Consider the following 144,179-nt stretch of genomic DNA (forward strand, 5'->3'; position numbering starts at 1 on the left):
CGAGAAGCCCACAAGCAGGTCACGAAGGCCAGAGCCCTCTCCTGTCATTGCTCACCAGCTGTTGGCATCCAGGAGCACACTGCCTCTGAACTTGGAGGGCTAGTAGCCATTAATATAGACGTTGTTCTTCTATTGCAAGGTGCAAGGGTAGAGGGCGTGTCAGTCTAAAAAGAACCCTGATGGTTTCCAAAATGGTTGACCATTTTATTCTGCTGCCTATAGAGGTAAAAAAAAATGTCCCGTTCCACCTATGGCCAAAGCCCATGGGAGAGTAGAAAGCTGAGCACACACCACACACGGAAATCACATGCAAAGCACGTGACTTCCCCCAAAGAATCCTGGGAAATGCAGTTTGTTAAGGGTGCGAGGAACTGTAGATCTCTGAAGGGCAGACTGTAGGTCCCAGGATTCCTTGGGGAAGTCATGCACACATTAAACTTATGGTGCAGCAGTCTCTCTCTCTCTCTCGCTCTCTCTCTCTCTCTCTCTGAAGAGAGCAGCCTTATTTTTATTCCTGTTTCAATATATATGCAGCTGAAGAGAGCAGCCTTATTTTTATTCCTTTTTCAAAAAAGACTAAACATGTCATCCAGTGCTGACTTTAAAAAAAAAAACAACACACAACATTTTCTTGGTTCAAAATAACCAGGGGGAAATATCACTTCCCTTTATGAGAAATAATAATAACAATAATAATAATATATTATTTATACCCCGCCCATCTGGCTGGGTCTCCCCAGCCACTCTGGGCGGCTTCCAACAGAAATATTAAAATACAATATGTATTTTACTATGTATTCCCGTTAGAAATAATAATAATAATAATAATAATAATAATAATAATAATAATAATAATAATTTATTTATACCCCGCCCATCTATACTCTGGGCGGCTTCCAACAGAAAAATAGAACACAGTAATCTATTAAACATTAAAAGCTTCCCTAAACAGGGCTGCCTTCAGATGTCCTCTAAAAGTCTGGTAGTTGTTTTTCTCTTTGACATCTGGTGGGAGGGCGGGTGCCACTACCGAGAAGGCCCTCTCCCTGGTTCTTGGCTTCTGTAACTTGGCTTCTCGCAGCGAGGGAACCGCCAGAAGGCCCTCGGCGCTGGACCTCAGTTTCTGGGCAGAACGATGGGGGTGGAGACGCTCCTTCAGGTATACTGGACCAAGGCTGTTTAGGGATTTAAAGATCAGCACTAACACTTTGAATTGTGCTCGTACCAGGACAGATTTTTGTGGTGGAAGGGAGTGGAGTGAGAATTTTAGTTTTTAAGCCTGACATGTAGGAGGTGGACGTGAGAAGTTATTTCATATTACTACACAGTGAAGAATATATAAGAACACACACACACACACAGACACCCCTCCAACATCACGTCAAAGGACTGACCCTTGACTGTGATGTCTGGGAATGACGGGAGGTGTCCAAAATACCAGGAAAACACCATGTTGGCTACCCCTGCAGCAGACAGACAGAACCTCAAAGTCAAACTATTTAGCAACTCCAGTTCATTTTCATGTTGTTCCCACAGCCACTAATTGTATTGAAATAGCTGTTCTGGATTTCGTTGTTGTGCTATCATCTTTGGACAAGTTGGTCCCCTTGACCTCGCTCACTTACATTGGGCGTTTTGTGCACGTTCCTTAAAAGTCTGAGTCTAGGGAGGTGCCTCCAGAGTGGAGAAATGTGAGAGCACATATGGTAATTGAAAAGCTGGAGAGAAAAAAAGTAATAATAAAGTTCTCATTTTGAAGCAACAGTGATGAAGATAATGGATGATAGCCAGGTAGCCATATGCACTTGGCGGGCAAAATTAATCACGGATCCCGCAATGCAAAACAAGAACGACAAGTACAATAAAACATTTAAAGACAAGAATGGGTTTTAATTTTAAGAGTCGTAATAAAACAATATGATAACGATGATAGCCAAGGCAGATTTGTGCCTGTAGAATCCAAATCAGAGACAAATTAAAGCTATGTGTATTATTTAATTTGCTCTCTCAATACATTCTGAAATGTAATACTGATTTTAAAATAAGAAGGAAAAGATTGGAAAGAAGGGGCACCACTTGAAGATCGCTACGTGTCCTGGCTATTCCAGAGGGTTGAGCCCAAAAGAATCCACAATGCAGAGTGAGAGGCAGAAGTTCAAATCATATGTAATGATTTTCCAACCTGCATCTAACAAAAGAAATCTCTGGAAACCTTTGCAATTCCATTTAGTTAGACTGGAATTAATAAGATAAGACTCGGTATTAAAGAGGTGATTAATGGTGCAAAATTGTTTTAAAGTGGTTTTGTATCTTGCAGATATATTTTCATTAAGCCTCTAGCTATGGCACCAAGGGGATCATGTATTGCTGTTGCTGTCTGTGCGTTTTTATGTTACTCTTTCATTTGCCTGTACGATTGGTGCGTATGGTTGAGCCTCGCTTGCAGAACAAAAACACACACACAAAATGCAGCCACTCCACATTCCGGAAATCAGAGCAACTCTGCAGACTTCGTGTAGACAGGCGGAGTCCCCCCAACCCCAGGCGACCCTCGAGTGGAATAATGACTCAAGACAATGTGCTATGGGATTAAAATTGGTCACAACTTTATTAAGTTTCAGATGTAGGGAGACCTTGGCTTCTCGCAACTTGGCTTCTCGCAACAAGGGAACCGCCCTAAAAACTACACTGTATGCTTTCCTACCATATGCGCTGTCTGTTGCAACAGCTCATTATGGGATGTTTGGCTGTGCCTGACATGCCTTCATGGGGTGGTGATGGTTATGGGAGCTAGGGATTCGGGACACAAGCGGCCACCTCAGTTTTTGGATTGACTTTGGATAGGGGTGAACAATTGACTGCCTTATCATAGGCTTTGTCCCCAGCCATCCCCCCAGCAGTTTATCACTGTTGGGCTCTCATACCCGGAGAACCTTTCCCTTCCTATGTCGAGAAGTACGGTGTTTAATTTATTTCAAGCCTTTTCACCCCGTTATTCAGCTGAAAAGATTTTCAGAGTGGCTTACATGCAATCAATACAAAACAAGACAATTTTTGCCTGCAGACTTACTTTTCCAAAAGACACAGCACAAAAGGAAAAATGGGTGGGTTGGGAAGAGGACAAACAGCCACCACCCTGGAGCAATTCTTAAAGTTAAATAGTAGTAAGATGCTATCACGTTCTAAGCTGCTATCAATAAAATTATGGTGTTTTAAGCCAGTCGGGTGCCTGCTTTCACCTCTACACTAAGGTCTGATCCCTGTTGCAGGTACAATTTAAGGATTCTTTAACTAAGAGGCAAGCAGCAACTTTCTTTTGGGGAAAACTAAAGTGGGAGAACCCTTTAAAAAAAAATCAGATTGGCAACGCTTTGTTACATCCACATGCATTAAGAGGTTCAAAGGAAAACCAAATTAATAGTCACAAATGAGTGACTGTTAATTGAACAATATTAGGCATGATTATGGCTGTATTCTCAACAGCCACATGCTTTTGTCAAAGAGAAAGAAGGGGGGGAGGGGAGCCTAAATCCATGAACAAAGAGATCAAAATAAACTTGAAAGTTAAGAGTAATTACAGAGTTGAGTGAAAAATAATAACAAAAAAGTAATAACCCTAAATAATGGAAGGGGGAGGATGACAGTCAAACTAGATCAATGTACGCGCGTGACAAGGTAATGCCATTTCAGATGTAAGAACAAGGTAGGCACACCAGTGCTTGGGAAAAATACAGTTTTCAGTCTCTGCCAGCAGAATAATACGCCACTCGATACAATGGAGGAATGTGACAACAAAAGAGCAATGTTTGAGGGCTCTCCCCCTTCCCTGCCGACCCCCCCCCCACAAACGCAGTAGGAGTGATCCAGTTAAGTACTTCTAAATCCCTTTGATGTCAATAGGAGAGAGGCATATGCAGTAGTATATAGGTGCTTAACTCTTGGTGGTGCTTAACTCTCCCATTAGCATTATTAGGGCAGAAAGCATAACTTGGACCAGCCTGCAAGTTGGCATCTCTCAGATGGGATGCGACAAATCTAGGAATCCCCCCCCCCAAAGGAACTAGAGGAGAAGCAAAAAAGAAATAGGGCAGTCCAAAGAGATATTTATCCATTCGAGGCAGCAAAGGGGTGGTGGATAGCTCAATTGGTAGAGCATGAGACTCCTAATCTCAGGGTCTTGGGTTTGAGCCCTACGTTGGACAAAAGATGGGGTTTGACTAGATGACCCTCATGGTCCCTTCCTACTCTACAATTCTATTATTCTATTATTGCTACTACACTTTTCAGTCTGATCAAATATCTCTTATGACTACCTCATTGCCTTTGGCTTTGAGGGGCTTGCGAATCTGCCCAGTTCACTTCCTCTCAGTTTCTTATTTTTCAAATCTTAAGTTCAGTTCTCCACATTTATTCTTTCTTACTAAAAAAAAAAAGTCCTGATGAAAATGAACCATCATCTTAGTGTGAATTTCTCCTAATATAAACATTTTGCATGCGGTATTGACCAATGCACAAAATTGTACAAAGCAGTTTTTGTCTAATGTAATGCATTTCTGCATGTAATTTGCACTAATGCAGTGCATTTTAGTCACACTTTATCACAGTCTGTGCATTTTTTATATATGTTGGTTGGCTGGAGAACTGCACTGCACAATCTGGAAAATTGCAAATTTCAAAGAATGCTGTGTTTCAGTTCTTGTGTGATTTCAGAAAACATGATTTGGGTAGGGTTGCTTTTACAAATGCAGATTGCATGGAATTCCTCCTCCATCCCGATTTGGTTTTCTGCCACCCCCCCAGGCAAGGACTGAACAGGCAGGACATTCTTGGTGGCAGCACACCATTTATGGAACTGCCTCCCAAGGGGAATAAAGCAGCTCTCTTCCCCTCTCTGCCCTTTCCCTGCATTCTGAAAACATGTAGTGACATTAAAAACAACAACACCAAAATCATCCAGGCATTGGGCTAATAGTCTTATGAACTTGTAACGCCGCTGGTTTTAACTGCTATCAGCAATATGTGACATAGTGCTATTTTAAATTGTTTTTAATTTTTAAATTGTTTTTAATTGTTTAAACCACCCTGGGGGGTGGGGGGAGGAAGGTCAGGCTATGCATTTCAAATAGACAAATAATAAGCATCTATGTACATCATCTATGTACATCACTGGAAGGACAGATCGTGAAGCTGAGGCTCCAATACTTTGGCCACCTCATGAGAAGAGAAGAATCCTTGGAAAAGACCCTGATGTTGGGAAAGATGGAGGGCACTAGGAGAAGGGGACGACAGAGGACGAGATGGTTGGACAGTGTTCTCGAAGCTACGAACATGAGTTTGACCAAACTGCGGGAGGCAGTGCAAGACAGGTGAAATATACTCGGAGTCAAGAGTGAATTTCATGCTCTTTATTCAGCTCATAGTCATCAAGGAGGAGAAGATAAGACGAATAGCTCTTTTCCCCAAACCATCTGCTTATATACATTATTTACACAATGGGCCTTGCGTGATTGGCTACTTCAGGGCTACACCTGTGGGCCAATTATATTGTGGATTGACTTCTGCCTGCAGCCTGATTGGCTGCTCCTACAGGCCAATCAGGTAGCAGATTCACTTCTGCCAGCCGCCTGATTGGCTGCTCCAGCAGGCCAATCAGGTTGCGGATTCACTTCCACCTGGAGTTGGATTGGGTAGCTCCCGCTGATTCTGAATCCTATTGTTCTAGGATTCAGCTCAGTACATAACACCCCTCCCCTCTAAGTTCCAGTCCTGCCCGGGAAGTTGCATTCGTAGTCCCCAAGGTCTGCTGGCCGCCTCCGTGTGCGTTGTGGCCTGGGGTGTTCCTTGGTCAGGGGTTCTGGTTCTGGCTCGTGTTCCGAGGCTGCTGGCTGTGCCAGGACTGTCTGGTCTGGCGCCACTGAACCACTAGGTTGTAGCTCTGGTTCCGGTGTCCTTCCAGCCTCGGGGCGCCCCTCTGTGCCTACTGCTTCTGCTTCCCCTGCCCACCCCTCTCGCTCTACAGGCCTCACTGCCCTGCTGTCCCCTTGGGACCCCTCTGTCCCGCTCTCCTCCCGGGTTCCTCCTGGGAATCGTCGCCGTAGCTGGTCACAGTGGCGGCGCCAACATTTCCCCCCTTCCGTTAGTACCTCGTACGACACGGGACCGGTCACCTTGGTGACTGTGGCGGGTACCCATGCTGGGCCTGCCCCAAAATTCTTTGCATACACTGGGTCCTGGGCCACAAATGTCTGGGGGTTCCTGCCTTTCCCCACCACTACCTCATCCTGAGCTCTGTCGGGGTGAAGTCGGTCCAGTCTAGTTGCAAGGCGCCGGCCCATTAGTAATTCAGCTGGGCTCCGGCCCGTCGTTGTGCTTGGGGTGCTGTGCTGTGCTAGAAGAAATGCGGCAAGGCGGTATTCCCAGTCCCCTTGTGTCATGCGGCGGAGGCTGTCCTTGGTGGTCCGCACCATGCGCTCCGCTTGGCCATTGGTGGCAGGGTGGAATGGTGCTGAGCGGATGTGGCGGATGGCGTTCTGCGCTGTGAAGGTCTGGAACTCCTCTGACGTGAATGCGGTTCCATTGTCCGAGACGAGGGTGTCAGGGAGCCCGTGGGTCGCAAACAGCTTACGGAGTACCCGGATGGCTGCCGCCGTAGAAGTGGATGGTACCAGTGCGACCTCCAGCCATTTGGTGTAGGAATCCACCACTATGAAGAATGTTTTTCCCTGGAAGGGGCCAGCGAAGTCCACGTGCAAGCGTGACCATGGATGTCGGGCGGACTCCCAGGGCTGGACTGGGGCCCTTGGGGGATCCGGGCGGGATTCTTGGCAGGTCTGGCAGTGTTGGACCCAGGCCTCTATCTCTCTGTCAATCCCCGGCCACCACACATAACTCCTGGCAAGGGCCTTCATCCTCACTACCCCTGGGTGTGTCTCGTGTAGGGCTGTGAGGACCCTTTTGCGGAGGGGCTGGGGAACAACAACCCTGCTTCCCCATAACAGGCACCCCTTGTGGGCCGACAGTTCATGTTTGCGGTTTGTGTAGCCAGCGAATTCTGGCCCGGGGCTGCTGCTGGGCCATCCTCGCCACACCCAGTCCAGGACCCGGGAGATGACCCTATCTTTTGTGGAATGGTGCGCAACTTCTTGTGCCTGAATGGGTCGGTCGGGAAGCAGCTCCAGGGTCATAACCTCTTGCGCAGGCGCTGGGTCGGGGCCTGTTTCTGGTAGTGGTAGCCTGCTGAGGGCGTCTGCGTGGCCCATCGCCTTCCCAGGGCGGTGGATTAGTGCATACTGGTAGCCGGCAAGGAAAATTGACCACCTGAGGACACGTGGAGACAACACTTGGGGGGTCTGCTTCTCAGGGGCAAACAGGCCAAGCAACGGCTTGTGGTCCGTCACTATGGTAAAGGGCCGCCCGTACAAGAAATCATGGAATTTTTTTACGCCCTTCACGATTGCCAGACCCTCCTTGTCAATCTGTGAGTAGTTTCGTTCGGCTGCAGCAAGCGTCTGGGAGAAGTATGCCACCGGCACCTCTCTTCCATCCGGGAGTTTGTGTCCCAGGACAGCGCCGATGCCATAGGGAGAGGCGTCGCATGCCAGCACCACTGGCAGCCTCTCGTCGAAGTGTGCTAAGACCGAGTTCGAGACGAGCAAGTCCTTGACTGCCTGGAATGCGGCCCTTTGTCGCTGGCCCCACACCCAAGGGGCCCTTTTATCTAGGAGTCTGTGTAGGGGCTCCGCTACCGCTGCCTTATGGGGAAGGAAGGCATGGTAAAAGTTCAATAGTCCCAAGAATGACTGAAGTTCGGGCTTGCTCTTGGGCGCTGGGGCCTCACAAATGGCCCGTACCTTGTCACCGGTTGGATGGACCCCTTCTGCGTCCACCTTAAATCCCAGAAAGTCCACCTGTGGCACTCCCAGTAAACACTTTTCCCGCTTCACCTTGAGGCCCGCCGTCTGGAAACGGTGCAGGACGGAGCGGAGGCGGTCCTCAAATTCCTCTGGTGTGGGCCCGGCGATCAGTACATCATCGAAGAAGGGGGTGACGCCAGGAATCCCTTTAAGGAGAGAGTCCATTAGATTCTGGAATATGCCTGGTGCCACGCTAACGCCAAATTGCAGCCGCTTAACTCTGAATGCCCCTCTGTGCGTCACAATCGTCTGAGCCTCTGCTGTGGCTTCGTCCACAGGCAACTGTTGATACGCTTGGGCCAAGTCCAGTTTGCCAAAGATTTTTGACCCAGCCAGGGTGGCGAGGACATGGCTGACCACTGGCACTGGGTATGCATGGGCCGTGAGAGCCTTGTTTATGGTGCATTTGTAGTCTGCACAGATGCGGACCGAACCGTTAGGCTTGACGGGTGTGACAATTGGAGTTTCCCAGGGGGCGTTGGGCACCGGCTCCAGCACTCCTTGCTCCACGAGCCGGTCCAATTCCTCGTCTATGCGGGGTTTCAGGGCGAACGGGACCCGGCGGGCCTTGTGCCTGATGGGTCGTACAGCGGGGTCTAGCTGTAGGGCAATGGGGGGTCCTGTATATCGTCCCAATGCCCCATCGAAAACCCCTGGAAACTCTTTGCATATGGCGTCCACGTCCACTTGTAAGCTAGTGCGGTTCACCCCGGTAACGGCTAGCCCCAGAGGTCCAAACCATGCCAGTCCCAGTAAGCTAACGTAGGGGCCCTTAACTACCAGCAAGTCCAATTGTTGCTTTCGCCCTCGATATTGCACCCTGAAGGTCCCCACCCCCATTGTAGGGACCTTACGTTTCTGGAAGTCCCGGAGGGTGAATGGGGCCGGCCTTAGTTTGGGACCCCCATTAGGGCACAGTTCCCTTAATGTTCGGGCCGAGATTATGGATAGAGTTGAACCCGTGTCCAGCTCCATGCGGCATGGGGCTCCCTCTATCTGTACCTCTATATAAATTTTCTCTGTGCTGGGATGGGGCAACTGGAATACCTGGTAGTCCGTGATCTCCGTCGAGTTGCCTTGGTGCATGGTGCCGTGTGACCTGGGGCTCCTGGGTCGGTCATCTGATGCTTGTCGACGGGTGAGTCGAGCCCGACACACCCGGGCGATGTGTCCCAATTTTCTGCACTGCCTGCACTCTGCGTTGCGGAAACGACAGGTCCTCCTCTCGTGGTTCTCCCCGCAGCTTGCACAGTTCCCTCCTTCTCGTCGAGGCTGCTGTGGTGTGTGTGCTGCTTGAGTGCGCCGCTGTACTCGGTGTACTTCCTCCCTGTCAGATTCGGATTCGTCGGTGAGGTCTTCGTGGTAGACCCTCGGTTGGGATGGCGGGGCCGGTCGTGCCTCTTGCGTTGACCTCTCGGCGGCTTCGGTTGCCAGGGCTTCCTCCAGAGCAATCTGGAACGTGAGGTCTTTTTTGGCGTAGAGGCGTCGTTGCAACATCTCGTCCCTCAGGCCACCGACGAGGCGGTCACGAAGCATGTTCTCCAATTCTGAGAAGTTGCATAACCGGGCGGCTTGGCGGAGGGAGGTCACAAACCCAGTTATGGTTTCCCCCGGGGCTTGCCGCTTTGCGTAGAAGACATTTCGGCAAGCTACCACCGAGGGCTGTGGTGAGAAGTGCTCCTTCAGCCGTTCCATTATTGTTTTGTAAGAGACGGTAGCGACATCTCTAGGTGCAAGGAGAGCCCGGGCGATTTCAAACGTCTCCTCTCCACAGACGCTGAAGAATGTTGCCCTCTTCATGGCATCGTTGGTGACTTCTTTCGCTTGCAGGAGGAAGTTGAAACGGGCGGCGTACCCTTCCCAGTCTCCTGATGCTGGTTTGAATGGCGAGAAGCTGCTGTCGGTTGCCATTCTGGGTTCCTTGGGTCCTGGAGCTGAAGCCTGGATGCACGGTGCGATGCAGCGGTGCAGCAGGTGGCGGTGCTGCGGTGCAGTGCGTGGTGGCGGTCAGCTCAGCAGGATCCCATCCTCGTCGCCAGTGAAATATACTCGGAGTCAAGAGTGAATTTCATGCTCTTTATTCAGCTCATAGTCATCAAGGAGGAGAAGAGAAGACGAATAGCTCTTTTCCCCAAACCATCTGCTTATATACATTATTTACACAATGGGCCTTGCGTGATTGGCTACTTCAGGGCTACACCTGTGGGCCAATTATATTGTGGATTGACTTCTGCCTGCAGCCCGATTGGCTGCTCCTACAGGCCAATCAGGTAGCAGATTCACTTCTGCCAGCCGCCTGATTGGCTGCTCCAGCAGGCCAATCAGGTTGCGGATTCACTTCCACCTGGAGTTGGATTGGGTAGCTCCCGCTGATTCTGAATCCTATTGTTCTAGGATTCAGCTCAGTACATAACAACAGGAGTGCCTGGCGTGCTCTGGTCCATGGGGTCACGAAGAGTCGGACACGACTAAACGACTAAACAACAACAACAACAACATGTACATCCAAATAATTAACTGAGTATTAATTCCTTCGATGACTTTTTCGGGTGATGGTGGGAACTTACTGAACCTTTGGTTGTTTGTCTGAACTTTGGTTTGTCTGAAAATTAAAGCCCCCCCCCAACACACACACACACACACACACACACACACACACACACACACACCACCACCACCACTGGATGCAACCCAGCCAAAGGTGAGCAGTTTTTTGGGGGGAGGCAGGCAATCAGTTGATTTCAATGGGAAGACAAAAGTGTGCACTCTGCCACTGAGCTGTGGCCTTTCCCCTCACAAATTCTACATGACTCAGGCTGTAAAAAAGAATCCTGGGAACAGAACCACAATTCCAAACAGCCTTTTAAAAAAACTACTGTTCCTAGGATGGGCGGGAGGAGAGCCATGTGAAGCACACACAGCCTCAGAAACAAGTGTGCAGATGAGTAGAAGTGCCTGCTGTTTTCACAACCAGTTTGACCCTGAATGTCTGTGCACATAACTAACCTGAATAAGCCCGATCTCGTCTGATCTCGGAAGCTAAACAGGGCCAGGCCCGGTTAGTACTTGGATGGGAGAATGCCTGGGAATACCAAGAGGTTGGGGATTTGAGCCCAACCAGGGATGGCTGTGGGCAGGATTCTGCATTGCAGGAGGGGGGGATTAGATGACCCTTGAGATTCCTTCCAATGCTACAAGTCTATAAACGGCCTCGGTCCTGTATACCTGAAGGAGCGTCTCCACCCCCATCATTCAGCCCGGATACTGAGATCCAGCACTGAGGGCCTTCTGGCGGTTCCTTCATTGCGAGAAGTGAGGTTACAGGGAACCAGACAGAGGGCCTTCTCGGTAGTGGCACCCGCCCTGTGGCACGCCCTCCCAGCAGATGTCAAGGCAATAAGCAACTATTTTACTTTTAGAAGACAACTGATTCCTGTTTAGGGAAGTTTTTAATGTTTGATGCTGTACTGTTTTTAATATTCGGTTAGAAGCCACCCAATAATAAATTATTATTATTATTATTATTATTATTATTATTATTATTATTATTATTGGATTTAGAATGAGCCATCCACCCAGGCAGCTAGGTCTTTAGTTGGGAAACGTTGATCCTGTAGATTTTTTTTTTTTAATTCCTTCAAAATGAAATGGAAATTTTGGGCTGTGCTTTGAGAGTTCTAATGGTATCCAAATGAGCTTCCTAAATGGTTCTTTTCAGAGGCTCACAGAAAAGAGCATTTGTTTCAGAGTATCATCTGTGCCATGCCCATGGCGTGAATTAATCCTGCAGAAAGTGAGACAGAGAGTGATCTCCTCTGCACCCTTCTGTAGCAGTGACTCCTAATGCATTCGGCAGTGCCTACTTCCGAGTAAACTTGCATAGAGTTGGACCAAGAGGTGGGGCCAAAGCACAGCCGCTCCTATTTCTGCATTAAAACAACATCCAGGAAAGGGAAGTTCCGAAGAGACATAATTTGGATCACAGCGAAAAGCCATCCCACACTCGCCACCACCCTATCCTCCATATATCAAGGCATCAGCTTCCCACATCCATATTTAAGTATGTAGACCAGGCGGCAAGAGGCAATATTTTCAAGTATTCTGCTACTGTCTCTTTTCTGTGCATGTAGAGAAATTGGAGGATTAGGGGGAGAAAGTGGTGGAGTTTTGTGTTAGAGAGAGAGAGAGAGATTTCCTGGTTTAAAAGGTGACAATTTGTCTATGCAGCCAAATGGTCCTGTCAAGGCATCAGGAAATTTGGGGACTTGAATTCAGAGAGGATGCTTTAGAAAACACAGCCTGCCTTGAGCTCCTTGAAGTAGCCTCTGAGCGCCAGAACTGATGTTTTGTAATTTTGCCTTCTCATCTGCTCAGGGTTTATCATCCTGGTAAATAGGGATAATGACAGGGAGTCAGTCATTTCCACTTACATGCCAGTTTTTAAGTAATAATAAGCTCACAGCAGGTTCGATTTGGTCTGCATGGAGAGTACCTGGGGTTATTTTCCCTTTTTTGCTTTCTTATGGTAAATTATCTCAACCCGGCAGGGCCAGACAGATTTCCTCCCCCCCCCTCTCTCTCCAAAAAGAGAGGAAAGGAATAGTCAGAGTTCCAGAGACACACTTAGAGCTATTTCTTTCTTTGTGGGCCCTATGTGATATCTTGGCAGGGGAGGGGAAATCCTGCCTATACCACCCACTCCTGGGTGAGGCTGGCTCCCATATATCTACAAGCTAACAGTGGCCATTCTCTTGTCCCGTTCCACACCCCCCCCCCCCTGCTTCCAGGCTCATCACCCCAAGCAACTCTTGTCTGTCTTGCAGTCCCTAATGGGGAAATTTAAAATCAGTGTTTATGATAATGCCCTTGTTCCCATGGACACCAGAGCACTGCAGAACCAAGATTAATGGACGGCCATTGAGACTGGTCCTAAAAGATTGTCCCTCTTGGGTATTGTGGTCTGTCATGTGGCATCCATTAGCTGCGGAGTGGAGGGCTCCCCTTTGTCAAGTTGGTATCCCTGGGACCAGGCTGAACCACAGCAAGATGGCATTTCCATAGCACATCAACAGATCATTTCACCACTGCTCAAGGCATCGTAAATTGGACTTATAGCTCAGCTGCTGGCATAAATAAGTCCCTTTGATAGTTAGTGGAAGACGTTATGACACTCCAGGGTACAAGAGGGGACATTGGCACTGTCTTTTTTTTTCTTTTTCTCCAGCCCTGGCATCCTGGTGCCTCTGATCTTTCTGAAGATTCAGGGCACGCGCTCTTCATTACGGTTTGGGCACCAGGGACTTGGTTTTTTTTTGCAAGATTAATGAGCGCCACGGAAATTCTCCAGCGCATCTCGATAATTAAGTCTTTGTTTATCAAAAAACAAGTTATATTAGGAGCAGAAAATTCGCAGTAATTATTCATAATTCTAACAATTCAAGTATAGCTACCTCATTTGCCTGGGTAATTCTGCTTTTTAATTTCTTGCATACATTTGCATATTAATTTTGCCCGTCGGCTGCAGCAGACTTTGACAGTTTGTTACTATGTGATGGTTTTCGCAGGGGTGCGACTCAGTTGGGTGGCATTTCGACTGGGTGCAATGATAAATTATGAATTTTCTAATTTGCTGCATAATGAAGTAACCCTTTCCAGCCCAATTAAAAAACAAAACAAAAAGGAAAGCCAGAAGCAAAGACTATATAATGTCCAGGTACTATACTCCAGGTATTTTAATCTCCTTGTTGTTGTCTATTACAGACTTCCCTTCCAACTTTAAAAAGCAGATGACTGCATTTTCTGCCTTTCTGAATGATTGTTCCTTTCCATACATGAAATTTGATTCACGATTCATGTATCCCCAGACTATATTCATGCTTTAAATTGGCCACTTCTCATCCCACAGGGCAATCAGGGATGATAGCAAAGAAGTCTGGGCTACATCTCCAATGCCCAATTTGTGTTGTAGTGATCACTCTGTCATGTGTGTGTGTGTGTGTGTGTGTGTGTGTGTGTGCTTGTCCATCTCTCTGTCTCTGTGTCAGGAAAAGCAGCTTTCAAAGCAATGAAATAAAAGACAAGTGTTTGCATTGCCTACTTACACAAGAGACAATACTGGTGTAAATTAACTGATAAAACCCCGCACGGGCTTCCTCCTCATGCAAAACGGTTGAGGAACTGGAAAAAAGGAAATATTTATTGCTTCAGTGCAGTTAATGATTTTTTGAAAAGTATCTTTAGGGACTTAATTTGTGGATGAGAGTTGGCAGTGGTGCGATGTGGCGGTGGTGGTGGGGAGCTAGTTCTGTATTTGTAAGTGTTTTGGGTAAATTCGGTAATCTGATGCTCTTAATGTAGCACTTAGGCGAGGCTAAAGCAAGCACAATTGCAGGGTAAAATTTGCGATGTTTCATTATGCAACCACACATGTGCCGAGCGCTTTAGGAAGACTCCAGGCCCGCTGCCATTCTGACTCTAAAACAATTTGAAATAACCCAGCCAATCTGTGTAGCATGATGCAAATACTGTAATTAGGCAATTATGCTGCATTTTTAATATAAACGGATTCCTGTGCATTTTGGAACTCTTTAAAAAAAATGACGTTCTTTCCTTGAAAAGGGGAGGGGAGAGGGGGGAAATAACCCCCCCACACACAAATAGCGATGCTGTTTGATTTAATGAGGCCTGCAGCCGAACCTCAAAGCCATCTATCACAGGGGCTCTGACATCACTACACCACAACCAAACACCAGAGAGTAGCCGCAAAGTCTATTTTATTGTAAGAGTGAATCCAGCGAACACACAGCGTGTGGCGGCAAACAGGACCACTTCCAACTCAAGCCTTGATCGCTCTGAGTTTAACGAGGCATGGCTGGCTCACAGGTAGTGCTTACCACAGTTGTAGACGACTGGTGTTGTGTGCATTCCCAGAAAGGTTTTGTTCCTAGAGTGCACAGTGCATCTGTCGCTGAATTGCACGGCCAAAGTATCCCGCAATTCTTGGGGGATGCCCAAAGCTCAGTGGTAGAGCTTGTGTGCAGAAAGTCCCAGATTCAATCTCTGGGAGAGACTTGCTGCCTGAAACCACGGAGAGCCACTGCCAGCCACGCAGTATAGAAAATACTGAACTGGATGGACCAAGGGTCTAACTCAAGATAAGGCAGCTTCCTATGCTCCTATGTTGCTGTGTTTCCCTCAGCAAGGCCATAGGAATAGGCCCTTTCCCAGGCAAGGTGGATTAGAGGCTTGATGATGGGCACAGGGGATGGAAGATCAGTAACTCCAGAGCCCAGCAGTTGCCTCACAGAGGCCAGAAGGCACAGGAACCAGCCAGCATTCCTACCAACAACAACAGCCCCAACACCAAGCCACTAACCCCTGGCATCTCCAGGTAGGCCTGGAAAAGAGCCCTCTCTGAAATCGTGGAGATGGGCCAATAGATAAGGCAGTTTCCTGTGTTCCTGAGAATACTCTAGTGAGCACCCCACAGTTTCTGTGGTCCTCTTCAGCAAGTACTTCTGCAAGTCACTTTGGGCCATGCCACATAGAATGACAGAAGTGCAGAGTCGGAAAGGATCCTGGCGGTTACCTAGTCCAACTCCCTGCAGTGCAGGAATCTCAACTAAAACATCTGCGGCAGATGGCAGATCACTCAAATTTCCGCAGCACTTTGTGCGAGGCCAAAATTCAGCACCCCCCACCATTGGTTCAGATCCTACCCTCCAGAGCAGAAGAAAACAAGCTTGCTCCATCTTCCATGTGAGCAACCCTTTAGATATTTGAAAATGGCCATAATATCTTCTCCCAGTCTCCTCTTATCCAGGCTAAACACAACCAGCTCCCTCAAGCATTCCTCATGAGGTTTGGTTTCCAGACCCTTGATCATCTTGGCTGCCCTCCTCTGCACATATCCCATCCCTCTTAAATTGTGGTGCCCAGAACTGGGCACAGTATTGCAGGTGTGGTCTGACTAAGGCAGCATAGAGAGGTATTATTACTTCCCTTGATCTGGACACGATACTTCTGTTGATGCAGACTAGAAGGGCATCAGCTTTTTTTTTGGGGGGGGGGGTTGCTGCATCACATTGCTGGAGCCACCCAGAGTGGCTGGGCAAACCCAGCCAGATGGGCGGGTATTAATAATAATAAATGATGATGATGATGATAATAATAATAATAATAATAATAATAATAATAATAATAATAACAACAACACACAGCTAACCTCTGAAAGATCTGTGTGAAAGATCTGCATTGCAGTGTGCATCTTCATAGTGTCAACTTTTGTTTTTTTGGCAGAATTATTGTTAGAATGGAGCTGGCGCAGGCTTTCCTACAGCATTTTTATTTACTACATTTCTTTTGGGACTTCTATACTGCCTATTCAAATGATCCCAAAAGCAGATGAGGTCACTTGAAGGCTACACAGTCATTTTGACCTGTGCAATTGCACAGTTCTGCAAATCAGAAATGCCACTGAGTGCATTTGGGGTTTTCCCCCCCACAGAAAAATGGAAAATGAGAATACAGTGGTACCTCGGGTTACAGACGCTTCAGGTTACAGACACTTCAGGTTACAGACTCCGCTAACTCGGAAGTAGTACCTCGGGTTAAGAACTTTACCTCAGGATGAGAACAGAAATTGCGCCACAGTGGGAGGCCCCATAGCTAAAGTGGTACCTCAGGTTAAGAACAGTTTCAGGTTAAGAACGGACTTCCCGAACAAATTAAGTTCTTAACCCGAGGTACCACTGTAATTAGAAAACATTGACGGGACTAATGCATTCATTTTTATTTCTAAAAATTAAGAAACTACTGTTCAAGAAGGGACGCGGGTGGCGCTGTGGGTTAAATCACTGTGCCGCTTGGGCTTGCCAGTGAAATGGTTAGTGGTTTAAATCCCCACAATGGGGTGAGCTCCTGTGTTTTGGTCCCAGCTCCTGCCAAGTAGATAACTAGGTACCGCTCTGGCAGGAAGGTAAATGGCATTTTCATGCACTGCTCTGGTTTTGCCAGAAGCGGCTTAGTCATGCTGGCCACATGACCCAGAAAAACTGTCTGCAGAAGCAGACAAACAAAGTTCCCTTGGCCTTTAAAGCGAGATGAGCGCTGCAACACCAGAGCCGTTCGCAACTGGATTTAATTGTCAGGGGTCCCTTTACCTTTACTGTTCAAGAACTGTTCCCAAAGGGAATTCCTGTACAACAGGAATTTAAAGCAAGATAGAAAAAAAACCAGATATACCGTGTTTCCCCCTTTTTAAGGCGTAGTCATAAAATAAGCCATAGCAGCATTTCTAAGCATTTGAGAAATATAAACCGTACCCCGAAAATAAGCCATAGTGATAGGCGCTGTGCGGAAGAGATCACTGAGCTCCCCGAGTCAGCAGCAGCAACGCCGGCCGCAGCAGTGTTTGCTGAGTCCTTTCTTGCTTTTGGGACTTGGTTACTGTGCTGGCTTGGGATGGTGTGTGTGCAATTGCTGTTGCTGCTTCGTGTTTTTCAGCTGGATTCTCTGGGTTCTAAGCACTTTCCCCCGTTTGTTTGTGAAGCAGCACTCGGCTGCAGCCCCTGCCTCTCCCGACGGCTGCATGAATGCGAGGCTGGAGTTGATCGCTATCTCCTTTTCCATTTCTTTTGTCTTTGAGCACCCGGCCCCGCCCCCTCTCCCCTTCGTGGAATGAAGAACAGAGTTTTAGCAGCATTTCCTCATTATAAAAAAAAGGTCAGGAACTTTTACTTTAACCTCAAAAATGGGATATTTCCTCTCTCTAAAAACAACTCTGACCTGAACACCAATAAAACGGGGGTAGATCACCTCCAGTTTATAAATCCGCAAGTAGATCGCAGTCTCTTGGAAGTTGGGCTCTATACTTTGGCTGATTGCAAGCCTTTGCATCTTTAAAAAACAAAAACCATGCGCTTCTCAGTCTTAATTTTCCTTTAATTCATCCCCCTATACCCTCCTCCAACCATTGTCTCCTTCCATTCCTTACCCCCCTCCCTCTCTCCCCACTTCCCTCACTCCTGTGCGATCTCATTTAGTCATATACTTGCTTTTTCTGTTGTGTTGTCTATTTTATATTTAATATTATTACCCTTTATGATGTTATTTTTCCCCTTGCGATAATTATTTATTTTTTATCTTTAACTAACTTTCCTTTCCATATTTTTCCATATATAACTCAACACTTTCCCATTCCTTCTTAACTCTTTGGATAGAGTGCCCCCCCCCATTATTGTTGTTAATTTTACAATTCCTGGATTTTTTATGGAACCGAACAGCTCGGGTGCTTCAGAATGTGCCTTCTGTTGCTACAGGGCTATGGGGCTTCACTATTTGACCCCCCACCCCAGGTTGGGATTTTTAAAGTAGTTCTGTGGGTCCCAGGGCACAGAATCACCCCGATCCTTTCCTTTGTCTAAACAGACCTCTTCCCCCCTGACTTTGGAAGGCTGTGCTTCAAGGGTGATACCAGGGGTTTTTTAAGACCTGCACCTCTTAAGGATTGTTACGGTCCATAACTTCCATTGCTTTCTACAGGGTTGGGGGTTTAAAGCACTGCCACCCCCACCCCACCCTGCAGGCGCTCGGAACTGGCAGCGCCAACAACGCGCCCAGCAATGTGCAGAAGAGAGCACCGAGCATCCTGAGCCAGTGGGTCCCAGTTGTACCAGCACTTTTTTTAAAAAAAAAAGACACCCCCTGAAAATAAGCCACTGTGTGTTTTTTTGAGGGAAAAAAGTTATAAGACGGTGTCTTAAAAAAGGGGAAACACGGTAAGAGAATGTGATGAAAATGATGTATAGATGGTATATTACACCAGTGAAATTAGCCAAAATGTATAAAATAAGTAACAAATGTTGGAAATGTAAAGAAAAAGAAGGTACTTTTTATCATTCGTGATGCGAATGTAAGAAGGTGAAAAGCTTCTGGGAAATGATATATAATGAGATGAAAAAGATGTTGAAATATACATTTATATAAAAAAGCTGTATAAGATAAGAGGAGATGTTATGTTTTGTTTGGAAAATGTATATAAAATAGGAATTTAAAGCTTCTGGCTGTCACTCAAAAATTGCAACATACAAATCTGCCCTACAACCAAAAAGGATCCAATCACAATCATGGTTAGCTAGATAATCCCACCCACCAGCAGATGTGGTTTCTTGCTAGTCCCCACCGCAACACGTGCTCTCCATGAAGGAGAACCCGCTTTGTTACCATAGGTGTGAATAATGTGAATTTTGTTATCATAGTTACAAAATACTAAATACAAAATACTAAATACAAATATCCAAAGATTAACTATATCTGTCTATAAACATAGTAATGTTACATAAGTCTGAAATACACACTCTACAAAGACATTACAGTAAATATTATTCAATATAAGACCACTCAATACTTTGGCCACCTCATGAGAAGAGAAGACTCCCTGGAAAAGACCCTGATGTTGGGAAAGATGGAGGGCACAAGGAGAAGGGGACGACAGAGGACGAGATGGTTGGACAGTGTTCTCGAAGCTACGAACATGAGTTTGACCAAACTGTGGGAGGCAGTGGAAGACAGGAGTGCCTGGCGTGCTATGGTCCATGGGGTCACGAAGAGTCGGACACGACTAAACAACAACAACAAGACCACTCAAAACCGTTCCTTTTAATTTATAAAATAATTATAGTTTAAAAAGGGATTACCTTAGCCAAGAATATTTAATATATAAGTAGATCGTACTTATATATTAAGGACCCAGGTGGCGCTGTGGTTAAATCACTGAGCCTAGGGCTTGCTGATCAGAAGGTCGGCGGTTCGAATCCCTGTGACGGGGTGAGCTCCCGTTGCTTGGTCCCAGCTCCTGCCAACCTAGCAGTTCGAAAGCATGTCAAAATGCAAGTAGATAAATAGGAACTGCTACAGCGGGAAGGTAAACGGCGTTTCCATGTGCTGCTCTGGCTTGCCAGAAGCGGCTTTGTCATGCTGGCCACATTACCTGGAAGCTATACACCGGCTCCCTCGGCCAATAATGCGAGATGAGCGCGCAACCCCAGAGTCGGTCACGACTGGACCTAATGGTCAGGGGTCCCTTTACCCTTTACCTAGATCGTAAATATATTTCAATCTACATCAGCTGCACTTTTCTGTGACTTTGTCATATTGGTGTTGGCCTTTCCTAACCTTTATTAAAGTTACAAGTTTATATACCACTTAACCGTACTCTCTAAGTAGAATCCAGTAAGCTTGCAAAAGATATGGGAATGGGTTTTCTCAGAGGTGGCTCCTTTTGTATGTAATGCTCTCCCCAGGGAACCATGCTCAGCACTCTCACTATTGTTTTTTAAAGGTAAAGGTAAAGGTAAAGGGACCCCTGACCATTAGGTCCAGTTGTGACCGACTCTGGGGTTGTGGCGCTCATCTCACGTTATTGGCTGAGGGAGCCGGCGTACAGCTTCCAGGTCCTGTGGCCAGCATGACAAAGCTGCTTCTGGCGAACCAGAGCAGCGCACGGAAGTGGCTTCCCGCTGTAGTGGCACCTATTTGTCTACTTGCACTTTTATGTGCTTTCGAACTGCTAGGTTGGCAGGAGCTGGGACCGAGCAATGGGAGCTCACCCCATCACGGGGATTCGAACCGCCGACCTTCTGATCGACAAGCCCTAGGCTCTGTGGTTTAACCCACAGCGCCACCCGTGTCCCTGGCACCAGGCACCAGGTAAAAACATATTTATGCACTTGGGCCTTTGTAGCTTACCTTTCCTGCTTACCTTTTAGTGGGATGGGGTGGAGTTAGACCTGTTTTTCTATATATGTTACTTGGGTATTGTAGATAGTTTTATCCTTGTTTTAAAATGTTGATGTTTGTATAGGGTTGCCATATTTCAAAGAGCAAAAATCCGGACACAAAAGTTGTTGACTTTTTTTTTGGGGGGGGCAGAGTTGTTGAAGTTTTAATTGATTATAGAAAATCGGTTTCTATAATCAATCAACCAGCCCTATGTTTATAAGTTGCTTTGAGGTTCTGTTTTGTGGGGGAAAGTGACTAAATAAATAAATAAATAAATGATGCAGTGGAAATAAAACCATCAAGTGTGTGTGTGTGTGTGTGTGTGTGTGTGTGTGTTTGTAAAAATTGCTACGTTAGGCAAAATTAGATACAAAGGATGTGCACAGGAGGAGAAATCTGCAGTAAAATGCTCCTGAGTTTTCACGATTTTTCAAAATTTTGCAAACTGATGTGGGAATGTGGAAAACTGAACTTAAGAGTGCTGCTTTAACCAGTTCAGGTCACAAGTGACGAGAGAATGCCATGGAGCTCCTGAGCTGCCTGTAGGCTTCTGATAGACATTGGGTGGTCTACTGGGGGTGACTAGGTAGACCTTTAGTCTGATCCAGGAAGGCTCTTCTTGCATAGACTTTTTTTTGGGGGGGGGGGACTAGTTATTTTAAAGGGTGTGCCCAGCCTGCCTACCTAGTTGCTATTATCTCAGAGTCTCAGTTTAGTCCACGGTCTGTTCAGTCCAAGATCCTCTTCCCAATAATGTTGAGCCAGCTTAAAACCTCAAGCAAGCAACAGCCACTTGCTCCCACCAAATTGATATCCAGAAGCATGTTGCAGAAGGTCTCTGGTTCAGTCCCAGCATCTCCAGGTAGGGGTGGGAGAAACCCCTGCCCGAAATCCTGAATTGATCCTGCCAGTCCATGCAGACCGACCGACCAATGATCTGACGCAGTATAATGGAGCTTCCTATCTTTAGCCTGGAGATCGCCTTCCTATCTTTAGCCTGCAGCTTTAGCCTGGAGAAGAGAAGGTTAAGGGGTGATATGATAGCCATGTGCAAATATATAAAAGGATGTCATATAGAGGAGGGAGAAAGATTGTTTTCTGCTGCTCCAGAGAAGCGGACACGGAGCAATGGATTCAAACTTCAAGAAAGAAGATTCCACCTAAACATTAGGAAGAACTTCCTGACAGTAAGAGCTGTTCGACAGTGGAATTTGCTACCAAGGAGTGTGGTGGAGTCTCCTTCTTTGGAGGTCTTTAAGCAGAGGCTTGACAGGCATATGTCAAGAATGCTTTGATGGTGTTTCCTGCTTGGCAGGGGGTTGGACTGGATGGCCCTTGTGGTCTCTTCCAACTCTATGATTCTATGATACTATGATTCTATGATCTTCCTGCAGTAAAGAAAAGAAATTACAGAACACCGATAGAACATCAGCCAGCCTTGAATACAACAACAGGCTTCTTTGGCCTGATCATCTGAGCCTCCCAGACAAATGCTGAAGGCAGCTCCAGCCCTCTCTCCGCCTCTACACCCTGCATCAATTCTAGATGCACAGACAAATCCCCCGAAAAGTAAGTTTTAAAAAGTGTGCGATTCCTTGCCAGTGCTCTACCTCAGGGATCAGCTGCTTTACGATGTATTAGTGGATAGAAAGAACAGGACACTAAACAAGAAGCGAGCAGTACAGTTATGGCGCCTTTTTATGTGTGATATAAACCGATCCTGAGATATATTGATCCCACGGGTCAAGTTCCTCCCCCTACCACCGCAGCTTTCCTGCCCCACCATAATCATAGCAACATATTCTCCATAGCTATAGAGCAGGATCACTAATTTATTATTTATACCCCGCCCATCTGGCTGGGTCTCCCCAGCCACTGTGGGCAGCTTCCAACAGAAAAATAGAACACAGTAATCTATTAAACATTAAAAGCCTCCCTGAACATTAAAAGCCTTCAGATGTCTTCTAAAAGTCTGGTAGTTGTTTTCCTTTTTGACATCTGTTGGGAGGGCGTTCCACAGGGCAGGTGCCACCACCGAGAAGGCCCTCTGCCTATTTCCCTGCAACTTGGCTTCTCGCAATGAGGGAACTGCCAGAAGGCCCTCCACATTGGACCTCAGTGTCCGGGCAGAATGATGGAGGTGGAGACGCGCCTTCAGGTATACTGGACCGAGGCCATTTAGGGCTTTAAAGGTCAGCACCAACACTTTGAATTGTGCTTGGAAACGTACTGGGAGCCAATGTAGGTCTTTCAAGACCGGTGTTATGTGGTCTCGGCGGCCGCTCCCAGTCACCAGTCTAGCTGCCGCATTCTGGATTAATTGTAGTTTCCGATTCACCTTCAAAGGTAGCCCCACGTAGAGCGCATTGCAGTAGTCCAAGCGGGAGATAACCAGAGCATGCACCACTCTGGCGAGACAGTTTGCAGGCAGGTAGGGTCTCAGCCTGTGTACCAGATGGAGCTGATAGACAGCTGCCCTGGACACAGAATTGACCTGCACCTCAATGGACAGCTGTGAGTCCAAAATGACTCCCAAGCTGCGCACCTGGTCCTTCAGGGGCACAGTTACCTCCAGGGAATCCTCCACACCTGCCCGCCTCCTGTCCCCCACAAACAGTACTTCTGTCTTGTCAGGATTCAACCTCAATCTGTTAGCCACCATGAATGGGGTGGGGTGGGGCGAGAGGAATAATTAGGGCATACACCAGTGGCTACCACATTTGGGGGCAGTAATGCTTCTGAATACCAGTTGCTGGAAACTACAGGTCAGGAAAGTGGTCTTGTGCTTGGAGCCTGCTTACGGGTTTCCTACAAGCAACTGGTTGGCTGCTGTGAGAACAGGATGCTGGATTAGATGGGCCATTGCCTGCCAAGTTCTTATGTTTAGCGGTAGCTCTGCAGATGTTGCACTACAGTTCCCATCATCCTCTACTGTTGGCCATGATGGCTGCAGCTGATGGGAATTGGAGTCCAAAACATATGGAAAGCACCAAGTTAGCTACTCCTGACCTACATCCAAGTCCACTGGCAAACTATGATTATCTATTCTCTTCTAGTCTGTGTAAAAACTCATATATATTTTTGGAAGCCTGTTGTTCCCTCAAGACTTCACCACTGTATTTTGGAGCAACCTTGCAATTCTGCAACTTGTTGTTATCAGCCCATGGTGACTCTTTGTTCTTTTGCAAAGAAACAAACACAACATTCTCATTTTCCTAACCTAAAGGCAAAACAAAGCACGAAACCTGGTGGGAGAGAATTCCAAGACAAACAAAGCTGATGAAGGGGAAGATCTGGCTTTCAGGGGAATGGGGTGCGTCTAGGAAAGCAAACTCTCTATGTCACAAGAGGACAGGTAAATACAGTACCATAGTGGTTTCAGTAAGTGATTCAGCATGCATACATGAAAGGGGCAGGGCCCTTGGCTTGGTAGACTATTTCCCTTGCATGCAGAAGGTCTCAGTTTCAATCCCTGGTATCTGCAGGTAGAGATGGAAGAGGACCCTGTCTGGTCAGACCTCACCTGGAATACTGTGTCCAGTTCGGGGCACCACAGTTCAAGAAGGATACTGACAAGCTGGAACGTGTCCAGAGGAGGGCAACCAAAATGGTCAAAGGCCTGGAAACGATGCCTTATCAGGAACGGCTTAGGGAGCTGGGTATGTTTAGCCTGGGGAAGAGAAGGTTAAGGGGTGATATGATAGCCATGTTCAAATATATAAAAGGATGTCATATAGAGGAGGGAGAAAGGTTGTTTTCTGCTGCTCCAGAGAAGCGGACACGGAGCAATGGATTCAAACTACAAGAAAGAAGATTCCACCTAAACATTAGGAAGAACTTCCTGACAGTAAGACCTGTTTGGCAGTGGAATTTGCTACCAAGGAGTGTGGTGGACTCTCCTTCTTTGGAGGTCTTTAAGCAGAGGCTTGACAGGCATATGTTCAAGAATGCTTTGATGGTGTTTCCTGCTTGGCAGGGGGTTGGACTGGATGGCCTGGAGATCTGCTGCCAGTCAGTGTAGACAGTACTGAGCTAGATGGATCAATGGTTTGATTAAGTATAAGGCAGCTTCTTACGTTCCTTCGCAATATGTTGGGAAATGTAAAAATAAAGATGGCAAGTAAACAAAAACTGAAATTGATCACTGCTTTAAACAACTTTGTTGATAATTCTTAAAATAAACAGGGGAAATAATGCCCGCTGCGAGATTGCTTATATGACTCCGTTCTTAGGAATATCACTTCGGTTTTTCCACTCAACAAGGTTAATGAATATCCTTTCAAATAATACAGTTGAGGATTTTTCAGAAAGGGGAATAAGAAGAAGGGGAGTGGGGAAGGAAACAGGGACTGGAAGTCTTCTATCTTGAAGCTTGCCACTCGGAGGCAGTGTTTTCCAGAGATTAGAAAGGGAGAAAGGAATCAGCCATGCATTGTTTCAGGATGGAGACAGACAAGAGGTGTGTGTTTTCCCTCACCCAGAGTAGAAGGCAGTTAGAAAGTGAGATTGCCACACGTGGTATGTCTTTTCACCCAACATTTCACTTTTGGCAAAGAAGTCGCACAGGTTTTCGTACGCTTCCAAAAAACCTGCCAAACCTGGTTGATCGGAGAATGGAGAAATAAGTTCAGCGACCGTTGGGAAGCACTTTCTGTTTGTCTTGGACATCTACAAAGGTAAAACTGGTATTTGTTGCTCTACCCAGTTTTTTCTTAGACCTGCTCATCACTTCAATGTGGCTCCCAGAAAGTTGGCCTGAAGGGAATGAAAAATGTTCCTCATCCCTTTATTAAAGTCAGGATGGTAGGATTCCATAGCTGCCCCTTTTTGCTTCAACGAAAAATTCAGGCAGGCAGGCACTCAAGAGGTGATGTTCCCTAATTCAAGGCTGGAGAATCCGCTTTGCACACAAAAGGTTTCATATCCAATCTCCAGGTAAGGCTGAAAGAGACCCCTGTCTGAAGCCCTGAAGAGCCACTGCCAGCCATTGTAGACAATTCTGAGATAAATGGACCAATGGTCTGCCTCAATAGAAGGCATTTTCCTAGGTTGCCCATGGAGCGTGTGCTGTTGTCATTGTCGCTATAGAGCTCACTGATGATGGCATTCATTTGATGACAATGCCTTGTAATATTGCAAGAAGTCTTGCATCTCATGTCCAATGGCTGTTGCCTCCCTTGCCCTCCACAGCTGTCATCCCAAAAGAGCGTGCATAGGTATTCCTTCAAACACTGTTTCCACCAAAGCCACCTGTTCAAGTACCAACATTCCCTCCAGTTCAAACCAATCAGCTTTTCAGATAGTGAAGCAGTAGTGTAAATGCCAAGGAAGGTGTGGGCATCACCTCTCAATGATGGCGAAGGGAACCCATGAGTGAGGACAAAGCCTGAGTTCCGCCCATCTTTGACCTTTGAGTCTCAACCGAGGTTCCACTGTATCATGTTTTGGTTCTCCCCACACCCAGAACATGTGAATTAGGGAGGTTCATTTTAAATGTGAACCCAATCAAATCTCTCCTCATCCCTATTTTTACTCTCATGACAGAGGAGTGGGGGATTTTCACTGTCCACTATCCACACCAGACATCATTTTTATAATCCACTCATATGTTTCCTCCACATACCCCACACACTGGTTACTCATTCCCTGAGGGAAGAAGGATCTGTTTTCATATATACAGTATATATATCCTGTATGTTTCCTTTCTATATTATTGCATCACGTCCTCTAGTGATAGGCAACTTGTGGCTCTCCAGAAATTTATTTATTTGTTGCATTTGTAGCCCATCTTTTTATCCAAGGAGTTCAAGGTGATGTACATGGCCTTTCCTCTCCTCGTTTAATCCGCACAACAACCCTGTGAGGTAGGTTAGGCTGAAAAGCAGTGGTTGGCCCCAGGTCACCCAGTGGCTGAGTGGGGATTTGAACCCTGGGCTCTCAGGTCCTAGTCCAGCACTCTAACCACTAGACCATGCTGGCTCTGTTGGATTTGGAATCCTGTCAGCCCCAGCCAGCATGTCAAATGATTTGGGCTAATAGTGGTTGTATTCCAACAACAACAACAACAACAACAACCATCATCTATTCCAGGTACGGCCAACAGGTAGATCGTGATCTACCGGTAGATCACTGGACGTCTGTGGTAGATCACTGGTAGATCACTGGCTCCCCTCAAAGAAGCTCAACAAATTTGACTCCCCTAAAAAAGCTCAACAACTTTGACCTGAACCCCTAAAATGGGCTTTCCTCCCTAAAAAAAGCTCAACAACCTGAACCCCCCAAAATGGGGTTGATCACTGCCTCTTTTTAAATCTGTGAGTAGATCGCAGTCTCTTGGGAGTTGGCTACACCTGATGCTAATTCCAGTTTTGATGGAGGTGCTACCATAGCTTATATGCAGCCACAACAGTGCCAACTATACATAAAAGGGAGGTAGATATCAGCAGGCCCATAGAAACTCCAAAATTTGCAGAAATACAGAACAATTTTAGTGGTGGTGGGAGCTACTAAAACTGGAGGACTCAAAAACCACCCAATGTTGAAGGGGGGAGGGAGAGGGAATGGATATGCAATGGAGTATCCATGAGAAGGGCATGGTTGGAACACTGATCAACTGATCACCAGCATGCCACACGGCAACATCTTGTTGTAGGCAATAAATAAATAAATAAATAAATAAATAAATAAATAAATAAATAAATAAAATAGTGGTTGGGGAAACCCCCACAGATGGGTGGGGTATAAATAATAAGACTATTATTAATTAGTGTTACTATTAAAAATAATACAGTTTACTCTTACCCTCAGATCTTCTTGTAACATATGCACCTCAAACACATTTGGTAATCCTTATTATTCAATGGGGATTGTGGAAGGCATAGGAGTCAACTCCTAGGGGTCAAGGACCCTTTGCCTCTCCCCCCAATAAAATATTCAAGGGGGCATCATGTCTTGTAATCAGTTACGAGGGGCAGGGCTTACCTGAGCCCCCATATGTTATTCAAGTTGGCACTCCAATGGAAGGCGATACAAGGTGAGGGGGCGGGCGGGAATACACCACACTGCATGTGTTTGCACAACAACCACATTCAATTTTTTTTTTTTTTAAAAAGCATCCTCAGAATCTCTCCCGGAGCCAATATAGCAATAGATGATAGATGACAGCTAGCTACTAGCTAGATATTGACAGCGACCGGAAATGGGGACATTTGGAGTGTACACTTCCTTTTGCAGCCATACTATTGGAAAGAGCTACAGCACAGCATTGATCAGCAGCAGGAATGGTGCGGGATATTGCCTGTGGCAGGTTCCAAATCACCAGCCTAGAACCCACGACGCGAGTCCACACCCCAGCATGTTGGAGGCCTGCGAGGAGGAAGCACATCCATCCACTGCTTCTCTCTCCCTGCCCCCCCTGCCTCAGCCTGCCACCCCCTCCCCTTCTACCAGCCAGCCCCTTTGTCGACACTTGATCATTTACATCAAGTTGACATTCGCAGAGTTTACTCAGGGGTCTGTAATTGTATTCTTTCACCGGTTCTGCATTACCAACCATGAAAATGGAATCTTATCATCCCTGACCAATTTTTAATGTACAAAATGATTTGGCCGAGGTTCAAAAGGGAGCCACAATTGAAATCAGGTGAATGATACATGTAGTATTTTTCAGCTTCTTCGTGCCTTGATTTGATATTTTCCCCCTCCCTCATATGGCATAGAGGGAGAAGTCTCTCTCTCTCTTTTTTTGTAAGCTATATAAATGCATATACACTCTGCATATATATATCTAAGAGCTATCGATATATTTCTTTTGGGCGCCTACCTATCATTTAAATTTACTTATTCACAGTGCAGCGGAGGACAATGAAGTTTCCTATAATCCCTAAAAAGCAATCAAAGAATTGAAACAAGCTTAAATTCTCCTGATAGAGCACTGGGATTAATAGGACATTTATTAAATGAAACCCCATTGCCAAATGAAAAGGGGCCTCCGAGACACAATCGCACAAATAAAAATCAGGGCACATTTACATCATAAAGGGGAGGGTAAACAATGGGGAATCCTATCTCACTGAAATACATACCATCTCCAAAGGGATAGGGGCCTTTTGACACAAAGGCCTAAGGGCTCTGTGTTGTTGTTTTGTCCTTGATGTCAAATGGTCCAGATTAAAACTAAAACAAAAAAAGAGAGAAATGAGGGGTGATGGGGCCACCTGCCTTCTAGAAACTGGGAAATCTGGCTCTCAAAACTTTGCAGATTTGCCAGTCTTGAGGATATCAAGTGCACAGGCCGGTCCTACGCATGTTCCCACAGTACAGGCAACTCCCAATTTGCGCGGGGTTATGTCTCGAGGCACTGCACACCTCAGTGAAATCGTGTGTATTTGAAGCACCGTTGGAAAAGCCTGCAAACACTCTCTAAACCTCTGGAAACCCTAGAAAAGCTCTTTAAAAAAAACCAGTAGCACTTATCAGGCAACCAAACTCCACCCCAATCGCTCCCGCCAAGCCCCCTTTGTCATATTTGCACTCTCCACAGGCCTCAACGATCAGTGCAAGGGATCCTAAGATTGCACTTGCAAAAGCTCGTGGGATTGCTAGCTGCTGTTTTCATGCAGTTTTTGCCCCTTTGTGTTCTTGTAGGGCCGTTTTTGCCCTTTTTTTTAAAAAAAAGTCACTTCTGGGTTTGGTGCAATGTACACGTGCATAAATTGGGAGCTGCCTGTACAGTTTTCAGTGGGGTTGGCTTCCAAGTAAATGTACATGGAGTTGCACGCTATAAGAGCTAGTAGCAGAAGAACGTAAAAAGAACGCTGTTGGGTCAGGCAGATGACTCATCTTGTCCAGTATCCAGTTCACACAGTGACCAACTATATGAGAAGTCGGCAAGCACTGTAAGACCTGTTATGAGGCAAATTGAAGCCATTCCTTCAGGGCAAATCTACCTGGGATGTTTTTGTTTTTTTTAGTTTTAAAATCCTTTATTGATATATAAATTATCATATATCAAATTATCATTGATATATAAATTATATATAAATTAAAAACAGTAACAGAAAAACAAATTATGTATTTAAACAATCTAAACAGAAATCTACCTGGGATGTTAAACGTGTTGTGGCAGTTAATAATAACGTTAATAATAACGTTAATAATAATAATAATAATAATAATAATAATAATAATAATAATAATTTATTATTTGTACCCTGCCACTCTGGGCGGCTCCCCACAAAATTTTAAAAACACAATAGAACATCAAACATTAAATACTTCCCTAAACAGGGCTGCCTTCAGATGTTTTCTAAAAGTCAGGTACCGGTAGTTGTTTATTTCCTTGACATTTGATGGGAGGGCGTTCCACAGGGAGGGCGCCACTACCGAGAGGGCACACTGCCTGGTTTCCTGTAACCTTACTTCTCAACAATGTGGTGTAAAATGTTTTTTTTTAACAAAGAGATGGGTTAATTTGGATGCAGATAGCGGTTTTGACTGAGGCATAGCTGCCAAGTCTCCCGCTGAAAAATGCGGGATCAGCAGCGGCGCGGCACCGGAAGTTGCTTCTACGCATGTCTGGACATTCAGATGGGAAGCGCAATACTATGCACGCTTGTTCTGTAAGTCCTACTACATCTAATGACTCATACTCAGGACAGAGTCTGAAACAAAGATGTGCTCTCCCAAGCACACATTCTCAGCATGTTTGCACCCCTGTCTCAGCGACAGCTATGCTGGCTTGATGATGTCCACAGATTGGAAGATGGCAGGATCCTCAAGAATGTGCTCTTCAGGCAGCAGGACCATTGGCAGAACAACTGTGCATTACAAAGATGCCTTCAAGCATGACATGAAGGCTGGCAACATCAACCCCACCATATGGGAATCCCTTGCAGATGACCCCAGTGCCAGGAGAAAGGCAGACAGGTTGTGCATTCATAGCAGTGACCAGAGGAGGAATGACCGCTGGGAGGCGCGCAGAGAGAAGAAACGCCATGGTGCATCTGCAGCAGCCCAACCAGACACCTTCATCTACCCCACCTGCAACAATGACCGCTCCCCATATTAAACGGGGGGCAATTTTTGCATGGTCGCACACAGCCCCCCTGGACCACACAGCAGCTACCTGGTACGGTAGTTCAGATCTGGCCACTACCTCTCCAGGCTGGATGCCTGGGACCTCCGCCTACCCCCAGCCAATCGTCCAATCCCACCTGGGGAGGTGTGGCCAGGGGACTGGCCAGGTAAGGCACTCACAATAGAATTTGAATCTTACCTCCAAGCAGCAGTTGGCTCCAGAGCTTCTCCCACCCTCCACACCCTAACTGAAGCTTTCTTTTGTAGATTAACCTTTTCTCCACAGATACATGGGCGCTGCTACGTCAGGGGTGCTGTTGAAGGGCCGGAAAGGAATTTTCCTGCATTGGCAGGTTTTGCCTTTCCTGTAGCAATACGTCACAACTTTGGCGGTTTCAGGCCTTGGGCGCATTCCTTTTGGCTATCTTCCTAAAGGGGTGTGTGTGTGAGGCGGTGACCTCACCCCCTTTGCGACGTCAAGATCAGGGTTTCACCCGTTAAAGGGGTCTTGGGGGAAAGCATTGACCATACACCGAATGGCTGTCATTGCTTTCCCCCTCCAGTGGCAGCGAACAGGGGCAGGCTCTTTCTGCTTGAACATATGTTCTCCAGAGCTAGCCCAACCCCCATACATTGTGGATAACCCTGAAGTCCCCCAGATCCCTGGCTGGGGGCTGGGGAAGGATAGCACCCAATGCCTGAGCCAAGGTCTTCCTACACTTGAATCTTAATAAATTTCTGGCCAATTTTAATCCCACAATATGTTGTATGAGTCATTTTTCTGCTCAGGGGTCGCTTGGGGTTTGGGGGCACTCCGCCTGTCCACGCAAAACGTGTCTCTACAGCCACATCAGGCGCTGTAACTCTCCAACGGTTTGACTTCAGCCCCCAAAGGTGTCCTCTTCCACTGTTTCCTGAGACAGACATTGGATGCCAACCAATGCTCAGGTAAGCATACATAGTAATGAAGGCTTCAAGGTGATGCAGTTTGGGGTGTGCTGAAGGTACAGTTTCATGGACAATTAAATGATATTTCAGATGCAAAATAAGTCCACAGTGTATCCCTCAAATACAGTGGTACCACCGGTTATGAACTTAATTGGTTCTGGAGGTCCGTTTGTAACTGGAAACCACTCGTAACATTAAGTGCGCTTTTGCTAATGGTGCTTCCCACTGCGCGCGCACCGCCAGAACACAACTTCCGCTCGCATCCCGGGGCAAAGTTCGCCACAAGGAGCACCTACTTCTGGGTTAGTGGAGCGCATAACCTGAAGCGTTCGTAAGGGGGGCGGTACATAACACGAGGTACCACAATAACTGTGCCCCTTTTAATGCAAAGATGCGAGCTGCATGGCACAATAGTTGGATCTGGAAGCTACCAAATGATTTGGCATCCTAAAAACTAACACCCGTGTTCTAGTTCATTTTGCTAGCCAAGGGAGAAGGTTCTAAAATATTTTGTCCCTGTATTTTTCCCAAAACATTTTGTGCACTCTAATGCATTCAGATTTTCCATTATTTTTCACATGATTTTACACCCCCAATATTTTATTTGCTAGGTACCATCAATGCAGTTATGGAATCAGAATGTGTTTGTAACTTTTGCCATCGATGCTGGACACGAGTTCTTAAAGGACTGAAGTGCAACTGCAGACGTAGACATCAATAAATATTTAGCAAAGGACACCCTTTTCCTTCCATCTACTGAGAATTAAATGGCAGTCTTAAGGGATGACATTTACAGATTTTAATATCTGCAAATCCTCCCATCCTCTGCAAACTGTAAGCTAACCTCACATTTCCTAGCAAGAAAAAAATAATATATACATGTATATGAACAAGTATCCTGCCATGGTTTCATTTTTGAAAAGATTCCCTCTGCTTTTGTTCTAAGTCAACACAAATTCTCTAAGTTGCATAATGCTGTTAAACTTTTTGTAAGAGTTTTCTCCCCCGACACTCTCTTTTCTGCAAACATTTTTTAAAAAGTATTTGACAGTTTAGCATCATTGATCTTTTCCTCAGATGAATGCCAAATCTACTAATATAGAGTGGGGTTTTTTTGTTTGTTTTTTTGCCCAAAACCTGATTAAATCTTTTAAGAGAACTGTACTTGCATAGCTTGGCTAGTTGCTATGACTTTAGAATTTCACGATGAAGCTTAATTAATCATATGGTTTGGTGCTGCCAATTTCCAATCCCGCTTGCCACCTGGGAGAAGGTGGCAAGGTCACCGTGTGGGGCTCTAGCTCCTGATTTAAACCCTTTTAGCTCTTCGATGTTGTGAGGCTTATAGCATCATTTCATACATAAATGACACAGCTAAATATTCCTTTAGCTCTATTAACATAAAATTAAAGGGCTGGGTTTTTTTTTCCTCCTTAGGAGATAATTAGTTGATACCCCATTGAAGTTCTAATTTATTTCCAAAGAAAAGCCCGTAATTGGACATTGTTCTTACCCAAACGCAGAAGAAATCTCATGTGTAAGTGGCTGGGTTCTATTTTTTACAAACAACAACAACAACGTATGCAGGCATAGCTAAGGATGCTTTAGCTGAATTTACTTCCAAGCATAGATTTGGCAAGCGCTGGTTGCCAAACTCATCAAGTAGAGGTCACGTGATGGAAGCCAAAACTAATACTTAGGCCACCCAGTTCCTTCCCTAGAGTTGATCATTGGGAGACAAAATTGGAGATAATCACTTGCAAAATAAGCATTCGAGACGACAGTAGCATACTGTTATTTGTCTGGCATGCCAGCTGTGGAGGCTGACCCATTAGGGTGAATGGGGTGTTGCCCCCACCAACCTCAGTCTGACCTCAGACAGCCCCCCCACCTGCCTCATATATTTACTTATGTCCAGCTCAGGGGCATAGCTGCCAAGTTATCCCTTTTTTTAAAGGGATTTTCCCTTATGCTGAATAGGCCTCCTCGCGAGAAAAGGGAAAACTTGGCAGCTATGCTCAGGGGTGCTGGCAGCACCTGTCAACTTCCTTCTCAATCTCAATGTTGCTCTTGTGGAACTCAGCAGGGTGGAGGATGGGGGCAAAACTAAAATTAGTTGGGTCCATCTGTCATTGGCTCTGGCTCCACCTACCCTTGAGCTCCCTGTCTTCTCCCCCACCTGCCCCAATGGTCACCAGCCACCACTGCATGCTAGCACTCTGGCATTGACTTCTTAGAACAAATTAGTATGCTCAGGAACTTTCACAGATAGGGATAATTGCACTCATAGAATCATAGAGTTGGAAGAAGGATATTGACAAGCTGGAATGTGTCCAGAGGAGGGCAACCAAAATGGTCAAAGGCCTGGAAACAAAGCCTTATGAGGAACGGCTTAGGGAGCTGGGTATGTTTAGCCTGGAGAAGAGAAGATTAAGGGGTGATATGATAGCCATGTTCAAATATATAAAAGGATGTCATATGGAAGAGGGTGAAAGGTTGTTTTCTGCTGCTCCAGAGAAGCGGACACGGAGCAATGGATTTAAACTACAAGATAGAAGATTCCACCTAAACATTAGGAAGAACTTCCTGACAGTAAGAGCTGTTCGGCAGTGAAATTTGCTGCCAAGGAGTGTGGTGGAGTCTCCTTCTTAGGAAGTCTTTAAGCGGAGGCTTGACAGCCATCTGTCAGGAATGCTTTGATGGTGTTTCCTGTTTGGCAGGGGGTTGGACTGGGTGGCCCTTGTGGTCTCTTTCAACTCTATGATTCTAAGAGACCCCAAGGGTCATCTACTCAAACTCCCTGCATTGCAGGAATCCTGCCCTCAGCCATCCCTAGGTGGCCTCGAACCATCAACCTTCTGGTTAGCAGCCAGACACACCCATTGCGCCACAGACTCCCTAGTGCAGGGGGACGTTGTAACAGATACAAGGGCTAAACCATTTTCTCACCCATTTTTAAACAGTGTCTGAAATCACCCCCTGCTGCATTTGGGCCAGCCAAATTTTCCTGCTTGAAGTAAAAGACAAGACAGTGCCTCCCTTCCATGTACAGAGGTTAACCAGGCTGGCAGGCTGAAGTAAGCTGGATCTTATTTCAGTAGTGGCTATTGGTGTACAGCCTACAACTCTTATCACCACCATACCCTCTAGCATTGTTGTTCTTCTTATCCAGCCTTCGCCAGCAGGTCTTTAGGCAGGTAACAACCATCTAAAATTCTAGAATTCAGCATTGAAAATACAGTGGTACCTCGGTTTATGAACACAATTGATTCTGGAATTATGTTCATAAACTGAAGCGTTCATAAACTGAAGAGAACTTTCCCATTGAAAGTAATGGAAAGTGGATTAATCTGTTCCAGATGGTCCGCGGAGTACTTAAACTGAAGCGTTCATAAACTGTAGCGAACTTTCCCATTGAAAGTAATGGAAAGTGGATTAATCCGTTGCAGACGGGTCCGCGGAGTACTCAACCTGAAGCGTACTTAACCCAAAGCATGGGTGTAATTGGTTCCGGAAGTCTGTTCATAAACTGAAGCGTTCATAAACTGAAGCAAACTTTTCCATTGAAAGTAATGGAAAGTGAATTAATCCGTTCCAGATGGGTCCGCGGCGTTCGTAAACCGAAAATTCGTAAACCGAGGTGTTCATAAACCGAGGTTCCACTGTAGTTAAAACACGAATGTAAGAAAGAACCTGCCAGATCAGGCCAATGACATCCTTTTCTCACAGTGGCCAATGAGAAGTCTAGGGGAAGCCCGTGAGCAGAACTTAAGTGAAACAGTGATTCCCTCAGTTGCAATCCCCAGCATCTGCCACCTGAAGTAGCTACCTGCCTCCCTCTGTCTAATAGCAGGGCCATGAGGCCAGTAGTTCTCTTCAGCCTAACTAAATTCCCGAGATTGTGATGAGGATGAAATGTGGCTGGGATAGCTCTTTCATTCATTCTCCCCTGACCTGCTTGGAGCCAGGGTGGGGTACAGATGTGACAGATAAATAAATACACACCCCATATGTTTAGAGGGCGGTGCTTTTAAGTGGCTGCTACTGCTACAAATGGTAGGTTCGTTTCAACTGTCTTGTCCTGACAGCCCCATATTAGAAGCTGCCAGCAATGCTATTTTTCTAGAAAAAGAGGTGCCGCAACTCACCATGAACTCCTCCCTTGTTCTCTTATAATGGCAATGGCGCCCACCAGAGAGGCGCCAGAACTCAGTTCCAGTGAGTTCCTGCTGGGAAAAAAGCCCTGGCTGCCAGTGAGCCAGAGATTTCAACTGCCTTGCAGGATCGGGGATGGAGGCTACATTCAGACGTGGGAAATATTGCATTAGTTTTCCTGATTATAATGCTAGAGCTTTTCTAATGTCTTGATTTTCTAATGTCCCTTTCACAGTGTGGTACCTGCTGTGCTATGTAACGGTGTCTTTTTGACCGATATACTGGCATGTCATGCTAAATTTTATTCACACCAGTATGTGTGGTGCGGCATGCCAACGAACATCCTTGAACAAGGTCACTACTCCACCACCCTTTCTGAACATGCCTGCTTCTGATCCCCCAAGATCCCTCAATGAAAACAGCAGTAAAGAACTATGCGCCAATATACTGTCCCCGATCCCACCATTTTCTGGGTTAATAGGGTTTTTCTTTTCCTTTCTGGAAGATATTAACCTGGGAATGAGTGCTAACCTTCCATTGGAGTTTGCCAGATTTTGAAAGTTTGTCATGTGAAAATTCAAATATAATGTGGAAATTACCAGTTTGGAGGAAGAGAGCAAGCTGCTGTGTGAATGCAGCCGAAGTGGAACTTCTAGAGTGTGGTTGTGAGAAAGGTTAGGGGCAGGATACCTAAAGGGCATGAGAGGAAGCCTTGTAAAAGAACTTATAGCAGTGGTTCCCAATTGGTGGTCTGTGGATCCCGGCGGGTGAGGTTGGTGGCACCATTCACGTGACAAAAACTACCATAGAAACATTTTCAAAAGATAGGGGTCTATGGCCTGGCATTTGAAAAACAGGGGGGCTTCAGTTCCTAGTGAATTGGAAACCACTGATTTATAGCAGTGTTTCCCAAACATGGACCATCATTCCTGACCACTGGTCTTGCTAGCTAGGGATGATGGGAGTTGTAGTCCAAACAGCTGGAGACCCAAGTTTGGGAAACACTGATGTATAGGATCATACTTTTGGCAGGACCTTGCAGGATCATCACTGTTAACCTCATGTCCCTAGAGCATTCCTATCAGACCCATGTCTTCCTTTTCTCTTGAAAGCTGCTGAGTGTCTTGGGTAGTGTTGGCAGTGCTTTGCTCAGAAGCCTTCCTTCCTTCCTTCCTTCCTTCCTTCCTTCCTTCCTTCCTTCCTTCCTTCCTTCCTTCCTTCCTTCCTTCCTTCCTTCCTTCCTTCCTTCCTTCCTTCTTCTTCTTCTTCTTCTTCTTCTTCTTCTTCTTCTTCTTCTTCTTCTTCTTCTTCTTCTTCTTCTTCTTCTTCTTCTTCTTCTTCTTCGCCAGTGCAATCAGTCCCTCAAAAGACCAGTGTGGAGGATTAATATTTTATGCATGAAATGTTCCATGTACAGTAGTGACATAATAAGAAGAGGCATTTTATTAGTCTGTGCATGCAAGAAGAATGGATTACAGAAACAGGAAGTGTGTAACCACCTGCATCGAGATGCCATTTTATTAACACTCAGGTTGCTCATTTTATGGACACTGGACTTCAGACTTTCATCTTCCCTTTTTAAAAAAATAATAATCTGATTTCATTTTCTTTGCCAAACCCCATCTGAAGAGGAGCACCTCGTTTGGGTCCTCTCCTCCTCCTCCTCCTCCTCGCAATGCATATCTTGAGCAGAAAGTAACCCATGTGGAAAGGCTCTGAGGAAAGAGCTACAGCTGCTGCCACTTACGCTCCAGAGCACAATTTTAGGAATTAATAGCTTCTAATCCTGAAAAATAATATAGATACAGAATGGTGTTAGATTCCAAGCTGCCAAGATGAAGTCTCTTGCTCTTACTTCATAAATATGTTTATAAGAGGATGCCCTAATCTCTTTAACAGCAAGGAGAAGCAGAAAAAGCTGCTGAGATCCCACTCTGTGTTAGAAGCTGAAGTCATCAAGCGACTGAAAGCTCTTCACTGACATTAAGGGCAAACTGTGTTGCTTCTTGATTTTAATCAATCAATCAATTTGTTGTGTATAGCCAAAGGCCTTTACAATGAACAGTCGAGGACAAGAGCAAGGCTTTCCTCTGAAATGGCACAATGTAGCCTATAAAAGTTTACAGCATCAGAGCCGTAGCTAGGTGATCTTGCGCCCCAGGCAGAACCATCCAGATTGTGCCTCCTAGGTAAAGGTGAAGGGACCCCCGACCATTAGGTCCAGTTGTGACCGACTCTGGGGTTGCAGCGCTCATCTTGCGTTATTGGCCGAGGGAGCCGGTGTATAACAGCTTCCAGGTCATGTGGCAAGCATGACAAAGACGCTTCTGGCGAACCAGAGCAGTGCACGGAAACACTGTTTACGTTCCCGTCGCAGTGGTATCTATTTATCTACTTTCACTTTGATGTGTTTTCGAACTGCTAAGTTGGCAGGAGCTGGGACCGAGCAACGGGAGTTCACCCCGTCATGGGGATTCGAACCGCCGACCTTCTGATTGGCAAGCCCTATGCTCTGTGGTTTAACCCACAGTGCCACCTGCATCCCTTGTACCTCCTAGCCACAGACAAATTAGCTCCTCTTTCTGCCTCTCCTCCCACCCTCCACCCATTCAATTCACCCCTATTTAAAACCATTTCTTATGAGGCAATAATCAATATTTATATTTTTGGATATACTTTTAAGCCGATTTTGCGGGGGCCCCCCATTGCCTGCACCTCTAGCGGGCCCCCAGCTCACCACCCCCTAGCTATGGCCCTGTATGGCATAAGTGTTTGAAAGCATTAGCGTAGCTGGAATCGAGCTTCCTAGGTGACCAAGCAAATTTGGCTGCCAGGTGTGTAATTTGTAGATCTTTATTAGCTAAGATTTCCTTCAGCCCTGAGTGCTCACTGGAAGGACAGATTGTGAAGCTGAGGCTCCAATACTTTGGCCACCTCGTGAGAAGAGAAGACTCCCTGGAAAAGACCCTGATGTTGGGAAAGATGGAGGGCACTAGGAGAAGGGGACAACAGAGGACGAGATGGCTGGACAGTGTTCTCGAAGCTACGAACACATGAGTTTGACCAAACTGCGGGAGGCAGTGGAAGACAGGAGTGCCTGGCGTGCTATGGTCCATGGGGTCATGAAGAGTCGGACACGACTAAACAACAACATTAGTTAAGAGTTCAACTGTCACTTCCTGGGGGGATCAGCCTGAGAACCAGTTAAGAATAGGCAATAGAAATTTTTTATTTGGGCATTGTATATTAGGAGCAAATTAGCAGATAGTGCATGATATCCTCAACCTGATTGCATCCATAACTGGGAAGACAATTAGAAGATGCTTCATCGGTGTGGATAAAATTCCAATTCTGCTCCTGCCATTTAACTTCAGGGACTCATAAGTATTTTGTGTTTTGGTCACTGTGAATGAGCTCACTGCCCTTGTTTCAAAATTACAGGCTGCCAAAGACTCTTTCATTGATAATGGACTTTCAACAAACTACTTTCTTGCCTATAGGAAGAAAGTTGCAGCCCCACCCCATGATGACTAAGTGCTGAAACCATTAAACAGTTGCAGAACATGAATAATAAGACTCCTTCCCCACCTGTGCTGTGTATTCTGCTGCCCAACTGTTGGGACGTTGGAAGTTGGGATGCATGTTAACTATTACAGTGGTACCTCGCAAGACGAATGCCCTGCAAGACGAATTTTTCGCAAGACGAATGCATCTTGCGATCTGATGGTGACTTGCAAGACGAATTCGTTTTGCGAAAAATTCATCTTGCAAATCGCGGTTTCCCATAGGAATGCATTGAATTTTTTTATCGCTCTTCCAAAACACAAAAAAGCTCTCCCAAATGTGTACTAGTCAACACTTCGGCTTCACTAGTTGCCTCTGAACTAAGGAACGACTGCCACAAAATCTATTGACATCTCATTCCCACCCCTTTCTTCTTAGGGTAAACTATGGCTGCATTCAGACGTAACTTTTTGCCACTTTCCTGATGTTTCCTTACCTGATAAATTCCATGTTTTATCTGATCATAAAAGCCACTTCTGAAAATCTGGGGGGATCCAGCAGAAGTTTAGGGATCATTCTGTGTTACTTGGTTTGGGGGTGGGATCTGTTAGCCTCCCTGTTAACCCTTTGGGGAGTTTTGTGCTGTAATTCTCCTGCCGTTTTCATGGATCATACCATGTGACCAAATTGGGGGCAGTATTCCAACAGTTATTTCCAACTTTTTTCATGGGTAAACCATGGTGGAACAAAAGCATGCTTGTGCATAAAGGGTGGCGAGACATCCAGTTATGTCCACTGTTGTGTCACACCACACCTTTGTCTGAATGAAATTTAGTGCAACAACATGGTGTCAAAAAACTAGAGTTCCATAATGCAAGTGCTAATGCAGTGTAAAAGGAACATTGGAAACTGGTCCAGAAGCACTAGAATTATAACCAGGAAAGCTAAAACAGCAATCCCCATGTCTGAATGTAGTCTATATGCAGCCATAGAATAGCAGAATTTTAGTTCTGGAAGGTACATCAAAGGTCACACAATGCAACGCCCTGCAATGCAGCTGCAGCTCCTTCAGCTTCTCCTGGTATGTGCCCAATCACATCCCACCATAAATGGAGATGTTTGTGCAGCTACTTCCAATAAACCTTATCATAGCTCCCCTGAATCATTGGGGATGGCATTGTGGAGAACATGGCTTCACCTTTGTTGTAGACAGCATGGTTTTGGCCAACAGGGTGGCACATGGTGGGCATTCTAGATTATGCAAGGAAGATCTCAAAGGAAAATGCACATACAAAATGTTTCCCTCCATAGGTAAAGGTGAGAAACACCTGCATGGATCTCTGGATTCCATCCAGGTTCGAACAACCACCTAACTGTGTAAAACACCCTTCCCTAGACTAGGGACTCCAGATCATGGAAACATAGAATTGTAGAGCTGGAAGGGACCCCAAGGGTCATTCAGTCCCCTGCAATGCAAGAATCTCAGCTAAAGCATCCATGACAGACGATGGATTACAATTTTTCATGAAATTCTACTCAATATTAATCCAGGGTAGATTCCAATGTACAGTTAGCAGAGTAAAAATTTAAACACGTTGCAAGATTCCCCCCCACCCCCGCCAAATACATCAGAGGCAATTGCATTTCATCCAGTAGAGCTTTACTGCTACTGAAGGCAAATAAGCATAATGGTCACAAATCCAATACATTTAGGATTGACACTGTCCATAAGAAATCCAGTTGCCACAAGATCAGGATGAATGCTCAGTCAACATGGCACATGGAAGCAAGCTAGATGTAAATGTGCAGTCCCATCTAGAATCACTAGTTGTTGAACCTGGATAGTTTCACATCGCAAGAGCTGGATGAGGACCTTGGGTCTTGGCTGTGATATTTCCTTGTTTTCATTTCTGTAACAGGGCAGAACTGTACGTGAGAGAGTTCTTCAGAGATGTGCCCCATCACTGAAATGGAGGAGTGATAACTGTCAGTGATCTTTGCCACTGACCTTGGCTTTGTCCAGTGTGAGTTTTCCACTCTTCACTAAACAAAAAATTAAAAATTAAAGCAAGGCTGTTGCTTTGTAGCTTTCGGTAACATGGACATAGTATGACGTGAGGCTGTCAAGGCTTTTTAACAATCATTAAAACCTTCCCCTGAGGGATATTTTCAATCAGACTGCATTACAGTCAGAGCGGACTTTGTGTGTTGAAACTTCACTTGCTTGTCAGAGGGAAGCATCAGAAATGAGCTGCCTGTAATGTTTATGGTCCATTCAGTGAATTTGCTCTACATCGTAATAATCCTTCATTTCACAGGGAAGGTATGCCATCAGTGCTGGGCTGTTGAAAGCTCTGGATTTTAACAAGAATCTATGGAGCACCCAAAAGTGAAGTCGGGTCTTCTTGCAACTATCAACTTTCATTTTGACCAAACATGCTACACACATTTATTTTTAGCTTAATTGAAGCATAACCCATTCCCCTGAATAAAGGCATTCAAAGCAAATACTGTACCTTCTCTCCTTGCCCCCGCCCCTGATTTTGCTGCTGTGAGGTCTAGTTGTTATTTCTGCTGCAAATAAGGAATACACAAATTTGTTTTTAAAACCATGAATCATTGAAACACAAGCTTAGTAAAATCAAAGAAGATTTGTAGCTCTTCCAAAAGATGCACAAAACAGTCAGCGTAGGTCATTCCCTCCCCGCTGCAATAAAACCACAATACCCCACCCACTTTGTCGAAGAGTTTTTAAATACATTTTCTGCATGGGAGATGTAAATACCTTACTGAGTTGGTGCTTTGCTTTCATGCTAATTGTCTGAGGTCCAGACTGAATAACAAACGGCCTTGCCTTTCATTGTGAATGCCTCACGCACTCCTGGCAAGAGCCAGAATCCATAAAGGTCACATATCCAGTGTTGATTCAATGTCATTGTTATAAAATAGTCCGCTGCTGAAAGCCCCTCTGGCAACCAGTATTACCCACCAGCCTGGACGGTCTTGGGACAGGGATGTGGAGAAAACAAAGATTAGGAGAGGATGGCGTAGACACTGATGACATACCGGGAGGGCTGCTGAGAGTCAGAATCCTGAACTGCTTAGAGAAGGCAAAGGCATATGGTACCTGCAAAAATCCCAGAAGGTGGTTCATGTTATACTGGAGCAGCAAAAGACAAAGGGCCCCTCCAGATACCGCTTTCATTGTACTTTTGGGATGATTGTCGCTCATTATGGTATTGGAGCAGCTATAAGTGATTTTGCTTTCAGTGTTGTTAGCACCTACATAAGTCACGGGGTAGACATACTGCTTCCTTTCCAATCCATGCACTTCCTGCTGAAATCTCGCAACTTCTCATGCCACAAATGAAAACAGCTTTGCTGTTGGAATGGTGTGTGGTTCTCTGGCTGTTGCTATTTTCAATCACGTTCCGGCAAATTCAGCCAATTAAAGCTGATTTGGAGCTCTTGCACAACAGACCAACTCCCCCTCTGCAGCCATCCCAAAAGACACAGGGAAGTGAAGGGGAAAATGCACCGGAATGTGTGAGACAACAATTGCTTGGCGCAGCGTCTATAGCCCTGCAAAGCAAATAGGAATGAAAACTCAGCATACAGCAGATGCCACCTAACCTCCCAACAAACTTTGTGCGAACAGGTCAGGACGGATGCTCAGTAAAACAGGCCATCTGGAAGTGACCACCATGCAGGGCCGGCTCTAGGTAGAGCCCCGGTGGTACAGGGTGCCAGGGCGCTGGGCTGGTAGGTTGGACGCTGCGTGGCAAAGCCACGCAGAAGCCTAACTGCGCCCTGCGAGGGTGAGGGCACCGGAGCGATCTCTGCCCCTCAGCGCCAGGGCGCGCGACCTGCTCGAGACTGCCCTGCCACCATGTGTTTGCTACATGATTGTTTCATCAGTGAGCTATGGTTCTTTCCTCTCTGGCCTTAAGTCTGTGATGGCCCATTCATACCTATAAGACATCACAGGAAGTTTCAGTCATCTGGGGATAAACATGCAGGCCCGAAACTGGTCTTCTCGTGCAGCACTGCTTTTTTATTATAGTGATGCTGAGTGTGTGTGTGTGTGTGTGTGTGTGTGTGTGTGTGTGTGTGTGTATGCGCGCGCGCGCACACACACACACAGCGCCTTGGGTTAACCACACATTACCCCCTTTTTAATCCTCCTTGCATGCTCCCCCACCCATATCTTGTTTTACTTTGAAAGAAACTCTTGATGCTTCTGAAATGCAAGACAAAATGTAGAACAATTTAAAATAAAGATACTTTGAAAACCACCATCCGGTCGAATGGACATGTAGGAACATCTTGGGAGCAGAGGGACATTAAAATGAAGCAAGCCTGTTTGATGCAAAACATTGCTTCGCCCTCTGAATGTTCTGCTGAAAACGCACTTGACACGTTATAGTAGTTGTCTGTGTTACAATGCGAAGATACTCTTTACCTTGGAGGCGACATAAATTCAGTGTGATAATACAGAGCCTGCCAAGGCTAACACATATTTAAATGCTGGCCTAATTGTAGCATGCAATCCACGTACATTAATGGCATGTAAATCGTTTGTATGCCAGAGGTGTCACAACCTTGTTGCTCCTTACCTTTCCCCCCCCCTCTCTCCAATGGTGTCAAACTTTTGTTTCATTCCGTGAATCAATGCTGTTTTCAGAGCTTGAGATCTTTCATTGTTTGCTCCAGGGCCTGCTGTCCCTGAAGTTAATCGCCCTTCAATATGGCTATTGTTGCATTGCTGTTTGCCAGTGAAGAAGCTGCACAATAGGACTATTTTGTACGGAGGGGGGAATGCATATACAATCAAATATCCCTCTCTGGACGCTTGGGAGAGAAGGAAGATGAGACAGAGGAAAGGATGCTGTGAAATATATCTCAATGCTGAGGAGTCTGAAAGGAAGGATGGCGTGTAGCAAAAGTGGGGGGAAGTTTTAGAAAATGGGAGGTCAGGGACATAAACTACAGGTAGGTCCAGATTAAAATGGATAGTTATTGGATTCTTCTTCTGTTTGCAAAACCACCATCTTGTAGCCTGCTTTTTGAATGAATCTTATGGCTTTCATATAGAACAATATAAGGTGGGCTGCTGTGGTCCTTTGGGGTAAGACCAGCACAACACTAATATCTGGATCTGTCTTGAGGATTATGGTGTGTGTCTCTTGGGGGGGGGGGAGTCAAACTGCTGGAGAATCACACTGCTTGGTGTGGCTGCAGAAGAGACTGATAACTCATAAGTGCTGCCCCCCCACTTTGTTTTTGCTGTTTTAGCAGCACCGAAGTGACTTCTCCCAGGTGCAAGATTGGGCAGTGTGTATGGAGATCCTGAGGTGCCCAGGTGACAAGACAAGCCCTCTCAGCCTCACTGATATGGTCCAAAGGAAAGCAGAACAATACATTTGGCACCAGCTGGGCTGCAGGCCTTGCTGGAAAGAGGTGTACAAGACGCCATCCAACTGCCTTAGGGACTCCACTCTAGATTTGAGTAGGGTTAACTCCCATCATCTAGTCCAATTCCTGCACTGCAAGGATCTCAGGTAAAGCATCCATGGCAGATAGCCAACCCTGTTGGGTTAGACCAAAGAAAAGCTCTGCTGGGTTAGACCAAAGGCCCATTTAATCCAGCATTTCCATGGTGGCCAGTCCGATATTTCTGGGAGGTTTACAAGCCCAGCATGAATAATCAGCCCTCATTGGCTAGTCTCTAACACCTTCTGCCTCTCAACATTTTGCGAAAGAGTGAATAGGAGCTGTTCATCACCAAACATTCAAACACTTGGAAGCTGTGATTGGTAGTAGCTCCTTGGTGTATATCCACTGCGCCCTTGAGGAAGTACATCTCCCCACTGTGCTGTCTGCATTTCCTGCAGCAATCAATGATCGAGGATCAGCTCGACTGCAGCAAACACAAGAGCGCCGTGCAAGCAGTGGCAATCAGACCTGTCTTAGGTTTAGCTTCCATTCCCAGGAAAAGGCTCTACAGCAAAAACTGAGGGCCATGACATCATCGGAAATAAATTCTACCCTGCCTAGAAAAGATGTCAAAAGATTTAAACCCACCAAACAACCCCCCCCCAACCCCCAGGAAGACTGTAACTTGTGCAAGCCAGCCATTTTTGCATTTTGTGTATGTAAATGAAAGGGTTAAGAATATAGGAAGTCCTCAAATAATATTCTTTGGGGCAGGAAAACTGAGCTTGCAGCCTTGACCTGTAGATACAAGTTCTCTGGCGCGGCATGGGCAGCTCAAACTGTCATTCATTGTCTGCGGGGTTCAGGTTCGGATGAAAGTTGCTGATAGGATCCTGAGAAGAGAATTGCATTTCCTTACAGTGTTCAGAAAACACACCTTTGTTCCCGGTGCTTCTGAACAGGAGAACAATGCTGATAGCAGCCTGCTACTTTAAATTGTTGTTGGCTATTCATTGCATCGACAATAGATGGTGGTGGTTGTGAACTGGCATACACACACACACACACTGCTGAAAATAACAGCAAGCCATTTGGCAGACATCAAGCACAAAGTGGGGTTGTTTTATTCAAACGTTGGCTGCATATCTAAACAGCTGCCAGGTTCCTTTTAAGACAAAAATTAGTTTCATTTCTCTGTATGTAGCACTGAAACATATCAGATAATTATCTCGTTGGTTTCGAGAGTAAAAAAATATAAAATCTTTTGTTATTTAGGGTTATGTCATTGGCAGGTAGGGGGGATGCCGATCGAGGGAAATGGATTTGAGCTGCCTCGCCCATTTGATTGCACATTTGGGTATCAGGGGAGTTAGAAAACCAGATGGGTAAATGAGTGCATTCAGATTAGACTCCTGAACTGAAAGCTTATGGCTTTGAATGAATGAATCAGAGTTCCCGTGAGAACTTCTAAGTGGGAAGTGTGGCATTACAGAGAGGGGACTGGGCTTGGACTGGGGGACGACGACGACGTGGGTGTGAATCCCTGCTTGGCCCTGAAGGTAAAGGTAAGGTAAAGGACTCCTGGACAGTTAAGTCCAGTTGAATTTGAGTATGGGGTGTGGCACTCATCTCTGCTTTCAGGCCGAAGGAGCCGGCGTTTGTACACAGACAGCTTTCTGGGTTATGTGACCAGCATGACCAAACTGCTTCTGGTGCAATGAGACACCATGACGGAAGCCAGAGTGCATGGAAATGCCGTTTACCTTCCCGCCACAGCGGTACCTGTTTATCTACCGTATATACGCAAGTATAAACCGACCCGAATATAAGCCGAGGCGCCTAATTTTACCACAAAAAACTGGGAAAACTTATTGACTCGAGTATAAGCCTAGGGTGGGAAATGCAGCAGCTACTGGTAAATTTCAAAAATAAAAATAGATACCAATAAAATTACATTAATTGAGGCATCAGTAGGTTAAATGTTTTTGAATATTTATTTCAAAGAAAAACTAGCTCTGTAAATGGAAAAGAGGATCAATAAAAACTATATGGTATCAATGTGTGCTTGCGAAATGAAATCAACTGAATCTTTACACCATGTTATGTTTATCTGCCCTATGTACAGTTCGGCTCGTGCTAGTATATTAAACTCCATAATCCAGCCTATGGCTGACAATCCAGTTGACCTTCAGCTAGCTTGGGTTCTTCAAGATGTGGACCCTTATATTACTCTACAGGTTGCTAAATTCCTAACAGCCGTCCTCTCGTACAAGAGATGGAATGGAATGTTAGCTGATTATTATAAGAATAAGAATTTTTTTTTGTTAGCTGATTATTATATTATAAGAATAAGAATTTTTTTTAAAAAACGACATCAGATATTGATTTTAGTTAGGCGCCTAAATTTTTAATCTTAAACTTTCAAGATATGTTTTTTGAATTGTTAATATTTGTCCTTGTGAGCTGTGAATTGTGTTATGGTATCAACAATAACTTTAAAAGTACAAAAACCTTAGCTCAATCAGCAACCAAGCTAAAGCTAAGATCCCTACCAGTTTTTAACTCTGGGAGTAGATCACAGTCTCTTGGGAGTTGGCCACCCCTGCTGACTAGTCTATAGGAGAGGGAGTGATGGGAAGCAGGTCTATTCCATTGGCTCTGTTGGTAATTGAGCTTCATCAGACTCCTCCTCCTCCAGTTAGCTGCAGCCACGTGATCACATGGATTGCATTGGGATACTTATGGACAAACGGCTGGGCGATGGGCTTCGTGGGTTGGTGAATGCTTCTCTCCATGAGGGAGCCTTCCCAGACCCGCTGAAAGAGGCGGTTATTAAACCGCTTCTTAAAAAACCATCTTTAGATCCGGCCAATATGGCCAACTATCGCCCAGTCTCAAATCTTCCATTCCTGGGCAAGGTGATTGAGCGAGTGGTTGCGCAACAACTCCAGGCAGGCCTGGAAGAAGCGGACCATTTGGATCCCTTCCAGTCAGGATTCAGGCCTCATCATGGGACTGAAACTGCCTTGGTCGCACTGGTCGATGATCTCCGGCGGGCTAGGGACAAAGGTAAGAGCTGTTTCCTTGTTCTGCTGGATCTCTCAGCGGCTTTTGACACCATCAACCATAACATCCTTCTGGACCGTCTAGAGGGCTTGGGAGCTGGGGGCACTGTCATGCAGTGGTTCCGCTCCTTCCTCCTGGGCCGTGTTCAGAAAGTGGTGGTGGGGGATGAGTGTTCAGACCCCTGGGCTCTCACTTGTGGGGTGCCTCAGGGTTCTGTCCTCTCCCCCATGCTTTTTAACATCTATATGCAGCCGCTGGGAGAGATCACCAGGGGGTTTGGGCTGGGTGTTCATCAGTATGCGGACGATACCCAGCTCTACCTCTCTTTCAAATCAGAACCAGTGAAGGCGGTGAAGGTCTTGTGTGAGTGCCTGGAGGCGGTTGGAGGATGGATGGCGTCTAACAGATTGAGATTGAATCCTGACAAGACAGAAGTACTGTTTGTGGGGGACAGGAGGTGGGCGGGTGTGGAGGACTCCCTGGTCCTGAATGGGGTAACTGTGCCCCTGAAAGACCAGGTGCGCAGCCTGGGAGTCATCTTAGACTCACAGCTGTCCATGGAGGCACAGGTCAACTCTGTGTCCAAGGCAGCTGTTTATCAGCTCCATCTGGTACGCAGGCTGAGCCCCTACCTGCCCACTGACTGTCTCTCCAGAGTGGTGCATGCTCTAGTTATCTCTCGCTTGGACTACTGCAATGCGCTCTACGTGGGGCTACCTTTGAAGGTGACCCGGAAACTACAACTAACCCAGAATGCGGCAACTAGACTGGTGACTGGGAGCGGCCGCCGAGACCACATAACACCGGTCCTGAAAGACCTACATTGGCTCCCAGTACGTTTCCGAGCACAATTCAAAGTGTTGGTGTTGACCTTTAAAGCCCTAAACGGCCTCGGTCCGGTATACCTGAAGGAGCGTCTCCTCCCCCATCGTTCTGCCCGGACACTGAGGTCCAGCTCCGAGGGCCTTCTGGCGGTTCCCTCACTGCGAGAAGCCAAGTTACAGGGAACCAGGCAGAGGGCCTTCTCGGTAGTGGCACCCACCCTGTGGAATGCCCTCCCACTAGAGGTCAAAGAGAACAACAATTACCAGACCTTTAGAAGGCATCTCAAGGCAGCCCTGTTTAGGGAAGCTTTTAATGTTTGATGGATTTCTGTATTTTAATGTTTGATGGATTTCTGTATTTTAGAATTTCTGTTTTGTTGGAAGCCGCCCAGAGTGGCTGGGGGAACCCGGCCAGATGGGCGGGGTATAAATAAATTATTATTATTATTATTATTATTATTATTATTATTATTATTATTATTATTATTATTATCATGCTCAGGGGCTCCATTACAGATGCCTAAGCTCAACAGGTAACAGCAGGATGGGACCAGCAGTGCAGCTTGGCCTCCTGCATTGCAGTGGGTTGAAATAGATGATCCTTCCCACTGCACAATTCCACAAGTCTATGACCAATGTCTCCTGAGAAATCTCTATGTGGGACAAGAAGCTACAGTTAGAACTGGATATGGAACAACTGACTGGTTCAAAATTGGGAAAGGAGTACGACAAGGTTGTATATTGTCTCCCTGCTTATTTAACTTATATGCAGAATTCATCATGCGAAAGGCTGGACTAGATGAATCCCAAGCCGGAATTAAGATTGCCGGAAGAAATATCAACAACCTCAGCTATGCAGATGACACAACCTTGATGGCAGAAAGCGAGGAGGAATTAAAGAACCTTTTAATGAGGGTGAAAGAGGAGAGCGCAAAATATGGTCTGAAGCTCAACATCAAAAAAACCAAGATCATGGCCACTGGTCCCATCACCTCCTGGCAAATAGAAGGGGAAGAAATGGAGGCAGTGAGAGATTTTACTTTCTTGGGCTCCTTGATCACTGCAGATGGTGACAGCAGTCACGAAATTAAAAGACGCCTGCTTCTTGGGAGAAAAGCAATGACAAACCTAGACAGCATCTTAAAAAGCAGAGACATCACCTTGCCAACAAAGGTCCGTATAGTTAAAGCTATGGTTTTCCCAGTAGTGATGTATGGAAGTGAGAGTTGGACCATAAAGAAGGCTGATCGCCGAAGAATTGATGCTTTTGAATTATGGTGCTGGAGGAGACTCTTGAGAGTCCCATGGACTGCAAGAAGATCAAACCTATCCATTCTTAAGGAAATCAGCCCTGAGTGCTCCCTGGAAGGACAGATCGTGAAGCTGAGGCTCCAATACTTTGGCCACCTCATGAGAAGAGAAGACTCCCTGGAAAAGACCCTTATGTTGGGAAAGATTGAGGGCACTAGGAGAAGGGGACGACAGAGGATGAGATGGTTGGACAGTGTTCTCGAAGCTACGAACATGAGTTTGACCAAACTGCGGGAGGCAGTGGAAGACAGGAGTGCCTGGCGTGCTATGGTCCATGGGGTCACGAAGAGTCGGACACGACTAAACGACTAAACAACAACAATGACCAATGTATGAAAAGGCTTAAGGCAGGGGCGGAAAACTCAATCCAACCAGAGGACCAGACCCAGGGTGGGAAAAGACGCTATAAATAAGTCAGAAATAAAATTGTTACAGTCATACCTCTTGTTATGTCAGTCTCCGGTTGCGTTTTTTCAGGATATGAACATGGCAAACCCGGAAGTGTATACTTCCAGGTTTCACCGCATGCACAGAAGCGCTCTGTGCACCTCTATCGCGCCGTGTGCGTGCGTAGAAGCAGCGCTCTACAGTAGTTGTGGACGTTTCAGGGTGTGAATGGCACCCTGGAATGGATTGAGTCCGTAACTAGAGGTACCACTGTATAGCAAAATTAAAAAGCTATGTAAAAATCGAATATAAATATATTCTTGCTCTCCGGCACCATCTGGTGTTGCATGTTTATAGTGCATTCAAAACATCATTTATGTAGCTGAGTCCCCAGACTTGGCCAACTGTCCGCAGGCCACTTTGACCATCACCTGATGTCATATGATGTCAGGTGATTTGAACTTCACGTTGTGGATGCAAAGGAAGAATTAGGAGTGCACTTAGAATTTCTTCCTTTGCAGCTGTGACTTAATTCAATTTTACTTTTTTTTTTAAGAATTCAGGCTGCATTGGCAAAGGAGGACTTAGGAGCATACTCTGTATGTGCTCCCGATTCCTCCTTTGCCGTTGCAGCTTGAATTCAGCACTTTTCAAAATTTGGCACTTCTCCCTGTTGCCGTGAAAGATGACAGGGAAAGGTGCCAAAAATACAAAAAAGCAGCACTGAATTCAAGAACCACATGGAAAGGAAGAAGCAGAAGCACACATAGAGGGTGCTCCTGTTTGTCTTTTTTAATTTGGGGCTGTGTCTTTACTGGCCACCAGTGCCTGAAGTTAGTTGATGGACAAGTGGATATGGTTTTGGGGGGGGAGGAGAAGCAGGCTAAATGAGGAAGCCTGGCTGGGCTGATTAGACCCATGGGCAGAGATTTAAGGTGTCCTTCCTTGGATGGGTGGGAGAATTGTGGCAGGTACAGTTTCTCCTCTCCTTGCAGAGCAGTGATGGAAGAAACCACTCTCTCCCTCCACCCCCTAAAATAAAAACGAAAACCAGACAACAGTTGAGATTAAAGGGTCACACTTTGTTTAACTACTAACAAGAATCTGCAATAGTATAACTACTAATCCATTTCTACCCTGCAGGCATAATTAAGTGGAAGAAATGCAGGGTGGGGGAGCTCCTTCTGTTTCCTTGCTTGGATAACGCTACCCTGGCTCCAGGCTTTGGATCAGGAAGGCAACTTCCGCACTAAAATGAAGAAGCTGAATCCAGGCAGTGAAAGGCATCCCTATTCATACATTACTGTAGAGATGGGTCCTACCTGCCAAGGATAAACATTCAGAAGCTTCCATCTTGCATTGCCTTCTCCTTAGATCTCGATAGCATGGAGAGCATGGGCAACAGTTGAGCCAGCCTCTCTTGGCCTGCCTGCTTCAGAATGAGCCAAGCTGTATGTAAGATCACATAGCAGGGGCGGTGAACCTTTTTGGCTCCATGGGTCACATGCTCATCAAAATTGACCTCACGGGCCACGTCTGATAGGTGTGCAAGGTCACCCAACTGTCAATCAGCTGATGTCACCACAACATCATGTGCAAGGTGCTTTGAAGCCCCTACTTCGGTTTTTTCAAAGCACTTTACAATGCACTTCTAGACAAAAGATTTTGCCCTTTGTTTTAGCAGGGGGTCCCAATGTAAACCTCTTTCTCAACCAGGAAGGGGCTTGTATGCAATCCAAGCAGGTTCTAACCCCCTCATTGAATTGGGGGGGGATTTAAATCCTGCTCAGTTTGGCTGCTCAGCCCTGTTCATCAGTTGACAAGTGGGGGAGTGTTAAACCCTGATGCTTTGGCTGTGTCTCCCATTCCTTACTGGGAACAAAGCCAGTGCAGAATTTGATCCTACCCCGAGCAGGCTAGCATTGGAGATGGGCTCTGTGCCAACCTCACTGCTGCCTCACTGCTTTTCCTCTACCTCACAGTAAACATAAGCAATGTGACCAATTAGGTCACCCAGCGGCGCCCCACCATGACATCTGCCAGCAACTACATCAAGAGCCATAACTCAACACAGCATAAACATTGCTTCCAAAAAGGTCCCAGGTTAAATTCTCTGCATCTCCAGATAGGGATGAGAATGCCCTGTGCCCCAAACCCCATGCATAAAATACTGAGCGAGCTGGACCAGTGGTAGGCATCTTCCTACCATTCCATGTGACTTACTGATGACTCCATCAGTAGGTTACATGGAATGATAGGAACCCAACCAACTGTTGGGTTGGTTGGAAGCTGCAGGAGGAGACAACCCTTCTGAATACAAGTTTCTGGAAACCACAGAAGGGAAAAGTGCTCTTGTGCTCGAATCCTGCTTGCTGGTTTCATCTGATCGGTCACTGTGAGAAAAGGATGCTGGGCCAGATGTGCCATTGGCCTGATCCAGCAGGCTCTCCTTATGTTGTTATGGATGCTCTATGTCAGGGGCCAGCAAACTTTTTCAGCAGGGGGCTGGTCCAATATATATATTGGGGGGGGGAACGAACGAATTTCTATGCCCCACAAATAACCCAGAGATGCATTTTAAATAAAAGGACACATTCTACTCATGTAAAAACATGCTGATTCCCAGACCACCCGCTGGCCGGATTTAGAAGGCGATTGGGCCGGATCTGGGCCCTGAGCCTTAGTTTGCCTACCCATGCTCTATGTGCATGATGCTTGGAGGGACTCAAAATAATATCTCGTCACTTTGACATTTATTGTTAATGTTTTCTGTTGCAAAACAAGAGGATAACAAGCGACCAAAGTCAGAATCTACCTTTGTCAATTTGGGGATGATCTGGATCAAGATGTTTTTCTTAAGACACTTGTTTGCATGTCCTCAAACTAGGAAATTCGACAGGGGGAGCAGTGTGCAGCCAGACACATTGTGAGCAGAAGTTCTGACACTACGAAGCCCAGAGACTGTTCAACAGTTTGCGTTTGTACAGCAGGCTTTCTAATTGGGCCATAGTATTAAGACAGTGCATCTTTTTAAGTTTTCATGTGGAAGTATGAGCTCTGGAATGACAGGATATCAAAGTGAAAATTAATGTCCGCCACTTGTATATTGCCTAGACGTTACTTTAGAGAGGAAAACAACAGAGGCGAGACGAAGCCGTACATATGTTAAATTCACATCAGTAATAAAGATTAAGTAGAAGTTAATAGCATCCCAGTCATGCTTGTGGAGGTAATCTCCTTTCTGAAAATTCAAAATTAGATTTGGAGGATCGAAGCAAACAGGGGGTGAGACTTTGGCGTAATATTTTAATCAAATTGTCATGAATGAGTGGATACAATTAAGAATTCTGTCAGTCACAATGCTGAGCCCCTTTTGTTAGTCAGCTGTTGTGAGGGATGCGCGAGGGCATCGTGGGTAGAGATTAATCTTGACCTTTCCCAGGATCTTCATTTTTGACCCTCTGGCTAGGCTTTGCTTGTCAGATGTCCATTTTTTAAGGGGGGTGGTGGTGGTGGTAGGCAAAAGCATAGGTTAGGGGAAGACAAAAGCTCTCTCATTCTCTCTTTAAAAAGAGAAAAGAAATCTTTGCCTTTTTTTAAAAAAACTACTCCTTTGCTTTTAAATGGAACAGACAAGCTTCAGTATCAGCTCTCTGTCAGCTGTAAAACGTCTGTTTGCTTTATTACTTTTCTGCTCAGTACTGTATGCATTTTAGGACAAATTGCATTTGGGGGAAAAACAAATAATAATGGGCAAAGGGCAATACAATTTTAAATGTACATGGGAACGGAGTTCCTTATTTAGCAAGCTGTGTTGCATGAGTTTACTAGAACAGGCTAGGATAGATGACATAGCAGAGATGAAACATTTCGCTTATTTTAAAACACACTCACAAATTGTAGGTAACCATGTAGGGAGGAAAGCCATAGCCGAGCAATATCTTTCTTAGAATCAACTGAAGTGCCGCAAAGTAGTGAGCAAGCTTGTGAGTTCTGCTTAGCTCTTCTTCAGCCGGCCTGAAGAAAAGTTCTGGAGAAGCTGAAAACTTGCTTACTACTTTGTGATATTTTACTCAATCCTGATCAATTTCACACCTTTGGCTTTTGACTACCTCACTTGTGTTGACTAGTATTATGACATGGGTTTCCACGCACACATGCAGAAAATGCGTATATATGTTTGCTGGATATGCAATGTTCATGAAGGTAACAGTACGAACACTATCTGGGGGTTGGGGGTTGTCCTTCAAGGGGATGCAGATGGTTTCAAATGTGGCTTCAGTTCCAGTTCAGATTCTTCAGTATTCTTTAACTCTCTTTGAAAATAGTTCAGACTTGTGAAGCTTTCATCTGCCCACCTGCAACAAAACATGTCTCTCCTGCATTGGTCTCTCCAGCCACAGCAGGTGCTACAACCTTCCAACAGTTTGACGGCACATTCCTCCATTGTCTCCTGACACAGACAAATGCCAGACGAATGCCAGTCTCTGCTCCCCCAATGCCACAGTCCCAATCTGAATTGCACAGTGGCCTCTGCCATTTAAATAATGGCAGAGCATTTAACAGATTCCATCTCGTCTCATCTTGGTCCTCAGGAATAGCTGAAAGCCGCATAGGTTGAGTCAGGAATCAGAAAGAAGGACATGTTCTCCAGACAAGTAGTGCGTTTCACCCATTCCCAATGTTGCTGGACCCATGAGATTACTCGAAGGGAAGGCGATGTGGCCTCCATAAGTACAGGAGCCATGACCACAGCCCCCCAAATATAGACGAATTTAATGTGCTGGTTATATCTTTATGGGTATCTAAGGAAGGAAGAGCTTACTGGATGAGGCCAATGGCTCATCTAGTCCAGCATCCTGGTCTCACAGTAAACAATCAGTTGCTGGTGAGATGTCCGCAAACAGGACATAAGTACAACAGCACTCTGCCCACCTGTGGTTCCCAGCAACTGACATAGAGAGTGTCAGGCTTCAGGGAATCTGATCCCTCCCACGGTAGTAGCCAAGAAGCAGATAGACAATGAAAGTTCTTACCAATTAATGTATTCAATATTCACAGAGAGTTATGAAGGAATGCAGTCTCCCCTAAATAAGGGCGTTGCTCCAAGTAAAGTCCCACCCCCCCCTACGTCTTTCTTGTTCTATGTTGCCCCTATGTTGGCTACTATGAGCTTTCTGCCTCTGAGCTCTCTGTTCTACTACCCTCAATGCTCATCTGGTACTGGGAGGGTGGGGATCAGGAATGCTTTCCAAAGACACTGAGCCTGTCAGCTGTCTCTCCCCTGGTGTTTCTTCTTCCTGCTGTTCCTCTTCCAATTTTTCCTTGCTTCTTCCCTCTGCAGCCTCTGAACTATGCCCTTCTGCAAACCAGTATTCTAAATCTATCCTGTCCTCCTCTTCTCGAGAAGGTGCAGCAGATGTGGGGTCGGCCCCCACCATTCCTCCTCAGTTCAGCCCCTGACAAAGAGGCATGCTGCCTCTGGCAGTGGAGGTAGTAGCCACTGATTCCATCCCCCCCATAAATTTGTATACAGTGGTGCCACGACTTACAAATTTAATCCGTTCCGAAGGCACCTTCGTAGGTTGAAAAATTCGTAAGTCGAAAAGCGCCATTGGGAACGCGATTTCCCATAGATAAAATTCGTAAGTCGAAGCAACCCCATCTAAAAATTCGTAAGTCAAAAAACCCTATCTAAAACCGGCACAGTTTCCGTTCGGATGTCAAGAAATTCATAAGCGTGCGGCCATTTGCCCCATTCGTAAGTTGAAAAATTCGGTTGTCAAGTCGTTCGTAAGTTGAGGTACCACTGTAGTTCTTTTTAAAAGCCTTCCAAGTTGGTGGCCATCAGGGTCTCCTGTGGAAGAAAGATCCATAGTTTACCTACGCACTGCATGAAGAGGTAGCTACAGAGGCACGGCTGTTGCTAAGGATGCTTAGTCACTTGGCTATTGTTTCTAAGCAATCAGAAGGAAGGATTGCGATGCATTTCCTGGAGACTTCAAGCTGAAGAGATTTGCCCTCTTCCAACTGGAGCAGCTTCCACTGGAGGGTACAGGAACAAAGTGAGCCTTGTGCCTTTAACAGCTGTGTGGCCATACAACACAATTCAGGGCAAGCCTTTTCTGCTATGGAAATGCAAGTATGAGGAAAGCTTCGTCTGTCTGGCCCTCAGAACTCTCCATATATTTTTCCTTGGCTGGAATGTGTCCTTGAACTCTGAATAAGGTCTCTTGAATGCCTGTAAGGCATTCCTGGGCCACCTCTGTGTGAGGTTTTTATATGGTTGAATATTACACCATGTCCTAGGCTCCTATTGTAGCAATGTGAGCAAAGTGGTCATGGACCTATAGGATGGCTTCCACCAGATCCTACAGGCCCTCAACCACTAGGACATGAGCATTGGATTGCACTCTCAATTATCCTTTCCCCCTGCTGTCAAGTCCCATGATAACACAACATACACCAGGGGTGGAGAACCTTTGACTCTCCAAATGTCGCTGAAGGACAATTCACATCAACCTTGGCTGTTGGCCATGCTTGCTGGGGCTGATGGGAGTTGGAGTTCAGCAGCAACTGGAGAGCCAAAGGTTGTTCACCCCTGCCCTACAGAATATAATGGTGATCCCAAAATGGTCATTATCTGCTATTGTTGCTCGGCTGTGGAATACCCTTCCTCCTGCTATATTCCAAGCAACAACCTCCAGTTGCTTCATTCCTCTCATGAAGATGTAACTCTTTGCCCAGGCTTTCCCTGACCCATAATATCAGACCCCATTTTTATGCTTTTTAATGGCTTATGGTTTATTGTTCTTACATTGTACATCTTTGAGCAGTGTGTGTGTGTGTGTGTGTGTGTGTGGTGTGTGTGTGTGTGTGTGTATTGGTGCTGTCCTCCAATTTTTGTTTCCATGCAACATTTCTTCATCCCTCTGCAGCTTTCCCAGGGAACTGCACTTCCTCAGCTGAAAAGCTCCCTTAGGGGAAGTGACCTCATGACCAGGGAATGGCAGATCTCTCAATTGCAGATTTTTTGTAGTTTCTCATTTTCTCCAATATTAAGTTCAGTTCTCCACATTCCCATATCAGTTTGGGAACTTACAAAACTGAGCCATCATTTCAGTGCAAAATAATCACATTTTTGTATGCAATTTTGCCCAATACACACATTTTTGCAAAACAATGTTTTTCCTAATAGAAGGCATTTTTTGGTAGGTTATTTCCACTAACATATCCATTTTTCATGCACACATTATCCCAGCGCACACATTTTTGTACAGAATACTTGGTTGGAGAACAACATTGCAAAATTCAAGGATCTGTGAATTTAAATAATAATAATAATAATAATAATAATAATAATAATAATAATAATAATAATAAAATTTATATCCCGCCCATCTGGCTGGGTTCCCCCAGCCACTTTGGGTGGCTTCCAAAGAATATTAAAATCTATTAAACATTAAAAGCTTCCCTAAACAGGGCTGCCTTCAGATGCCTTCTAAAAGTCTGGTAGTTGTTTGAAAAGATGGCTGTGTTAGGCTGCACATACTGTTTCAGAAAATGCAGATTTGGTAGATTTGCTGTTCAATGCAAACTGAATCAAATTTCTCCCCCCTCCCTACTCACGACATTTTTTCCTTGAGCTTTATTTGGTGGAGGGAAGTCAGTGAGGCTGGTGATGGAATATGTGAGATGGGTGCCATCACTATTTTTGCTTTTAAGGGAAGTCTGCCCCACTGGAGACATGATTTGAAGAATGAAATAAAGGGCACTTACAAACACCCCCTGAACACCTTGAAAGTGAGTTAAAACCCTGCACCCCTCTCTTAATTTTTCTCTTTCCATTCATAATTTTTAAATGCAATTCCTTTTCTCATAAATTGGTGAAGAATGGCAAAAAGAAAGAAAAGAAAAGAAAGAAAGCAGGATATATTTCTCAGCACAAAAAAACTCACTTCCAGTATGCAGCAGCGCTATGTAATCTACATCTCCACAGTTTATTTTTACCTTTTGTTACAGAAAAGAATAAATTATGAGCAACTTGTGCTACTCCATCAGTTTATCCCTGCGCTCCTCTATACCATTGAACCATAATTATATTTTAACACTGCATTGACTCCATTTGCCTGGAGAATTACTTCAAATAAACTGACAGGCCTATTGTGTTGTGACATCACAGCGGCTCTTAAGTTTGGGATATTTTCCCTCTTCCTTTCTCTCGCCCTCTTTCTTTGAAGCAGAAGGAATCCAGCCCTTCCGTTAACTCGGCAAACAAACGCAACAAAACGGCATTAGCAACATTTAAGCAAAGTGTTGAAAAAACAGACTGAAATCAACCCTATTGCACTTCAGGGGTTGAAAGGAATATGCATCAAATCGCTTGGCATTTAATTCCCCCTCCCCACCTCTTCTCTCTCTCTTTCCCCCCTTCTTCGGGAATTTAGCCAGTGAAATATAGCTGCCAGTGTCTCAGGCCGGCGTGTGTTCTTCTGCAATATGCTCTCGATCAATCAGATTTGCATAACTAAACTGTCGGCAGGCCCGCTCGGCTGCCCAGGTGCAGGTCCATTTGCATATAGAACAGTGAGGAGGTCCCAAGAGTCACTTCAGACTCCAGTGACTGCTGAGCCCGCAGTCCACACACAGCACTGGAAATGAAATTGGAATGACAAAAAAAAAGAAGGGTAACGCTAGTCTGGAAGGGTGAAATATGCACTTGTGTTTGAAAGGTTATGTAGAGATCACAAGACAGCATTCCAACAAGAAAACACACACAGGCCCCACACAAAAGCAAATGCCATTCCATGTATTTTATTTTCCTCTTCCCCAATGCCTCTTATCGATACATTAAGAAAGGGAGGGAGAAGGAAGAAGGTCCTGCTGTGGATTTGAATAATGACATTTTGTGCGGGCTAGTCAAATGTCTTGGGGCGGGGGAGCCTCGGTGCCTCATGAATGGACAATTCTTTTATTTATATCCTTCTTTCCTTCCCAGGAGGGAACTGAAGGTGGCGTGCATACAAGGCTGGTGTTGTGTCGGCATATTGGCAGGAGCAGCGGATTGGCTCTCACCTCTCTCCCTCCTGATAAGTGGCAGTAACTCCACCACTAGGAGGCCACTGGCTGCTCCTGGGTTTGCTTGGTACCTGAATGGGAGACCATCCTCTCCGAAGAAGAAGAAGAAGAAGAAGAAGAAGAAGAAGAAGAAGAAGAAGAAGAGGAGTTTGGATTTGATATCCTGCTTTATCACTAGCCAAAGGAGTCTCAAAGCGGCTAACAATCTCCTTTGCCCTCCTCCCCCACAACAGACACCCTGTGAAGTGGGTCGGGCTGAGAGACTTCAAAGGAGTGTGAGTAGCCCAAGGTCACCCAGCAGCTGCAAGTGAAGGAGCAGAGACGCGAACCCGGTTCCCCAGATTATGAGTCTACCGCTCTTAACCACTGCACCACACTGGCTCTCTGAGCAGACCTAGGCCTGCTTCACCAGACCATGCTCTAGGTCGGGTGGGTAAATTCAGGCCCAAGGCCAAATGCACACCTCCAGCCTTCCCTGTCTGACCCTCAGAACTCTCTCTTTCCCCAAACCACATACCTCACAGGTCCCTTTTTGCACCCCGAGTGTTTTTGACTGGGTGGATAATGCCTCTTATTTACCTGGGTGGAAAATAGATAAGGGCGTGAGACTTTGTGCAGAAACTAGCCGACTGTCGAAAGGTACAAATTACATCTGGGTGGGGCCAGAAGCAAAAGGGGGTGGAGCAAAGGATGCAACTCTTTCCCCAGTATAGTACTCCCCCTTCCAACTATGCAAAACTCAAGAGATTGCCACACCCATATCTGAGCATGCAAGAGTTATAACTGCAGTTCAAACACACATCCCAGAGAGACAAAAACAGCTGGAAAAGCCTTGGAGCACAGCTAGTGAGTGGAAAGTTGTGGCTGAGAAGGAGGCATAGCCTAGTGCAGATATTAATATTTGAAGTGACTGGATGGATTAAAACAGAGTCCTTTTGGAAATGAAGCATTGTCCAGACCTATAAAAATATTATTCAAGAACACTTCAAAAGCAGAACAAAATACATCAGATGATATATCCCAACATCCATGCAATGTCTTTTGCTGTCCAGCACAGGCTCAGTATCTTAGAAATAAAAGATAATTCCCAAAATCCAAACAGTGTCTCTCTCCCCCATTCCAGCCTGTCTTGGTCTGCTCAAGGCTATGCAGCTCTTGGAAAGCCATTATCACATATGGTTGCCATACGTCCGGAATTTCCCGGACATATCCAAAATACTATTTTTGACTTTCCCCCTTAAAAATAGATCCAAACCATGATTTTTTTTTCCTGCAAATTTGCCAAAAAAGCTCAACAACTTTGGCCCAAAAAGTAACAGCTTCCACCCTTTCAAGATGGCGAATTTGCAACTCAATACCTTTGTAACCTGATCAAAGGTTACAAAACGTTCACATGTTAGCTAGCAGGGAAAAAACCAATTAGTTAATTATCAACTCAGCAAGAGCTCAGAGTGCTCTACTTGGCTTCAATATAGCCCCATTGAAAATCTCCACGTACAATCCATCATTAATACAAATAGCAATTCCCATTTCAGTATCAATTAAACCAATTATACTTAGCATGGTCTGGAGAGTATCTCAAGCCTTGGCAGTCAGAACTGGAAGGCCACATTCACCCCCTAGTTTTGAGGTCTCCCAGCCTGACCTAAGTCTTTAGGCTGGATCAAGTTAGACATCTGATTACTAAATGAATGGGACAGGAAAAGCCATTCCTTACAAATCAGACTGATTGTGTGGCCACCTATGGCAATCTTGTTGTTCTTGCTGCTCTTGCTGGTGAAATATGCTGGTTCTCCTATTTTCTCTTACACTGTTGGTTCTTAGTCCACAATTAAGCAGCAGCAACATTCATATCAGCATTGCTCTGTTCTCTCTCTGATGTCGGCTACAATTTCTCAGCCCCAGTTGGTTTCTCCTGCCTGCCTGCCTGCATTCCACTCTCAAGTGCCATATCCCAGTCCGTAAAATGCCACAAACTCCGTTTTGAATGCTGGCCTTTGGTCAAGACCACTCTTGGGGCAGGCAGGGAAGAGATGGAGAGGTGTCTCTCCTGGTTTGAATGTCACTTGTTGTCAAGTCGGCATCCCAAGGAGTTTCTATGGCAACGGCTTTTTTGTGCCGGGGGACAAGGTCATGCACCTGTGATCTCGGTGAAAAGGACAATGAGGAGAACGTACATTATTTAAAGCTTTTATCTTTTGACGAGCATTTCAGTATAACCTTGAAATTGGGCAAATAAAGGGCAGAGTACATTGCTATGCAGGGTAAATTGGTTAGGGATGAGTTCTGCAGGGGGCTGGAGGATGTCATGTTCTAGCACCTGCTCCAAACACCCATGAAATACTTGCATGAATGGGTGCCACTTTTGCCAGGGCAGCTAAAAGAAGTGCCAGCAAGGCATAACGTTGGCAAAGGGTATGTATGGTGTGAGGGCACATGGTGGAGGCTGGTCTGGTTGGGAGACCAGTGGCTGGGAGACCACTTGGAATATGGACACTGTTTCGTGCTCCCTTGAGCCAAGGTGGGATGAAAATGTAATAAAGAAAAGTAAATGCTAGAGCCCTTGGAGTCTCTAGTCATTAGATATCCTATCAGATATGGTAGCCATCTTCCAATATCTAAAGGGCTTTCACATGGAAGGTGGAGCAAGCTTGTTTTCTCCTGCTCTGGACTTGAACCAATGGCTTCAAGTTGCAAGAAAGGAGATTCTGATGGTAACTTTCTGATGGTAAGAGCTGTTCAACAGAGCTTGCTCCTTCAGAAGGTGGTGGACTCTTCTTCATTGGAAGTTTTAAGCAGAAGTTGGATGGCCATCTATTATGGATGCTTTAGTTGAGATTCCTGCATTGCACAGGGTTCAACTGGATGACGTCTGAGGTCCCTTCCAACTCTACAATTCTATGATTCTAGTGCTTGAATATTGGGATGTGTTCAACAGCATCTTTCTGTGCAATATATTTCTGTCAAAATGAATGGGATGTGTGCATTTGGGATTAATATGCCTCAATCTTGTTGTCTCTAAGACACACATGCTCTGTGCTCTGAGACACACATGCTCTGTGCTCCCTGTTTACAACTTGTGTCTTCTATCCCTTTCATCAGCGTCCTTTTGGCTTTTCCTTTTGATTTGTTTGCAGCTTCAACATCCTTCTCAAATTGTCTGAGAAGCCTCCAACTTCTTTGCAGTTTGTCAACATCCTTCTTGAATTATGCCACTCAGGGCTACAAAGATGGTTCTGGCTAGAATCATACAAGGGTTTCCCCGAGACCTGCAGATGGTGGTCTCGTTGGTGAATACAAAGTATTACAGGTGATGTTACACAAGAAGCTTTCTAATGCGGTCTTTGCCTACCATTTTGAGGAACTCCGTGGAAATGATCCTTCTTATTTTCCTGAATGCAAGCTTGTTGGAGAAAAGGAACATTCTTTTAGTTATCATCATTGCCAGCCTCATCACCGCTTTATTTGCATTCCACCTTTCTGCAAAGAATTATGCTCATAGTAGCTTACAAGAATGAGAACAGCAATATAATACAAAATCAATGATCAACAGTGCACGCTTGTCCTTAATCAAATGGCTCAGGAACTCTTTAACCCTGGCTGATATCCTTACATCTATTTGCAGGAGGTGGGGAAACTGCCAGAAGTCTTTCCAGTTCCTTTGCTGCAGAGGTAAAGGAGAAGTAGAGCTCTGTGTCACCAGCAAATTGCTGACAGCACACTCCAAAACTCCTGATGGTCCCATTCAGCAGTTTGGTGTAGATGTTGAAGAAACCAAGGGGATAAAACTGACCCCTAGGATATCATACTGGAAGTTCCACAGGGCCAAACAACCTCCCCCTCAACTTCCACCCTCTGAAAATGACCATCCAAGTAGGGCTGGAACCACTGCAAAGCACTTTAGCCCATCCTCAACTTGTATAGATGCTCCAGCAGAATATCATGGTCAATGGTACCAAAAGCCACTGACAGATCATGGAGAATTAATAGGGACACTCCTCCTCATCCTGGAGAGTAGTGACTAGTGGGGTGCCACAGGGTTCTGTCTTGGGCCCAGTCTTATTCAACATCTTTATCAATGACTTGGATGATGGGCTTGAGGGGATCCTGAGCAAGTTTGCAGACAACACCAAATTGGGAGGGGTGGCTAATACCCCAGAGGACAGGATCACACTTCAAAATGACCTGAATAGATTAGACAACTGGGCCAAAGCAAACAAGATGAATTTTAACAAGGAGAAATGTAAAGTACTACACTTGGGCAAAAAAAAAAAAAAGGCACAAATACAGGATGGGAGACACCTGGCTTGAGAGCAGTACATGTGAAAAGGATCTAGGAGTCTTGGTAGACCACAAACTTGACATGAGTCAAAAGTGGGATGCAGCAGCTAAAAAAAGCCAATGCAATTCTGGGCTGCATCAATAGGAGTATAGCATCTAGATCAAGGGAAGTAATAGTACCACTGTATTCTGCTCTGGTCAGACCTCACCTGGAGTACTGTGTCCAGTTCTGGGCACCACAGTTCAAGAAGGATACTGATAAGCTGGAACGTGTCCAGAAGAGGGAAACCAAAATGGTCAAAGGCCTGGAAACGATGCCTTATGAGGAACGGCTTAGGGAGCTGGGTATGTTTAGCCTGGAGAAGAGAAGGTTAAGGGGTGATATGATAACCATGTTCAAATATATAAAAGGATGTCATATAGAGGAGGGAGAAAGGTTGTTTTCTGCTGCTCCAGAGAAGCGGACACGGAGCAACGGATTTAAACTACAAGAAAGAAAATTCCACCTAAACATTAGGAAGAACTTCCTGACAGTAAGAGCTGTTCGGCAGTGGAATTTGCTGCCAAGGAGTGTGGTGGAGTCTCCTTCTTTGGAGGTCTTTAAGCAGAGGCTTGACAGGCATATGTCAAGAATGCTTTGATGGTGTTTCCTGCTTGGCAGGGGGTTGGACTAGGTGGCCCTTGTGGTCTCTTCCAACTCTATGATTCTATGATTCATACATGGTAGCCAAGGTAGTTTTCATACCAAAACTGAGCCTAAACCCATATTCTAGTTCAATATGTCCCACAATGAAATAATTATACTTCACATTTGTTTCTGTTATCCATATTATCCTTGATACCCCCTGATGCCCCAGTATTTAGAATGTTACAAGCTTCTGTGCTGAAGCATAAAATGTACTTAAGAAAGTGAAAGCCACGTTCACACCATATTTTTTAAAAAGTACTATGACACCACTTTAAAGAGTCATGGCTTTTTTCGGAGAATCCTGGGAGCTGTTGTTTGTTAAAGTTGCTGACAGTTGTTGGGAGATCCCTATTCCCCTCACAGAGCTATAATTCTCAGAGTGGTTTAACAACCAATCTCTCTTCATGGGGAACTCTGGGAATCGTAGTTCTGTGAAGGTAATAGGGGCCTCCCAACAAGTCCACCTTGATGCACTGAGGGATCTCGGTCTGGTCACTCTTTCAGCCTTCCTTTCAGTGCTGTTGTGGGGATTAAATAAGAAGGTAACCAATGCACACTGCTTTGAGGAAAGGTGGGATAACAATTAATAAATAAAGCTTCATCTGCTGCCCACCAACCCTTAAGAGCAGCCCCCTGCTATTATGTTAACAATCCCACTAGATGCCATTTCCATGCCCAAAGTTCTGACCGGGACAGAATACAGACACCTAACAATGGTAACCCTCTCTGAGGGGAATGCAAAACCCTCATTCTCAGCAAGAGGCCTAAAGCTGGTGGGTGGGTGGGTGGGTGCGAAAAAAGAGAAGAGCCCCCACCTTCTCCTGGAATCACAATATACCATGGTGATTCCCAAGACCAGCTAGGACCCAGGAGGTGGCCAGTCTCCCAGGGCTCAAGGTGTAGGTTGCAGAAAAATGCTGCACTATGGGAGAAGGCAGTGAAGCACAAGTAATGTTAATTTATAGCCTTTGTTTGTTTGTTTTACACCTGCACGTATGTGCATGATTGCTTGTTAACACAGGCAGTGCTGTAATGGGGCAGCTGGCTTGAAGCTTTGAATCCAAAATCCACAGCCACACAGATAGGGCTACAACGAGTTGCTCCTAAAAGATCGTGGGCAATCCAAGGGCCCAGAACTCTCAGCATTACAGTTTTTTTTCAGCAACTGTGGCCATTGTATGTTGCGCTCTCCCACCCCCACCCCCCCGAACAGGGAGGACAAGCACCCCCCCCTGCCAGCCGCCGTTATAATCTGACTGATCCGCAGGATGCCAACACTTGACAGAGAGAGCCTCTCCATCCTCCTGTTCCTTGCCAAAAAAAACACTGAGAGTAGTGACAACCAAGCTCTCTCAACATGTGACATCTGTCAGCTCCCTGGATGCCTTACATTTGGGCTTCAGACCAGAGCACAGCTTGGAGATAGACCTAGTAGCACTAAAAGATGACCCTTCTCTTGGCAGTTTGATAAAAAGCTATATTGCAAGTGCCCATGCAACTTGATTTCTTCTCTCTATGTTTTAATTAAAACTGATAAAAGAGAAATTTGGGGAAAATGAGGGTGGGGGAGAGAGAGAGATGTTTGAATGAATCCAGGCCTGACCAGAGTCTGAAACAAAATGAAGCCGAAGACTCACTTGGTCCAGAGATACAGTGGTGCCTCCAATTGTGAATGGGATCCGTTCTGGAGCTCCGGTCGCATCCCGAGGAATTCGCAACCAAAGGAGCCACTTCTGCGCATGTGCGCAGTGCGGTTTAGTGCTTCTGCACATGCATGCGATGCATATAGTGCCTCTGCGCATGCAAGCGCAGCGAAACCCGGAAAAATACTTCCAGGTTTGCCGCTTACGTATCCCAAAGGATATGTAACCGGAGGTGAACGCAAATAGAAGTACCACTGTACAGTACTGCCTTTTTTGTGTGGATAAGGAAGTTTGTCAACGGACTCATCACCAAGGCTCCTTTTAATGGGAGAATGAGGGCATGTTGTCTCTGGTTTCCCCCCGCCTACCTGTGCAATAAATGCAACCTTTGCTATACACCCAACTTTGCGTTCCTGCTTGTGTTTGATACGATAGTTATGCCATTAAATTCTATTTAAGATAAGAATATGCTGCAAAAACATGCTGCAAAAAATTATTTTGAGGAACATTGAAAGGGGTATCCTGATGCCCCTCATTCTACAAACTGGCAATTCTGCAAACATATTTAGCACACCCAATACCTTTTGTCTAGTATAAGATGCACAATCTAATCCACTAGGTAACAATGTGTGTCCCAGATAGCCTGCCATTTCCTAAAGAGGCAGTATGGTTTATTGCAAGTGCTGCTACTAATTATTTAATAATCCTTTTGGTAATTTATATACATATTGTACAATGGAAGAAAGGAGACCAGACCAGCAAATCATATGGGTTACATGTGTTGCCCATAAAAGATCTTACCTGTAGATCACAGTGAAAGTGTGTAAACTTGCAGGACTCTGCTGTTAGTTTCCTTCGGATGAGAGATAGTGCTTGGTACTTTCTCTGTGATTCCTGCTTTATTAGGAATCACAGAAAAAGTACCAAGCAAATCATAGAAGGATAAAAGAGACACACAGAAAGATGTTTCTTCGGATTGCTGGGTCCTAGTCCATTTAGGATATTAGTAGTAATAGTAGTAGTAGTAGTCTTTCACACACAAGTCTCAAGGCAATGTACAAAATTCAATAAAAACAGCTAAACAACAGTTCAAAACACCCAAAATTACATCAGATAAATTTAAAAACAATACTAAGTAAATACCCAAGGCAAAGACTGATTAATCCACCTGGAACAGCTATTGAAAATAAATAAATGACCCATATTGTAGATCCAACCCATGTTTACTCTGAAATTAGGTCCCACTCAGTTTAGTGCAGGCAAAGGCAACCTTGGCCCTCCAGATGTTTTGGGATGGGGGTGGAGACGCTCCTTCAGGGATACTGGACCGAGACCATTTAGGGCTTTAAAGGTCAGCAGCAACACTTTGAATTGTGCTCAGAAATGTACTGGGAGCCAATGTAGGTCTTTCAAGACCGGTGTTATGTGGTCTTGGTGGCCACTCCCAATCACCAGTCCAGCTGCCTCATTCTGGATTAATTGTAGTTTCCGGGTCACCTTCAAAGGTAGCCCCACATAGAGCGCATTGCAGCAATCCAAGTGGGAGATAACCAGAGCATGCACCACTCTGGCGAGGCAGTCTGCAGGCAGGTAGGGTCTCAGCCTGTGTACCGATGGAGCTGGTAGACAGCTGCCCTGGACACAGAATTAACCTGCACCTCCATGGACAGCTGTGAGTCCAAAATGACTCCCAGACTGCACACCTGGTCTTTCAGGGGCACAGTTACCCTGTTTAGGACCAGGGAGTCCTCCACACCTGCCCGCCTCCTGTCCCCCACAAACAGTACTTCTGTCTTGTCAGGATTCAATCTCAATCTGTTAGCCGCCATCCATCCTCCAACCACCTCCAGGCACTCACACAGCACCTTCACCGCCTTCACTGGTTCTGATTTGAAAGAGAGGTAGAGCTGGGTATCATCCGCATACTGATGAACACCCAGCCCAAACCCCCTGATGATCTCTCCCAGCAGCCGCATGTAGATGTTAAAATAGGTACCGCTCTGGTGGGAAGGTCAATAGCATTTCCATGCACTGCTCTGGTTTTGCCAGAAGCGGCTTAGTCATGCTGGCCACATGACCTGGAAAAACTGGGTCTGCCGACAAACGTTGGCTCCCTTGGCCAGTAAAGCGAGATGAGTGCCGCAACCCCAGAGTTGTTTGCGACTGGACTTAACTGTCAGGGGTTCCTTTACCTTTTACCAATCAATAATTAAAAATGGGGTACTTGTGCTCCCTCTGTCTTATCCTTAAAAGAACGGCACCTGGATGCAGGGAAAGTTGGCTGCTTCCAGAGCGTCCTCTCAGGGGTGGGGGTGGGGTGCTTGCTCCACAGCTGAGCCTGGTACTCAAGGGTGGCAGATTGGTAAAATATGGTTGCTGTGGGAACAATAGCTCTTGAATTTATTGACACCTATCCAATGAAAAGTCTTAACATTAATGTTGCATTAGCATAATGGTTGGTGCAGAGTTGTTTTTTTTGCTGGGTTTTTTTTTTACATTTAATTAAAAAGGATGATAGAGTGGAATCTGTTAAGGAATTTTAAGCCAATATTTCAGCTCTTTTTGCCAGCAATGAAGATGTGTGAGAGATACTTGCTCTTGCAGAGCTCATAAGAACTCTCCAACATGCAAGGCTAAAGAGGTGCAGTTATAGACAACATTGTCGTATGCGATTCTGCCCACTCTCTTCCCTTTCTTCATCTCTGGACAGAAAGCAATTTAGCTATATATTTGCTGCCAAGTCCCCATCAATCAACCTTGGCAGATGACTAATTTTGGTGCAACTTTTGCAGAGACTGCAGCCCTGGACCACAGTTGTCATTCTTCCATGGCCTTAAGATCTCTCCTCTCTCTCTCTCTCTCTCTCTCTCTCTCTCTCTCTCTCTCTCTCTCTCTCTCTCTCTCTCTCAGAGAGTAATGGGATGGGATGGGGCAAAATTTGGTTTGGTTTACATTTTAATCGGAACTGATCTAATTTGTGCTTCCTGAAACAATATGCAAATTGAAACGTAGCTATTCATTAAAATTTGCACTTCTCTGAATTTTGTGATGCAGTTGTCCAACCAAATAATATGTACAAATAAGCTTATTGTAGGGAAAGTGTGCACAAAAATACATATATTAGTGAAAACATATTACATTTGGGGAAATAGCCTTCACAAATGCGTATATTATTTAAAATCATGTACAAACCAGGTTGCATATGTCAAAAAGATACTTGCTGGAGACTAATGTTAGTTTTTTAAGAGAACTGAAAGTGGCTTAAGAGGATTACAACTACATTGATATCCTTCCTGTTCCCCAGTAATCTCAAGCACAGCTGGTTAGGTCAAGGGAGGGTGACTGGTCCAATGTGAGATTCATGGATGAGCAGGGATACAAACCTGCTTGTCTTTAGCCCTAGTTGGCAATCTAACCACTAGACCACATTGTATTTGCCTGGCAAGAGAATGGTATCCATCCATGCCAGGATAACCTCTCTGGGGAGAGCATTCCTATCATGCCTTTCAGATGCTGTTCAAATTCAGTTACCTAAAGTATTTATTATTATGATTATTATTTATTAAATTTATTAGATGCCTTCTCTCGGCACAGGCTTACTGCCCTTCCTCCTACTTGGATTTCAGGGCAGTGCATAGCCAATAGAAAATAAGCAATAGCAAAACAAGGCAGAAAAATCTTTAATTGAAGCTAACCTGTAGAGTTAAAATTCTTGTGTGAATCAAAATGCTTTTGCTTGGCACTGAAAATATTGAATCAAAAGAACAAAGAAGCTTCTTGGAGGAGGGTATTCCATAACTAGGGGAGTCTCATTGCTTGCCGCCTTACACCCCCCCATTCTCTGTAAGCAACCCACCTGGTGAACTGCTTCTGACTAGGGACAAAGGAGAATTTTATTGAAATTCGTCTGTATAATCCACAGGAACATAGGCACTGTTAGTATTTCACGCCTCCGATGCTGCAGATGAGATTGGTGTAAATCACATGCCTGTCTGGGAAGAGTGTGGGAATGGAAGACAGTCTTATCTCTTCCGCTGTATGTACTATTGTACTGTACTGTACTTTTGCTTTTACTTTTACTTGCTCCTGTTCTTCTCTCGAAGCTGGAGAGAGAGGACGCCATGATTCCTTTGTCTGTACATAGTGTGTAAATAAACACGTAGATTAGCCCTACGATGTCTCACGCTTCTTGCTGTGTTATGCTAGAAGATTAGTGTGCATATATCATTTGATATATGTCGCTGAAGTGCACTGGAGAAGAAGGGAAATGCCTTTTCCAGAGCTGCGCATACTGGAGGACGCTCGGAGCAAGGGGGCTGCAGGGGCACCCCAGGGCGTTTTCCATCACATGGAATGCTGCCTTATATCGAGTGAGAACATTGGTCCATCTTGCTCAGTATTGTCTCACTGATCAGCAGCAGCTCTCCAGGTTTTCTGTCAGGGCACTCTCCTACCCCAACACTTGGCATAGGTGCCAAGTTCCAGATTGAAAACTCCGGGATCAGCAGCACCGCAGCACCGGAAGTTGCTTCTATGCACTTCCGGACATGCATAGAAGTGACTTCCGATGCCGCTGCACCCATTTCCAAAATGTCCACAGCGCCAGAAGTCGCTTCTACGCATGTCCGGAAGTACATAGAAGTGAATTCTGGCGCTGCAGACATTTTGGAAATGGGCACAGTGGCATCGGAAGTCGCTTCTACGCATGTCTGGAAGTGCGTAGAAGCGACTTCCGGTGGCCGCCGGCAGGAGCTCCATAATCTGGGGGAATACGGGGTAGTTTGCCATTCGGGACACCTGTGGGAAACGGTAAGAAAATATGGGGGGTTCCCGGGGAAAACGGGGTACTTGGCAGCTATGAACACTTGGAGATGTCAGAGATTGAACCTGGGATTATGTGCACAAAATGCAGAGGCTTTTTGACCGAGCTATAGCATTTCCCTGTTCCATTTTATCCAAGAGAGCCCTGAGGTAAAAGGACATCATCCACCTGAGCAGGGTGGGCAAGGTTTGAGAGCACAGATAGTTCACATCCTTAGGTCACTGTATCTAAACCTGATCCCATACAACCAGACAATATGCTGCTCTGGGTGCCTCTGCAGGAACTGCCACAGCAGTAGCACCAAGGTTATCATGGCTGAGTGGTCCTCAAAGCCTCACCAACTTGTGAGAGAAAGGCTATGCCAATAAGGTGGAACAATAACAGGTTGTTTTGAGGTTCTCTCTTCAAACAGGCCTCGGCCAGGCTTCTGTCTTGGAAAGCAGGCTGAACTCTGGAGCATGTTCAGTGTCAACTTTTCTAAACAAACCCCACTGCCCTTGTGGCAACAACATGGATGTATCTTACAAGAGACATCATAAAAAAAAATCCTTCCAGTAGCACCTTAGAGACCAACTAAGTTTGTCATTGGAATGAGCTTTCATGTGCATGCACACTTCTTCAGACACCATGCATCCGAAAGCTCATATCAATGACAAACTTAGCTGGTCTCTACGGTGCTACTGGAAGGAATTTTATTATTTTTCGACTACGGCAGCCCAACGCAGCTACTTACCTGTAACAAGAGGCATAATGTTACATAGCACACACACTTTTTGCTCAGGCCAAACAGGTTGTGCAGGTTTTAGAAACAACACAGAACCTACTAAAGCTGTTTTCCAGAGTTGGGAACTGGGCAGGTGTGCCCACTCTTGCAGAGTTCGCTCTTTCAAATCACCTGCAACTCTGAAAGAATTGATGCTTGTCTCCGGCCACAGTTGATGCTTTTGTATGAATGTGTTTTATCCTTGTTTGGACATCCCAGGATTTATTTTTTTTGGGGGGGGGAGGGAATGACAGTTCCAGTGCAAGTGCTAATTAGATTCTCATCTGTTCCCCCTAAAGGTTAGAGCACTGGTAGGTGTTTCACCTTAAAATGGTTTCTTTTCTCTCTCTCTCCAACCCTCCCCGCCAAGGCACCGTGTGTTAAGAGCTCCCTCTCCATTAAATGTTCTCTCGGTTAAGTTCAGCTATCAGACAAATAGACATATGGACTGTGCTAAAGTTAGGTACTGTAGATAGGAGAAAGATGTTCATATGGCACCAGTGTTATTTAGCCTTCTCTCATAACAGAATACCATACTGTTAAAATTGTCTATTTTTATGTAATTTCTTCCACTTTATATTGAGATATAAAATTATTAGTCTAAGGTTGGCTCACATCATCAGAGCTTTTGAATGTTGGCAGCATCCCTACAGTCTGTTGCCGGCAGTTACTGCCAGGGAAGTCGCCCTCATCGCGAGGAAAAAATAGGCCTTCCTGATGAACCCCGCTGGGCCACCAACACAGCCTCGTGAGACTGAATTGAATCCCTTGGCCTTAAGAAAGTTGACAAGCAGTTGTTGCCCCCTTGCGCTAGGCAATGGCTGATAGTATGAAATTCGGTTGTCTCTGCCAGGATCCTAAAGTTGTGAAAAGGAGACTTGGCAGGCTCAAGTGGCTTTGTTTTACACATTCCTATAAAAAAATTTAGTTTCAGCTTTACGTGGGTTTTAGGGACTGAACACACTCTTAGGTCACACCTGTCACATATAGGGACAAATGTCAGGTTCTGCACTTATGAAGAATCAACTGCACAAATATAAGATGGGGGGGGGCACTTGGCTTGCCAATGTTGTTGTTGTTTAGTCGTTTAGTCATGTCCGACTCTTCGTGACCCCATGGACCAGAGCGCGCCAGGCACTCCTGTCTTGCACTGCCTCCCGCAGAACACTGTCCAACCATCTCGTCCTCTGCCATCCCCTTCTCCTTGTGCCCTCAATCTTTCCCAACACCAGAGTCTTTTCCAAGGATTCTTCTCTTCTCATGAGGTGGCCAAAGTATTGGAGCCTCAGCTTCACAATCTGTCCTTCCAGGCTTGCCAATAGTACATGCGAAAAGGATCTAGGGGTCTTAGGGGCTGCAGATGGCACACCAGCTGGGAAAAGGTACTGATAGCCACTGAGGCTTCCAGAGGCATCCCTGACAATCGGACATGCTAGCTGGAGAAGATGGGAGCTGGAATCCAAAATATCTGGAGGGCCCCAGGTTATATGATGGGGAATAAATGACTAAACCTGTTTTGTGTTTTTCATGAGAGTTGAAAGTGCCTGCCCTTTTTGGTCTTTGTTGCAAAGATATTTGAATTCAGTTGCAGAGAGGACCCAATGAAATCTTTTCAGCGCCATTTTCCCCCTTCCCCATAGCCTTTACTTCCCTTAGCTTAATTTGCCCACACTGCTGTTTAAACTTATTGGCTATGCTAACCCATGTGATTTTTTTAAAAATCAGTGACATCATGATACTGCAGCTGACATGTTGATTTCATGGGTACTAATTTAGGCTAATTTAGATAAATCTGGGAAATAAAATGACATAAAATACCCTTAAAATTAATAAAATGTTCAGTGATGTATTTACTGACATTTATCGGGCTGTGTTGAATATACTGTTTTGAAGCGAATATCTAAATTAGAGAATATTCAGTAAATCCTTAATCAATAGTAAACTTTCAAGTTTTTGTTTAAAAAAAACAAAACACAGAACAGTTACAGGTAGGTAGCCGTGTTGGTCTGAGTCAAAAAAAATTAAAAAAATTCCTTCAGTAGCACCTTAAAGACCAACTAAGTTTTTATTTTGGTATGAGCTTTCGTGTGCATGCACACTTCGTCAGGCAGACTAGAGAGTTTGAGTTGTTTAAGTAATATAACAGCATGGCCTTCCTTTCAAATTAATGGTTCCTTTTGAACTGAATTTCAAATAACGATAGTACTAATTTCCAGCAATAAGCCTTCTCTCTAAGATCAGCAGTTACAGTGACCCCTTTTCAACTTTAGCAGGTGTCAATCATCTGATGTCATTATAACGTCAGGGGACAGAGAGGTGGGCAATTCTGTGCACCTGTCAAAGTTAGCCCAGGGGGTGTGGCGGTGGAAGACTGAGGGGGCTGGCCTACTGGAAGTATTCAGTTCTCTACTCCTACTTTTAGGGGGGGGGATCTATTTTCGATCAGTTTTATTTAGGCAAGATCAGCTTGGTTTATACCATCATTTACTTCTAATGAGCCAGTTGTCCAAGTAGCTCCCTGCTTTTTTCCTTTTTGTGTGTGTGTGTGCATGGATGTCTGCAAAGCAATTGAACATTTGCGGTTGTTTGTTATGCAAATGGTTTATGTGAACATATTGCAGCCTTTGGACTCCTTGCAAATGATTTCCACAGTAAGAAAATACAGCCATTTATGAAGGTCAGCTAAGCCTGGAACAACGCAATACAAGCAACACAGAGCTGCCACCAAAAACGGTTAGCCATGTACGAAGTCTCCATCTCCCCTTCTGCAATGTCAAGGACAACTGCCCCTATATGGCGACACTGTGAATTTCCCAACACCATTAGTAGCAGCCAATGAAATCGGCTGGGGACGAGTGTCACCTCACCACCGCCATCTTGAAGAGAATGAGCAATATCAGAACCGAGCTGGACGCGGGGCTCATAGGAGGTAACAAGCTTAACCTTCTTGGCAAAAATGGGGGATGAATGGAGAGAAGAGATGCTGGTGAAGGCAGGTTGCCAGAAATGAGAAGGTTGGCTTCCATCCAAAGAGTGGTATCCAATGAATACAATAATTTACGTGCATGGAACTGACTCTTCCCTCCTCCCCTCCCCCTTTGCACCCCCCAAATCTGTTCTAGGGATGCCCTTGACCCTCTGGAGCAGATTTGAGGAGGGTGCAGGGCGCACATGGGGACAGCAGGTTGGAAAGTTATGTTGTACAAGTGTAAATCCTTGAATTGGCAGGGCAGATTAGTTGGGTGTTGCTCAATGTATGCAAGTTAACCTTTGTGGAATGTAGGCGTTTTCAAAGATCTTGTATGCAGTTTTTTTATTATTGTTCATGTTGAGCAGTGTTCTCTCTCCTGTTTATTTTTAAGCTGTTAAACTAGGTTGTACTTGTTTTATATAATATTGTATGGATTTTTTTTTTAAAAAAACAAGACATTCGTTTATGGATCCTTTGCCTCCTCAATTGTTCCTATAGCTTTTTTTGAATTTGTACATCTACATATCTCTATATATCAAGTTCATCTGATGTTGTGGGCCACTTTGTGCCCCATCTTGTGGGAAAGCAGCATGCAACTAAGCAAAAGTGGCTCGCTGGTTAGGGTATAGCTGTTATGCCAGCTTCCTGCCAGGTGGGCCACTGTTGCTTATTAGGATGGAGAAAGGGTAAGGCACAGGGAGGTCAGCGTGGAGAAAACTCACAGACAGGACTTCCAGATTGTTTCCAGTGGTGCATTTGCACCACACTGACCTCCATGCCACCTCATAACAATGCTTTGCTACTCTGCGAGGGCAATAGCAGTTTCTCAGGATTCTTCAAAAAACAGTACTCAGGATTCTTTTTGGGGAAGACAAGGCTGAAAAGAGGTATAATAGTGAAATATAAGGTGCAGATGTGGCCTTACGCAACTTTTGGCAATGCCTTCCTTCTTCAGACAGAACACAGCCCAGTCCATGGCTAGCAGGATGTGTTCAGCTTCATAGACCAAGAGTGATATCGGCTTTGCTACTTCCTTAAATTTCCAGAGGGATTCTGTATCAGTATTAGCATAAGAGACAATTGCAGGCTTTTACAATATTTGAAATCCATCACCCAGGTCGTAGTGGAGGAGGAATATATCTACACACTAATGTAAGATAACGGATACGTGTGCTTGTGTGTGAGGTAAAATTACCTCAGAAGCAAAGAAAGTTTAAAAGGACATGTGTTCCATCGCAGAAGAAAATTGTGGAAGTTTTACAAAGTCTTTTTATTTTATTTTTAAGGTTCATAAAAGCTTTTGTAACACAACAGACCAGTTCTGTTGCCCAGTTAATGTAAAAGCACATACAGTGGTACCTCGACTTACGAAGGCAATCCGTTCCGTGGTGCTCTTTGGAAGTCGAATCCTTCGTATGTCAAAGCGTCCATTTTGTGCATGCGCAAAGTGCGATTTTGCACTTTGTGCATGCGCAGACCCTACACATCGCTTCTGCGCATGCGCAGAATGCGCACGGGGCGAAAATACTTCCAGGTTAGCAGACTTTGGAAGTCGAAACCTTTGGAAGTCGAGGCATTCGTAAGTCAAGGTACCACTGTACTCCATTTTTTCAGCTTTGTATTGTTGTATGTCTCTACAAAAACAATGCTAAATATGGTGCACACCCATCAGCCCTGTGAAATGATTTCTGAGAGTGGTTTTCACCAATACAAAGTTTGTTGGGGGAGATGGCATGACTGGCTGTGACATTAATCAATGGATCCTTCCGGAGATTGACCTAAGCAGCAGAACCACAACAATGGCCACATCCACACCATGCATTTAATGCACTATGATACCACTTTAAACAGTCATGGCTTCTCCTAACTGATTCTGTAGTTTGTTAAGGGTTCTGAGAGCTGTTTGGAGCCCCCTGTTCCCACCACAGAGCTACAATTCCCAGAGTTTCCTAGGAACATCTTTGCTGGCCTCAAGCGCATAATATAGTCTTAACTTCGATCATAAACCAGCAGGTTTTAGCAGCCAGTTGAACAAGTTGCAACATTCACAGTGACCATGACAGTTCAGCTAATGAGGCCAAAGGCCTGTCTGAATCCAAACATGTTTGCCTGTTGGAAGATGGTAATCAGAGAAGAGTTTTATTGGGCATCTGTTGACAAAGTGCTTCAGACTTTGGGAGAAGACTAGGGGTGTGCTGAAACCTGTCTTCCAATCTGCCTCTTTCTCATGGTGCTTCAGAACAGCTTCATAAGTATGGTTGAGCTTATTATTCTGAGATGGTCAAAGGTAGTGTATTCTTTCCATTAAATGTTTCTGCAGCACTCTGCAGCCTCCCTGGCTGCCCATACCTCTTAAGCTACAAAAGCCCCATGGGAGGATTTACCTCATAACATCATTGTCTGGACTTAGGAAGCCAAAACTTAGGAAGCCAGAGCAGCTGGCTACTGAGTGCCTAAGCTCTTCCATTAACCTTTTAGAAAAATCTTTCTGCACTGATTTCTTTAAAAGCAAAATAATAAGAAACAATAGCTGCCACAATCAACAGCCTCTTACACGAAAAGCACAGCTGAGGATCTCATAGGGTTTTCTGTAAGTGAGATCACTCAAGGAGATTGCAGAATGCGTACCCAATGAGATAATTTGCAGAATGAAAGAGGGAAGGCTCACAAACACTGCTTAAAAGAATGATACATGCAATAACCCCTCCATATCCCACCCAGTAGTTTTCCCAGTAGTGATGTATGGAAGTGAGAGCTGGACCATAAAGAAGGCTGATCACCGAAGAATTGATGCTTTTGAACTATGGTGCTGGAGGAGACTCTTGAGAGTCCCATGGACTGCAAGAAGATCAAACCTATCCATTCTGAAGGAAATCAGCCCTGAGTGCTCACTGGAAGGACAGATCCTGAAGCTGAGGCTCCAATACTTTGGCGACCTCATGAGAAGAGAAGACTCCTTGGAAAAGACCCTGATGTTGGGAAAGATTGAGGGCACTAGGAGAAGGGGACGACAGAGGACAAGATGGTTGGACAGTGTTCTCGAAGCTACGAACATGAGTTTGACCAAACTGCGGGAGGCAGTGCAAGACAGGAGTGCCTGGCGTGCTATGGTCCATGGGGTCACGAAGAGTCGGACACGACTAAACGACTAAACAACAACATCCCACCCACAAACATTTCACTGAATATTTCTCTCCCCTTTGATTTTTTTTAATGATCCCCCCTTATTAATCAGCAGGAAATTGTATGACTCACTCTTGAGTTTCTGCTAAATGAACATCAGAAGTTGGTAGGCCAATAGGAATAAAGTCTTCCAAAAATCTTCACACCCAGGTGGCTTAAATGGGAGATCATGGTCTTTCAGGTAACCTAATCTATCAGATGATGTGGGTTTGCTGACACATCAGTTGGGCTTGTTGCTGTGTAAAGTGTGAAACAGCCCTTAGTATTACTTATGCTGGTGGGTATAGCTACATGACTTTGTTCTATTTGAACAATACTTGTTTGAATAACATTTCTTCAGCTTTAATGAATGCAGTTCACTGCACTGTTTCACTGTGCACTTTCCATACCCATCTTCTGAATCCAAAATCTATATTAATTAGGAAATGTGGATTACATTGCTAAAAGTCTCTCTTGCAGTTCAAGTTCTGCTTCTGCAGGAACCTTAGCAAGTGACCCATTCCAGAATAAAACACCTTTTTAACACTGCTTGTGAAAACACCCGTTCCGACTGCAAATTCTTTCTACCCTCCCCCCTTCCGCTGCCACATTCTCCCCATCCTATAGCGCAAGGTTACCTTGGGCTTATAATTTTATTCAACACAGTATCTACCAAGGATTTGGGAGACTGCGGGGTGGGGGTGGCAAGCAAGATGGAGTGGCAGCCAGTCAAAATGACAGCTCTTCAAATCAATGGCTAGATTAATATGAGTCATTGTGGGGTTGGGGTGGGGTGGGGAGGCGGAGAGTGGAGAGGAAAAGCCCTAAATCTGCTTTTGTTTGTTTCTCTTAGAAACACTATAGATTGGCAGCTTCGGATTTGGGTGGGGTGAGCAACTTTGTGTAGTGAAATTAGAAGCACTGGAGTGTGTAGAGGAAACGATCAAAAATGTATTTCATGGCTTGACACTCGAACAAGGAACGGGCAGAAATCTTTTGTTTTACTAAGCTAAATCTCCCAACTTCCAAAAGAAGGGGGAAATGGTGATGAGAGAAAGAGGGAGGGAAGGAAGGAAGGAAGGAAGGAAGGAAGGAAGGAAGGAGAAGAAGAAGAAGAAGAAGAAGAAGAAGAAGAAGAAGAAGAAGAAGAAGAAGAAGAAGAAGAAGAAGAAGAAGAAGAAGAAGAGAGAGAGAGAGAGAGAGAGAGAGAGAGAGAGAGAGAGAGAGAGAGAGAGAGAGAAGAAGAAGAAGAAAGATGGGGGATGGGGCATCAGAAACTCCTAAAACTGCAGCAGTTGCCTGCTAAACCCTCTTGCTTTCCTGATTGATACTTTTCAATTATACCTTCCCATTTCACTGACATTTGAAATGCTATTTCTCTCTCTCTCTCTCCTAGCGATAACTTCAAATGCTTAAGTTCCAACAGCACTGGTAACCCTGTTTAGCTGTAGTAGTAAATTGGTTCCTTGTACAACATAATGGCAGTGACAGGCTTTTGCTAGGGAAATGAGTTCTCCAATGGGACATGCCTATGATAAGACGTCCAGTTTTGAAATTGTATTTCTCTGTATCAGAATTAAATCTGGACTTTATATTTCTTTTCTGCCACTGCTCTCTAGCTGGTCCCTATACAGTACGACCCAAGACTGACAAGTAATGCTTACACAGGAACCCTTTCACTTAAATTGGATTTGTGCTTTTATGTTGCCTCCTATTATTAGCTATTAAAATCTCGCTACTTCTCCCCCCCCTCCCCTCGTTGCCAGGGCTGGGGGGCTGGGGAACAGTGATATGGTTTGCCAAAACTTTTTTTTAAAAAACCAACCCACTCATGAATCTGGCAGGTAGGGGGAAGTGTACTCCTTTTAACCAAAGAGAATGTCTCCTTTAAGATCGTAAAGTGTAAAATTAACTTAAATTTGGTAACGGGGCCATGTAATCTGCAACTGCAGATTTTCCTTTCAAAAGCATCACTATTAAACTGCATTTTATAGATGTTATTTTAAAGAAATGCCTTAGGGAGGTTCCACCAAACAACATCGATCTGTGCTGCTTTGCATAACGTTAGATATCTATATCTTTACCTATATTTATATATATTTTAAAACTTCACTCTTTTTCTTTCCCCTCCCACCCGGCAGCTGTCATATTGTGTTCCTTAAGAGCCATTAATGGTTAAAACAATTGGGAGGCACCTCCTGTGTCTTTTGATTTCCATTGGTGTTTGACAGTAGCACAAGTACGCACATTTTACTTAATGCAGTGATTAACATGCACTATAATGGAACATTACAATGGAGGCCACTAGGAGATTATCAGCACATGTAATTTCTCCTTAACCTTAGGTTCATATTATCACTTAAATAACAAAATAATAAATCGGGCTGGGGGGGGGGGAGAAGGTTTTCTCCGCTCTCCTTTTGTGTTAAAACTTAACTCAACGTAATTCCTTTGTGGCTCTCCCCCCCCCCGCCCTCGCCCCAGCTTCTTTCTTTCCCCCCCTTTTCGCTTCCTAGAGGGAGTGCCCATATCTCTCATCTGCGTTTCTCGTTTCCAACGCGGAAGGGTAACATTTGCTAGGGATGGAGAAGGAAACAATCTTAAATGGATTTAGGCATGGTATTTGATAGGGCTTCTGGCTTGGTGTTGTTTGCGAAATTCTCTGCCCCCCCCACTAATTATATGCAAAACCACATGCAAAATAATACATACCTTATGCATATAACGCATATAAAGGAGTCGCATCCCGTGCTGCATTTTCGCAGCATTGTGTTATAAGTTGTTGTTGGTTAGTTGTTTAGTCATGTCCGACTCTTCGTGACCCCATGGACCAGGCACTCCTGTCTTCCACTGCCTCCCACAGTTTGGTCAAACTCATGTTGGTAGCTTTGAGAACACTGTCCAACCATCTCGTCCTCTGTCGTCCCCTTCTCCTTGTGCCTTCCATCTTTCCCAACATCAGGGTCTTTTCCAGGGAGTCTTCTATTCTCATGAGGTGGCCAACGTATTGGAGCCTCAGCTTCGGGATCTGTCCTTCCAGTGAGCACTTAATACAAACATCCCCAGACTATGGCCCGCGGGCCGGATACAGCCCAAAGGCCTCTTTTATATGGCCTGCGACGACCCCCACCACCCGCTGCCGCCGCCGCTCTTAACGGCACATCGTGTCACGGCGTGGCTGCTCACTTCCGGGTCAGAAAGGCACCAGAAATAACTTGCGCAAGCGTCATTTCCATTGCACTTCTGGGTTGGAAGAGGCCCATGAGCATGCACACAAGCTATTTCCGGTGCTCCTCCGACCCAGAAGTGTTCCGGAAATAGGAGTGTGCACACATATGGGCTCACTCTCACATGCGCTTCCCCACCCTCCGGCCCGCTGCGCGATCGGCGCTGCGGGCACCGGCCTGAAGCTGGGTTAATACCTGACTTATAAGTTAATACCTGACTTAATACCTAAACATCTGCCATTTGTGCCTTGCAGGAGGTTGAACTAGATGAGCCTTGGGTCCCTTCTCAATGATCTCTATGATTCTATGATTTTTATGGTGTTGGGTGTATCAGTTAATGTGCTGGTTACCTGAGGAAAACTTGGAGCATGCAGGTGTAAAAAAATGCATAGAACACTGCTGCTGTTGTTGTTGATTTTGTTGCTGGTGAAGTCTCTAGCTAATATGGTCAAGCGCAACGGAGCCTGATTCCAAACGCAAGATGAATCTGAGATCCCCTGCATCTGAGAGCCCCTGTACCACCTGAAGGCAGCCAGGTGCTCCTCAGCTGAGCTGCCCGATCCCACTCCTACTTGCGTGAAAGCAGGAGTGGAGGTGGGGATCTCTCAGAAGTGGAACAGGCTGGGGGTGGGGGTGGGGTGGCAGCGGCGACATTCCTTGTGCTTGTTTGCCACCCAGGCCCAGCCTTCCCTCACTCATTGCAGGGGCCGTAGGGCTGCATTCAAAATAAAAACTGAAACTTTCCAGAAAACCACAAAGCCAACAAACTTGCAAGTTGTGAAAAGGCAGCAACACAACAAATTGAACAAAGCAAACCAACCGCAGATGAATTAAAATCACAAGAAAATATAAAACAACACTGTTGTTGTTGTTGTTGTTTAGTCGTTTAGTCGTGTCCGACTCTTCTTGCAGTCCATGGGACTCTCAAGAGTCTCCTCCAGCACCATAATTCAAAAGCATCAATTCTTCGGCGATCAGCCTTCTTTATGCTCCAACTCTCACTTCCATACATCACTACTGGGAAAACCATAGCTTTAACTATACGGACCTTTGTCGGCAAGGTGATGTCTCTGCTTTTTAAGATGCTGTCTAGGTTTGTCATTGCTTTTCTCCCAAGAAGCAGGCGTCTTTTAATTTCGTGACTGCTGTCACCATCTGCAGTGATCAAGGAGCCCAAGAAAGTAAAATCTCTCATTGCCTCCATTTCTTCCCCTTCTATTTGCCAGGAGGTGATGGGACCAGTGGCCATGATCTTGGTTTTTTTGATGTTGAGCTTCAGACCATATTTTGCGCTCTCCTCTTTCACCCTCATTAAAAGGTTCTTTAATTCCTCCTCGCTTTCTGCCATCAAGGTTGTGTCATCTGCATATCTGAGGTTGTTGATATTTCTTCCGGCAATCTTAATTCCGGCTTGGGATTCATCTAGTCCAGCCTTTCGCATGATGAATTCTGCATATAAGTTAAATAAGCAGGGAGACAATATACAACCTTGTCGTACTCCTTTCCCAATTTTGAACCACTCAGTTGTTCCATATCCAGTTCTAACTGTAGCTTCTTGTCCCACATAGAGATTTCTCAGGAGACAGATGAGGTGATCAGGCACTCCCATTTCTTTAAGAACTTGCCATAGTTTGCTGTGGTCGACACAGTCAAAGGCTTTTGCATAGTCAATGAAGCAGAAGTAGACGTTTTTCTGGAACTCTCTAGCTTTCTCCATAATCCAGCGCATGTTTGCTATTTGGTCTCTGGTTCCTCTGCCCTTTCGAAATCCAGCTTGCACTTCTGGGAGTTCTCGGTCCACATACTGCCTAAGCCTGCCTTGTAGAATTTTAAGCATAACCTTGCTAGCGTGTGAAATGAGCGCAATTGTGCGGTAGTTGCAGCATTCTTTGGCACTGCCCTTCTTTGGAATTGGGATGTAGACTGATCTTCTCCAATCCTCTGGCCATTGCTGAGTTTTCCAAACTTGCTGGCATATTGGGTGTAGCACCTTAACAGCATCATCTTTTAAAATTTTAAACAGTTCAGCTGGAATATCATCACTTCCACTGGCCTTGTTATTAGCAATGCTTTCTAAGGCCCATTTGACTTCACTCTCCAAGATGTCTGGCTCAAGGTCAGCAACCACACTACCTGAGGTGTACGAGACCTCCATATCTTTCTGGTATAATTCCTCTGTGTATTCTTGCCACCTCTTCTTGATGTCTTCTGCTTCTGTTAGGTCCTTACCACTTTTGTCCTTGATTATGGTAATCTTTGTACGAAATGTTCCTTTCATATCTCCAATTTTCTTGAACAGATCTCTGGTTTTCCCCATTCTATTGTTTTCCTCTATTTCTTTGCATTGCTCATTTAAGAAGACCCTCTTGTCTCTCCTTGCTGTTTTTTGGAAATCTGCATTCAGTTTCCTGTATCTTTCCCTATCTCCCTTGCATTTTGCTTGCCTCCTCTCCTCCGCTATTTGTAAGGCCTCGTTGGACAGCCATTTTGCTTTCTTGCATTTCCTTTTCCTTGGGATGGTTTTCATTGCTGCCTCCTGTATAATGTTACGAGCCTCCATCCATAGTTCTTCAGGCACTCTGTCCACCAAATCTAAATCCTTAAACCTGTTCCTCACTTCCACTGTGTATTCATAAGGGATTTGATTCAGATTGTATCTTACTGGCCCAGTGGTTTTTCCTACTTTCTTCAGTTTAAGCTGGAATTTTGCTATAAGAAGCTGATGATCTGAGTTACAGTCAGCTCCAGGTCTTGTTTTTGCTGACTGTATAGAGCTTCTCCATCTTTGGCTGCAGAGAATATAATCAATCTGATTTCGATGCTGTCCATTTGGTGATATCCATGTGTAGAGTCGTCTCTTGTGTTGTTGGAATAGAGTGTTTGTGATGACCAGCTTGTTCTCTTGACAGAACTCTATTAGCCTTTGCCCTGCTTCATTTTGAACTCCAAGGCCAAACTTGCCAGTTGTTCCTTTTATCTCTTGATTCCCTACTTTAGCATTCCAGTCCCCTGTAATGAGAAGAACATCCTTCTTTGGTGTCATTTCTAGAAGGTGTTGTAGGTCTTCATAGAATTGGTCGATTTCACTTTCTTCAGCACCGGTAGTTGGTGCATAAACTTGGATTACTGTGATGTTAAAAGGTCTGCCTTGGATTCGTATCGAGATCATTCTGTCATTTTTGAGATTGCATCCCATTACAGCTTTTGCCACTCTTTTGTTGACTATGAGGGCCACTCCATTTCTACTACGGGATTCTTGCCCACAGTAGTAGATATGATAGTCACCCGAACTGAATTCGCCCATTCCCTTCCATTTTAGTTCACTGATGCCCAGGATGTCGATATTTATTCTTGTCATCTCATTTTTGACCACATCCAGCTTACCTCCACTCATGGTTCTTACATTCCAGGTTCCTATGCAATATTTTTCTTTACAGCATCGGACTTTCCTTTCGCTTCCAGGCATATCCGCAACTGAGCGTCCTTTCAGCTTTGGCCCAGCCGCTTCATCAGCTCTGAATCTACTTGTACTTGTCCTCCGCTCTTCCTCAGTAGCATGTTGGACGCCTTCCGACCTGAGGGGCTCATCTTCCAGCGTCATAACTTTTATATGCCTGTTGTCTTTGTCCATGGAGTTTTCTTGGCAGGGATACTGGAGTGGCTTGCCAGTTCCTTCTCCAGGTGGATCACGTTTAGTCAAAACTCTCCACTATGACCTGTCCATCTTGGGTGGCCCTGCATGGCATAGCTCATAGCTTCTCTGAGTTATTCAAGCCCCTTCGCCACGACAAGGCATTGATCCATGAAGGGGAAACAACACTGACCCTGACTCTAACCCTAACCCTAATTCTAATTCTAATTCTAATTCTAATTCTTACCCTAACTCTAACCCAGCCCTCCTCTCCCCCTCACTCCTCCTCTACCCCTGGCACGGAAGCTACGGCACCAGGGCTGCAGGCTTTGGATGCCCACGCGCGCCCTCCTCCTCCTCCCCCACCCCCAGCACGGAAGCTACAGCCCTGCTGGGGCGACGGCACGCATGCCCACAGAGAGTGCCCTCTCTGGCACATGTGCCATAGGCTCGCCACCGCTGGCCTAGGTGATGGGCCATTAAGGGGAACAAAGGAAAGGGGCTCTGTGCGAAATGCCCCCTCCCCCAACTCATGGATAGTTATAGCCAGAGGGGAGAGTTTTGCATCAATGTGAGCGAAAGCAGCAAGCTGGAGAGAGAGAGAGAGTCAGAGCAATGTTTGAATCCAAGGCTGCATCTATGGGGGAAAACAAGGACATCTTGGGATGTTAATACCTCATTGCAAAAGGAAGCATGAATCCTGTGTGAGCGCCTGGGATCTCGCACTGCTTGGAGATTGGGGTGATGTGCCAATCATTAGTGGTGCTGGTTATTATATGGATTGTGCCGATTGTGTTTAAAACTGAGCTAATCTTTGCTGCTGTCTCTACCACTCGGTTTTTCTAGTACAGACATAAAGGAGGGTCTGCCTTTAGGATTATTCTTGCTAATAAAATAAATGTGGTTGCCATTCTTTGTAGCTGAAGTGGAGGGAAATGACCAGTATACAACTTCATGGCCCCTTTCGCTGTTTTCAACATGCCATTAATAATCAGAAACACTGAATAGAGAAGGGCAAGTTAAATCCTGTCATTGAAACAGCAAACAGCTTTAGTCAAATGTATTGGCACAGGATTAAAAATGCATCAAGCATGTATTTGTCTTCTCAATGGGAAGCCCTTATTAATAGTTTGAAGAGTGGAAAGCTTAGCCTTATAAAATAAGCACTGTAGTTGCTTTTTTTGAAAAAAAATGTTTTAATGTGCAAAATTGCAGGATATAAAGGTTGCCTTTAAAGCTTCTCACCAGTCCCAGTAATTTCCCCACTTAGAATCCATTCTTTCCCGTTTACAAAAGAGTGTCTCATAGTGGTCACAGCAGAAACGCAGTGATACCAGGATGAGCCTGGGGCTCTACCAAGTTTAATGACTTTGCTGCTGTCAAAATATTGGGCATAGCAAGGAAGGAACATGACAGCATGGTGTTCCTGGGAAACGTCTCTCTTCTCTCTGGTGGTCTCTTTCTAACTTGGCTTCACCCTGGATATGGCACTGGCTTGTGTTGTGAACTTCAAGGGAAGGGAAGAGTCCAAGGAAATGTTCTTTTTCTGACTAATCTACACTGGAATTAGAGATCGCCTTTGTTGCAGTTGACAGTTTTGGTTTCATTCAGATCACACTGAAAACACATTTAATGCACTTTTAAAGCACATGTCTTCCCCCAAGGAAATCCCAGGAACTGTTGTTTGTTAAAGGTGCTGGGAACTGTAGTTCTGCGAGGTGAAAACTACAGATCCTATGATTTTTCTGGGGGTAAGTCATGCATTTTTAAATTTGCTTTAAGATGCAAAACAGCAGCTTAAATACTTTCCCCAAGAAATGACAGACTAGCTGCTACTGTTGTTTACTGTATTTTAAATTATGTATATTACATGTGAAAGATACGTTTTATAAATTGCTTTAAATTTGTGGTGTGGCAATGATCTCGCTTTCTCATTTTTCAAGTATTAAGTTCAGTTTGCTCCATTTCTGCATCAGTTTGTGGGTGGGTTGTTGTTGTTTTTAAGTAAGAAAGTCTGCAGGAAATTCAGACCTATTGTCGTACACATTTTCCCCAATGATCACATTTTTGTATTATTATTTATTATGCCAAATTTACAACCCACCCTTCCTCATCAAAGGGAGCCCAGGGGAGCTTACAATAATAAAATTACATTAACATTTTTATTTTTATTTTAAAAAAGAACCCTGAAATGCATTGCAGGAAGCAGTTGAAACCAGCAATGCAAACACTTCATAAAACTTGTGAACAGAATCCTGGATAAGGGAATAAAAAAAGTATTTAAGTGTTCCTTGAATGGAGTTAAAAGTGGGGAGAGGCTGCTTGATTTCTCTTGGGAAGGATTTTGCCCCATAGAATAATCCAGCCTCCCTTTGTACCAGACTGGGGAAGGAAGAGGTTGGACTGCACAAAAGTATCCTTCCAACCAGCCTTGTTGGCCTCCATTGTAGGCATGGGGTGCCAATTTCTAGTCACCAAGCATGCCAGTGGATGCCTCAGATGGAGCATTCCAGGGGGAGGGAGGGACATAGCTGAGCTGGTCCAGGATTCATTGGACCCTGAACCAGCCCCACTGCCATCATGTGACGCACTGAACCTGATCCAGGCCCAGCTAATGTGACAGTTCCATGCTGGTGCAGCGATCTGCCTGTTTCCCTCTTCCCCTCATTGCAATTCCCAGAGTTCCTTGGGAAAAGGGACTGTTTGCTAAACCACTCTGGGAATTGTAGTTCCTGTGAGGGGAATCTTCTTCTTTGGCGATCACTCGTAGCCGAGTAAGATTGTCTTCCAAAAACACGGTTTTAACAATGAGTCCGTAAGTAACTGTGAAGGGCAATTCTGGATCCACACATCCTTCCACAGTGGGGTTTCTGGGGGGGAGTTGATCACGGTGTGGATTTGCCAAGCTTGCCTTCCTCTTAGCACGTTTCTCCCTTGCGTCCTGAGTCTGAGTATGAGGGGAATAGGGTTCTCCTAAAAACTCTCATCATCTTTAACAAATTGCAGTTCCCAGGATTCTTTGTGGAAGGTCATGGCTGTTTAAAGTGGTAGCATTGTGGTTTAAATGCAGGGGAAAAATAGGGCCTGTAAGAGAGCTTCGTGTCCCATTGGTGCTTTGCTTGAGCAACAAGGCCTACCTGAGCTCTTGTGTGTCTAGTCTTGAGTGTTGGTCCTGCCTCCTGGCTTGTTGTCCTGTCCTGCTTCCTGCTTTGCCCTAGGACTCCTGGTTCCTAGCGCCCGACTCCCTCCAGACCATTGTTCACAGCCCACAAGTCCACAACTACTTATCATTAGGGGTCACTTGGACATTGTAAGTGTAATGGTTTCTTGATTTGTTTACGTGCGGGGTACCATCTTGGGGCATCTATCACATCGTTGTCTTCTGGCCTTTGGGAATCTAGGACCCTGACTCCCTTTTGGAGAAAGACATTTGAGGGAATGAAATTTCCACTCAGCCTGAGAGTCGAATACCATGAGATCGTGTAGCCTGTCAGATCAGAATATCTTCCCCTCATGGTGTGCCATTTTGGAAAATCCTTTCACCACTGTTTCCAGTCTTTCGCATTAAAGCAGAAGTAACCACAGCTTGAGAACTATATCCCCCTGTGACCTTCTCTGTTAATCTCTTCCTCGCAGCTGCCAGCTCTGGTCTCATCACTTCTATCACTTGGCCAAATCGGTACCAATCTGTCACCGTCAGCTCTACTCCAGACCCTTATCTGTGCTTGACCTAGCTGACTAGGTTCTTATCTTGCTCTGAATTCTGAGTCCCACAGACAGGTTTCATCCAGACACTCCATTTCAAACAGGACTCTATTATAGGGCCCTGTCATGGTTGATGTAGGATGTAGCAAGCCTCTTTGGTTAGCAGAGCAAGGCTGGGCCACAGCTTTCAGGTTCTCACAACTCCTTCCCAAGCTTGTGTTAAATAAATCATGATAAGGATAGGCTAAAGAAATAAAAAGTGGTCAGGGTGGGTGGGTTGAGTGGGTTGACAACCCACAGCCTAATGAAGTCAATGGTTACCTCTCCATTGAGGTGGTAGATAGTTCCTTCAGTCAGTAAGTTAGGGTTCATACTCATATTCATCTTGGTTGTAGACCATTCATGAAAAACCAAGACCCTCGGAAGATATTTTTGGGGTGTGTTGTTCGTAGTTATTCCTCAGCTGGAAAAAAAAATTCAGCGTGATTTGAATAATCTACTTGGGATGAACATGGAAGAACAATGGTTATCATCCCTGTGTGGGATGTTTGAGGTGTTTATTTATTCATTCAATGTGCTTTCTTTTGAAGGTGTTGGATTTTGCTTTATTTTATAAATGGATGTCCAGAATTCCCTTTCCAAAAAGACACCTATTTGCTATGTGGACATCTATTTTGGGTTGGTGCCATGTGCCACAACTGTGCCAACTGCAGTGCACTGTTGAAATGCTCCCTTATCATCCCTTGGCTGGTCCAACCAGGGTCCCTCTTCACGTGAAATAGTTCTAGGTGTGTAGAGCTTGTCCCCATGTCATCTGAGCATGCGGTCAGCTGGGAAGCATTTCCGCTGCATGTGGCTGCGGTGGAGTGTGTACAAATGGGGCATATTCAGGGCAGGCAAAAGAAAGTACTTATTCGCACAACGCATAGTTGAACTATGGAACCGGCTCCCACAGGAGGCAATGATGGCCACAAACCTGGATGCCTTTAAAAGATTCATGGAGGATGAGGCTATCAGTGGCTACTAAATCTGATAGGTATGATCTGCCTCCATAGTTGGAGGCGCCAATGTTTCTGAATACCAGTTGCTGGGAACTGCAGGAAGGGGGAGCATTGTTGAGCTGAGATCAAACATCTACAGGATGCTGGACCAGATGGGCCAGTAGCTTGATTCAGCAGGCTCTTCTTATGGATACATGGTGAAGGTTGGCAAGCCTGTGTGAGCCCATGGGCTCCCTCATGTGTTCTTTCAGGGTGCCTGAGCACTTCATGTGACCCTCCCTGTTGACAATTTCATGGTGCCTGTTATGTACTAAGCTTGGACCCTAGAACAATAGGCAAGTAGGATCCTAGAATGCAACAACTGATTGGCTAGCAGGAGAAGACCAATCAGGCTCCAGGAAGAAGTTAGTCAGCCTATTAGGCTGGTAGAATTGTAGAATGCAACAACTGATTGGCCTGCAGAAAAAGACCAATCAGGCTCCAGGAGAGAAGCAGAATCAGCCAATCAGATGGGACTCATTGTGTAAATAATGTACATATACCGTGTTTCCCCTTTTTTAATACGTAGTCAGAAAGTAAGCCATGGCAGCATTTTTTAGCATTAGTGAAACATAAGACACCCCCCGAAAATAAGGCATACCTCCATGCCGTGTAGAACGAGACCGTCGAGCGCCCCAGCCAGCCAGCGGGACCCAGCCAGCCAGAGGGGCCTGGAACCGGCTGCTGCTGCAGCAGGGAGCGCCTGGAGCGCCCGCGCCAGCAGCCTGGCCTCTTTTTTTTTTGCCTGCCCGAGGCAGCCTGCCGCCCCGCCACTGCTACCGGCGGCTGCATAGCAGAGCGCTCCGCAGTGCCGGGCAGAGCGCAGCGGCTTGGCCTCTTTTTTTTTTTTGCCTGCCGCCCCGCCACCGGAACCGGCAGCTGCAGAGCGGAGCGCTCCGCAGCGCCGATCGCTCGGAGCACCCTGCAGCGCTGGAGGGAGCGGAGCGGCCTGGCCTCTTCTTCTTCCTTTTTTTTGCCTGCCACCTCACCACCGGAACCGGCAGCTGCAGCAGCACCGCACAGAGCGCCCAGCAGCACCCCGAGCCAGCTGCCTGGCCCCTCCGAGGAGGCCTTAAGGTACAAGACATCCCCTGAAAATAAGACACCGTGGGTTTTTTTGAGTAAAAAAAAGAATAAGACGGTGTCTTAAAAAGGGGGAAACACGGTAAAAGCCTGAGGTTTGCGGGGCATTTCATTAACACTGTTTTTCAAGCTGCAATAAAGAGCATGGAGTCACTACAGGACTCTGAGTATATTTCAGTGCCAGAATTGCAGGGCTTATGACAGTTGCAGGACGTTAAGTGTTTGAGATACTTTCACCCTGCTTCAGTGGCAAAGCTACAAGAAAACACAGGCTGAGGACTTGTGAAGCCACAATCCCCTTCCATTGTGTCTTCACTCCCATCTCCCTACTTGTGATGACCCATGAGACGAATAAGAAGGGAGAAGATGAGGAGACCCTCTCACTGCTTGGTGGCAGGCAGGGTCATAAGCAGAGGTGTGCAGAGCAACACAGGTAATTTCTGAGCCTCCAGGTGCCTCTAATTTCCAGGGACAGTCATGGATTTACTGACGCCATCCCAGTTTCTGAACTGAACTGATCCTGGAATGTCCCGCTTTTCCTTAGGATGTCCCTATTTTCCTCGGAGAAATGTTGGAAGGTATGGCTATGTGACTCCCAAGCCAAGGAAATAAGTATCTACGCAACCTTTAGAAGACATCTGAAGGCAGCCTTGTACAGGGAAGGTTTTTTTTAAATAAAATAAAATAAAATAAAATGTGTAATGTTTTATTATGTTTTTATATATGTTGGAAGCTGCCCAGAGTGGCTCGGGCAACCCAGTCAGATGGGTGGGGTATAATAATAATAATAATAATAATAATAATAATAATAATAATAATGGAATAGGATGCCCCTATTTTCATCAGAGTAATAATGTTGGAAAGTACGCATGTTGTCATTGGCATCATTTGTGCATATTACACTTGTGTGGCAGATCTGTGGGAAGAGGGCTTAGCTTACAGAGAGGCATCCTCAGAGGCCCAGTTCATACAAGAGTTGCTTGGGATCCAGTTTGGCACGCCCAGTCCCTATGTGACTTCAGTAATGTGCATAGGAAACAGTTGTCTGTCAGAGGCTTAAGCTAATCCTGCAAGCCCCTGGATTTCCTTTCCTGGGAGCTTGGCAAAGGTAGGCCACCTACGCTTAGCAAAATACGTACAAATAGTCAAGCAAATAGATAAATAAATGTCACAGCCAGCTAGCAATCAAAACGCCCGATGTTCTCTTTCAAGAAAGAAAGAGAACGAAATCATCCCACTATCATCCTCCGACTGGTGCAAAGCATGATGGTGCTATGCGGTGGGACGAACCAGAGCAGCTGCTTTCTCTCCAAGGAGAAATTGGAGTTAATTATTGCTGTTATGAAGTGCTAAAATAGAGAGGGAGAAAGAGAGAGAGAGAGAGAGAGAGAGAGAGAGAGAGAATGGGGAGACATTTTGAAAATGTATTTATTTATTTAAAAATAAAATAATAATGGACGGGAAGGCGGGGGATGTCTTTCATTCTCCTCCGATTCCCTGTGGAGCTTTCAGTTCCTGGAGTGGCCTGAGGAGAGATCAGTGAAGCTGTGCTTTGTAGTCTATTACCGCACAGCTGTTCATCAATTAGAATGGGGAAAATAACCCTGCTGCTTTCAAATACTGCAGTGGGCATGGTACATTATCGGGCAGAATGCAAAATGGATACACCAAAACCCACACAATGTGGATGCTTCTCAGGGGGGTGGGGTGGGGAACAAGAACACATTTTTTGCTCTTTTTCACTCTTCTCCCTCCCTCCCCTGTTCTGATTTACCGCCCATTCTTATTACATACTTGGATCGTCCACTCTTAACTTTACAGCCCTCCAGAGCAGTGTCTATAGACTAAGTGCCATTTCCCTTGTCATAACACAACAGCGGTGTTCTCTCTCTCTCTCTCTCTCTCTCTCTCTGTGTGTGTGTGTGTGTGTGTTGTTCTTTCGAAAGAAGGAGAGCATACCCTCCAACATTTCTCTGCTGTTAATTTTACTATTTATACCCCATTATACACCATACATCTTACTGGGTTGTCCCAGCCACTCTGGGCAGCTTCCAACATATATAAAAGCATATACCTTCCGTATACAGGATTGCCTTCAGGCGGCTTGGGCGTCGGATAACTCCATACCCTCCAACATTTCTCCAGTGAAAATAGGGACGTCCTAAGGGAAAGTGGGATGTTCCAGGATCAAATCAGAAACAGGGACGGCTTCTCTAAATCAGGGATGTCCCTGAAAACAAACAAACAAACAAACAAACAAACTCCCCCCTCTTTTTGCAGTTTCTTATATCTATTTTAATTTATACCACTGCATCTCCTTCTTTACTGCAATTAATAATCACTCCCTAGTTATTTTTTTAACTGTTAGGTTTAAGTTAATCCTGCTAATGAACTTATATGTGTACAATAACATTTTAGATATCCCCCGTCTTTTATAAAGTGTTTTTCCTCTTGGTTCCAATTATTGCTCCCGTGAGTATTGCCATTTCAGCATAGTCCATTAATTTAGTCTGCCACTTACAAAATCTTATTTCCATCCCAGCTGTGGTCATAGCCTACATAAACAGTTTTGTTTTTCGGTATCTCTGATCCCTTTCTTAGGTCATCCTCCGCCCCCTGCCTCTGTTACACACTTTTCAGAGCCTTGCCAGTCCCTTGCCAGTAAGTGACCAAAACATAGCACCACTTCCTGTTCCGGTACCTACACAATGGCTCTGTAACGTCAGCTTCTCCCCATACATACAATGTGTTATGTATGGGAGGTCACAGAATCATAGAATTGTAGAGCTGAAAGGGGCCACCAGTGTCGTCTACTCCAACCCCTGCAATGCAGGAATCCTTTGGGGCTCGAACCCACAACCCTGAGATTAAGAGTCTCGTGCTTTACTGACTGAGCTATCCCATAAGAACTATTGCTGCACCAGGCCAATGGCCCACCTTGTCCTACACTCTGCTCTCTTCACCTGTGATTCAACTGGCACTAAAGGGCAGGCCGCCTCAGACATTGGAGTTGGAAGCAGGGATCAGCAAACTTTTTCAGTAGGGGGCCAGTCCACTGTCCCTCAGACCTTGTGGGGGGTTTGGACCATATTTTGAAGGAGGGGAAATGAACGAATTCCTATGCCCCACAAATCACCCAGAGATGCATTTTAAATAAAAGGACACATTCTACTCATGTAAAAACACGCTGATTCCCAGACTGTCAATGGGCAGGATTTAGAAGGCAATTGGGCTGGATCCGGCCCCCGGGCCTTAGGTTGCTTACCCATGGAATATAGCCATCATGACTAGTAGCCATTGATAGTCTTATCCTCCATGAATCTGTCGAATCCTCTTTTAAAGCCATCCAAGTTGGTGGCCATTACTACAGGTTAGTGGAGCGAGTTCCATAGTTTAACTATGTGCTGTGTGAAAAAGCACTTTCTCTTGTCTGACTCTTCCAATATTCAGCTTCACTTGATGTCCCCAAATTCTAGTACAGTGGTACCTTGGGTTACAAACTTAATTCATTCCGGAGGTCCATTCTTAACCCAAAACTGTTCTTAACCTGAGGTGCATTTTCACTAATGGGGCCTCCCACTGCCGCCGTGCCGCTGGTGCGCGATTTCCGTTCTCATCCTGGGAGAAAGTTCGCAACCCGGAGCAGGGTTTGTAACCTGAAGTCTTTGTAACCCAAGGTACCACTGTATGCTGGAAGAAGGAGAAAAGCTACGCTTTATCAACTTTCTCTACACCATGCATTGCATAATGTTATACAATGTTATATTTTAGTGTAGCGATACCTATGGTTTGGAACTCTCTGTCTATTGATATTAGAGTGGCTGGGGTAGCCCAGTCAGATGAGTGGGGTACAATAAATTTATTATTATTACTATTATTATTATTATTATTATTATTAGTCATGCATCCTCACTATACTGTTTTAGATGTCTGCTGGAAATAATAATAATAATAATAATATTAATAATAATAATAATATATAAAATTATTTATACCCCACCCACTCTGGGTGGTTCCCAACAGAATTATTAAAGATACAATAAAATATCAAACATTAAAAACTTCCCTAAACAGGGCTGCCTTCAGATGTCTTCTAAAAATCAGATAGTTGTTTATTTCCTTGACATCTGGTGGGAGGGCATTCCACAGGGCAGGTGCCACTACCAAGAAGGCCCTCTGCCTGGTTCCCTGCAATCTCACTTCTTGCAGTGAGGGAACCACCAGAAGGCCCTTGGTGCTGGACCTCAGTGTCTGGGCAGAAGAATATCTGACTGAGTTCTCCATACTTGCATTGTTGATTTTATCTGTGCTTTATTGTATTATATCATTATTTTTTGTACACTGCTTAGAGATTATTTATATCCTTATTTTGGATGATGCAGTTCTAAATAAACTAAAAAAGTGCACAGGGAGGGCATGCTTGGTGGTTGACTTGTGGCAAGGGTGCTTTCCATGCCAGTTTTGCATTTGCAAGAATGCAAAACCTGTTCCAATAACCGCAGCATAGGACTGGATGAAATGTTTGGTTCTTATGCAGGTGGAGGGGAATTTGACGGTGGCAGTTGATGACCTCTGTGTGCAAGCGACTTTCACCAGGGGCCCAGCCAGCAGAAAGCACAGCAGTTGAAGAGAACCAGGGGCGCTTAAGAGAGACAATAGAAATCCAATATGACATTTAGATATGACATTCCACTTCTCTATACAGCCCCCTCCCCTGAGTCATTTCCCTTCTCCTTCTAATGCGGCAGTGAGAGATCTGGTGAAAAGCAGATAGTTAATGCTACTTTGACGCCATATGCCTTTCTATTTGGAAATTTGCATGAATAGCAAAACACTAAAACAGGATTTATAACCCAGCTCCCATCCTTCCCCCATCAGCCCTCTGCTGAAAATCAGCTAGAAATCAAAAAATAGAGCCTTTACGCTGCAATTCTGAATGCATTTGTGTTGAAGTAAGCCTTATGGAATTCAAGAGGACATACCTCCAAGCAAATGCACTTAGGATCGCAGCATTGCATTGTAGAAATATATCCACCCCAAATGTAATTATTTGGGTGTGGCATTTTATTGTAATTTTTAAAAAGGTGTGACTGGGAAAAAACCCAAACCCACTTTAGCATTCTTTAAATGTAATAGAAAGGAACTGCACCTACACACACACACACACACACACACACACACACACACACACATTCTGTAGTGTATGGGAAGATCACGCCTTAGAATCACTGACAAGGTCCATTGTCTGAGGAGTTACACAAGAGATGTGGGACTTGATGCCTTGGTCTGACATTTTCCTGTTCATACACCTGATTTTTTTGAGCCTTGTCTTGGGATTTAGTTTTTGTCCTTGACCCACCAGTGTTCCTCTCTGTTCTACGGCTTCCTCGTATAATTTCTGTTAGGAGTTTTGGATCAGCATTTTAGGGATTTTGCACGTTGCGCGTTGTTTTAAATTTGGCTTTTAAACTGGTTTGATCCGGTTGTATTTTATTTTGTTAAATCACTTTAAGATGAGCAAAGGTGATAAATAATATCATGATCATGGGATGTGAGGCAGGACCATTGAAGGCTGTGGCCAAGGGAGAAGGTGTGTGACCTGGGGAGACTTTTGAGGACCAGAAGGAAACACCTAGAGCAGGCATAGGCAACCTTGGCTCTCCAGATGTTTTGGAACTACAACTCCCATGATCCCTGACCACTGGCCCTCTTAGCTAGGGATCATGAGAGTTGTAGTTCCAAAACATCTGGAGAGCCAAGGTTGCCTATGCCTGACCTAGAGGGTATAATGAGTCTCTGTCCTGAGATTCCTCATTCCTGAACTACAGCCATATCCTTTACTCCCTGAAGATGGATAATCTGTTTTGCACTGGCCATACTTTTGTGCCTGTAACATTATTCTGAGACAGAGAAATTAATTGGCTAAACCTTTTTCTCAGAGCATTCTCCCTCCATGCCTGGAAAGCAGTTTTGTTGAATGATCTGGACCGTGCATTTAAGTGATGTTACATAGACTGTTCATAATACCGCCATCAGCGCCGAACACCTTTTTACTAGGAGACAGGTTCAATTAAAACGCTGTAATTAATGAATTAGTAGATCAATTGAACTGATTAATTGATAAATGCTTTCAGTCTTAATTAACAGTGATATGGCCCATGAATGCTATCTCTGCTATTAAAGTCTGCTGATAAATATGGGGGGAAAGAGATGTCTCTATTTGGGTGCAAATTATAAGGGACACACAATTATGGAGACCACCTGTAACAACAAAAGCAAAACAAACAATTAAGGAGAGATGAACTAATGTGTTCTATGCAATAAACTGACTTGGTAAAGTCTGCTGCACTGCGGTACCCACGCCGTTAAAAATAGTTGCTCATTCCTTTTTAACTTTTATTCGTCCATCACCAAACCCATCATCATTTTACTTGGTATTTGTGGAGAAATCCTAAAAGTGTAAGCATATGCAATAGCAAACAATAAAACACAGTCTGGGTTCCTCCATGATTTTTTCCCATTGCTGGTCTGAAGGGGGGGGGCAAATTATGAGACATGCTGCTGTGCAAATTTGGAAAAGTTGCTTATTGTGTAGTTAGGGAGCTAAAGGTTTTTGTGTAATGGAAACTGATGGCTATCTGGCTTAGTTCCTAGAACTGGGAGGGGAGGTTAAACGTACCTGTCAGGCATAGGAACCAAATCCGAGATCAATTCAACTCCCCAATATTTGAGGGGGCTGCCCCCAAAGTCAATGGGCCTTGCCATTCATGCTTGTGTGTGGCAGCTTTTGATTGGGGTTTACCTGCCCCCCCATTATTTTATTCAAGTTGGCACTCTTCTGCTAGGATATGACTGGAGGTAGTGTTCTATTAAGGTGTATACTGGGTTATCTTAAGGTCCTCCAATTCTCGTATGAACCTCCCTCTCAAGGAAGATGGGTGAGGAATTTGTATCCCTCCAGATGCTGCTGAACTACAATTCCCACCGTTCCTTCATCATTGATCATGTTGGTTGGGCTGATGGGAGTTGGAGTCTTACAACAAAAGTCCTACAAATCTTGTTCTCGGTGTGCTCCAAGGCATCCTGTCTCTAGCTAATGCTCCCCAAAGAGTCATTTCCCAGCCTTATGCATTTGTAGATCCCCCACTGAATTCAACAGGGCATAATTCCTAAAGGATTTACCTCCAAGTAAGTCTGCACAGGATCTCAGGATCAGGAAGGAAGCAACTGCCAGGAGAAGAAAAGCATTAAAACCTTGTGAATATTCATCGAAGTGAATTGTCTTCCTGTAATTTATAACATTGTGAATATTCTGCAAGGTGATTCTTTTTTCAGTAATTTGTAAATCTGTGAATATTTGTTGAAGTGAATATTTTCCCCTTCCCCCAATAATTTGTAAAATTGCAAATATTCAGCCAGGTGAGCCTTCTCCCAGTAATTTTTGACATTGCGAATATTTGGCGAAATGGCTTTCTTCTCCTCCAGTAACTCATTCAGCTGTATCTAGGAAGTCCCCCCCCCCCAAAAGCAAATATTAAAGTGAGAGCATATAGGGCTTAGCACTAGTTGAAATTCTTACTTCAATACCTATCTATATACCTATATGCTTAAATTACCCTAGCAATTATTTGCTGGCCTCTCCCTCCCTCCCTCCCTCCCTCCCTCCCTCCCTCCCTCCCTCCCTTTCTCCGTTTTCCTTTAAGGATATAAATTCCAACCATGTTTTGTGTGAAGGGTCTCAGTGCATTCTGACATTGTGAGTGTCAGCTCCAGATCACTTTAATCAGAGAGTGGATATGCATGATAAAACGGATAAGGGACTTTAATCAAAAAATCCGCTGGTCTGGAAATGTGACGCACTTCGCCAAACACACTTCATCCCCCTTTTCTTGTGCCACTGCCAAGATTTTTATTTCATGAATATGCATCGGAAGAGACGATATTACATTAAAATGTGACATTGTTGTAGAGTGTTAGGGATTTGGAATTACAATAAATAAATAAATAAGCAAGCAAGTAAGTAAAATATTGGGAGGGGGCAGCAAGGTTTCGAGAAAGTTTTCATCAGTCGAGCATGAATGTCATGGCACAATTTTCCCCCTTCCCTTCCCTCTCGGTCCTAACCCTTTCTCTTAACGCCCCCCCCACCAACCCCCACCAGCATATCAAACTTTGCATTTGGACAACATTTTGGATACTACATCCTTATAGCATTCTAATAAGAAAGCTAATCTTAGCAGATGGGTACTTTGTTTAAATTCCATCCAGGAGGATATTGTACGGGGTTCTCACCTAGGGACCATATAGAATACTTATTTGTGGGGAAAGATGCTCAGGAGGAGATGTTTTGCATCATGGAATTATTACTAAGCTGATTCCAGATGAGAACTGATGATTCCACCCCCCCACCCCCACCCCGGGCTGGGACTGGCTTTGGAAAATTGTGAACCAGCCACTTTTTTTTCTGCCCTGGTCCCTTTCTTGAAACAAAAATATGTAAAAGGAGCAAGACCATAATGCCGTGCTACAGAAATTTGTCATCAATAAGCCTGTCTTAGCCTCAATTTTGAGGTTTGTATCTATTGCATATTCCGTTCCGATCTGCATTTATTGACTGAGTTAGCATTTATGCATTTTAAAACTTTTGTTAAGCCCCTGTACCTAGGATTTCTGGCAGCCGATCTCTTAAACAATATATATTGAAACACACAATCCATGCATGCAGTGATGCATTCTTCAGATTAACGACGAAGGTGGTATCAGATTTTGTTTGCTGTCTTACAAGTTTTTTCCTGACATGAATACAAATAAGGTAAACATTTTGATCAGGAAAGGGCAGAATTTCTTTTTTTAAAAAAAAAACCTTGGAAAGTAAGAATGAGACCTATTCCTCATTAACCAAAGATAGTTCAAGCCTCTGCATTTTCCACCTACAGAAAGATACCTTTTAATTTGGGAGGGGGGGACCGTGGTAAGGGACACAAAGGAGGTTTGCTATATTATTAATGTTGTTGGGGGAGCAGATTGAACAGCCTCCCCCAGTCTAGAACCCTTTAAATGTTTTGGATTTCTAAAGCCCAGAGCTTATGCTTGCCTAGACATTGTGACCACTGACTCAGACATTTCCCCCTGAAGCTCAGGTTGTGAGTTGTTATGTGGTCAGAAATATATCTCAAAAGCAAGTTTGTTTTTATTGTTACAAAATAAAGAGCCCTTAGGGTCCCAGACATCCACACAGGGTTTGTGTCCCTTTGGAGAATGGAAGACATGGCGGAGACTATTGTGACTTGAAGAAATATGGTTTATTCACCTACTTACACCTTCAGTCTGCATGGAGGAAGTCCAGATCTTATAGCAAGGTCATTTCAAGAGGCAGTAGCACTAGCTGCCTGCAGCCAGCCTCCCCCAAAGATGGATTCCAGCTCTTCTTCTTCCTCCTTCTCTCTTCCAGCAAAACTCCTTTTTCCTGTCCCATCAAACACACCCCATCACCTTGGCATCAGGCTAAAGGATTCCTCTCCCCAGTGGCCCATCCACACCTTTTGACATGCTAACAGGTTTGTTCTTTAGTAAACCAGGCAGGCTGGTTTTCATAAGCCAGCCCAGGAATTTCACGAATTCCCTAGTCTGGCACAGTTCTGCACTTTAATCCATATCCCAAATCATCAAAACCCTGGCATTTGTTAATTTCTAGGGCAGCAATGGGCAACCTTTTGAGCTTGGTGTGTCAAAATTCGCCCCCCAAAATATGTATAATTGTAATATATTTAATAAACCAAAAACTATTTAACCAAACCAAACCAAAAAAACCCTTATTTATCACAAAGTGCCCAGAGTTGTTGAGCTTTTTTGGGGGAGCTGCTGACCAAAGTTTTGGAGTTTTTTTGGGGTGTGTGTGCAAAAGTTGCTTTGCTTTTTGGGGGGATGCCCCAAAGCTGCTGCACTTTTTTTTTGGGGGGGGGGGAAGAGAACAGAAATAAATGACGAATAATACCTTTGCTGGAACTAACACGCAGCACCGACATAGTCTGCCAAAGTGCCAAAAAACCCAGCACAGAACAGGTTAAAAAATGACCGCTGTTACACCCAATCATCGTCTGCAAAGCGTCAGAAAAAACAGCACAGAAAGGGTTAAAAACAATCTCTGGCTACCAGCAACAACAACAACAACAACAAAAAGAATCCGGGTTTTAACAGCAGGTTTTAACAGTGGAAACAAGCTGTAGGAGGAGCGGGAGAACAAATGGGGGGGGGACAACAACAACGGCGTGAATGGGCCGATTGGGCGCGTGCCAGCAGTGAGGGCTCTGCATCTCACGTCTGACACGCGTGTCATAGGTTCGCCATCACTGTTCTAGGGTTTACCCCAAATCTATAACATTATGATTACTTCACTGGCAATGTGTCACACCACTAACTAAACCCATTATGATTTCTCCTTCCTTCAGTTGTCTCAGATGGTGGAATCTGGGGGGCAACTCTGTGGGTGCCCACCACCACCACCGGAGAAGCAAAGCAGTTGCAGTGGCTTTATGGTTTGGGAGAGATCTCGCCAGAGCCCTACGAAATTGCGTGCAGGTCTCTGGATCCCAGTAAGTGAGGCGGCGATGACAAGGGGGGTGGACTGCACATGTGCAAGACCGTACCTTCCCGCTTTGCCTCAGGCAGCGAAATGGGATGGGCCTCTCTGCCAGCGACACACAGTCTTTGGAAGCCAAGGCAGCCGTAGTGCTCATCCGGTGCCATGCCACTGGCAGCAGCTCCTGAAATGTAGGGGATCACATGGTATGGATGCAAAAGATCCCCGAGAGATTTTCAGAAAATTCCATCTCTGGTCATATAGTTCTGGGTCCAGAGTATTTTGTTTTAATCAAGAATGGTCACGCTAGTCCCTCATGTAACAATTAATTCACCCCACCCCACCCCCAAACAGGTCAAGGGGGCACATAGGTGAGACAAACAGCTGCAGGCCCCGTGTCCAAGTCTTCAGGCCTTATTTATATACAGTGGTACCTCGGTTTGCGAATGCAATCTGTTCCACAGAGGCGCTCGATCGCTGAGGCATTCGCAAGCCGAAGGCACGCTTCTGCGCGTGCGCAAAGTGCCGATAGAGTGCTTCTGCGCACACGCACGCTGCGCAGATTGCGTCTGCGCATCCGACGCCACGGAACCCGGATGTAAACACTTCCAGGTCCGTGGTGTTTGTAAACGGAGGTTTTCATAAACAGAGCTAGTCATAAACCGAGGTTCCACTGTATATAGGAATCACCCCACACCCAAATTCTTATAGTTTGCAGGTCTTCAAATATCACTGAAAATAGTCCCTCCCTTCCACAGAGGACATGAATAAGTCATCGAATTAACTAAGCTATTCCCACGTACGAACATGAGCGCAGGTCCTTCTGTGCTGTAATTCTCAGTAGCTGATCTGGTAAAGCAAGATCATATGTTAATACAGTGGTACCTCGGTTTTTGAACATCTCTGTTGATGAATATTTCTGTTTTTGAATGCCGTAAACTTGGAAGTAAATGATTCAGTTTTTGAACATGCCTCAGAAGTTGAACATGCCACACAGCTTCCGTATTGAGTTTTCTGTATTAAGTTTTCCATTTTGAGGCTTCCTTATTGAGTTTTCGGTTTTCGAATGTTTCAGAACTTGAACAGTCTTCTGAAACAGATTACGTTTGAAAACCAAGGTACCACTGTATAGCCTTTTGGTACCTGCCAGAGGAAGTAGAAAATCTGATGCTGGGACCTTGGGTCTTGTCACATGCTGAACAGTCATGTGTTTAAAAAACACATGACCTTTGTTAGATGATATTGTGGTGCACTTTGGCCTGAATAGGGAGTGCAGGTTGCCAGGGTAGGGGGACCAAAAGTAGTGAGGGGGAAACTAATTTTGATTTGTGCTTGCTCCAACAGAGTTTACAATGTAGCCTAATTGATTAAAAAGAAGAAGAAGCAAGCCCTTCTTAAAACAAACCATTTTTTTAAAAAAGAAAACACATTGGCAGTGTTGTGAATGGAGCATAACACTCTGAAACGCACAGAGAAGCGCCAGGATGTGCTGAGACTTTTGGCTCCATATACAGCTGCCCTTCCTGGCTAGCCAGCAGGTTGGGTTGGAAGACTTCCTCAGTTTTCTTGTCCTGCTTCCTATTCCCCCCCCCCCCAGTTTCCATTTTGTCAAACCTGTTACTTATTTTATAATTGTGTTGTGACTGAGGAAGGGTTATGGGAGGGGTTGGGAACCTGTTTCAGCCTAAGGCTCCTCCAACAACAACTATTTAATTATAAATTACAGTGGTACCTCGGTTTAAGTACAGAATTGGTTCCAGAAGTCTGTACTTAACCTGAAGTGCACTTAACCTGAAGCAAACTTTCCCATTGAAAGTAATGGAAAGTGGATTAATCCGTTTGAGACGGGTCCGTGGAGTACTTAAACTGAAAGTACTCAAACCGAAGCGTACTTAAACCAAGGTATGACTAGTTACAGGTAGGTAGCCGTGTTGGTCTGAGTCGAAGCAAAATAAAAAAATCCTTCAGTAGCACCTTAAAGACCAACTAAGTTTTTATTTTGGTATATTCTGGTTATTCTGGCAAACAGACCCTTATATATATTCAGAGGGTGGGGGGGGGTGATGGGAATGGGTGATGGGCTGTAAGAGTGGTAAACCTGCATCCAACATACCATCTCAGGACTATTTAATTGCTCATCTTCTAACATTGTGTATGCCATCAAATGCCAACAGTGCCCTTCAGCTCTCTATATTGGACAAACAGGCCAAACCCTACGCCAAAGGATAAATGGACATAAATCTGACATCAGGAACCACAAGACAGAGAAACCAGTAGGAGAACACTTCAATCTCCCAGGACATTCTATACAAGATCTCAAAGCAGCTGTTTTATTACAGAAAAATTTCAGAAACAGACTGGAAAGAGAAATTGCTGAATTGGAAATCATTACCAAGCTTAAAACCACGGAGCCACCTGGGATGAATAAAGACATAGGATTCTTATCTCATTATGCATGGTCAAGCTTTCTTTAGCCTCAGCCCTTGTTTTTCCCCCGCAGGACCTATTGTAGTAATCTGCAGTTGTTAACAGCCATCAACAGGTTTACCACTCTTACAGCCCATCACCCATTCCCATCACCCCACCCTCTGAATATATATAAGGGTCTGGTTGCTTCTGTTTCAAGTGTATCTGAAGAAGTGTGCATGCACACGAAAGCTCATACCAAAATAAAAACTTAGTTGGTCTTTAAGGTGCTACTGAAGGAATTTTTTTATTTTGCAGAAATGAGAGGTGATAATAATAATATTGTATGCCCATTAGCTAGAACTCTTTAACCGGATCTATGACAGAATGTGCCTCATGAATAAATGGGTGAGGAGGATGACTTTTTCAAAATTTCTGACATGCTTGGTCAGAATGAATAATTTTGCATTTGGTTTTGCCTTGGTGGGTCAATGCAATGGTTATTTCATGTCATAATTCATTATGTCGCACCTTGTGACAGATACTAGATGACATAGCAGAACCACTAGGAGGGTGAACGGCATAATTTTTTTTCTCAAGCATATGCACTATTCTACTCAGTTTTCTGCTGTGGTTTCAACCAGAAAACTCCCATTGTGCCTTCTCGTTATTAATTAGTGGCTTTGTATATCTGTATAAAATACATATTTTTTGAAATAGCCCACATGGCACATGAACTCCAACATCTGGGGAGCAACGCTGCTTTTCAAAAAGAAAAAGGCCCACGTTTGAAGTAAACTAGGATAACACTGAAATATGTTTCTATGATAACATTTTCTTTTAACTGTTCCCTTGGAGTGGGCGACAGGTAACTATTTAGCTATTTTAAATCCACAAGATAAATAAAGAATATCCTCGCTTTAAGCAATCTCCCTGCATATTAAAAAATAATAACGAGTGTGTCTGATATTCTCATCATCACTATTCTGGTATTTGCTGATTATAACAAGACATGACATCATGAAGCAGTTATCAGAATGCAGGGCAAGACAGGAGTTTAAGGTCTTAAAGCTACAATATTGTCTATAGTTGTTATTACAACCCCTGGAATGTTTAGCAGGACGGATGTCTACTCAGAAATAATTCCCATCAATTTAATTGGGACCTATTCCCCAAAACACTTGGCAGGCTTAGCTGCTTTATTTCTAATGATTGTATCTTGTCTTTCTTTCAAGGTGTTGAGGGTACATGGTGCCAGGGCTGGCCCTATACATTTTGACACCTGAGGAGAAGTACAAAATGGCCTCCCTACCGCCAACCAAGGAAGAAGAAGGGATTGAAGATCTACATGAGGAACAGTGGCGGTGGGGAATCAAATCAACCTTACCCAATGGTCGGAGTAGGAATCAAAGGCTGTCGTGGTGGTAAAAGGGGCACGCTCTGAATCATGCTGGGTGGGTGCGGAGCCCAGGGGACCCCAGAAGGCAGCCCCTGCCATTTCCTCCCTAGGGGTGGGAGGAGACCAGCAGTGCCTCCTCTATACCAGGAGGCCAATGTGGAGGCATCATTGAGGGAGGGGGCTGCTGAGGAGGCAGCAGATCCAGCCTCTAAGGCAGGCATAGGCAAACTCGACCCTCCAGATGTTTTGGGACTACAAACCCCATCATCCCTGACCACTGGTCCTGTTAGCTAGGGATGATGGGAGTTGTAGTCCAAAAACTTCGGGAGGGCCAAGTTTGCCTATGCCTGCTCCAAGGTGTGTGTCGTAGCAGGCCCTGCATGCTGCCAATCTCATGAGGTAGATTATAAAGAGAAGAAGAGAGACACAGGGAGAGTGACTGGTCCCTAACAAGTCCCCTGTCTAATTGAGAATTTGAAACCAGTCAGCATGCTGCATTGAGTCTGCAATAGGAGCAGTTCACAAGTTGGGATGATCTGTGTGGAAGAGACCATTGTCCTAAGGGAAAGCATAACCCCCTCATGTGGAAAGGCCACTTGGTGATTTTTCTGGAACAGATGGCATGTTTCGAACATGCACCCCCATATATTTTATGGTGAAAACTGTAATATTTGGGGAGAAAAGCATGCAGCCTCATGTAAACATACAATGGGCCTGTCTAGGTTGTCTGATGTGACTAGCAAGACCCCAAGACCTCAGACCTTGTTAATCTGAGATACCAGGGATGGAATCTGCAACCTCCTGCATGTAAAGCACTTGCACTCTCACCACTCACTCATAGCCCCATCCCTTCAGCACATGAATGCACGCCATGGATTGTGCCTTTGATTATGGCTCGTTCCTGTCTATTGTTTGCTCGCCTACTTGGTTGTTTGCAGGCAGGCAGGCATCTCTATTTCAGATGCTGTGATGGTTTCTCTGCATGGGCTGAAATGGCTATAAGCTTGACTCTTAAGTGTAGGGATAGTCTCCTGGAGGAGGCTTATGGAAGAAAGGAGGTTATGCAGAGAAGCAGCTAGTTCCCCCAGAGATGCGACCAAGCCCGGTTTCTCTTGGAATGAGGAAGTGGAGCATCCATCACTCCCCGGAAAAAAGCTCTACTGTTCAGGGTCTTTTCTCCCCTCTCCCCTTCTCCTGCATTTCTGATTTCGACTGTATGTTTAAGTTTACCTTGCTATAAACTGGAAGTATAGAGTTCAAGCTCACTTATCTGATTATGCAAAGGTATAAACCATAGAATTAAGCTCAGGCCATAATTTGTGCATTTTATCGGCTTCAAAAGAAAGAAAATGGGCTTTCCAGCGGTTTTCTTTATTTCTTTTTTTCTGCCACTTTATAAAGAGGATATGATGTGAGTTGCAAATGTACATGATCTCCAGATTTAGTGTTACTCTGAAAGCCACATTGAACAAGCAGCACATTGTATATACCTCCTAGTGCTCGTGCAATAAATTAAGAACAAAATGATCAAGTAAGTTAAAACCCTTAAAACAAAAGGTATACCACTATGTTACCAATTCTCTTTTTACTGGCCGATAAGCTATGCCTTTCTTCTTACTGATGTTCCCATTTATACAAGAGCTTCCTTCTTGGTTCCTGCTGATTCGTATCCAGGCAACTGGGACAATGCCAAAGTGCACTCTTTTGTATATTTTACAGTCACCAATAGGGTACATCATGTTTGAGGCAATTTAATGATAATCACCAAACCCATGTGAAGATACATGCCCCCCATTCTGTTTGGGAATGCACATATTTCAAAGATCTGGAAAACCTTAGCACATACTGATTCAGCCCAAGTTATGGTCAGGTGTATGAGTGTTTCTTGATGGCAGAAAGTGAGGAGGAATTAAAGAACCTTTTAATGAGGGTGAAAGAGGAGAGCGCAAAATATGGTCTGCAGCTCAACATCAAAAAAACTAAGATCATGGCCACTGGTCCCATCACCTCCTGGCAAATAGAAGGGGAAGAAATGGAGGCAGTGAGAGGTTTTACTTTCTTGGGCTCCTTGATCACTGCAGATGGTGACAGCAGTCACAAAATTAAAAGACGCCTGCTTCTTGGGAGAAAAGCAATGACAAACCTAGACAGCATCTTAAAAAGCAGAGACATCAACTTGTCGCCAAAGGTCCGTATAGTTAAAGCTATGGTTTTCCCAGTAGTGATGTATGGAAGTGAGAGCTGGACCATAAAGAAGGCTGATTGCCGAATAATTGATGCTTTTAAATTATGGTGCTGGAGGAGACTCTTGAGAGTCCCATGGACTGCAAGAAGATCAAACCTATCCATTCTTAAGGAAATCAGCCCTGAGTGCTCACTGGAAGGACAGATCCTGAAGCTGAGGCTCCAATACTTTGGCCACCTCATGAGAAGAGAAGACTCCCTGGAAAAGACCCTGATGTTGGGAAAGATGGAGGGCACTAGGAGAAGGGGACGACAGAGGACGAGATGGTTGGACAGTGTTCTCGAAGCCACCAACATGAGTCTGATGAAACTGCGGGAGGCAGTGGAAGATAGGAGTGCCTGGCATGCTCTGATCCATGGGGTCACGAAGAGTCGGACACTACTAAACAACTAAACAACAACATATGAGGGTTTATAGCTCAATGTTTGTACTGCACACAGAGGAATAAATATCCAGGATCAAGGGATATACAAGCTAACATGAGTCAACAGTGTGATGCAGCAGCAAAAAGAGCCAATAGGCTGCGTCAACAGAAGTATAGTGTCCAGATCAAGGGACGTAATAGTCCCATTCTATTCTGCCTTGGCCAGGTCACACCTAGAGTACTGTGTCCAGTTCTGGGTGACACAAATGATATTGACAAGCTGGAACGTGTGCAGAGGATAGTGACCAAGATGATCAAAGATGTAGAAACCAAGGCTTATGAGGAACAGTTGAGGGAGTTGGGAATGTTTAGCATGAAAAAGAGAAGACTGAGAGGAGATATTATAGCCTCCTTCAGAGATATAAAGGGCAGTCACATAGAAGACAAGCCTGTTTTCTCCTGCTCTGGACGGTAGGACTTGAACCAATGCTTTCAGGTTACAAGAAAGAAGATTCCACCCTTGCAGGAAACTCAGCTAAAGCATCCATGGCAGATATCCATACAACCTCTGCTTCAAAACCTCCAAGGAAAGAGTTCACTACCTCCTGAGGGAGACCTTTCCACTCTCAACAGCTCTTACCATCAGAAAATTCTTCCTGATGTTTACTTGGAATCTCATTTCTTGTAACTTGAAGCCATTGGTTCCCCTCCTGCTGTTTCAGGCTAGTCCAAATGATCTCAGAACCTCAGTTGATGATTGCAGGATCTGGGTTGGTTTGTATGGGGAGAGGCGGTCCTTGACGTATTGCGGTCCTGAGCTCTTTAAGGCTTCCTAGGTCAAACCCAGCACTTTGAATTGGGCCTGGAAACTAACTGGCAGCCAGTGCCAGTATCCTGTTGTCACAGTGGCTGACTAGTCATTGATAGTCTTATCCTCAATGAATATGCCTAATCCCTAATCATCCCTTGGCATGAATGGAACATAGAGCCCAGGTATTACACCAAGTCCACTCATGGGTCCATCTTGCTCAGTACTGTCTGTACAGAGTGGCTCTCCAGGATTCCCATCAAGAGTGTTTTCCAGCCCTACAATCTCCATTTCATTCTTCTGCACTTGCGAGGGGCCATTAAATAATCCCACAGCTGTGAGGCCCCTGTAGAACGCAACTCATCCATCCATTCTTGCTGTCTGCTAGTGCTCTTGTGCAATGAAAGCATTTTGGACTCCTCAAGCACATGCGAGACTGGAAGCGACTGGAAGCCCCTTTTGGTCATCAAAAGTTTCCGGCTGTCAGTACCCTGTCCATTTGCCCCCAGAACTGGACAGTGCACAATTCAGAAGGAAGCCTGCATCCGAATTGAATTTTGTGGGTTGAACAAATCATTCAAAGGTTGCTGATTCACTAAGGACCGTCGGCTGAGACATATATTAAAAAGGTTAAGAGAAAGAACCCTCCACTCTCCCTACTTTCCCCCGGTTCTTTTCTTTTTATAGTCCACTGCAAAACAATAAAGCTAAAAAGGCTGTATATAATGCCTGTATATTTTGTTGTGCTTTTTATTCTCCACCTTTCCCAAAGGAGTCTATGTACTACCCACACTAATTGTAGGTATTTCTGAAAATGCAGCATGAATCATTTATAAATAATGAGACTTTAAAATCCCTAAAAGACTCCCCGAGGTATTCAGTATTTCAGCATAAAATAACTGTTAAATGGAGTTATTCTGAATTAGCTTTTACTGGAAAGTGGTGAAAATAAAGTTTGCTGTGAATGTGCAGTAATTCTTTTACACAGGTATCCGGGGTAATTGACAAGCGATTTTCATAATTCAGGTTTTAGCAAAGAAATCAACTGAAGTGGCTAATATTAAATGAAGGGAACCGCTGTTCAAACACAGCTTTCAAGAAAGTGGGGGGAGAGGGGGGAAAGCCGGCATGGGATGTTGCTCTACAAGGGGCTAGTGTTGAGACCTAAAAACTTAATTCCGGCTATAATATAAAAACACAGACGTAAAGGCTCAGTAACAAATTTATACAGACACCCTTGCCGGTATCCAAACTCCTAGAAAAAGGGACTTTTCAATCTCCCTCCTTCCTCTTTTCTTTCATTTTCTCTCTCCCCCCCCCCCCATTTTAACAGTGATTCATTTAATGCATTGGTAACCTCAGAAAGACATAGCACTCAGAAGTTGTGGAGGATTTCTGTGACTCCTTTTGGATTCGGTAACCTTAGCTGTCCATTCCTACCTGGTGTACAACCAGAGGTTATATTTGATCTGTAGTGTAGAATTATGCAGAGGAGGCTCCCTCCATACTTTGTATTTGATTGACAAATTGGCCTGTCACTCAAAAGCTCCTTCAACTTATCGTGAGCGGTAACAGAAATTATCTGTTCTGTGCATATGTGAGAGAAGCTTTGTTCATTAACCTCTAGACTGCCGGTTCTGTGGTTCAGGCACAGTGATGAGGAATGCACTTGTCTCTGAATGAGAAGTATAGAGATGGGGCAAGTACACGGTATAATCGTGTGCTTCAGTTTCCATTTCTGTGTACCTGAACAAGGATGCCTTTTAGGCCTCTTCTATAGTAAGCTATAGTAACGTGGGTGGCACTGTGGTCTAAACCACAGAGCCTAGGGCTTCCCAATCAGAATGTCGGCGGTTCGAATCCCCACGACGGGGTGAGCTCCTGTTGCTCGGTCCCAGCTCCTCCCAACCTAGCAGTTCGAAAGAATCAAAGTACAAGCAGATAAATAAGTACCGCTCCGGCAGGAAGGTAAATGGCGTTTACATGTCCTGCTCTGGTTCGCCAGAAGCGGCTTAGTCCTCCTGGCAACATGACCCGGAAGCTGTACCCCGGCTCCCTCGGTCAATAAAGTGAGATGAGTGCCGCAACCCCAGAGTCATCCACGATTGGACCTAACGGTCAGGGGTCCCTTTACCCTTTATAGTAAACTGGTGGCAAATGATGATTGTTTCTGTGTGTTTTATGTACAAAGGAAAGCATTAGGTGAAACTTTAAAATGAACAATTTGAGGCAGTAATTTTTGAGGGCAATAGTATTTTATGTACATTATAGCCCTTCAAGATTTGCCTGTTGCAGATATTGTATATGCAGTATATTGGATATAGCAGATAAATTCACTGTGAATCAACTCAGTATTGCAGCTCTTTTTCTTAATGGGTTAGAATGGTCCACGGAATATGAGCCTCCCACACTGGGCAGCAATTTTTAAAAACTTTTTTAAAATGCAAGGATATGTAACAATCATGCAGGGAGGACTGCAACATTCCTTACACAAGAGAGAATGACTCTTCCAAGCTGCTATTCTGTGTCTTCATTACTCAAAATATGTTTATGCAGAACAAGTGACTGAATTGGTTAGTTGACTAAGTCATACGATTGATCAACTAAGGCTGTACAGTCATACCTCGCTTGGGTTTGAGTACTTTCAGTTTAAGTACTCCGCGGACCCATCTGGAATGGATTAATCCACTTTCCATTACTTTCAATGGGAAAGTTCGCTTCAGGTTAAGTACGCTTCAGTTTAAGTACTCCGCGGACCGTCTGGAACAGATTAATCCACTTTCCATTACTTTCAATGGGAAAGTTCACTTCAGGTTATGTACGCTTCAGGTTAAGTACGGACTTCCAGAACCAATTACACTCATACTTCGGGTTAAGTACGCTTCAGGTTGAGTACTCCGCAGACCCGTCTGGAACGGATTAATCCACTTTCCATTACTTTCAATGGGAAAGTTCGCTTCAGGTTAAGTACGCTTCAGTTTAAGTACTCCGCGGACCGTCTGGAACAGATTAATCCACTTTCCATTACTTTCAATGGGAAAGTTCGCTTCAGGTTAAGTACGCTTCAGGTTAAGTACAGACTTCCGGAACCAATTGTGTACTTAAACCGAGGTACCACTGTAATCCCATGGGCAGTGAGTGTGGGCGAAGACTTACAAACACAGGATACACAAATTCTTTAATCATCAGATGAGATGAAGAAACCTGGCCAAATTGTCAGATGACAGAAGCTGGCTTCAGCCAGTCTGGTGTCTTCTGGATATTCTGGATGCAACTCCCATTAGCCCCAGCCAACAGGAGGCTGACCTAAGTTGGTTCATATGACTTGAACTTCAGTGAGTGGTGTCCATTTATAATGGCATCAGCTACTCTGGATAAACCATTAAAAAGTGTCAACTGGGGGGGGGGGGGTTGGAATCCTCCAACCAGTGGGATTTAATTATTCTCATTGGGTGGAGGATTGAAGCCATTGTGTATATTTGCTATTCTGCCCTCATATTCCCAGATAATCTTCTCCCCTTGCAAAAGAAGCTATTTCTGCCCTCCCACCTCTTTCTCTGGGTGCTTGAGACATTAATTCTAGCACTTTTCACTTACCTTACTTAAAGGTAAAGGTAAAGGGACCCCTGATCATTAGGTCCAGTCGTGACCGACTCTGGGGTTGCGCGCTCATCTCGCATTATTGGCCAAGGGAGCCAGTGTATAGCTTCCAGGTCATGTGGCCATCATGACAAAGCTGCTTCTGGCAAACCAGAGCAGCGCATGGAAATGCCGTTTACCTTCCCGCTTTAGCGGTTCCTATTTATCTACTTGCATTTTGACGTGCTTTTGAACTGCTAGGTTGGCAGGAGCTGGGACCAAGCAACGGGAGCTCACCCCGTCACAGGGATTCAAACCGCCGACCTTCTGATCAGCAAGCCCTAGGCTCAGTGGTTTAACCCACAGTGCCACATGAGCTGGCAAAAGGGTGTGGGAGGTGAGAGTGACTGTTCTCTTCCATTGCACAATCGTCTGTTGGGGAGGTCTGAAACCTTCCCATTCAGCATGTCCTCAAAACTCTACTATGTCCTTGGCTGGGCTGTCCTGTAACCATGGACTCCTGGGAAGGCTGTGGGATGCAGACCACTGGAGAGACTATTTGCAGAGCACAAGAAAGGACAAATACACAAATGTTTGCATGAAATAAAAAGGTGGGAGGTGTATTTTAAAGTAATTTTTTTTTTGGACCATTTTCCCTGAAAATTTTGGACTTACCTATTATTCGGACTGCAAGCATTAATTATAGGTAGGTAGCCGTGTTGGTCTGCCATAGTCGAAATAAAATAAAATAAAATCCTTCCAGTAGCACCTTAGAGACCAACTAAGTTTGTCATTGGTATGAGCTTTCGTGTGATGCATCCTTAAATTAGGGACCAGTTTTAATCAGTGGAGCACAGTTAGTGGGTGCCTTTCTTGTGCCATTTTGGTTCTTGTAATGAAATGAAAGTGTTAAGAGCAGCTTTTCTTCCTTTTAATACTAAACAAAGAAAATAGATTTATTAAATTGTAAAATCATTTCATGCTTATTTTGCTATCTCCAAGGGAGACCTACCAGTGTTGATGGTTTGGGAATATTCACCTTTGTTGAAATATAATGAATTAATTAACTGGTTATGCAGTAAAAAGTAAAATCATTAATCACTTTCAAATTTGTTAATCAGCTGACAATTGCAGTTCCTAAGAATAGTAAGTGCTCTAATTTCTTTCCACTGCACCATAGTATATATTAGAGCGACATTTAATTTTAATCTTCAGGTAGAAACTTGAGTTTTAATTTTCGGGTAGACTTTGTTGCCCTCCTGCCAAAATTGTGCAAATATTTTGTGTTGATATTATTATGCAACATTATTTCTATTGGCTTCAGCGGCTTCTGTTGCCTTTTCCCCAGTTGTTTCCTATTGCAACTTTATCCTTCATTGGTTAGTCCTATCCAGTTAGAGTTTGTGTAGATTGCAGGCTGATGTCACAACAGTATATAGTTGTATAGATTTGGCTGTGTGATGATTATATCGCTCATGAGCAATTGAGAGCGAGGATCAGTTTGCAGGCTATGACGTTTACTTGAAAGTAGGGGTGTGTGAACATCAGCTTTGGTTTGTATCAGTTTCTCATTTTTCCAATCAGAAGCTCAGTTCTCTACATTTCCACATGATTATTATTATTTTTTTAAAAATCCCCATGAGAAGTCACCAGCATTTTAGTGCTAATTTCTCCTAATATAAGCAGTTTTGCATGCAATTTTTTCAAATATATTTGCAAAGCAATTTCCCTGAATATAATGCATTTTTTATTTTATTTTTCACCAATATGTCCGTGTGTGTGTGTGTGTGTGTGTGTGTGTGTAGATAGATAGATAGATAGATAGATAGATAGATAGATAGATAGATAGATAGGTACACATTCAGAGAAGTGCAAATTTCAATGGATGTCTGCATTTTGGTTTGCATATTATTTTGGAAAGTGTTAATTCGGTAGGTTCACCTTTCAGTGCATAGTAAATCAAGTTTCTTCCCATTCCTAATTAAGCCGTATCATATTTCGAACTAAGCCTTTACTTTTCAGAGCTGAGATTAGAAGTTCAGATGTGTCGATCTTCAAAAGCATGCTTGAAGAAACCTTAACAGATGAAACTCCTAGGATTCCTTGGTCAGTAGTTAAACCATTTCAGTTGTGTGCTGATAGTATAACATACCACTTACATAATACGGTAATATGAAAAAAATATGTGCTGCAACAGCTGAAGTAATTGGTCTGAACATTATTTTTTAAACAAGTCACGAGGTGTCCTTCCATTTTCCCCCCTTTTGCTTTAACTGTGATAACTGTTTCTTTGCCAGTGGCTGACTAGCTTGAAGTCTTTGAAACATTGAGCTTTTTATAAAATCCAAATAATTCTCTGTAAATCAAAGTACTTGGCATGCTTGTTGCAAAGCCTGAAGCTTTTAATTTTTTTTTAAGGTAATCTCTAGAAAGTAGTTTGTACTCATGTTTTCACAGTGATTAAATATGCAAAGTAATTTTCATGATTATCACCCCGTTCTGAACCAAATCAGATGCAGCTATGCCTCTCTTTGTACAAAGCCAGTTATTGGATCAGATTCCAAAACAAATCCCCTGAATTTGGCGGATCATCATTTTAAAAGGGGGCTTGTTAAGGTAATGATTAAATTAAACCACCCCTTTAAGAATATTTAGATCTGGTCCGCCAAGCGGAACGGTCTAATGGTTTTTAAATTAGAAGCTGCAAATGCTGGTGAATTTCTTTTGTGGGTCAAGTGGGTATTAACAAATGCTAAGACTGTTCTCCCTTTTGTCATCACCTTGAAATCTGCAAAGAAAAGCAAAGAGTCAGAAAGACACAAGGAGAGAGGCAATGTTAGTATTTAACACCAGTGCTTTTAACCAAGAGCAGCATCAGATTTACAAGGTTGGATAGAAGAAGTTATGAGATGATGTTTGTTACTAATCTCTTTATACTTCACTCTGAGAGAGAGAGAAACAGGCAGACTTACGCTTAGAGATTCAAAGTGGAGAACCCAAATGCATTATGTTCCTGCAGGCTTGAACAAAGGAATAATAACGCACTAACTATTGCTACTTTGACAATATTCTTTTGACATATTATAAACACTAGCAGAACTGTGTGATGGCAGCTTACAAGTCTGTTGGGTCTGGAGGGTTTCCATTCCTCGTGGATTGCTTTGGCAAGAGGGGAAGCAAATGGGGAACGAATGGGCTCTTGGGATGTTGTCGTGGTCCTGTGCTGCCAGCCGCGGCAGAGCTCAGTGGAGGGAGAAGCCAGCCAACCAGCCAAATCTCAGGGGGTACTTGCCTGGCAGCAGAGTCCGTATACAAGGTCCAGTCCAGTCCAGTCCTAAGGTCAGGAGTATCTCAGTTCACATAGTCAGCATAGCTGCCAAGTCTCCCGTTTTCCCCGGGAAATCCCCATTTTCCAGCTATTACTAGCTGAAAAAACGGATTTTTTTGTTTTTCCCCAGTTTATTCTGGCGCCCAGTTCCAAAATGGCAGCAACGCTACTTCCGGTCTGCTATTTCCGGCCCGGTCCCTTATTTCTCTGACAGCAACTTGGCAGGTATGATAGTCAGATGATCCAGGGGTCAAGAAAGCCGAGGGTCCAAGGCAGGCATCCCAAACTTCAGCCCTCCAGATGTATTGGACTACAATCCCCATCTACCCCGACCACTGGTCCTGTTAGCTAGGGATCATGGGAGTTGTAGGCCAAAACATCTGGTCCTGGTCCAAGGTCACAAGAAGCAGCAAGGTCTGGTCAGGAACAACGAATGTTGTTTCCAGCAACTGACTGAGGCTGGAAACCCTGCTTAAGAAAGCTGGAGCCAGCTGGTTCTCACCAGGAGCAAAAAGGCTGATCAGCAGCAGGCGGAGTCACTTCGCCTTCTGCTCCTTCAGGCTGCTTCTCAGCAGGTGAAGCTGACTCCTGGCCCCTTGAAGATGTATTGTCTTAGCCAGGGTTTCCCAAACTTGGGTGTACAGCTGTTTTTTGGCTACAATTCCCATCATCCCTGGTTTCGCTAGCTAGGGATGATGGTAGTTGTAGTTCAAAAACTGGTGGGAATCCAAGTTTGGGAAACCCAGGTGCAGAATTTGGGAGTTCATTCCTGGATGAGAGTTAGGAGGTCCTATTCACTTAGTTATAGTATACAGCAAGGGTGGGGAACCTGTGGCTCTCCAGATGTTGATGGACTCCAGTTTCCATCATCTCCAGCCAGCATGGCCAATGGTAATGGGTGATGGGAGTTGCTGTCCATCAGCATCTCGACAGCCACAGGTTATCCATCCTTGACAAGGAACCAGGACAGCATTTCCACCTGCCTTTCTAGGGTGGGTTTACCACCTACTCATCAGCATTAAAGAGCAGACCAGGAGCAAAATCACACCCACTGCGGAACAGGCATCATAGCAGAGTGAAGCCGTTTTGCTTTCTGAGTTTTGAGTTTTGAAATCAAGAGGATATAAACTTTATAAAATAATGGGGGGGGGATGACAAGATATTTAGGAGACCACTGTAAGCAGAAGGAAACAAGAGCAGGATTTTGACACACTTGTAGTGTAAAAAACAAAAAAATTCCTTCAGTAGCACCTTAAAGACCAACTAAGTTTTTATTTTGGTATGAGCTTTCGTGTGCATGCACACTTCTTCAGATACAGTGAAATGGAAGTTTCCAGGCACTTATGTAGAGAAGGGGTGGGGAGGAGTGGGGATGGGGAGGGGGGATCACTCAGAAGGGTGGTGGAAATGGGTGATTGACTGACTGATAGCTGTTGATGACCGCAAACGACTGCAAATGGTTTTGCATGAAAAAGCAAGGGTTGAGATGGCTGAAGATCGCTTATCATGTATAATGAGATAAGAACCCGATATCTCTGTTCAAACCAGGTCCCTCCATGGTTTTGAGCTTGGTGATAAGTTGCAATTCAGCAACTTCTCTTTCCAGTCTATTTCTGAAATTCTTTTGTAGTAAGACAGCTACTTTGAGATCTTGTATAGAATGTCCTGGGAGATTGAAGTGTTCTCCTACTGGTTTTTCTGTCTTCTGGTTCCTGATGTCAGATTTATGTCCATTTATCCTTTGGCGTAGGGTTTGGCCAAAGGATAAATGGACATAAATCTGACATCAGGAACCAGAAGACAGAAAAACCAGTAGGAGAACACTTCAATCTCCCAGGACATTCTATACAAGATCTCAAAGTAGCTGTCTTACTACAAAAGAATTTCAGAAATAGACTGGAAAGAGAAGTTGCTGAATTGCAACTTATCACCAAGCTCAAAACCATGGAGGGACCTGGTTTGAACAGAGATATCGGGTTCTTATCTCATTATACATGATAAGCGATCTTCAGCCATCTCAACCCTTGCTTTTTCATGCAAAACCATTTGCAGTCGTTTGCGGTCATCAACAGCTATCAGTCAGTCAATCACCCATTTCCACCACCCTTCTGAGTGATCCCCCCTCCCCATCCCCACTCCTCCCCACCCCTTCTCTACATAAGTGCCTGGAAACTTCCATTTCACTGTATCTGAAGAAGTGTGCATGCACACGAAAGCTCATACCAAAATAAAAACTTAGTTGGTCTTTAAGGTGCTACTGAAGGAATTTTTTTATTTTACTTCGATCCAGACCAACACGGCTACCTACCTGTAACCAGTGTAAAAAACATTATGGATAATATGGTTTGTTATAATAACTGAAGTACAAACTAATATGCAGTTGTAGATGTTTTAAAACAAGGCTCCATGGACGGGATGGGGGGGGGGAGTCACGAGATTTGGAGAATCTCCACACATAGTGTTACTTTACCAATGTTTCTAGATTCAGGTAGGTAGCCGTGTTGGTCTGTTGCAGTCGAAAAAAATAAAAATAAAATGAATAATAATAATAAAAATTGCCCAGTAGCACCTTATAGACCAACTAAGTTTGTTCTGGTATAAGCTTTCGTGTGCATGCACACTTCTATAAGGTCTATAAGGTGCTATTGGGCAATTTATTTATTTTCATCGATGTGCGTTTATTTGTATTTTTTATTCGTAAAATTAATACAATTTCAAAAAGAAAGAAAGAAAGAAAGAAGCTGTTTTGCATTACAGTGGAACATCGGTTTATGAACACCTCGGTTTACGAATTCTCAGTTTATGAACGCCGCAGACCCATCTGGAACGGATTAATTCACTTTCCATTACTTTCAATGGGAAAGTTCGCTTCAGTTTATGAACGCTTCAGTTTATGAACAGACTTCCGGAACCAATTACACCCATGCTTTGGGTTAAGTACGCTTCAGGTTGAGTACTCCGTGGACCCGTCTGGAACGGATTAATCCACTTTCCATTACTTTCTATGGGAAAGTTCGCTTCAGTTTATGAACGCTTCAGTTTAAGTACTCCGCGGACCGTCTGGAACAGATTAATCCACTTTCCATTACTTTCAATGGGAAAGTTCGCTTCAGTTTATGAACGCTTCAGTTTATGAACAGACTTCCGGAACCAATTGTGTTCATAAACCGAGGTACCACTGTATTGTTGCATTGCCTGCTAGAGTAACACAATTTTATGCTCTTTACATTGGAATACCTTTCTGAAAAAAGCTGGATTGTCACCACTGCTGTTCTTTTTATCCATTATGCTATTTGTGCTGCTTAGAAAGTGATTCTTCTAAGCCTGGTAACTCAGAAGTAAGTTCCTTTGAATTCAGTTGGACTTGCTCCCAAGCAAAAATGCATAGGATTGCAGTCTGGGAAAGGGTAATGAGTTAAAAACACAATGGTTCGAGAAGAATCATTTGTATTCATTCCCGTTTATTGGGAATTAGGGATGCGGCCTTTAGGGTGCAACTCTAATAAGCACGTTTTTCTGCAAGTCCGCTCCCATTGAACACAGTGGACTTCCTGTAAGAAGACCTCTGCTGCATCAGACCAAAGGCCTATCTAGTCCAGCATCCTATTCTCACAGTGGCCAACAAGATGCCTATGGGATCTTCATAGCACCCCCCTCACTTGGGCTTCCCAGCAACTGGTATTCACAGGCATACTGCCTCAAAAAAATGGCAGTGATATGTGGCCATCATGGCTAGTAGCCATTTTGATAGCCTTGCCCTCCATGAATTTGTCCAAACCTCTTTTGGCAACCATCACCATCCCCTGTGGTAGCTATTTACATAGTTTAATCAGAGGTGGTTTGAGGGTAGCTCGACCTGTTCAGCCGCACAGGGCGCCGCTGTGCTGCAGGGGGAGCCACAACAATGCTGTAGAAGCGAATGTGAGAGGCGGGGACACCAAATTTTAGCGTCAAAAAGGGCACCAGTGAAATTCGAGAGCCCCCAAATCTTCTTCTTCTTCTTCTTCTTCTTCTTCTTCTTCTTCTTCTTCTTCTTCTTCTTCTTCTTCTTCTTCTTCTTCTTCTTCTTCTTCATTGAATTTATATACCACCCTATACCTTGAGGTCTCAGGGCAGTTCACAGAACAAAATCAAAATATAAAACCACAAACTTTGCGAGGAGGTACCTTCTTTTGCCTCTCCCGAATCTACCAACATTCGGGTTCGTTGGATGACCTCAAGTTCTACTATTATGAGAGAGGAATAGGATTGTTCTGCACGTCAACTATTGGGTGAAAAGAATTGATAGCAAACCTGTCCCAAACCACCCCTGATTTAATTGGGTGCTCTTTGTTTATTTATTTATTAAAATAGCAATTACTTCACGGCAGGATTTCCTTCTTCACAGCAGGATCCCTTGCTGATAATGAAGCAGGGTCACTTTCATGTGAACTTTCCTGTTAATGCTATGCAAAAAACAACCTTGACTTGGTTTCCTCATTGGCCAATGTTTGGGGGTTATAGGAGTTGTGGTGCAACATCAGGAGTGCATCTAATTGTGTAACCCTATGCATTCCTACTCAGAAGTAAGACTCATTGAATTTGGTGGGTCTCTCTCACAGGCAAGCGGGTAAAGGATTGCAGTCTGAGTCACCTTTCTGTGAATCAAAGGGCATTAATGGAAGACGTTCGATGTAGCAGAGGTGTCCCAGTGGTGGAAGAGCGGTAGAGGCCAATTTTTTTAAATGAATTTCCCCTTTCTTGCCATCCTGCCCCCCTTCCCCATTTCCAGCAGGAATAAGGAAGGGAGTGTAGGGGGAAAGGGGGACGTGGCGAAAGTTGCTTCCAGTGAGAGCATCTGAGGAGCAAAACGGAGCTCAGAATCCAAGCCTATGAACTGGATGCCAATCACATGCTCTCCATAATGGCAAGCCCTTCCTGCTAGGTGGTGTCATTGATATTGTAGAGACTGATTGGGCCACAGTTCAGTGGCAGAACATCTCCTTTGCATACAGAAGGCAAGTTCAATCTACGGCATTTCCACGTAGGGCTGGGAGAGACTCCTGTCTGAAAGAAGAAGAAGAAGAAGAAGAAGAAGAAGAAGAAGAAGAAGAAGAAGAGGAAGAGGAAGAGGAAGAGGAAGAAGAAGAAGAAGAAGAAGAAGAGGAGGAGGAGTAGGAGTAGGAGGAGTTTGGATTTGATATCCCGCTTTATCACTACCCGAAAGAGTCTCAAAGCGGCTAACATTCTCCTTTCCCTTCCTCCATCCACCCCCGCCCCCTCGCCCCGTCCTGTAGATCAGTAGAATGGAAGACGGAGTTTTAGCAGCGAGGCTGACTGTCCCTTTCATTTAATTGACCTGAACCCCTAAAAAGCAGGACATTCCTCCCTAAAAATAGCACAACAACTTTAACCTGAATCCCCCCAAAAGGGGTAGATCACAGCCAGATGTTAATTGTGTGAGTAGATCGCAGTCTCTTGGAAGTTGGACGTCCCTGATCTATAGCATGTGCCTTAAAATATGGAGATATACTGGCAAAGGATTGCTCAGAAACCATTTCTAACATCACCTGATGTTTTCCTTGAGCAAAGAGTGTAAAATCAAGTTCATATTTTGGAAACCCACAACAAAGCTGTTGCTGAAAAGAAGCCTTCCAGGCACTCAGAAAAATAATTGTTAAATGAAAAATTGCAAATTTATATTTACCTGATTAGAGAGGGATAACTGTTTCAGAGTGAGGGTTTTTTCTATTAGGTAAATAATGTACATTTTAAAAAGATTTATAAATATGTATTTAACCACAGGATTCTCTCTGGTCTCTTAGATAATTAATATGCACTGGAGAGCTATCCATTATAGAATTTGTTACTTTTTTTTTAAAAAAAAAGCATGAAAGTTAAACACAACAAAAACAACCCTTGAACAATCATTTAACTGGGATGCAAACTGCAGAAAACAGACTGGTAGTAAGATGAAATGGAGGTGAAGATTTTGCCAGCTTAATTGCTTCTTGAATGCCTCTTGATTTTTGTTCAAGTTAAGTCTGTGTCTTAGAGAACAGGTGGTGTTTTTAATAGATGGAAGATTAATCCCATACCATCCAACATTTCAACTGAAGGAAACAGGGACATAGCTGTATACTTGCAGTGCCATTATTTTTGTGCCAAATTTGTGCTTGCCCTTTGCACCCCTCCTCCATTATGAAACATTACTGACCTGGGCCGGCTCTACCAGTCAGCAGAGTGAGGCGCCTGCCTCAGGTGGCAGTTTCCAGGGCAGCGGCCTCCCACATCAATCCCTTTGTGTCTACTAAGCTAGGAGACAGCTTCAATAAAAATGCAGAGAGCAAAACCAACCCCTGTATATGGTGTTTATTGACCTGACTAAGGCTATCGACACTGTAAATCGTAATGCCCTGTAGACTGTCATTCTGAAAATTGGCTGCCCAGATAAATTTGTGAACATCATTCAGCTCTTCCATGATAATATGACAGCAACAATGGCTCTCAAAGTGAACCATTCACCGTGGGATCAGGTGTTAAACAGGGTTGTGTTATTGCCCCAATTGCCATGATCCTACACTTTGTCGAAGGGAAACTCCCCATCGGAGTAGAAATCATATATCGAACAGATGGAAAGTTCTTTAATCTGAGCAGGTTGAAAGCAAAGAGTAAGGTTACTGCAACTTCCATCATAGAGCTTCAGTATGCTGATGACAACATAGTGTGTGTACGCTCAGAGGATGACCTCTAAACCATCCTAAATATCTTCACAGAAGCTTGTGAAAAGCTTGGCCTATCGCTCAACATCCCAAAAACCAAAGTGCTGCACCAACGATTACAAAACAACCCCTCTGCAACACCACAAATCCAACTCAATGGTGTAACGTTGGAAAATGTTGATCACTTCTCCTACCTAGGCAGTTATCTTTCCACAAGGGCCCACATTGATGCCGAAATCCAGCATCGCCTGAGCTCTGCGAGTGCGGCTTTCTCCCAATTGAAGTACAGAGTGTTTGAGGACCAGGATATTTGCGGGAAAACCAAAATGCTTATTTACAAAGCTATTGTACTACCAACCTTACTGTATGCTTGTGAAACATGGACCACTTATAAACAACATCTCCAACTCCTCGAAAGATTCCATCAACAATGTCTCCAAATTTTTTTACACATCACTTGGGAAGACAGGCAAACTAATACCAGTGTACTGGAAGAAGCAAAGATCACCAGTGTTGAAGCAATGATTCTGCAACATCAACTTCATTGGACGGGTCATGTTGTGCGGATGCCTGATTATCGCCTTCCAAAGCAACTACTCTATTCTGAACTTAAAAATGGAAAGCATAATGCTGGTGGTCAACAAAAGAGGTTTAAAGACTGTCTCAATGCATTTTTTTAAATAAAAAAAATGTAGTATAAACACCAACAATTGGGAAACACTTTCCTGCGAGCGCTCCAATTGGAGAACAGCCTTTACCAAAGGTGTCATGGGCTTTGAAGACACTCGAACTCAGGACACAAGGGAAAAACGTGCTAAGAGGAAGGCACGCTTGGCAAATTCACACCGTGATCAACTCCTGCCAATGTCCCCACTGTGGAAGAATGTGTGGAACCAGAATTGGCCTCCACACACTTATGGACTCATTGTTAGAACCATGTTTATGGAAGACAATCTTATGTGGCTTCGAGTGATCGCCAAAGAAGAAGACTAAGCTAGCCTGCTGTGCTCAGATGGAGAATATTGTGCTATCACCACTGCCTTAGCTAGTTTCCACTGCTGATTCAGGTGGATTATTTATGTGAAATTGGTGGGAGCACTCAGTTGTAAAGAATCTGTCAGTTTCTTTTTCTGTCCATTTCTCTCTCTTTTCCAGTCTGATGTTCAGTTCCCTACATCGGTTTGCATTAAAAAGAAAGAAAGAAACTTCCCCAGCATTGTAGTGCAAATTTCTCCTAACATACATGTTTGTGTTGCCTAATACAAGGCAATTTCTCTAAATATAGTGTGCTTTAAAGTTAGTGAAAAATTTGCATTTTTATACACATTTTCCCCTAATACACATGACTGCAGAACTCATTGAGACATTTTGGAGAAGCATGAAGTCCGAAGGGTGGCTGTGTTTCAGTCTGTGTATTGTTTTCTGGAAGCAAAAATTAAGCAGATTAACTTTTAAATGCAAACTGAATTGAATTGTTTCCCCATCCCTACCACAGAGGCAACTTGTGCATCCATAGACAGAGCTGGATCCATAGACAGAGCTGGATAGACAGAGCCTGAACAACTCCAGGCAGGCCTGGAAGAAGCGGACCATTTGGATCCCTTCCAGTCAGGATTCAGGCCTCATCATGGGACTGAAACTGCCTTGGTCGCACTGGTTGATGATCTCTGGCGGGCTAGGGCCAAAGGTGAGAGCTGTTTCCTAGTTCTGCTGGATCTCTCAGCGGCTTTTGACACCATCGACCATAACATCCTTCTGGACTGTCTAGAGGGGTTGGGAGCTGGGAGCACTGTCATGCAGTGGTTCCGCTCCTTCCTCCTGGGGCGTGTTCAGAAAGTGGTGGTGGGGGGATGAGTGTTCGGGCCCCTGGGCTCTCACTTGTGGGGTGCCTCAGGGCTCTGTCCTCTCCCCCATGCTTTTTAACATCTACATACAGCCGCTGGGAGAGATCATCAGGGGGTTTGGGCTGGGTGTTCATCAGTATGTGGATGATACCCAGCTCTACCTCTCTTTCAAATCAGAACCAGCGAAGGCGGTGAAGGTCCTGTGTGAGTGCCTGGAGGCGGTTGGAGGATTGATGGCGGCTAACAGATTGAGGTTGAACCCTGACAAGACTGTTTGTGGGGGACAGGAGGCGGGCAGGTGTGGAGGACTCCCTGGTCCTGAATGGGGTAACTGTGCCCCTGAAGGACCAGTTGCGCAGCCTGGTAGTCATTCTGGACTCACAGCTGTCCATGGAGGCGCAGGTCACTTCTGTCTCCAGAGCAGCTGTCTATCAGCTCCATCTGGTACGCAGGCTGAGACCCTACCTGCCTGCGGACTGTCTTGCCAGAGTGGTGCATGCTCTAGTTATCTCCCGCTTGGACTACTGCAATGCACTCTACGTGGGGCTACCTCTGAAGGTGACCCAGAAACTACAACTAATCCAGAATGCGGCAGCTAGACTGGTGACTGGGAGCGGCTGCCGAGACCACATAACACTGGTCTTGAAAGATCTACATTGGCTCCGAGCACAGTTCAAAGTGTTGGTGCTGACCTTTAAAACCCTAAATGGCCTCGGTCCAGTATACCTGAAGGAGCGTCTCCACCTCCATTGTTCTGCCCGGACACTGAGGTCCAGTACCGAGGGCCTTCTGGCGGTTCCCTCATTGCGAGAAGCCAAGTTGCAGGGAACCAGGCAGAGGGCCCACCCTGTGGAACGCCCTCCCACCAGATGTCAAAGAGAAAGACAGCTACCAGATTTTTAGAAGACATCTTAAGGCAGCCCTGTTTAGGGAGGCTTTTAATGTTTAATAGATTATTTTATTTCATTTTTCTGTTGGAAGCCGCCCAGAGTGGCTGGGGAGACCCGGCCAGATGGGTGGGGTATAAATAATAAATAAATAAATAAATAACAACAACAACAACAACAACAATAATAATAATTATAGTAGCTGGCAACTTTTGAGTACCCATTCTGGTGGATTACATCCACTGCGCCCTGGTGCTCCTTGTGTACAGGGAGATAACAAAACCCAGAAAGAAAGGCCTGCATGTTTACCTCCACCCTGTGTCACGGATGTTCTACAATGTTTCTACATTAGTGTGTTCAGTGGCTTGTGCTTAATATTTTTAAAATGAAAGGAGGGACAGGGAAAGGAGAGCCGAGATTAATTATGCCCTCCTGCGGCTTCCCGAACCTTCATTTATCCAAGCAGGTTAAAAGTGCGGAGTGACTCTGGTTAGCGGATAACTTAAGGTGCTATTTTCTCACAGCTTGTGTCACAGCCGTAATGTCCTTTAGACAATGTTTCTATATTAAATGTTTTTAGATCACTGGCTATACATTGGTGCAGATAATTCTTTCCAGCTAGCTGCAAGCAGGCACCAGTCCAGGAAAGGGAAGCTGCAGATGATGAGCGGCTTTAAAGAAAGCGGCGAAAAATATGCATTGTAAGTTCATAGTCGCCCCTGTCTCAGGAAGGTTTTAGTTGCAAGATTATATATTATGCTAGGAATCTGCCATCCATACAGTCACGCCTTGCTTAATGTTCTCACCAACCTGTTTTTCTCCATCATATCTTGTGCTATTTTTATGAATTCCTTTCCTCCCTTTCCCCTCTTGAGTGCAATTTTTAAAAATCGTTGCTTTCACTAATATAACATTAATTTGTGATTTATCTTTTTGAGGCAGAGGAACCTAGTCACAGTATCCTGAGGGCTTCAGCTACTGGCCATTGCCTGCTCTTGATCAGAAGCCAACTTTTCAATTAGGAATTGAACATGAATGATCTCTGCTTTTCTTTGCCATTTATCTCATTTCCAAGGATAGACTTTTTTCCCTCCTCCTCCCCACCCTCCCCATCCTGCACACGTAAACACACAGATTCTGAAGACTTGCAGTGCAATTTGAAGTGTGGATCAGCGTGTTAATTTTCCTGGTTATAATGCTACCACTTTTGTCTTAGTTTCTACCATTCCATTTACACTGCATTACCTGGTGTGTTGTGGAACTGTGACTATTTGATCAATGCCCTGCCATGTCATGCTAAATTTCATTCACTCCAGTGGGTGTGGTGTGACAAAGCAGCAGATGTCATTGAACATGTTGCCACAGACGTGTTACCATTCCCCCTACTGAAGGAATTTTTTTATTTTGCATTCCCCCACAATTCACCCATGATAATAGTGGGAAAGAACTTCATTCTATAATAACACCTCAAACTTTGTCACATGAAACTATGAAAACGGGGGGGGGGGGATTACAGTGCAAAACTCTTGTGGTTTTCCAGGTTTCCTGTTCTGTTTTTTTTTTCCCTGGAAGCAAAGGACATGAAAATGAGCAATAAACTTCTGTTAGATTTCCAAAAGTGGCTTTCACATTATGTGAAAATTCACATAAAATGAACAAAAAAATTCTAAGCAGGGAGATAATGGGGAAACAGAATAAAGTGCTATCTGGATGAAGTCTTAATACCTCTCAAGTCTAGTTCCACTTTCTCCCCCCCTCTCTTTTTTAAAAAAGAATGCTTTTATTGAAATTTTCTAATAAATATTTTTATTATTATTTTACAATATCATTCCAAGATCACAGCTTATCAAGAACTGCAGCACACATCCCCATGGTGGGGGAGATGGTGAGCTGCTCAGTTTGCTGTCCAGGTGCTAACCATTCATGGGCAGCTTCAAGGCCCCTCAATCCCCCTTCTTTACATTGGAGTCCCTAAGACGGTTTGATGGTGCCTTGTACGCCTCCTTCCAGTAATTCCTGCAGACAAGCTGGTGCCAGACATATTGCCCTGCTTTCCTTTGGACTATATCAGCAAGGTCGAGAGGGTGGTCTTGTAGTCTGGGCAGCCCAGGACCTCCAGATACACTGTCCAGGAGAGATCATTTCTGCGCTGCTAGCACAGTGGTTTGACTTCACTCCAGGAGGTGCACTCCATTGTCTCTCAAGTCAGACAAATGGCAACAACAACCTTTATTATCTATTAATTAAGTACGGCCCTTCTTCCTTCTCTCCCAAAGGAGCCCAGACTTGGACTAAACAGCTCTTCAGGTTGGAGAACACTTCAAACAGAAGAATGTCTTCTTGCAGCCCTTAAAATTGGGGATTGTCTCTCTAAAGTTGGACATGTGGCCACCCTACTACTGCTTGTAGGGAATGTATATGATTCATTAAATTCATTAAATTCAGTAGGCCTAAAAGGGAAAGGGTAAAGGGACCCCTGACCATTAGGTCTAGTCGTGACCGACTCTGGGGTTGCAGCGCTCATCTCACTTTATTGGCCGAGGGAGCCGGCATACAGCTTCCAGGTTATGTGGCCAGCATGACTAATCCGCTTCTGGCGAACCAGAGCAGTGCACAGAAATGCCGTTTACCTTCTTGCCAGAGCGGTACCTATTTATCTACTTGTACTTTGATGTGCTTTCGAATTGCTAGGTGGGCAGGAGCTGGGACCGAGCAACGGGAGCTCACCTCGTCGCGGGGATTCAAACCGCCGACCTGCTGATCGGCAAGCCCTAGGCTCTGTGGTTTAACCCACAGCGCCACCCGCGTCCCATAGGCCCAATGCAATGCAATGCACCAACCTGCCCCATCTCGCCACCCCCAACAATTCTGCAGTTGATTTGCTTCTACCAAACTCTCTTTTACTTTGCTAAAATTTCCCTCCCTGGATGTGATTCTCACTTTCTGCAGACAAAAAAGGACAATTGCCTAGGGCAGGGGTTGTCAACCTGGTCCCTACCGCCCACTAGCGGGCGTTTCAGGATTCTAGGTGGGCGGTAGGGGGTTCTACAGCACAAGCTGAATCCTCCTGCCACCAAGCACAGGTGGGCGGTAAGGAAATTTCACCATCAAGAAAGATGCATTAGTGGGCGGTAGGTATAAAAAGGTTGACTACCCCTGGCCTAGGGTTTCCTATATTTATTAGGATCAGCCTCGTGGCATGCCTTCTTTTCTGCTTGTGTATCCTGCCCCCGTGGTTTTAAAGCAAAGCATGAATAGTGCTAAGTTACAGAAACTTCATCCCAAAATAGTTTTCTGTTCTGCAAAGAAAATGGAAGTGATTCCACTTTCTCAAAGAGGTGGGTTGATTCCCGCCCCCCTGCAGCTTCTTAAGAGAAGGAAGCAAACTTTGTCTTCTTTTCTTTCCCTGCTACATTTAACTTTTCTCTACCTCAGAGCTCAGATTACTTTTTTTAATCAAAGCAGTAATGGAAGAATAGTCCTCACACTCAAATGCAATCACATTTAATCATATTTAATATCCTTATTTCTCAGCTGATCAGACATTGAAAATTTGATTGCTTGAGTTTGATTTAAAACTTAAGGTGAGTCAAATCTAATAAAGAAGTATATTTTTGTTGGTACTCTGTTAAAACGGCTTTCTTTTTGCTTCATTCATTCATTCATCCAACTCTTGGTTTCTTTGCCTGCCCGTACAATTCTGCCAGGAAGAGAGAGAGGGAATCTCTTGAGATCCCTGACTGCATAACCCGGCCTGCATCAAATACCTGCAGATGACAGCAAAAATATTTCTTTAGGTGAGAAAATCAGGTGCAGACATTTAACCAGATGCTTTAAAAAAACACACAACCCCAAACAAACATATATTGATAGTTTCTGCTATTTTGCCTAATATACATCCAGGGACCTATTCTGATTAAAATTATGCTGAAAGCATTAATTGATTAGCTAGTTAATAATGCAAGCACAGATGCAGTGGGCCTAGTGATGGTGGAATTTCACCTCCTTTAGTTTTGCCAACACTCTTGAGTAAGAAATCCTGGGCAAAAATGATTGGTGTGTGGGGGGAGGAATGCAAAAAATTGATTTACTGTAGAATTTGTAGTTGAGACAGACATGTCAAGTGTTCCAATACTTTATTCACATTGCACCTATTGAAGACCTCATCAGAAGCCTACGGAGGACAATACAGTGGTACCTCTACTTACAAATTTAATGCGTTCCGAACGCACATTTGTAAGTCGAAAAAAATTGTAAGTCGAATCCCATAGGAATGCATTGGGAGAAAAAAATCGTAAGTAGAAGCAACCCTATCTAAAAATTCGTAAGTAGAAAAAATCCTATCTAAACCGCATCAAAGATGGCAGACGGAGCTCCATTCATAAGTAGAAACGTTCGTAAGTAGAGTTATTCGTAAGTAGAGGTACCACTGTACTTGTATTAGCAGATAATCCTGAGGGGTTGCTGGTTGAGGAGAAATTTGCTCCGTTTGCGTTTTAATTTGTATTTCCCGAACCAAAACCAACAAGTGAACTGAAAGATAGCCGCCCTTTGAAATTTGCAGTTCTTCAAATTTTGTGACACAGTTCTTCAACCCGAAAGCATGCATAAAGAGGCATATGCTGGTGAAAATAATGTATCTTGTAACTATTCTAAGCAGTGCTTTTTATAGGGGGAAAAGCTAGTACTCACCATGAAGTTGTTACAGTAAGTGCCACACTTTTTGGAGGTGGGGGAAGGTGCCTGTACCCAATAATTAAAGTACAGTGGTACCTTGGTTTTCAAGTGCCTTGGTTCCCAAACGCTGAAAACCCGGAAGTAAGTGTTACGGCAGGGGTCCCCAGACTTACCCGCCTTTGGGCCGGAGGGCGGGGGAGTGCGCGCGCAGTGGGCCGGAGGGTGGGGGAGTGCGCGCCAGTGCGCATGCGCACACCCATTTACTGGCGCGGTGGCGCGCTTCCAGGCCGGAAAAATCGCCAAAAATTGTTTGTGCACATGTGTATGGGCCTCCCCCGACCCGGAAGTGCACCTCCCCCGACCCGGAAGTGCACCGGAAATGACCTCTTCTGGGTCGGGAGAGGCCCATACGCATGGGCAGAAACAATTTTCGGCATTTTTTTTCAGATCTGGAAGCGCGCCGCTGTGCAGCGCGCTACAAGAGCGGGCGGCGGCAGCGGGTGGCGGGGGTCGTCGCGGGCCGGATTGGGAGGCCAATTGGGCCGCATCCGGCCTGGGGGCCGTAGTCTGGGGACCCCTGTGTTACGGGTTTTGAACGAGTTTCGGAAGCCGAACATCTGATGTGGCTTTCAGCTATTGTTTCTGGGGCGCCCGCACCAATCAGAAGTTGTGCCTTGGTTTTCTAACATTTCAGAAGTCAAACGGACTTCCAGAACAGATTAAGTTTGGCGCTTTTGTTTTTGCTATTTATTTTGCATTTTTTGTGGCTTTTTCGATTGATTTGTTTTTGTGACTGTCTGGAACCCAGTTCAGCTAATGGTCGATTGATTGTGTGACTGCAGAAATGGATAAAATCCACCCCCCATACAAACAATGACTATCAACAGTGCGGGTAAGAAAAAAAAAACAGCTGTAATTGTTATAATCTACAATACTGTCTTACTTATTTGATAGTACAGTACATTGAGCGTTTCCGTGCGCTGCTCTGGTTCGCCAGAAGCGGCTTAGTCATGCTGGCCACATGACCTGGAAGCTGTACACTGGCTCCCTCAGCCAGTAAAGCGAGATGAGCGCCACAACCCGAGTCGTTTGCGACTGGACCTAATGGTCAGGGGTCCCTTTACCTTTACATTGATGATTGCTTTCATTTTATGGACCAATGGTCTCGTTAGATAGTAAAATCCATGTTAAATTGCTGTTTTAGGGGTTGTTTTTAAAAGTCTGGAATGGATTAATCTGTTTTGCATTACTTTCTATGGGAAAATGCGCCTTGGTTTTGGAACGGACTTCCGGAATGGATTAAGTTTGAGAACAAAGGTACCACTGTATAGGTATTTAACTGTATGTTTTGTTATTTATGTCCATTTTTGAAGCTCTCTCTTTCTACCTCTCTCTGCTTGGGCCTTAAATAAATATACTTAGTTTAATGTAAGAAGACCCTGCTGGATCGGGCCAATGGTCCACCTACTCCAGCATCCTGTTTTCACAGTGGCCAACCAGATACTTGTAGGAAACATGCAAGCAGGACCCAAGCACAGCCTCGCCCTGCCCTTTTAAATCCAGTGGTGAGGATGGCAAGGAGGTGGGCTCTCACTTCTGAAGCCTGTGACCACGTGCTTTTGTCCCCCACCCCCCGAAACCCAGTTGCTGGAAATCGAGTGGCAGGGAGAATGTTCTTCCGCTCGGGTCCTGCTAGCAGGTTTTCCCCAGGCCTCTGGTTGGCCACTGTGACAACAGGATGCTAGACTAGATTGCCCTGATCCAGCAGAGCTCTTTGTATGTTCTGAACTTGGAGCTGATTCTGTACCTGGCAGTGTCTCCCCAGTTTCCAGACACGTTCTCGTGTGTTGTTATTCGACTTACGTACAGAATTCTTTTCTGCCTTCCACAGCACAATCTGTCCTCAGCATACAGGCTGTTTGGTTCCTGCCTAGCAGTGTTATAAAGGGAACGCTTGCGCCCATTGTTCCTTATACCTTCTTTTGAGCCACAGTAGGCAACCCATAGGGAACGGCCACATGGGTCCTCAAGATCACAGCTTATCAAGAACAATCGAAGCAGGGTTCCTGGTTGCATGCCTGCTGGGCCCATTCAAATGCACAAAAAGCTAGATTTCTGGCTATGTTCTGCCCCACCAGTAAAGCATGGTGTGGACAAAGTGTTAAGACCTGCCTCAGGGCTTAAACAGAGGGCATAGTTTCTTAGCTTGTGCTTCAAGTGACATGAATGGTGTTATTATGCTTGTCATGGGGAGGGGGGAACAGCTTGGAGAAAACAGGTTAGAAAATCTGATCCTTTAAGTCCCAGCTATATGTATAAAGCTTTGCTTTAAAAATAAATAAAAATAAATCCCTTTATTGGAGCTCTTATGCAGACAAACAGCACAGACAGTTCATACAGAAAGTTTTCAAAGCTGCGGAAGGAAACTGAGCATAGTTTCACAACTTAGGAATTCACCACGGCGTGTCCTCCTTGTACATTGGGTGATTGGTGATGCTATGGCCTGCTGTGAAGAAGGAACCTCTTGGCTAGCAGAGGATTGCCAGGGTTGCTCTCCAAGGTTGCAGCTGAAGATAATGGTGGACTAAATGTGCCTGTACTCTATTGCAGCATTTTAGCAGAGCTCTCCCTGTGTTCTAATGCCAGTTATTAGTAAGATACAAGTTGGGTTGAAATGCCTGAACTGTTGGGATCAGGGGCACGCATTAGATCAGGTGTGGGGGAACCTTAGGCCCTCCGGATGTTGCTGAACAACAACTCCTAGCAAGCAAGGTCAATGTCCAGGGATGAGGGGGGGGGAGTTGTAGTTTAGCAACATCTGGAGCTCCAAAGGTCCCCCCCCCCTGAAACCTCTGCTCATGGGTGCCTGTGATGCAGACAGTTCAGACATTTCAACCCCAAGTTGTATGCTAACTGGTAGGAACAGCACGGGCCAGGACAGTTTCCGCAGAATTAAATTTCATGGAAGAAGCTTCAAACTCATCTGGACCAACCCACTGCAATGTAGGCTGTAGCTACAGCATCCCTGACAGATTGCACTCCAGCCTCTAAATAAATACCTCCAGCAAAGGAGAGCCCACCACCTCCTGAGACAGTCTGTTCCACTGTTGAACAGCTCTTACCATCAGGAAGCTTCTGCAAATGCTTAGTTAAAATCTGTTTCCCAGCATTTCCCACCCATTCATTCTGCCACTGTTCTCTGAAGTATCAGAGAACAAGCTTCGGTACACACATAGCAGTGAGGATATATAATATTGATTATGTTTTATGCACCTGCGCTGTGGGTTAAACCACAGAGCCTAGGGCTTGCCGATCAGAAGGCCAGTGGTTTGAATCCCCGGGACGGGGTGAGCTCCTGTTGCTCGGTCCCAGCTCCTGCCAACTTAGCAGTAAGAAAGCACGTCAAGTGCAAGTAGATAAATAGGTACCTCTCTGGCGTGGCGGGAAGGTAAACAGCGTTTCCGTGCGCTGCTCTGGTTCACCAGAAGCGGATTAGTCATGCTGGCCACATGACCCGGAAGCTGTACGCCAGCTCCCTCGGCCAATAATGCGAGATGAGCGCCGCAACCCCAGAGTCATATGCGACTGGACCTAACGGTCAGGGGTCCCTTTACCTTTAAGAATTAGGTGCTGCAAAAATGATTATTATTTTTTTGTACAATGGCCTTGCTGAAAAACTCAGTCTAAAGCAAAAATTCTGCATATTTTTAAAAATATGGAGGAGGGAAGAAATAATCGGAGGTGTGAAGGAAAGAAGAAATAATAGGGGGGATTGGTAGGAAGATCAATACATGCTATTTGAAAGCAAGGAAACAAACATGCTATAGATGCTTATAAAAGGCTGGGAGGATGTGAATGGTCTGAGATCGACAGGCAGAACATTCCTAACAAAGCAAATGCCCACAAATCAGACTAAGAGGTGCAAATCCAACTTAGAAAGTGAAAATCAAATCACAGAAATGTAAGGAACGAATAAATTGTGGAAGAAAAGAAAGTAGAAACATGGCGGGGAAATAAGAAGGAGTCACGAACATGGTTAAGAGTTAGTAAGCAAGCAAGCAAACAAACAAAAAACCCCAACAAGTTAAATTGAACACAGACAACAGGATTCTTTCCCATCTACTTAGCAGTCAGGTCAGGTTCCCCCCTCCCCTCACCTTGGTTTGTTGATATCACATATTAACCTGCAGTCCATGATAAATATGCATCGTCTCATGTTGTTGCATAAACATTTCTTTAATGGCAAATTGAGAGTAAACAAAAACAAGGCAAAGCAATATTAGAAGCCTTGATGGCTTATTAATCATTTATGGGAAGTTTGCTAATTGCACAGATACTTTAAAGCGACATGTGCAATATGTGTGTGCGCGTGTGTCAAAGGGAACGCAAGTTGAGTAGTTCCTGTGCGTAACAACTGGCCAATGTGCACATTTGCCAGGCTTCATGGGGAATGTGCAAATAATCCTTCCATAAAGAGGGAGTTGGGCACAGGTTTGGGTCAGAAACCACCTGGAAGGATCGGAAGAGGGCATGGCTGGCTGGCCGGAAATCTGAACTGGAGCAGTCCCACATTGCAATATTTTGTTGCAGGGCCCCACTGCAACCCCCCCAAAGTAGAGTTATATAGATGCGTGCAGACAGCTTCCATGTGAATGTGTCTGGTTTTGAAAAGACTGCTGCTATATGGAAGAGGTGGGGCATTGGTGAAAGGATCCCTGGCATCTTCAGCTAAATGCCCCTCAAGTAGCTGGGCTTGCGAGTGGAAAGGCCATTACTCAAGACCTAGGAAAGCTTCTGCCAACCAGCAGGAGAGACAGCATTTGCTAGGCTTGCCATATGTCAGGAAAATTCCTGGCATGTCCTGCTTTCCGAGTGTAAAAATAGTGTCGGGGGAATTTTGGCAAATTGGCAAAATGCCAGGGGGAAACCCAGATGCATGGCAACATGATGGGAAAAGTAGCGGAAACAGCTCCCCCCCCCAAAAAAAATCACCATGTTGGGGGGAGGTTTTCCTCAAAAAGATCAACGATTTTGGGGTGTTCCTTAAAAAAAGCTCAACTTTGCTGGTGTCAGGAATGTTACTTTTTTTGAAACGTGGCACCGTTTCCTGAGATGGCCTGGCTCAATGTAAGGCAGCCTGAGTCATGTGTGATAACATGTGAGCAAATAAACATAGACCAAGCCGTTCCTGGAAGGAGAACAAACATTTTTCTTCCTTAAAAGTGAAATGCTGATAAGAAAACAAAGGAGCAGGACTGTTTTAAACAAAGAAGCAAGAGATGTCAGGTTGCCGTTTCTCACTTTCATGTTTTTTAAATATATAATTCCCTGTTTATAACAGGTTTGTGTGCGTGCATGCGTGCGCACGCACAAAGGTATAGTGGGACTTTTGCCCAGTCCTTTGTATAACTTTGATGGGAATAAGTAATATGACAGCCTCCATTCTCTTGTCAGGGAAGAGGGGTGAAGACTTCATTTACTTCAAGTCATGGGTGTAATAGATTAAACTGGAGAATCCATTTCAGTCAGGGAAGGGTGGATGTTGATGAAGTTATGTACTTACTGCACCTTTTAAAATGAAATATTTAAACAAGTGGAACCTTCCGTGGTTGATGCATTAAGCCGGCACTAGATGTAAATCAAACAACACCTAAATGTCCTTTAACAAAGTCAATTACCTTATATAAGCTTAACAGAGATGGAGTTCCTTTTATCCCACACATCTGCCATTTTTTCCCCCTACAGAGATAAAGACCTTTCCACAGAGGCAGAATATTATTTACAACCCCTTGGAGCTGTGCCATAAATTGCATGGAACCTTAAAAAAATAATAATTAAACAACAAATGCCAAAAAATAAAAATAAACAACAGATGAATTTCGTGTTGGTGGTGTTGGTGTTGCAAAGATGAAGTATCTACTGGAAACATCAGCTCAGTTCCTGAAATCATCTGTGTTAGATTATGTAGATACCATCTATGAAAATACTTCTAAACTTAATCTGTCAGGACTTCAAAGCGCCTGTAAGCAAATAGTGAGATTTGCATTAGATTTTTGACTTTGAAATCCATTATTGTAAGTTGCTTGGTGACTTTGATTTGCAGTCTTTTTACACCTCAGAAAGGAAGGTGTAAAAGGCAGAGTATTAGTTTATAGATGTTCGCAGACTGTTTTTCGGATAAGACCCATTTAAATCTCTTTTGAAGGTCAATCCCGGTGCTTATCATTCAAGAAGTAATAACAGAGAGAGGCTGCCTTGACAAAAGTCTGCTTTAAAACACAAAATAGCAGGGATGGAACAAACTTACTTAACTTTTGACCTGGCATGATATTGCCGTTCTAAAGCATTTTGCCTCCACAGTGCTCCTATTAACATAAAGGGGTGTGGGAAGAGGAATTATCCACAGGAGTGTTTGGAGTGATTATGAGGAAACAACAAGGTTCAGTTATTTATATGTGAGGTGCCAGTTTCACCTGCTTTCAGACCAGAGAGTAGGATTGGGGGGCGGGAAGCAACAGTGCTCTGTAGCGTGTTAAACCAGGGAGCAAGCCCTACAAAATCTGTATAGGGATCAGGCATTGCAGAATCATAGAATCATATAATTGTACTGTTGGGCGGGACCCCCGAGGGTCATCTAATCCAACCCCCTGAAATACAGGACTCTTTCACCCAACATGGGGCTCGAACCTCTGCTTAAAAACCTCCAAAGAAGGGAAGTCCACCTGAGCTCTGCGAGTGCAGTTTTCTCCCGATTGAACTATAGAGTGTTTAAGGACCGGGACATTTGCAGGGAAACCAAAATGCTTGTTTACAAAGCTATTGTACTACCAAGCTTACTGTATGCTTGTGAAACATCGACCACTTATAAATGCCATCTCCAACTCCTCAAAAGATTCCATCAACAGTGTCTCTGAAAATTTTTACACATCACTTGGAAAGAAAGGCGTACAGTGGTACCTTGGAAGACGAATGCCTCGCGCAGCAAAAAACTCGCTAGACGAAAGCATCTAGCAATTCTTTGTTGCCTCGCAAGACAAAGCTTTCTATGGCCGTGTCTCGCAAGACGATTTTTTTGCCGCTTTTTTTGCCGTCTGCCGTTTGTTTCCGCAAGACGAAAATATCACTAGACGAAGCAACCCGCGGAATGAATTATTTTCGTCTTGCGAGGTACCACTGTACTAATACCATGTACTGGAAGAAGCAAAGATCACCTGTGTTGAAGTAATTCTTCAACATCAACTTCGTTGCACTTGTCATGTTTGTGCAGATGCCTGATTATTGTCTTCCAAAGCAACTACTCTATTCCGAACTTAAAAATGGAAAGCATAATGCTGGTTCTTTGCAGACACTCAAACTCAGGACGCAAGGGAGAAATGTGCTATGAGGAAGGCACGCTTGGCAAATCCACACCATGATCAACTCCCACCCAGAAACCAATGTCCCCGCTGTGGAAGGACGTACGGATCCAGAATTGGCCTCCACAGTCACTTACGGACTCATTGTTAAAACCGTGTTTATGGAAGACCATCTTACTCAGCTACGAGTGATTGCCAAAGAAGAAGAGTGAGGGATTGAGCCTGAGGAGAGTTCTAAGAGCCAGCTAGACTTGAGGGCTACATTCAGCTGCAGGGCCTGAGATTCCCCACCCTTGATCCAAGTGATATAACAGGTCTATTTATGGGCAGGTGTTCTTTCTGGTAACCTGGCCCTCATTATACCTCACTTTAACTCAAGATATTATGAGGAATAATTCTGTGTGGCATGAAATATGAACTTCTCCCTCTTACGTTTTTGCTGGCCTCTAACCAAGGGGCAATATGAATGCCCTGCAAAAAGACTGGTATTGATGAACTGGAAAAATAAAAAATGCAGCTCCCTTTAATGATTGGATTGAAGATATGTACATACTCGCTATACATGAACAAGTTGTGTACAGACGTAGACTTGCCATGGACCAATTTAACAATATTTCAAATTCATTTTTAAAAATATATTAGATTAATGTCTGGTTAACTACAATAACAGCCCCCCCCTTTGTAACGTGCACAATATTTTTTTCTGTTGTTTTTTTCTACATGGGTACTATTTCTTGTTTCTTCTTTTTTCTGTCTTGTCTTACTCTGTGCACTTGTAATCTTGTACTTTTTACTTTTCAATAAAGAATATAAAATAAAAAAGAAACAGTACAAACCCCACCCCACCCCAAAAGTTCTTTGCTGACCTCCATGTCAGGGTAGTAACCTATGAAACCATTCAAACGCCTATCCAGTTCAGCTCCCGTCCCATCCTCTGTGACAAGATCTCTCTGCCCCAATTTTGTATCTTGTGAAGGCTTCGGGAGCCACTGCCGAGTCAGATCCTTTTGGCTTGGCTCCCCTAAAATGAAGCTGTTTGTGTTGTCGTTTGACAAACGCGTTTCCCTGACACTTGAGGCAAGCTGGAACATATAGAAAACCGAAGAAAAGGAAGAAGATTACATTTGAAAGTGCTTCTGTTCCCTCCACACACTGGGAAATTGAATTTCAACATGAACTTCTTAAGCTGGCCTAGAAATACGAGATCATAATGTAGGTCAGGGCAAATAAGAGTAGTTTAGTCCTATTACCCTAAGCTTACATACTCGGGTGTATGTCAAACATTAGATTTAGATAGTTAAAACTTTAACTCCTGAAGCGAAGATGAAGAATATCCAGGATCTGCTTAAAGGAGTGTAAGCTTATATTTCTTAAATGCAAATGCAAAAGGAACTAAGCCCCCCACTCTTAAGAGACTGACTTAGAAACTTCAGCATATATAGGAAGATAAGGGAGAGAGAGAAACCTTTTTTTTTTTTTTTGAGAAATCTTGTTTCTAAAGACACATGTTTTCACATCCTGAGAGTGTTAGACAAGACTCTGGCATTTTATTTTTATTTTTTTAAAATATTTTTCTTCCACTCTCTAGGCTGAAGCAAACACCCCAGAATTATTACTCAAGTTGTAGCCCAGTATACATTTCCCTCCCCCACTGCTTCCTGCTGACCTGACAATAGCAATTTATTTCCTTTCTGACTGGGAACCACTGGGGAACTATCAATCATAATCTTTCCTCCTATTGATTCCAGTCAGTAGCTATTGACAGCTCTAAAAAGATTATGTTTTAATTGGGGATCAGATAAATGGCATTTTAAGGTTTAATTTCACTTTTGCGCCTTCCTGTAAGGGCATGCCAACGGTTCTAACCCTGAAAGAGCATAAAATGACCCCCAGTACAGGAAGAGCCTGGCCTGAAGTGACTGAAAATCTTTTGCTATCACAAGGCTGAAAAGGTTGACAATGAAATTGAATTCATTAGTGCTACCTTTGCTTAAGACATAGTATCTCCACATTACCGGGCTCTTGTTTTAAGCAATAGGAGCTGCGAGGAGACCAAGGAAGGGAGAATCAAAATAAGTTGAAATGGCACCCAGTGATTTTTGGGGCGCGTGTAGTCAAAAGATTAAAAGCAGCGACAGGCAGATCTGTCGGTTTATGACCCATAGCAATTTTGCCTTAATTCCATTCTCTTTTCCCATTAATCTGGGAATTTAAAAACCATCCTTTCAAAATCTGTAAGAAAACCTGTATTCCTTCCTCAAATGGCATGATTAAATGTTCATTTCCCCATAAAATGCATATTTAAATATGCATTTAAACTGCATTGCAACATTCTCATATGGGTGAAATCCACATTACATTGATAGGGGGAGAATTTTGATCCAGTTCACCTTTAAAGACAAACTTAAGATAACTCTCACTTTCAGAAACAACGCGCAGACGAAAATACAGCCACCCTTTGAAATATGCACTATATTAGATAAAGTAGCATACAAAATTGCATTATATCAAGGAAAATTGTGTTGCAAGTTTGAGTCTATTAAGCAACATTTCATACTAAAAGTTGCACTACAGTGCTGATGTTATTTTCATGCTGATTCACTGTCTTTCTCATAATGAGTGGATAAATGAGAAACTGAGAGGAAGTAAAATCGACAGATCTACCCATTATGAACACATTTATCCAAAGGAAGGTCTGGCTGCTTATAGTGGAGGTTGCTGCTTTGAAGACTGCCTTCTGGCATACTTCAGAGACCCAGATCTCCTCTCACTGAGGGCCATGGTTCTGACGCACGGTAAAGGGGTGTATGGATCAGCCTGTTCTTCATTTCAAATTGAGTTTTGTGTGTGCTCAATAATAGCTCCATTCTTTCAAGGTTTTCTCTGCATATTTTCTTTAATGCACTAAGGGTGGCGTTCAGCTAAATAACTGTACAAGTGCAGTGGGGTTTTTCCCCACTTCTCCCATTGTGCACACACCCCACTATCCTCAAATCTGCTGCAGAGATTTATTTGGGGGGGGGGGGAGAGAGATCTACGTGGGGTGAGGGGAAGGAAGCAGAAAGCATCATGGCGTAAGTGGAATTCATTACAGAAGCAAAAATCATGGTGTAAGTGGAAGTCATTCTGCTTGAGCAGCTGAGGGTCCCTTCCAACTCTAAAAAATTTTGATTCTATGAATACAGCCCTAAAAAATCACATTTAAATTGGATGGACTTTGTGTGCATGCAGTTTCCCCCTAAAATATATACCTTTGGATGCTTTTCATCTTTTTGTTGGAAGTTGCCCAGAGTGGCTGGGGCAAACCAGTCAGATGGAAGAAACTACTACTACTGCTACTACTATTTCAGTGCATTGCCCCCTCCAATACACATTTTTGTGTGCATTTAAAAACAAAACAAACATCTAAAAAGTCTGAAATTGGATAGCCGAAGTAGAAGAAATGCATAATCCAATTGTGTTCTGACCAACATGTAAGTGGATTAGGTCGGTTTGCTTTAAAATGCAGACTGAAAGAATTTCTCCTCTTGCTGGGACAAGGTGGCAGTCTCTCAAGGAATTTGAATGATGTTTTGTATATATGTATAAGGGGGCAGGTCCCTTCCCCCCCTCCCTAATTTTCTGATAGTTAAATTCACTTTCCCTGCTGAGGAACTAAGGTCTGCCCAGGTCATGGGTCTCATCTTTAAAAACTGTGCTGTGCTTTGTGATGAACCATTTGGCTTTTCCTTTCTCTCCTTGCTCAAGACCTCTGGAAGATGAAAGGAGCCTCCACCCAGCCCCCTATCTAAAATCTCTTGTCAGTCACTTTGCACCTGTACCAAAAGCAAACAGACAGAGGACTCTTACCTGGCTGCTTGCCAGCTTTTTCATGACTGCTGCCACCACAATAATTAATGAGCCTTTGGTGGACTTGTCAATCAGATTTCCACTTGTAAACCGCCTCCTCTTTTAACAGAAGCCTGACAATCAGGCATATATTTAACATTTTGTACACAATGGAAGATATTGGCTGTCACAATCTAAATGGAATATTTCATATTTGCTTGATGAATAAATATGACTCCTTCTCTTCCGCTCATTACCTTGATGGGTCATGCTTTAAAGCAAAATAAAATAACTTTGATTCCTTTAAGGAACTATTTAGAGGCCTTCAAAGAATGAGGCAAACCAGAAATAAAATTCTCCTTGAAAACGGGAAGAAAAACTTCCAACTTTTTATGTTAGGTGTGTTAAGATTTGACTCTGAAATGCTGCTCTGGGTACCTGACCATGAAAATAGCAGGGGCTCATCTGTGGTGGCTTCTTTTGAAATCTCTCCCATAAGGTTTGACAGCCACAAACTCTTCTATTTCCAGAGGGTGTGTGAAAACCTGTTTAGTTGTGAAATAGACAAAGCAAGAGAAACAGCAGCAATGCAAACAGGGAGTGGCTAAGGAGACCAGGGGTGAGAGGCAGAGGATTACATGTGTTCTACAAGCAGACATGCTTGTGACTTTTGCTTCCAAGCTTGGCCGTGTGTTTCCCACCTACACAAAAGGAAACCTACCAACCTGTTGCAAAGAAAGGGAAAGTGCGAGTGAGTCATGTGTCCCATTTTCTGCGTCGCGTTGCCCCATGTGAAAGAGCCCATAGAACCAAGAGGGACAGAAAGAGGGCAATGGAAATGTTACCCGAGCTCGAGCTTGCAATAACCAAGGTGGGATGATAAAATTCAACATAGCATTTAGGTTTCCTCGGAGGAGCAGTAAAGAAGACAACCTCTTAAAAATTCTTAAGTATACTGGATACTTCAGATCCTTCCCGATAGCAGGTTTAATTGAAATAACCTCAAAGCTCATTTCCAGAAGACGGCATTAATTGGCTCAGCTAACCTTACTCATGAACAGCCATTTATGTTTCATGCACTAACTCTTATATGGGCCAGGAACTAAAGTGATGAGGGTTATCTGGTGGTTAATGGCAGCGATTGTACGTCTGCCCAGAGAAAATTAGGATCACAGGAAGCTGCCCTTCCACCAGGTTAGATTACTTGTCCTTCCAGATTAGCATTGTTTACTCCACCTGGCAGTGGTTCCCTGGTGGACACCTTGACCATCACCTGTCCCCTGGTTCTTTTTAATTGGAGATACCAGGGATGAAACATGAAACCTTCTACATCAGGAGTGGGGAGCCTGTGTGCCCCCCCCCCCAGATGTGGTTGGATTTGAACTCTCCTTCATCCCCAGCCAGCAGGGTCAGGGGTGATGGGAGTTCTGGTCCAGCCACATCTGGTGGGCCCTAGGTTCCCCATCTCTCTCCTACATGTAAAAGCACATACTCAGAATGTGCTATGAGTGCTGGAAGATTCAGGGCGGACAAAACCGAAGCACTTCTTCACCAGGAGCACTGTCAAGCTATGGAATTTGTTCCCCTGCGATGAAGTAATGGTCACCAACTTGGATGGCTTTAAAGTAGGGCTAGACAAATTCATGGAGGATGAGGTGATCATTGGCTACTTGCCATGACTGCTGTGTAGTGCCACCAGTAAAAGAGATGGCATGTCCCTGAATCCCAGTTGGTGGGGAGCACAAGTGGGGAGAGTGCTGTTGTTCTCATGTCCTGCTTGTGGGCTTCCCATCACAGGAATCTCATTGGTCATTGAGAGAACAGGATGCTGGAGCAGATGGACCACTAGGCTGATCCAGCAAAGCCCGCCTCTCATTCTTAATTTCTTTGGTTTCATTTAATAATTCAATGCACATCCTGCTCTCCCTCCCAAAGGAACCTAGAGCAGCAAATATATCACTGATAAAACAATTCAATTAAAAATAAAATAAGAACCTATTTAAAACAGTTAAAAACATCTAAAACAATCTCAAAGCATGTAACATGTCCTACTAGTGAGCTATTGTTTTGTCTCTATAAAGAACAGGAGATGAAGTAGGTGGCATTTTACTTTCCTTTCATTTGTGGACTAGATTCTTTTGTGTATATTGGAACAGAAGGAGCGAAGTCCCATGAAGCTTTCCTTCATGTAGAAATGCAACTTTCTGTGATGAGGGTGACGCTGGGTGAACCTTTGTATGACAAGATTGGAAGCCAGCCATGCTGTCAGACTTGCCCACACAACCTTCATGCATTTGATATATCTGGTAACTGGCCTTTCTGACATCTTTGGATGCAGTTCAGAATTCCTTTAGGTGGCATGCATCCTCTCTCACATCTTCTGCTTGAGCATCTTGGAGAAAATATGAAGAACTCATACAACACAGGGATATTTCCCCCCAATACAGGGAGATGAGCAGATCTCTCCTCACCTTCAGCATGAATAAAGGATGTTGTGTGTCATTCATACATTTTCTGCCCATACTTTTATGGAATGTCTGAAAGAACACCAAGAGACTCTGCCACTTACCAGGGGCCACCCAGCATGTTGATGGGTCCATAGTCAACATTCTATACAGTCATACCTCGGTTTAAGTACGCTTCGGTTTGAGTACTTTCAGTTTAAGTACTCCGTGGACCCGTCTGAAAAAGATTAATCCACTTTCCATTACTTTCAATGGGAAAGTTCGCTTCAGGTTAAGTACACTTTAGGTTAAGTACGGACTTCCAGAACCAATTACACTCATATTTCGTGTTACGTACGCTTCAGGTTGAGTACTCCGCGGACCTGTCTGGAATGGATTAATCCACTTTCCATTACTTTCAATGGGAAAGTTCGCTTCAGGTTAAGTACGCTTCAGGTTAAGTACAGACTTCCGGAACCAACTGTTTACTTAAACTAAGGTACCACTGTACTTTCATATTTGTCATCCTTGAGGAACATCTTCCACGTGGATGTGACTGCTGAGAAACTCTTGGGCATCTGGTACACAGCAGGGAAAGTGCACTTGCTTTCATTTCTCAGGTGCTCTAGCATGCAAGAATGTTTGTACAAATATTCCACAGCAGTTCTGAGGTGCAATGGTCATAGTGAGCAAGTTACTTCAGGGCTTGGGAAAAAACTTTGTCCATGACCTTTGTCCATGACCTTAAAAGAGCTGCAGTGTCATATGTTCCTGTGATATAGAAAAATCTGTCAGTCCTAACTGATTTTCCCATTGAGGGATATTGGATACACATCTGAGGAATACCAGGGTGGTGAGGATTTCCGGCAACCCCAGGTTGTCAGTATTTTGCAGGTGGGAACCAAACAGATCCTGGGAAATTTAGGTTTGAGCCGTTAAAGTGGATTAAATGGCTCTGTCACCCTGGTGCAACAAATCCACTTTTAAAAAGAACCAGTCTTTTTGCAGTTTGGAAAGTGACCGGGAAATGCACTGACGAGCATGGGATGAATGAACGGCATCTAAAACCCCACAAGCAAATCTGGATGAATGCAGGATGAATGCTCACTGTTGTATAACCTCCCTGAAAACAAATCAGAAGGACAGATATAATCTGTCCTCCACATAAGCTTTCTGTAAGCAATTCAGGATGGATGTTTGATACATTGGCCATCTGTGGGAGCCCTTATTTTGAAAGTCA

The sequence above is a fragment of the Zootoca vivipara genome, chromosome 1 (genome assembly GCF_965207765.1).
Source record: "Zootoca vivipara chromosome 1, rZooViv2.hap1.1, whole genome shotgun sequence".
In the NCBI taxonomy this organism is placed as follows: Eukaryota; Metazoa; Chordata; class Lepidosauria; order Squamata; family Lacertidae; genus Zootoca; species Zootoca vivipara.